The sequence below is a fragment of the Helianthus annuus genome, chromosome 7, assembly GCF_002127325.2.
Source record: "Helianthus annuus cultivar XRQ/B chromosome 7, HanXRQr2.0-SUNRISE, whole genome shotgun sequence".
NCBI lineage: Eukaryota > Viridiplantae > Streptophyta > Magnoliopsida > Asterales > Asteraceae > Helianthus > Helianthus annuus.
In genome coordinates, this window is record NC_035439.2 from 4,195,761 (window position 1) to 4,339,939 (window position 144,179).

At 37.7% G+C, this 144,179-nt stretch overlaps 6 protein-coding genes and 2 long non-coding RNA genes across 13 annotated transcripts; 7 read left to right on the forward strand and 1 right to left on the reverse strand.

Moving 5' to 3' along the window:
• Nucleotides 1-4,493: 4,493 nt before the first annotated feature.
• LOC118480538 lies at nucleotides 4,494-5,263 on the forward strand. The gene is made up of 3 exons (XR_004863172.1): nucleotides 4,494-4,615; nucleotides 4,718-4,917; nucleotides 5,061-5,263. It is a non-coding gene; the product is annotated as an uncharacterized LOC118480538 (long non-coding RNA).
• An 8,360-nt stretch (nucleotides 5,264-13,623) lies between these two features.
• On the forward strand, nucleotides 13,624-14,328 carry LOC110866382. Its single transcript, XM_022115535.1, has one exon. The coding sequence runs from the start codon at nucleotides 13,624-13,626 to the stop codon at nucleotides 14,326-14,328; it is 705 nt and encodes a 234-aa protein (XP_021971227.1).
• Nucleotides 14,329-35,508: 21,180 nt separating this feature from the next.
• LOC110867740 (F-box/FBD/LRR-repeat protein At1g13570-like) lies at nucleotides 35,509-86,521 on the forward strand. 2 transcript variants are annotated; one of them, XM_035975513.1, is made up of 4 exons: nucleotides 35,509-35,901; nucleotides 85,683-85,790; nucleotides 85,877-86,041; nucleotides 86,126-86,521. In XM_035975513.1, the coding sequence occupies exons 1-4, from the start codon at nucleotides 35,524-35,526 to the stop codon at nucleotides 86,447-86,449; spliced, it is 975 nt and encodes a 324-aa protein (XP_035831406.1). In that variant the 5' UTR covers nucleotides 35,509-35,523; the 3' UTR covers nucleotides 86,450-86,521. The 2 variants fall into 2 exon arrangements, with proteins under 2 accessions (XP_035831406.1, XP_021972438.1); XM_022116746.2 differs by lacking the exon at nucleotides 35,509-35,901 and adding an exon at nucleotides 84,583-85,604.
• On the forward strand, nucleotides 38,172-39,888 carry LOC110867643 (F-box/FBD/LRR-repeat protein At1g13570). 3 transcript variants are annotated; one of them, XM_022116649.2, is made up of 5 exons: nucleotides 38,172-38,311; nucleotides 38,387-39,005; nucleotides 39,080-39,187; nucleotides 39,274-39,423; nucleotides 39,502-39,888. In XM_022116649.2, the coding sequence occupies exons 2-5, from the start codon at nucleotides 38,424-38,426 to the stop codon at nucleotides 39,793-39,795; spliced, it is 1,134 nt and encodes a 377-aa protein (XP_021972341.1). In that variant the 5' UTR covers nucleotides 38,172-38,311; nucleotides 38,387-38,423; the 3' UTR covers nucleotides 39,796-39,888. The 3 variants fall into 3 exon arrangements, with proteins under 3 accessions (XP_021972341.1, XP_021972343.1, XP_021972342.1); XM_022116651.2 differs by having other exon boundaries at nucleotides 38,390-39,005; XM_022116650.2 differs by having other exon boundaries at nucleotides 38,402-39,005.
• LOC110866416 (F-box/kelch-repeat protein At3g23880) lies at nucleotides 63,515-81,775 on the forward strand. The gene is made up of 2 exons (XM_035975514.1): nucleotides 63,515-64,369; nucleotides 81,413-81,775. The coding sequence occupies exons 1-2, from the start codon at nucleotides 63,554-63,556 to the stop codon at nucleotides 81,743-81,745; spliced, it is 1,149 nt and encodes a 382-aa protein (XP_035831407.1). The 5' UTR covers nucleotides 63,515-63,553; the 3' UTR covers nucleotides 81,746-81,775.
• Nucleotides 68,969-70,453, forward strand: LOC118480539 (F-box/FBD/LRR-repeat protein At1g13570-like). The gene is made up of 3 exons (XM_035975515.1): nucleotides 68,969-69,683; nucleotides 69,777-69,884; nucleotides 70,233-70,453. The coding sequence occupies exons 1-2, from the start codon at nucleotides 69,078-69,080 to the stop codon at nucleotides 69,852-69,854; spliced, it is 684 nt and encodes a 227-aa protein (XP_035831408.1). The 5' UTR covers nucleotides 68,969-69,077; the 3' UTR covers nucleotides 69,855-69,884; nucleotides 70,233-70,453.
• Nucleotides 86,522-88,300: 1,779 nt separating the features above from the next.
• On the reverse strand, nucleotides 88,301-89,548 carry LOC110866177 (F-box protein At2g14710). The gene has a single exon (XM_022115463.2). It carries the CDS (start codon nucleotides 89,466-89,468, stop codon nucleotides 88,344-88,346), a length of 1,125 nt encoding a protein of 374 aa, XP_021971155.1. The 5' UTR covers nucleotides 89,469-89,548; the 3' UTR covers nucleotides 88,301-88,343.
• Nucleotides 89,549-123,970: 34,422 nt separating this feature from the next.
• Nucleotides 123,971-127,595, forward strand: LOC110867739. 3 transcript variants are annotated; one of them, XR_002551826.2, is made up of 6 exons: nucleotides 123,978-124,354; nucleotides 124,482-124,613; nucleotides 124,833-125,004; nucleotides 125,426-125,559; nucleotides 125,639-125,779; nucleotides 126,288-127,595. It is a non-coding gene; the product is annotated as an uncharacterized LOC110867739 (long non-coding RNA). The 3 variants fall into 3 exon arrangements; XR_002551827.2 differs by having other exon boundaries at nucleotides 123,971-124,354; nucleotides 124,833-125,559; nucleotides 125,630-125,779; XR_002551825.2 differs by having other exon boundaries at nucleotides 123,972-124,354; nucleotides 124,833-125,559.
• The last annotated feature ends 16,584 nt before the right edge of the window (nucleotides 127,596-144,179 follow it).

Consider the following 144,179-nt stretch of genomic DNA (forward strand, 5'->3'; position numbering starts at 1 on the left):
AGCCGGGCGTTACAGTCTCCCCTCCTTTAGGAAATTTCGTCCCGAAATTTAGGAAGACGTAGGGAAAAAGTGAGGATAGGAGCGTTGCAAAGCAAGTCTTTGAGAGTTTGAAAAGATTCCTCTTGCTCAGGACCCCAAGCAAAAGGTTTCTCTTTTTGAGTCAACGAAGTGAGAGGAACGACGATTTTTGAAAAGTTCGAGATGAATCGACGGTAATAACCCGCCAATCCTAAGAAAGAACGGATTTCAGAAGGAGATTTAGGCGCGGTCCAGTTCTTTACGGCTTCGATTTTTGAAGGGTCGACATGGATTCCTTTTTCACTAACAACGTGCCCAAGGAATTGAACTTCTTTGATCCAAAACTCGCATTTAGAAAACTTAGCATATAAACGTTCAACACGCAAAAGTTCAAGTATAAGGCGGAGATGACGCTCATGATCGGCTCGAGATTTAGAGTAAATGAGGATATCATCAATGAAGATGATCACGAAGCGATCCAAGTAAGGCTTACAAATACGATTCATGAGATCCATGAACACAGCGGGTGCGTTGGTCAAGCCAAAAGGCATAACCACGAACTCGTAATGTCCATAGCGTATGCGAAAAGCGGTTTTGGGGACGTCCTCTTCGAGGACTCGAAGTTGGTGATAACCAGAACGAAGATCGATTTTGGAGAAACAGGTAGCGCCTTGAAGTTGATCAAAGAGGTCGTCGATACGCGGGAGAGGATAGCGATTCTTAACGGTGAGTTTGTTGAGCTCACGATAGTCGATACACATGCGGAAAGAACCATCTTTCTTTTTAACGAAGAGCACAGGAGCACCCCAAGGAGAGGTACTTGGACGAATGAAGCCCTTATCGAGGAGTTCTTGAAGCTGAGAAGACAATTCTTGCATCTCGGAAGGTGCAAGACGATAAGGAGCCTTGGCAACCGGAGTCGCACCAGGTACGAGGTCAATACGAAAATCAACAGATCGAGGAGGAGGAGGACCGGGTAGATCTTCAGGAAAGACATCAGGGAAGTCGCGTACCACTGGAACATCACTTAAACTTTTTCCCTTGCCCTTTTCTTCCACAACGTGGGCTAAAAAGGCAAAGTACTGTTTGTGTAAGTACTTGTTCGCTTGTGTGCAGGACATCAACTTTAGTCCCTTTGAAGGTCGGTCTCCATAAACGTGCAAAACGTCACCGGATGGAAGAGGCAAACGAACGAATTTCTCGTGGCAAGCGATTTCAGCATGATTCTTTTGGAGCCAATCCATGCCTATGATGACGTCGAAACTACCCAATTGCATGGGTATAAGATCAATAGAGAAAGCATGCTCGTTAAGAGTAAGACGACAATTGAGGAGAATGGAATCGACTAGGATAGACTTGCCATTGGCGACTTCAACGGAAAACGACTTAGGTAGCTTAGAGCGTGTGCAATTTAACAATGATTCGAATTCTAAGGACACAAAGCTTTTGTCCGCACCAGTATCAAATAGTATCGAAGCATAAAGATGGTTAACAAGAAACGTACCGTTAACGACATCATTGTCGTTGCGCGCTTGATTCGCGTTTAGGTTGAAGGCACGTCCACGAGGAGGTTGTTGCTGCTCTTGATTCCATTGTGGGCATTGAGGACGAAGATGATTAACATCCCCTCATTTGAAACAAGAGCGGGTCTTGCGTTTTGAGGAGCAGGTAGGGCTTGTTGCGCTTGCTGGGCTTGCTGAGCTGATGGTGCTTGTTGTGGTTGTTGGCGACAAAAATTGGTAGTATGACCATAACGGTTGCAATTGCCACAACGACGGCACCTAGCATTGACGGGATGATGGAAATTACAAGTGGCACACTTGGGGTGAATCCCAGTGTACGGCCTTTGGGTGTTATCAGGAGCAACAGGGTCAGGGTTAACAGGCGGCACAATCGCGTTACAAACGGGGTTGGATTGCTTTCGCTTCCTTCCCCTATTGTTATTCGATTGTTGGGTGATTTGATTGGCTGGCTTCGAAGGAACGAGGTTTGCGGCTTGCTTATCGCGAATACGGTTGTTGTTCAAGGACGCGGCCAAACGGTAAATGTCTTCGATGCTATCGAGTTTGGCTGCCTCGATTGTGTCACGCATATTAGGGGGTAAACCATTGATATACTTGCTTTTCTTGCGATCAGGGGTCGAGACAAGGTGAGGGACAATGAAACAGAGTTGTTTGAAACAGGTGGTGTAGGCTAGGTTGTCATCCCCAATCTGCTTTAACACCCAAAATTCTTCCTCCAACTTTCGTTGCTCATGCGGAGGACAAAACTCATCCATCATTAGGGCCTTAGTCTCTTCCCATGTCAAAGCATATGCCAGCTCGTTCGAACGTATGTTTCTTTCATTTGTCCACCACTCGAGAGCTCGGGCTTGGAATACCCCAGTCGCGCTGCGCGTCTTGAGCTCATCGGGGCACTCGCTATTGATGAATGTGACCTCTATGCTGTCAAACCACTCGAGCATGGCGGTCACCCCATCATTGCCAGTGAATGGCTTTGGATTGCACGATGAAAAGTGCTTGAAGTTGAACGAGACGGGCTTGCGTGTTTCAACCTGAGAGTCGACGGAAGAGTGAGGAGTTTCAGAGGCTCGAATCTCGGAAATGACCTTTGGGACGACGCGAGCAAATTGATCGGCCATGAAAGCCATCATCTTCTTTGTAGAGCGAGACTTTGACTTCTTAGACGCGTTGGAGTGACGAGAAGACATCTAAGATTCAAAAGAACGAATAGGTGAGACTTGGTCATAATGTTTGTTTAAGAAAACGAAATTGATCACTTAGCATAAAGGTTCACATAGCATAAAAGGTTCAACTTGATTTACATAGCATAAAAGGTTCAATTTGATTCACATAGCACAAAAGTTTAAACGTTTCATATAGCATAGTCATGAATTCCACATAGCATATCATGAATAAACGAAAGCATTGTAAATTTAGTTTGTTCACGAGGAATTATTATTGTTTGTGATTGCGATAACGTGCGAAATGATTAAAACGACATTTGGAAATGAATGAACGTTCAAGTATAAAAATCACATATAAATTGAGGTACATAAAAGAGAGGCTCAATAAAACATTGGATTGTTTCGGGTAGAGAAACGTCGACTATTCCAAAGTGGGTCGAAAGTTCTTTCGAATTAGAGATATTGTGCTTTGGCCTATAAGTAAGATACTCTCGTCGAGAAGCTATTAACGGTATCTTACCCTTCCGGTTACTACACATCTCTAAATGATTGAAACATTCGGGACTTTGGCGAGAATAAAAAATCGAGGAGTGGGACTTAATCGACGAGATGCGGGTTTCACCCCTAACTCACTACTACAAAATTAATTTTTCTAAGCGAGTAGAAAACTCATTTTGGGCGGTGGGGGGCCCAAAACCGCTCAAAAGAAACATGGCCACGTTAATCCAAACTTAAACAACCTAAAAAATTGTTTTTTCTGGGCTATGTTTAAAAACTGCCTAAAACTATACCTTTTTTGAGCTACATTTTGAAACGCCCAGAACATTTAAGCTTTAAGCGCCAAATATTTTTTAGTACCCCGCCCAGTTTTTTCATGAAACCCTAATACCCAAACACAATTGGATACATATGCCTTTTTCGTGGATCCTTTTATCCTCCTAGATACTTTATGAAACCCTAATCGACATCACATCTTTCATCCTTCTCAATTTGACAGGTTCATCCATTTTTTCACCGAAGCTAATCAACAGGTTCATTACCCTAATCGACAATACATGTTTGTCTAATTTGCTTATAATTTTATATGCTTCTACATGTGGGAACCTAATCGGTATCATCTCTCTTAGGTTCAATTTGGAACTATGGAATGGCTCTTTTTTATGGTTTGGTTGTTCTTAATCTGATAATACTCATTATATACTGTACACATTTTTGTATATAATATTAGTTTTGTTTATGTATATTTGATCTCTAGACAAGAGTGATGAATTGCGGTTGTTTAGTTTGATTCAACTCAAATTATCCATTTCTGTAACTCACCTTACAAAATTTGTACTAAGTGGATCTTAATTTGAAGAGGATTACTGCGTTTTTAACAGGGAATTATCGGCATAAGGTAGCTCCTTCTCTCTTTTTTATCGTTAATTACTCTAGTTAGTGTAGATTTTGTTGTTAATTTGATTTAGGTTTTTCTTTGCAATGGTAATCTTAATTCGTTCACAAGTGAAAATAACCTGTTAAATCTTTCTGATTCTGCTCATGTTAGATCGATAGTTGAATTTCGGTTAATGAGATACTGTTATTAATTTCAAATGTGTGAAAGTTGTTTTGTGGATGAAGTGTGAAACCTTAAAAGGTACTTTATCATCATCGTCATCATCATCTATAATTGGTATATTATGCACATTTACGATTGTAGGTGGTCTGGTTATTTTTTCCTTTGATTGGATCTGGTACTAACATCTTGGTGCTCAGATAAATTCTCCAATTCAGCTTCAACAAAGGAGCCAGAATTATTGAGATGAGAGGCGTGGAGCCTGTGTAACTTCCTCCAACAATCCGAAGCCAAACTTAACTACCACAGGACTAGTCTCAGTTGCCTTTGCAAACGAACCTGTTAGCATCGCCAAGGTGAACACCATATTGTAACTTCATCGATATAAGATGTTTGTCATGCTCAACTTTGTGACCTTGAGCTTTGTGATCATTATAATTTGTAATGTTTGAATGCAGCCACCGAGTATAGGTAGTTCCTTAGTAGCTATGTCTGCCTCTCAAGCTCTTGGTATTGAACGACGATTTGTGGTTCTTTCGTTGTATAAAACTGGGGCTGGATGGGTATTGAAAGGAAAAGGACCGACAGTGTGTCTATTCGATGATCATGATCAACAAAGCGAACGGCGAGAGATTCAGTATATTGCCACCATTGTATGGTATGATAGTATAATAAATTTGTGGTTGCCTTTTCTTCATTGAAAATAGATGAAAATGTACATTGTTTATTTTTTTATAAGTGACTTATAGCTTGTTTAGTGATGTTTTTTTCTTACGGCTGCTGTGTGTTGGTAATAGCCAGAGGAGGTGACTGGAATTGATGAAGCTCAGCCTTTTGAAGATCTCCAATATTTCTGTATAAAAGCAGCTGACCATGATGGTCAAATTGTAATTGTTGTTTGTTTGGATGGTCACTATCTTAGGTAACACCAAAAAAAATTTAAATTATCTTTTCTAGTTTGTTGCAGTATAACATATTGTGATTTGATGATCAAACATTTTGCATGCTCTCTGTTTTTTATATAAACACGCATGGGATTAAACATGCTTCTGTTTTGACCCGTTTGAGATTAAACACGTTTTGTATTGAATGACCCTCTACACAGTTAAATATAAAAAATCTCTAAATTTATATCTTTTAGCTTCCAAATCTTCAAGATTTTTTGTCAAAGAAAGTGCTAGCAAGTCTTACTTTTTGTATGGTAAAAAACAAATGAAGGCAACATGTTTGAGTTATAGATTTTTTTCACTGAAAACTTGTTTTTCTTATTTCCAGTTTGGTCCAAGGGACTCTTTAATACGGTGCTTTATAAAGCGTAACCGAAGATCATTGTGGATCCTATTTTATATGTGGCAGATCATTGTGGTTTTGGTGCTATTTTGGGCGGGGAGTCGTGTTACTTTGGGCGGTTCTTTACCCGCTTAGAATACACATACACTTTTTCCAGCGACGTTTGTTTGGGCGGTCCTAAAACCGCCCATAAACTTCAATTACACCGCCCAAACAAATACTTTTTCTAGTAGTGACTTGACGATTTCGTACCCTAAATGTGGTTGGTACTCGTCGATCAAAATAAAATTTTGACACCATGACGAGGGTCCACTAGAGTTGAAATGGAAATTACCATTAAGTTGTGGATGTCACTCCTAGCTTAATGGTGAAATTTCGTGCAAAATAGATTAAAGGTAGAATGAGAGTCGTTTACCAAATTGTGGGTTTCACGCCTATTTTGGTAAATTCTTCTCGTTGGTGTTACAAGAGCATAAAAATATCATAAGTGTATTCGTGTTAGCCTTAGGAAAGGCACATAAATTTAATCAACAAGAAGTATAGCTAGGAAGCATGCATGGTAGAATACAAAAGTTTTAAACAACAAATAAGAGGCAAAATTCCTAGAACTATAGATTAGGGCAAAAGCATGGCAATTTTCCTAATTCCCTATAGTTATGGCTCTGATACCAATCTGTCACACCCCAACCGATGGCGGAAACATCGGGATGAGACGAAGTGTGTAAAGATTGCTAGAGACGTCATAACACTATGTGACAATATTTAATTAAATTCAAATTTCATTTCAAAACTAAATGTCATACAAATTCAAAAGGAAATAACAACATTGTTCCAACAAATAACATAACAAAAAAAAAGATAGATAAATTTAGGTGTGTATCTAGTCCACCCTAACTTGTTTCATCAATCATCCATACTTCAATAATCAACCTGCAACATGTATTAAAATAGAGTTTCAATGCAAAAGCAAAGAGCGAGTATACAAGTTTGTTTACATAGCATATAGAATAAAAAACTCGTATCCAACATGAACATATTAAAATAGTTTCAACCATGCTAGTTTACGTAGTCCAAGTGATAGCCCAAGTTTCCAATGCGTTAAAGTACCTAACCCAAAGTTTCACGGGAGGTTAATATGTCTCCTCCTAACAATACCCCAAAGACTAACGGGGAGGTGCATTACCCCTATAGCGCTACCATTGTTAAGGCGGAACTACACACAAAGATTAAACGTTCACATAACACAAAATAGTCTCAAGTTTCACAAGTTTCATGTTTCATGTTTAAAAGGATAGAGCATGTTTCAAATAAGTTTCAAGTGTCACGTGCGTTTAATATAGAATACATGTTGCACCCAAAGTGTTTAAAAGTAAAATGGGTTCGAGTATACTCACGGTGGTTGCAAGCTTTTCCACTTGAAATCCCGCGAGCGAGTTTGATGAATGGATTAAGTTGGAGCACCTAGTCCTTCTACACAAGGAAACGTAGGTGTGTGAGTTTGGCGTATAACGGAAGATTATAAATTGGAGTTTAACATAGCATAAAGTAGGATATCAAAATAATCATCTTTGACTTATACTCTTATATGACACTACATAACCACTAGGGTTATATTGTATTTCATGGGTAGTAAGCCCATTAGAATCATACTTGGAGTGTTAAGTCTTAGATGTCATTCTACTACTTTAACATATAAACACAAGTTTAATATTAAAGGTTCGAATGTGTGTATATATATATTTAAGTATTACATATTATTAAGTTCAATATGTCAAGTAGGAGGTAGAAGATTAAGATCTTCGTTTAGGCACCTCGAGTCATTCATGAATGTCATGTATGGGGTAGGAAGAACATGCTTCCGTTTAGGGACCCCTTGAATGTTCACCACTTCACTTGATGTAAAGACAACCAAGGAGGGTCACGAACTAGGGTTAATACAAGTATGTAAATAATCTAAACTAAAGGAAATCATCAAATCATGTGAGGATTGTATGTTTGGACAACCCAAGTTGTTCCATAATCACTCATGTATCAAAGTCTAAGTTTGACATGACTTGTGGGTTAAAACCCTAATCAAAACACCAAGTTTATGAGGTTTAATCCTCTGATTTTAAGTGTCTCAACCATGTTTTTAAGCTTACCCAACCATAAGAGAGGTTGTAAGCATTAGGACATTGGTGTGAGATGTGTTAGACACAAGTTGGATAAGAAATAACAAGTTGTTGAATAATAATAAACAAAACAGAAAGTTTTAGTCCATTTTAGGGCAAATCCAAGCATGATTCTTCCAAGGAAAAACCAAGGATTCAAACCCAAGGACATAACAAAGCAATAGGAAGAAGAACCAAGTGATTTGGTTGAGAAATGAGCAAGTTACACTCACTTTTGTAAGTCTTCACGAATCTGTCCAAAACTCAGATTCTCAGCTGATTAGAGAGTTGTTTAGTGAAGATTTAGGAGTTGTGAAAGTGTCAAATGGGTTGGAGAAGGTGGGTATTTATAATGGAAGAGTTAGAAGGTGATTGGAGGTGATTAGAGGTGGATTAAAGGTGATTGGGTGAGTTTGGAGAATTGGATTTCGTGCAACCAGCTCAAGAAACACACATTCTGCCGAAACAGGGGCGTAGCGTGACGCGAGGGGGGCTAGGCGTCACGCGGCGCCCTAGTTCCAACAAGTTTGGTTTTGTTGCATTTTGGCCCCTGAAGTTTATGTTTGATTCTTTTAGGTGCATTTTTGATAGTTTAGGGACTTTTTTGATATAAAAGCATAGTATAAGGTGTAGTTAAGCATGATGATCATAACCAAAGTATGTTTAAGCGTATAAATGTCATAACCAAGTATCGTTCTCGTTCAAAACACGTTCAATGCATAAGTTTAGATTAATTACAAGTTTCGCACATAGTTTCCAAGAATAACGATTAAACATCGATTGATTCACCAAATCGAACATACGAGCATACATAGAATGCGTATAAAATAAACGTAACAAAATACAAGCTTCATTAATGATCCAAGTCTCGGTTTGATAATGATTACAACGAAAGGAACGATTACAAGAATACAAGGTTTCCAAAAATAGAAATACGAACAAAACTTTCTATAAATGGAAAGTACAAAAGAGCCGGGCGTTACATTAAGAGAGGCAAACGTTAGACTGAATCATTGTTTTCTATCAACCACACCTTGTAAATGCTAGCATTCACTCTTTTGCTCACAAGAGGCGAACCGCTGTGCTCGTGTATGTTGATACGATCATGATAAGCATTTATTATGTCATTGTGTAGGGTTACCTTTGAGAATTTTTTGTTGGTAAGGTCAAATTTCAGAAGAAGGTTGTGATTATCACCATCAAGCACATAACCAAGGAAATATATGACACCATTTATACAAAGTTGGTTGTAAGACATGTCCATTTTTTCGTAACCAGGATCATAACTCTCTGCCTCTGTCCAGGTTTTTTGGCTTGCACTGTACACTTCAACCTTCCAAGGAGAAGAGTATGTAACCAAGACTAGCAGTGGGTCATTGGTTCTTGGACGGAACACTTCCGGAATATCAACCACATGTGTTTTTTGAATGGTCGGGTTCCATATGACGACCTTGGTTGCAGGGATAGTGCCACAGTTTATCTGCTTAGCCTCAAAGTCTACTAGGAGCATCAACCCATTGCAAATGGCAATAGCTTCGTGGCCTGGAGAAGCAGGATTTGGCAAGATGGTCCTACTTTCAGAAAAGCTATCATCTTTGTACACAACAAAATCCTCTAATGGATAGCATTCTTCTATTATATAGCTCTTCCCCTTGAAACCTCTAATGAACTCTGGCGTTTGGATGAGCTCTTTCCACTTCTTTGACACTTTTCTGAACCGAAGAACAGATTTTGCTGGGACCATACTTAGTATCATCTGTTGCATATCCAAATTCACATCTTTGGACTCTTTCACACCTTTGGACTCTTTCACATCTTTGGACTCTTTCACATCTTTGGACTCTTTCAAAGGCAGATCTGCACAAATGTGATTGTGAGTAGGGGTGTTCAAAACCGGATATCCGAAAATTCGGATCCGAATTTCGGATATCCGAAATTTTCGGATAGTAGATTTCACTATCCGAATCCGTATCCGAAATTTCGGATATCCGAAATTCGGATATCCGAAATTTCGGATACGGATTCGGATAATGAATCGGATATCCGAAAATCCAACTTTTTATTTAATTTTTATTTTTTTATTATTTTTTTCATATTCGGAAACGGATATTCTGGATAGTTTCGGATATCCGAATATAAATTTTCGGATATTTTTCGGATATTTTTCGGATACTTCGGATATTTTTCGGATATTTCGGATATTTTCGGATATTTTTCGGATATTTCGGATATTTTCGGATACTTCGGATATTCGGATATCCGAAAAAAATGAAAATTAAATTTTTCGGATATTTCGGATATCCGAAATATCCGAAAATTTTGAAAATCACTATCCGAATCCGAATCCGAAAAATTCGGATATCCGAATTTCGGATATCCGAAATTTCGGATATCCGATATTTCGGATATTTCGGATTCGGATATCGGATAATTCGGATCGGATTTTCGGATACGGATACTTTTGAACACCCCTAATTGTGAGTATATTTTATTATTTAATATTTATAAACAAATCCCGATCAATCACACTTTTAGACTCTTTCACATCTTTGGATTCTTTCAAATGCAGATCTGCACAAATGTGATTGTGAGTATATTTTATTATTTAATATTAATAAACAAATTCCAATCAATCACACCTTTGGACTCTTTCACATCTTTGGACTCTTTCAAAGGCAGATCTGCACAAATATGATTATGAGTATATTTTATTATTTAATATTAATAAACAAATCCCGATCAATCACACCTTTGGAGTCTTTCACACCTTTGGACTCTTTCACATCTTTGCATCCATTAGTGTGAACACTTACTCGTTGTTAAGCAACAACAGTGTCTCTTTGAAGGGATATCTGCTGCAAGGCAGGTTGATGTAAGTGTTGTGTATATTGTGTGGGATTTCACCAATGCCAACTTCAAAACCAGTGTCTTGAAACACAACCCCACATGGCTCTCTGAAAGATGTTAGCTGCCATATAGACCGATTAGGTACCCTTATCTCATACACCTTTGTGACTGAACCCTTCTTTATCAACCATACCTGGAATAATGGAGTATCTACACTTTCACTCACATCTTTTACAATCACAATGGGCAAACCGGTGTAATCGGATAAGCTGAAACTCCTCACACTTGCTTGTAGTAAATCTCTGTGTATGGACACTTGGGAAAATTTTTCAGTGGTGAGATCAAATTTGAAGAGAAAGTTCTCACCACCACTAGAGTTATAACCATGAAAATAGATGACCCCATCTAGACCAAGTTGTTTGGAAGTCATATCCATCTTTTTGTGACTAGGATTATAAGAGTCTACCACTTTTCAAGTTCTATTGTTTGAAGAGTACACTTCTACTGTCAAAGGAGAACTAAGTATGACCTTGACGAGCATAGGGTCATTGGTTCTTGGACACACTCCAAGACCAATGAAAAAGTTATGATGGGCTTATTTGGGAACAACCACGTGGGTCTTCTGTATAGCAAGGTTCCATATTATCACTTTGCGTGCAGGCATAGTGGTAGTGCTTACCTAAACCATCTTCTGTAATAATAGCATTAACCCGTTAGATATGGCAACATGTGTGCGTGTGTTGCAGAACCAGGATTTGCTAAGATAGTGTTATTTTCAGGAAAGTTGTCATCGTCCTTGTACATGACAAAATCTTTTGATTCTTTTTGTTTTGTGATAATATAGCTATTTCCCTTGTAATTATTAATAAATTCTAGCGTGTGCATGTGCTTCTTCCATGTCTTTGAAACTTGTCTGAACCAAAGCGGAGATTTTACAGGGAGCTTCCTTAATATGACCCTTTGCATATCGATATTCACATTATTGGGCTTCTCCACATCTTTGGGCTTTTCCGTATCTTTGGACTCTGCATAAATGTGATGATTTAACAAGCATACAAAATCTTTATTCATGTATTACCAGGTCCAGCTAGTTAGGCTGTCGTATTATATTTAACAATGCAAATCACAGAATTCAAGGATGTTAGGGTTTGAAAATATTAGTTAAAATACAAATCAAGAATGCTAGGGTTTCATTTTCAACAATACTTGATATCAAACAGATCTAGGATTTCATAATTATTATTATTAATTAACATTAACATTATTTAATATCAAACATACAAACTTCATTGATGTAATTCAGATTACAAACTTATTAATACCAAACTTCATTGATGACGTTAATCAGATCTAGTGTTTCATAACAATTAACATTAATAATTAATATCAAACAGATTACAAACTTCATTAATATCAATCATATTACAAATGTCATTGATATCATACGAAGGGTTAGTAGGAAGTTTATTTGGGTAGGAATGATAAGAAGTAATCTTGCCCATCAATTGAGTAATTAAATGCTTGGATTAAATGGATAAAATTGAACAATAGTTAGGAGGCGCTTGAGATTCTAAAGGGTATTCTAGTCCATCCAAGTTAATAATTTATCTCTCCTCCAATTCCCACTCATTTTTAAAACGTTAATAACTTTTTCATACGACATTATTTTTTTTTATAAAAAATGCACAATAAAAACGAGCGTTTTATTATCTTTAAAACGAGCACACCATTGCTATACTTTTGAAAAAAAAGTTTACGATAACCCAAATGCGTAAAACGCAATGGACAAGAAACACAAAAATGATTTTTTTTCTAAAACACAATGGACTAAAAACACAAAAGAAAATGTTATTTCTAAAACGCAATGGGCAAAAAACACAAAAGAACGTGTTTTTTTTCTAAAACGCAATGGATCAATAACACAAAACAAAGTGTTCTTTCTAAAATGCAATGGACTAAAAACACAAAAGAAAATGTTCTTTTTAAAATGTAATGGACAAAAAACAAAAATAAATGCCTTTTCTAAAACGCAATGGTTCAAAAACACAAAACAAAGTGTTTTTTTCTAAAACACAATAAACTGAAAATACAAAAGAAAGTGTGTTTTCTCCCCATCAAGACTGTTAAGAGTATCCCCCTTAGTTTTCGTATGGCTTTTGCCCAAGTCTTAACTGCAGCTTTGGACAAGGTGGTTGCTATGCCTGATTCTGTTGAGGCATGGGTTCGACTTTTGATATTACCACGTTGCACCTTGCGGGTGTTCAAGCCTGTTGGTCGTCAGGACAAGAGGTCGGGCAATAGGAAGAAGGGCCAATGCCTTAGCATCCAGCGGTCTTTGGCTCAGTGGGGTGATCGTGAGGGTTTTGCCACTCTTGTCCAGTTATTGTTTGATCAACCCGCGAGGGGGGTTACGGATGGAATCAAAAAGGGTACTGAGATTGATAATGAGTGTGGGGGACCAATGTGAAACAATGTTTACGTAAGGTTGCTGATGGTCATTTCACTGCAGAGGTTAAGGTTTTATGCTCCTCGGGGGTCACCCCTCTCAATAAGAATACTCTGGAGGCTTTAGTGGCTAAGCACCCATGTGTGCCCCCTCCTTCCATGCCTGCCTCCTTGCCTTTTGAGTCTCCCCTTGTGGTGGAGCCCGATTGTGTGCTCGGATGTATTAAATCTTTCCCCAAAGGTACGTCGTGCGGGAGAGACGGCCTAAGGGCCCAACATCTTTTAGATGCTTTTTGTGGGGAGGGGTCTGTGATTGCTGATAGCCTGCTTAGGGCTACTTCAGCTATGGTTAATTTGTGCTTGGGGGGAGGTGCCCGAGGAGTCTGGCGGAGTTTGTTGCTTCTGCTTCTCTTACACCTCTTCTCAAACCGGATAATGGGATTAGGCCTATCGCTGTTGGGTCGATTTGGAGGAGGGTGATCTCCAAGGTGGCCATGAAAGGTGTTGGGAAGGAGATAGCAAAATACCTTGGCGATTTCCAGTTTGGGGTAGGGATTCCATGAGGGGCAGAGGCCGTTCTTCATAGTGCGAACAGGTTCCTTAATCAGTACCACCAAGATGGGTCTCTTGCTATGCTTACTGTTGATTTTTCGAACGCTTTTAATTTGGTTGATAGGACAGCCCTACTGTACGAGGTAAGGAAAAGGTGTCCTTCTATTTCTACGTGGGTCGATTTTTTATATGGTCAACCAGCTAGATTATATGTGGGGGATGAGTTTATTTGGTCTACTACTGGCGTTCAGCAAGGGGACCCCTTGGGGCCCCTCCTTTTTGCCCTTGTTCTACACCCCATTGTTCACCGAATAAGGGATCGCTGCAAACTTCTATTTCACGCCTGGTACCTAGATGACGGAACACTTATTGGAGATGCCACCCAAGTGGCTAATGCTTTAGATATCATCAGAGCTGAGGGTCCTTCCTTAGGGCTTCAACTTAATATAAAAAAAACTGAAGTTTTTTGGCCAACCTGCAATGGTGTAAAGGTTCAGGAGGGCTTATTCCCTCGGGGGATTGGGAGGCCGGTGCTGGGTGTGAAACTCCTGGGGGGTGCCGTTAGTCGTGATGCAGAGTTTATTAGTAATATGGCTCTTAAAAGAGCGAACTGTGCAGTCGAGCTGATGAGGTGCCTTAAACGCCTACGGGACCCTCAGAGCGAGCTCCTCTTGCTTCGTTCTTGTATGGGTGTTGCTAAATTACTGTTTGGTCTTCGAACGTGTCAACCTTCTTTGGTAGGGGGAGCTGTCTCTGTTTTTGATGTAGGCCTCCGGGAGCATTAGAGGATATTGTTGTTTGTGGGGGTGCTTTTTTTGGAGATCTCTGGTGGAGGTTGGCTTTCTCCCGACCCGGTTCGGAGGCTTAGGGATTTGTACGGCCGAGGATGCCTCTTCATATGCTTTCGTGGCTTCAAGGGCCCAATCTTGGGTTTTAGAAGACCACATACTCCGAGAATGTGGTGGGGATGTTTTAGACTCCGATTACAGGAGTGCGTTGGACCTTTTGCATAGTTCTCTTCCCGACGTTGATATTGGCGGTTTCTACATTAAAGACACCGCCCCTCCTAAATCCCAGAAAATTCTGGCGAATGCCTTATATGGCGAAATTGTCAAGAGGTTTGAAGAGAAGTTTGTCTTATCCCCTCGGCAAAGAGCTGTGTTTGAATGTCTACGTGCCCCACATGCTTAGGATTTTCTGTCTGTCGCACCTATTGAAGGCTTGGGGCAACACATGTCGGCTGTGGAATACCGTGCTATCCTTAGATACCGACTGATGATTCCTTTGTTCCCAGTTGACGAGCCATGTCCGGTATGCCGCAAAGCGTGTTTGGATTCTTTCGGCGAGCACGCGATCCACTGTAAAGAGCTACCAGGGTTTAAATATCGGCATGATTTGGTGAGAGATGTGTTATGTGATGTTCTTAAGCGGGCCGAGATCTCTGCCAAAAAGGAGGCTCCAGTAAATTTCCTGACTGACCCCATAGAGGGGAGGTCCACTTTACGCCCGGCGGACATCCTTGTGTTTGGATGGAAAGGGGGGAAACACGCTTGTGTAGATTTAACTGGAGTCTCCCCCCTTGTCGGGCTCAAGGACAAGGGCTTTGTCGTAGGGCAAGCGGTGCTCAAGGCAGAGGCGAGCAAAGTGGCAAAACATGAGAAAGCCTGCCTGGAGAATCAACATGTGTTTGTCCCGTTTGCGTTTGATACCTTTGGTGGTCTCGCTCCTGACGCTGTGCGACTTTTGAATCGGGTTCAAAAAGTCGTTAATAGTAATTCTTCGTCGCTAAAGGTTTCAAACTTTGTATTTAGTAGAACTGGTTTTTCTATTCAAAAGGGGGTGGCGGCGCAACTTGTTGCTCGACTACCTGCCATTGCTTTGTAATTGCCCTTTTTCGTGTGGAATGATATTGTCGGTTCAAAAATTTTTTTTTACCATTTTATAAAACTGATGTAGTAATGCATCATACATTTTGCAGTCTAAAAAAAAAAAACTAAAAACATAAAAGAAAATTTTCTTTCTGAAACGCAATTGAATAAAAACACAAAAGAAAGTGTTTATTCTAAAACGTAATTGACTCAAAACACAAAAGAAAATGTTTTTTTTTTCTAAAACGCAATGGACAAAAAGCTCCCAAAAAATGTATTTTTTTTCATTTTTTTGTAAAACACGATGGACAAAAAACTGTGTTTTTTGATTATTTTGTAAAACACAATAGACAAAAAACACAAAAAAAAAATGTTTTTTCATTCTTTTGAAAAACGCAATGGAAAAAAAACTTTGCTTTTTCATTTCTTTTGCAAAACACAATGAACAAAAAACACAAAAAATATGTTTTTTCTTTATTTTGTAAAACACAATTCTAAATGAATGTTTAAACCGAAAACAGTTTTGTAATTTTCTTTGAGATATTTTGTCGAACACATAGTGTGCAACTTTTTACCACTGAGTTCTTAATAAAATTGGAACAAATAATGTTGCCCAAACGCAAGAATACATCAAGAGAAGGTTAGAATCATAGAATTTTGAGAAGAGAAGTACCTGTTTAAATCGATTTCTCAAGCTCCATTGCATTGTGTTAAATTGAAAAAAATGAGAAATTGCATAAAAATAAACTGGGTTTCTTCAAAGAAATTGAATAACACGTTGATTGAGTGTTTAAACCATTCATTGATGAAGAAAATCGTACTATGATGTAGTAATTTTAGAGAGAGAAAGTGAAGGAAAGGTTGAAGATGGTGGGTTTTGAAGATGGAGAGAAAGATAAATAGAATAGAAAAAATGAGATTGAGTAAAATGCCCATCCTTATGTTTTTTTGTTATTTGCCATGTGTCCTCTTATTATTGCCTCCTACACATCCTACCCAAAAGTAAACTTCCTATTTTATCTTTTCCTATGATACAAACTGCAAACTTAATTGATGCCAATCAGATTACAAACTAAACTTTAGGGATATGTATTGAAATACAAATCTCAAAACTGATCAATCAACAATTAACATTGATATAAAGTAGATTACGAACCTTCTTTTAAAGTTTGAAGAGCCTGATCCATGTATGACTGAATTGATTGAAAATGCTCAAATTTCTCAAGTTCTAACCTTAGTTTTGTAGATTGTGAAAATGTCTTTGTCTTGTGATTTAAACCGACGAATGCCTAATAGACTAAATCCTCATTTACTATTAAAAATATAATATAATATAATATTATGATTTTAATAAAATTTTAGACCTTATAATAACATATTAACGAAATTTGTTGATGTAATTTAGAAACATGTATGCTGTTGTTGACTATGAAAGAGTGCTGACTATATTTTGCTAAATTTATTTTTGTAAGATGATAAATTAAACAAAAATAAATAAATAAATAAATAAAACAGCAGATCTGCACCCCATTTAGCCCGAAACCGAGTATCCAATTCGAACAAAAGTGGATCAGAAGGTTTTCAGGATCTTTTAATATCACAAAAAGCCCTAATAAACATAGATATGTAGGGTTTTGAAACAGTAATCGTGCGTAGATCTAGTGAAAAACACAGATCTAGAAATTTGGGTAGAGAAGAATAACAAGGAGTGGTTCGTGCCGGCCCCATGGTGGGCGCCAATGAAGAAACACGAAATCACCGCTGGAGTGATTTGAACCGCTTTGTATAAGAGACCTTGAATCACACATTGTTCTTCCTCTTAAATCTAGATCTGCAATGGAGAAGAGAGAAAAAATGGGGATGTAGAGACGGCCGGTATGGGAAGAATCCCCTTTCTCCAGCTAAAAAAGGTGTGTTTATCCCATATCTCTTGCACTAATAATGAGGTGAAGACCTCCTTATATAGGAGATAGGAGCAACCCTAACCTCAATGGGCCAGACCCAGTTAGGGTTGTCTCTACAAGCCCACGACCTAGTTTAATGTAAACTACAATGCTCTAGGTTTCACGGGTTAGTACGCAATAATAATAAATATTATAATAAAAGGCGATAAGTAACGGATATGCCCGATCGTGTGGGTCCGGTCCAATACCATACCCCATCAGATTACAAACTTCATTGATATCATACAGATTACAAACTTCATTGATGTCAATCAGATTACAAACTAAACTTTAGGGATTTATATTGAAATACAAATCTCAAAACTGATCAATCAGCAATTAACATTGATATCAAGTAGATTACGAACCTTCTTCTGAAGTTTAAAGAGCCTGATCCATGTATGATTGAATTGATTGAAAATGCTCAAATTTTTCAAGTTCTAACCTTTGAGTTTTGAATGATTGTGGAAATGTCTTTTTTGTCTAGTGATTTAAACGGATGTATGCCTAATAGATTGAATCCTCATTTACTATTCAAAATACAATATAATATTTTGATTTTCATAAAATTTTAGACCTTATAATAACATATTAACAAAATTTTTGATGTAATTTGGAAACATGTATGCTGTTGTTGACTATGAAAGAGTGTTGACTATATTTTGCTAAATTTATTTTTGTAAGATGGTAAATTAAACAAAAATAAATAAATTAATAAATGATAAAATTGAAAAAATCAACCTTTATGTATATCTAAACTGCACTTTATAAATTTCACTATGAAATCGGCCAAACCCAACCTTTATGTTTATGTTTTGTTACATTATATAACCTTTACAACTAACGTTGTCCAAAAACTAAGTTAAGTTACTTCACATGCTTTGCATGTGAGGGTATTATAGTCTTTTCCTATTTTATTAATACAATTTATATATTTGATGTATTGCAAAATACATCGGTGTTCGCTTCAGTTTTAGTCGCTAGTTAGTTAGTTTTAGTGTCGGTTTTAGGTAGGATGTATATACTTTTGATTGTTTCGTGTTTTCCAGGTTTTTGCAGAAAAAGGAACAGATACGAGTTAAAATCTGGACAGGAGAAAGTTTGGCACGGAAACCGAGAAGTTGGGAGCTGAAACGAAGCGAAAAATGCATTTCTGGAGCTTCCAGGCGGCCCGTTTGGGCTTTGAAACATATCCAGGCGCCCCGCGTGAACTTAACCTGGAAAACTGAAGTTATTTAAGTTCAGGCGGCCGCCCTGAACTTAAGGACATCTCTAAAGCGGGCCGCGAGCCTCTTGAGAATTGTTGTCAGCATTAAACCCTATGGCGGCCCGCATCAACTCTTCAATATATTTCAAGCGGGCCGCGTGAAGATGTTATGTCGGCAGAAGGTCGCGAATTGCATGGATTTTTAGGGTTTTTGGTTATAAATTGAACCATATGCGTGCACAGCCGAATATCTACGAAATTGGACATCCTTAGGCGAGTTTTGGCTGCTGTTTGGAGAAGATTGAAGCGTTCGGTTGCTGGGAATCATTGGGATAGCACTTTGGAGCATTCGGGAGTGAAGATTCGGGTTTTATACACCTTATTCTTTCGTTTTCGTTTGTTTAAACTTTGTTACACCATGAATTCAGATTATACAATGATGTTAACTGCGTTTTGATTATGATTTTCGGCTAAAAACCGTTAACTACTTAGGCTAATGACTATGGCATAATAAAGTTTGGATTTTTATTTGATTTTTGTCGTGGTTGTGGATCTTTCTTGTATTGTAAACGCTATGGTAGTTTATCTTGGTGCGTATGCGTGTTTGTGATTATTTGATTATTGTTTATTGCTTCATTCGATTCTTGGTGACGGTCTTTATCACATAATAGAGTCGGATTAGGGTTCTTGATTTAGGTGAGTGTCTATATCACGTAATAGGTCATTAATCCTTTAGGGTGAAAACGCCTAAGTAACCTTAGAAACAATATTCGGTAATTAATTAAAATCAAGTGTGCTGCTAGACTCGTCGCGGAAAGGCTCGAGGATATTAATAGGTCTCGGAGTAGTTATAAGGAATTAACAACCCATTGTCTATTAAGCCAAGATTAAACCCATAGTTGCTTTAGACGTTCGCGCGGCAAAGTAGAGCGTCTTACATAGGCACTTTCAAGAAACTAGAGGACGGAAAAGAAATCTAGAAAACCGGTGAGCATAACATCCTAGGTAGTGCCACAAGAATCGCCTCGAGAGTGTTTGAGGGGCTTAGTGGTGTCTTAATAGGTTTAGCATTTAAAGATCCCGGTTCCACACCACAAAATTATCAAATAGGAATCCATCCTGAGTTTAGCCTACGTCTAGCCTAGGTAGTCTTCATCACCTCTGGTCAAAACCTTCGTTCGAGTTCGTGTCTAGTTTTCTAGCATTCTTTTATTATTTTATTTAGGATTTTTTAGAAACCCCCCCCCCCCAAATTAATAAACAATTTAGTATGTCGTGTCAGTCTTAGTCTAGATAGAGTCGTAGCGTAATCAGTAGAGTCTCATGGGTTCGACACTCGGACTTACTTTATCTTTACTACATCGATCGGTTCACTTGCCGATTGTGTGGGTTAGGGTTTAGGTTGAGTCTTAGTTTTATAAATTTAAAGCTTAGAGAGTCTAGAATTAGGGTAATTTAGTTAGTTTTATTTGACCCATTTTCAGCACATCAATATTTATTTGTGTATTATTATAATTTAAAGAAACTAAGGATGTGTTGTCTATTTATTATTGGTTCCTTTTCTTGAGAGGTCATCTATCATCTTCTTCCCTACACACCACCTACATCATCTTCTTCCTTACTCCATCTCCATTCCCGGAACACTAGCCCACCACCGCTGGAACTGAAACCCCAACCATCTCCATCTCTGGCAATTACATCAAGCAACCACTCTCACTCCACTGCACCACCCGCCACCACCATGAGCAGATTCGGTGTCCATGACACCACCCCGTCACCACCATGATCGAGTACTACTGAAAACTTCTCCTACGACTTTAGACTACAGGAAGGTAAGCTTAAATAATAAAGTCAAAAGAACTAATTAGTCAAAATATATACATTTGACCTCAAAATTTCAGTTCTGATAACTGAAATAATCAAATTTTTGATAACTGAAATAATCAAACCAAACTGATTAGAACCTTATATTATATATGTTATTCTAACATAGTTTTGAATGTAAGGACTTAACTTGAGATATGTGACACTTTCGTGACCATAGCTGAATTACCAAATTCCTAAGTATTGATGCATTACTTTACTGTCATTAGGTGCATTCTTTCTCCCCATGTATTTAAATAATTTAAAGGAGTGTAGGGCCATGTAACTCACCTTTGAGTGCTCAGTAATAGTTTAGTAACTCTAGAAAGTTGTAGGTCAGCCACCTTAGAGTGCTCGGTAATAGGCTAGGGTTGCGAGAGAGAAAGAGACTGTCGAGAGAGAGAGAGAGAGAGAGAGAGAGAGAAGAGAGCTAAGAGAGTGAGAGAGATCGAATGGGAGATGGGGGCCGGTTAGAGTTTTGGATTTTATAAAGTTGTTTCTGTATTTTTGAAACCTTCCGGGTTAATAACTTCTTCCGGGTTTTTGAGATTACAGGTTTAGAGGTTTAGAGCATTCACATCCACTCCACTATATTTTCACCCTAAATTACACTAAAAAAACACTACATTTTCTCTCTTATTTTCAATTAAATAATATTTTTTATACCTTTATCATTACCTTTTCTCACTCCTCAACTCACAACAACTTTTAAAATATATTAAAAAATTATAGGGGGTGAACTAGTGTCCCCCCAAATATACAGATGAACAGTAACATTTTCTCTCTCCACTCACAACCACTTTTTATACTCTTTATATTATAAAAACTCCACTCACAGATTTTAGTGGGTTGGATGTGAATGCTCTTAGAGGTTTCGGGCTTGGGTTTAGAGGTTCCTGGTTTGGGTTTAAAGATTCCGGGCTTTGAGATTCTTGTTTTTATTATTTTCACATTTAGCCCCTCATGTTTCAAAACCTTGTAAATTGTGTAGAAAGTTAACAATTTAACTTTGTGTGTATGTACAAGACTAGTCCCACTAGTTTAGGTTGGTTTCGTATGTTATTACCTACACGTGTAATACAAAATGCATGTATGAGTGTTCTAGAAATCACAAAGATCTAACTGAGAAAGCTAATGGTGTTAACCTGAAAGTGTGAGATATCACAAATAAAACGTAGATGACGTCAAAATCGAACATTACAAATGTCTCGCCGCATTACTATCCGCCATAACACGCGGGTAAAAAATCCACTATTTATACTTGAATCACTAGAAAAAGATCAATATTGTTTAATACTACTTTCATTATCTTTGGATTTGATGACCATTCTCATGTTATGAAGAGATTCGTTTTATCTTAGAACGAGTATTAAATGATAAATCCTATCCTACTTCTAATAAAATATTTTAATTAATGTCACATTGCAACATCACATTCTTCCTTGTATATATAATTTTCTTAATTTCCATACTATAATTTACCAACATGTTGATGCTATATGTTGTTGTATGTTATGCATAGGGAGTTTTTTTTTTAAAAAAAGTTGATTTTCCATTTCTAACCCAAAGGTTTTTATTTTTGTATTTTAACCCATTGATTTTTTAATTTTAACACAAAGGTTTTCATCTTATTAATTTTAACCCCAACACTTTTTATTTTCAACTTTGGTCCCTCACACTTTTCATCTCTAGCAAGTTTTTTGTTTTACGTTTCGTTTTAAATTTTGCGAGTTAACACGCCACAACGTGCGTATGAGGTTCAACGTTTTTTTCGTCTGGTTTACTTTTCTTTTTATTATTTTATTTTTACAAGCTTTTGCGCTGTTGGTGGTCCTGGCAGTGTGTGGCATTGGTGCAACTTGGCATGGTTTTACAAACGTTTTTAACGTATTAAGTTTTTTACTAATAGTTTGTTTTGAGTTTACCCTTGTACTTCCTTTACTTAAAAAAACTAATTTTTTTACGTGCGTATATTTATGTATGTGTCGGTATAAATTCGATATGTTCTACGTTTCGACGTAAATTTTTTCCAGAAACGAGTCAGGTCAAATACAATATATTTTCGTTTAAAAAACATTGTTACGTGCTTAGTTTATGTACGTTTTGGTATAAATTCAAGTTGGTCTACGATTGGACGTTAATTTTTTTTGGTAATGAGTTAGGTATATATAATATGTTGTTGTTCTTATTTTATGGATGTTTCGTAAATTTTGTTTCCAACCGAGTGGAGTCCAATTGTGGTTTCTTATTTTTTTCAAAAGCTTTAATTAATCCTTTTTGATTAAACGTGTCAATTTTTCTTTTATACCCGTTATGTTTTCTATGTATGAGTTGGATCACATATAATACGTTATAATTGTACGAAATAAATTCGATTTACTTTACGTTTTGATCCAATCGCAATGCTTATTTAGGTTTACATTGAGTTCAATCGGATATGTCGAAACACACATTTTCATATGGTTAATGCATCCCATAATGTTTGAATTAATTCATTCGATGTTTACGATGTACCCGCGCCACAATGTGCGCGGATGTTATTGCTAGTTTAACTAAATTTTAATTTTGAAATCAAATTAATTTAAGTTAAATCTTATTTTATTTATATGATTTATACAATACCAAACTTCTTGAATTTAATTAAATTAGATATCTCATAAGTCGTATGATTTCATATAGGGTGGTGGGTGGAGTGACGTCCCCATCCACCTCCGCCAATTAAAGCCCTTAACGCCGGGTTCTTCCGCATACCCACTAACGATCACCATCCATTCATGTGTGAGCCTTATTTTCCTTTCCACCAATCGGTAACATCTTAATCCCCCACGCTACCTGCCCGCCCCTACCTGTTGGACCGCTGACGGTCTTTGGGTGCGGGTGGAGGTACCCGCTGGTGCCCCCACTCTTTGAGAAATCTAACATCCGTTAGTGATAAAGATTATACGAGTTTAAAAATTATGATCACCTCTATAATTATGTATAATTATTGAAGTCTTGAACCAACTCTATAAAAATTACAAACCACATAAACCAACTCCCAAAATAGAGTGGAAAATGATTTGACTACGATAACCTACAGGGTTAGGCTACTTGTATATGATCAGTTGATTTGAACCCTAACCCCCTTTCGGTTGATGCTTCTGCTCGTCGATCGGTTTGCTTACCAAATAACATATTGTAGGTCCCTCTCGGAGGATCGAGGACAAACCTATACCTTGTTATACTAACCCACTAGCGAGTGCGGAATCCAAGCTAGTAGGCAAACCGGGATGAGACAAGTAGAAACACAATCACACAAAGATTCACCGATTAACACTAGTCGTATTAATGCAAATGAAGGTTTCGGTTACAAGCACAATGTTTACAAATCTAACATGTAAACTCTCAAGTGTGTGTGTGTGTGAGTTCCGACAGAATGCTCTCAACACTCTCTATCTCTCGGTGCAAATGGCAGAACTTCAGAACTAACTCACACTCAACACATGCATGGGTATATATACCCAGCTCAGCAGGTCTGCTCGAAGGATTCGACAGATGGTCCGAAGGATCATCTGTCGACCACATGTTACACGAAAGATCAGCATACACCTCGAAGGATCATCCTTCGAGGTCTAATGGTCGAACCATGGTCGAACCATATCTTTCGATTACCTCGAAGGATCAGGTGTATCCTTCGAGGCTATCCTTCGATCAGAACATCTTTCAACTGTTGTCCAAGTCAAACCGGAGGATGGTTGACTTGGTCAACTTACAACACAAATCAGGACATCGTTTATATCAGACCGAATACAGACAAAGTACAGACACAAGTGCACCAACAAACTCCCCCTTGGCTGTAGCTTTGTCTTTGATCTCTAAGCTTTGTCTTGTTCTTCCAAAAGTGTAGACTCATCTTGAACTTCGACGGTCTTTGGTCTTCAGGTCTTCAAGACTCTGATGTCCTATCATGTCTTCAATGTCGGAGGATCTTCAAAGTCTTCACGTCTTCAAAGTAGAAAGTGTATCAACAAACTACCCGTATCATGTAGGAAGTGTGTTGACAAACTCCCCCTAAACATAAGCTCCCCCTTGAGTTATGCTCGTGAAATACTTTAACTTTATGAAGTAAGATCCTTGTGGTGTTGATGATGGGCAGCGGCAACTCGATCATTTTCATCACTTGAGCGCCTTCTCGTCGTGTCTTCATTCCAGAGCTTGTCATCGACTATGTTCTCCCAGCCTTTAGAATCTGCACATGCAAGAAATCTAAACGCGTAATGAGAACAACCGCTTGGAATATAGTATAAACAAATGACACACGAATGACCATGTCATAATCAAACACCGTCCGACAGTTTGAAAGTTTAATAAATTTGTCAATTTAAGTCTTTAACTTTCAAAACATGCAAATTTCGACCGTTTATGAAGATTTAGTCAGTTCGGTTTTCAGTCAGGTTTCAGGTAACGAAGACTTGAGCTCCAACATCGTACGATCGAAAATAAAGCAGAAATAAAATCTTTTTGGCTTTTATAAAGTTTATATTAAAACACACCTAAAATCTTTTTGGTATTTTTGAAATTAAAAGACAACAATTTAAAATCCTTTGAGTGTTATCAAACGACATCACCGCTAATGTCGTGCTGATATGCACCAAACGACGAAACTGTTTAAAAGAAATAATAAAAGTTAAGCAGTAAATAAATATATACAGACAATCTTTTTGCGAGTTTCGAGGGTAAGAGAATCATATCAGTGTACGGTCATGCCAAAACACTCTTGTTGTTCAATTAGTTAACATTAAGATAAGCATCCTATAACAATTATCGGTATTGTTGTCCACTTAAGCTCAACTTATCAGATGTAATCATGGTTAGAGGATACGTTAATGTATGATTTATACTTACCGACCGGTGTTCATCCACATCACGACACATTCCCGTATCAAGGTATGCACGAGAGTTCATCTTACCGGTGAGTATACCGATTATCATCTGTTTGACCGTATAAATTGTGAGATACTCACTTATTTTGATTTGAAAACAAGCCCTATGTGATATAATCACTTATTGATGAGGAACTTGATTTTCGTATGCATGAAGGCACAGGTGCAAGTCCGTGAACAGGTCAGTACTTCCGTACAGCAGAGAGACGAACTTGACACCCGGATAAATGTGATATTTTATCACTTATTTGAAATGGACATGTGATTGTTTATCACTTATTGAGGTCGAATGCAGTATGCAGTATATAATATGTACACGTATGTATAGTATCATGGAAGATCTAGACTTGCGTCCCCGTTATTTTTCGGTAAAAGATACAACCATGATACCCAGATGATAAGCAGCATAAAGACCGAATATCTCAGAACCTCGGCAATCTATCAAACGAAATTTCGGTACTAAGACCATATGCCAATGAATGGTTCCCACCTGGTCTTCAGTTGATTTAGATTTATATCACCCTGCACACTTTAAAATGATTGTGAGCCTACCGATACATCTTATATAGAGCTGCTTATCGTTTTGCATTTAAGATTTAAAGAGGTTTGGATAGACCACTGATGTACTATCATTTTCTCTTTTTCTCGCCAGGAAACTCATTTTTGTTTTTCTATTGTTTTTGTGTTTTTGAAATTTTTCGATGTTTTTGTATTTTCCGATTTTTGGATTTACTCCCCCTAAAATCAACAAACTAAGATAAATTTAAAAACACAAAGGTATTTACAAAAATGATTTTCCGATGTTGGTTTTACTCTTGCTTGACCTTAATGCTGTTTACCAATAATAAAAAGTCAAATCTTGATTTGTCAAATGCTTTGGTAAATAAGTCGGCACGTTGGTCATCGGTGTGGACCTTAACAACATCGATTAGCCTTTTCTCAAAGCAATCACGTATGAAGTGATATTTGATTTCGATGTGTTTGGTCTTTGAATGCTGCACAGGATTTCTAGTGATATCTAAAGCAGCAGAATTATCAACGTAAATAGGAGTAGTTAGGAATTCAAAACCGTAGTCCCGCATTTGTTGTTGGATCCAAAGAACTTGGGAGCAACAACTTGAGGCAGCAATGTATTCAGCTTCGCATGTTGATGTAGCTACACACGTCTGCTTCTTGCACTGCCATGTAACTAGGCGATTTCCTAAGAACTGACATCCAGCCGTTGTGGATTTACCGTCGATTTTGCATCCGCCAAAATCAGAATCACTGAAAGCTACCAATTCAAAGTTATTATCCCTAGGGTACCACAGACCGGTGTCAGGGTACGCCTTCAAATAACGAAAAATCCTTTTAACAGCAGCAAGATGTGAGGCCTTCGGGTTAACTTGATATCTAGCAAGCAGGCACGTTGGGTACATTATATCTGGCCTTGATGCTGTGAGGTACATGAGAGATCCGATCATAGCGCGATAGTTTGAGGGACTAACAGCTTCTCCCTTCAAATCTGGAGTAATTCCGTGATTAGTTGGCAATGGGGTACCAATGGGCGTTGCATCAGACATCTGGAATCGGCTCAAGATGTCACCAACATATTTAGTCTGATGGATGAAAATCCCAGACTCCGTTTGTTGTACTTGCAGGCCCAAGAAGAAAGTCATTTCCCCCATAGCACTCATCTCGAATTTATCCTGCATAATGCGCTCGAATTCCCTACACAAGACATCATTAGTAGAACCAAAAATAATGTCATCAACGTATACCTGAACCAGAAGAAGATCTCCATCTTGTTCCTTGATGAAAAGAGTACAGTCGATAAGACCTCTACGAAAACCGTTCTCCAGCAGATAGTGTGATAAGGTTGCATACCAAGCTCGTGGTGCTTGATGAAGACCATAAAGAGCTTTGTTGAGCAACCAAACCCGATCGGGATGGATAGGATCTTCAAAACCTGGAGGCTGTTCGACGTACACCTCTTCTTCAACCACACCGTGTAAAAATGCACTTTTCACGTCCATCTGATAGACCTTGAATCCTTTGAAGGACGCATAGGCTAGAAAGATTCGAATTGCTTCGAGACGTGCAACAGGTGCATAGACTTCGTTGTAGTCGATCCCTTCAATCTGACGAAAACCTTGAACGACTAAACGAGCTTTGTTTCGGATAACAACTCCGCGGTCATCCTTTTTGCATTTGAAAACCCAACGGGTACCAATCTTCTTGTATCCAGCAGGTTTCTCTACCAGTTTCCAGACACCCAGCTTCTGGAATTGTTGCAGTTCTTCCTGCATTGCTTCAACCCAGGCATTATCCTTCAAGGCTTCTTTCCACGTTCTTGGTTCTTCTTGTGAGACATAACACGCGAAGGACCAGTCGTTTTGTTGCCCGGATTCTCTAATAGCTGCATACAGGCCTGCATTGTTGTTGTTTCGCAACATGTTTCTTGTTTGTACGCCACTTTGCACATTTCCAATGATGTTTTGTTGAGGATGGGTATTATGAATCCTTGTTTCTGGATTATCTGGAACTGGAACATTTATACCCAGGTTGTTAAGATTAAGATCAACAACCAATTTAAGACCCGGAATTGACGAAGAGGATGATGCAGTAGCCTCAGCTGTTCTATGAGCATCTACTGGAGGAGTACCCTCTGAAGTACCATGAACTGCTGTTGTAGGAGCTTCTTGATCTGCATCTAGAAATTCATCATCCTCTGAAGATTCGTTCAATTCGTTTGCATCATGAAAATCCTCATTGTTGAGAGTATTGTTGTTCACCGAAGAAGATGGTTCTTGATTCACAAGAATTGGACGAACCACCGGTGAATCTGTTGCATTGTCACTCTCGAAAAACATCCTAGCCGCAGCATTTTCTTTAACGGCTTCAACATTGATCGAATTGAAGAAGTCATCGTACTCAAACATCCAAGGTTGACCCGGATTTTTGACTGGCAAGGTGTGCCTTTGTACTCTGACCTCAGACCACTCCTCGATCCTTTTAGTCTCTAGATTCCAGACTCGTAAGTTAGGGGTGGCATACCCAAGAAAGTATCCATCAATTGCTCTTGCCCCAAACTTTCCATTAGGATCGATGATTGTGCATGGAGCTCCAAACGGTTCTAGATAAGACAAATCTGGTTTCCGTTTTTGAAGAAGCTCAAAGCAGGTCTTGTTGTGCCTTTTGACTGTAAGGACTCTGTTCAATGTGTAACATGCAGAGGCCACAGCTTCAGTCCAGAATGGAATGGGTAGCTGCGACTCTACCAACATTGTCCTAGCAGTCTCGATCAATGTGCGGTTCTTACGTTCAGCGACACCATTCTGTTGAGGAGTATAAGCTGCACTAAACTCATGAAGAATACCCTTTGAAGTGCAGAACTCCGTCATGGAATGATTTTTAAATTCAGTACCATTGTCGCTACGTATCCGCCTAACCTTCAACTTATACAAATTCTCAATCTGAATGATCAAGTTTTTGATAATACCAAAGGTTTCACTCTTGTGTGCCATGAACGCAACCCAAGAAAATCTTGAATAATCATCAGTAACCACGAGGCAGTATTGATCACCCCGAATACTCTTGTGCTTGACAGGACCGAACAAATCCATGTGCAAACGTTCAAGAGGAACTGCCACTGTGTTGATCTTCTTTGTAGGGTGCTTCTTCTTTGTCTGCTTTCCTTTCTGGCACGAAACACAGATGTCTTGAAGATGGAAATTTTTGAGGGGAACACCATTCACCAATTCATTTGAAACCAAATGATTCATTTTGCGTAAGTGAATGTGACCCATTCGTCTGTGCCAAGAGATAGTGTCTTTTTCTGTGGCTTTAGAAACGAAACAAGTTGCTTGTGCAGACGTAGTAATAGCCTGGCTCATGTCAAGGACGTACAAATCATTTATCCTTGGAGCCGACAAGAGAATCCATTCTTTTGGAATTTTGAAGCCGGGTTTCAGCACATAACAGCCATTAGCATCAAAGTGTACTGAGAACTGCTTGTCACAGATTTGAGAAACACTAAGAAGATTGTGATCAAGTTGTTGCACAAAATTGATCTTGTCAAAGCTGACAATCCCGTTAGATATCATTCCTTCACCCGTTATATATCCACCTTTATCTCCAGCAAAAGCAACATAACCTCCTCTAATAGATTTAACGTCGTAGAGAAGCTTCATGTCGCCCGTCATGTGCCTGGATGCCCCACTATCAACAATCCAATGACTACTGATAGTTCCTCCTGAAGCACCCTGCACATGAACTCAATCAATTAGTTGGAGATGGGGACCCAAGCCATTGTGGTCTTGGGTCTTCCATTTTCATCAATGACAATAACTTCTTGTCTTTGATGGTTGGTGAATTGTGATGGTCCCCCTGATTCAGTAACCGTTTTTGGTTTCCAAGTCTGTTTGGTTTCACCAGTGTTTTTCTTTAAAAGTTTAACTTCTTGATGATTTGAAGTTTTAGAATTGTCTGGTTTTACAACAACAGATTGTTTTTGAACCGCATCGGTTTTAATCGCTTTTTCTATCTTTTTGACCTGTTGGCGTTTCTGTTTCTTTTCCCTTTCTTTTACAAGGCGGGGATCTCGTTTTGTTGAAACAGTTGGCTTACGGTCAGCTTTGCCACGGGGATCATCAACCTTTCCTTTTTGTTTATGAAGATATGGGCAGTTTCTAATAATGTGCCCAATGGTTCCACACTCAAAACATGATCTTCGTTCTACAAACCCCGAAGAATCATGTGATCGTTTAGCCGATGATGTTGAACTTTGTGAACCCGAGGTACTAGGTTTTGAACTACTTGGTTCATTTCTTTTCTCGCCAATAGCTTTCTTGACAAAATCTAAGTTAGATTGATTTTCAAACTTTTCAATTTTGTCTGTTCCCGTCGATTTCACAAAGTTAACATTCTTCTTCTTCTTTTGATTCGGCTTCTTGTTAGCTTGAGCCGGTGTTTTACCTTTGGGTTTGGTGTGATTTTGCTGTGTTGGCACTGTTGGCAGTTTCTTGTTGCCAAATTGCTTTCGGATTTCAGCTTTTGGAATAGGAGGACACTGTGTAACTGTAACTTTAGGTCCTGCCTTTCCCAAGAACTTACTCGTCGAATTCTCAAAGACTTTACAGATTAAAGATTGATTAACATTCTTAATGGGAAAATCTTTGTCTGAGTAAATTTTATCATCACCAACTAGAGTGTACAGCAAATTCACACTCTCCGACTCTCCTGCAGATGAGGACTCAGTTGCAACAGTCTTAGCGGGTTGAACAGGGGGATCACATAGAATGTGATTCTCAAGAGGTATGTCCTCATTTTTGACTACCGCATCAGACTTTGCTGGGACAGTATCATCAGATTCATCATCAGACGAATCAGCATCCTCAATCACAACTGGAGGATCTTGATTCTGTTCAGCACTCACAAATGTATCTGCTGACACATCTGAATCTGAGGATACTTCCTTTTGGTATCCGAGTCCTGCAGCAAACTCCTTAACATCCAGAGGCACAGAAGGTTCAAAGAAAACTCTGTCCTCTTCATCAGGCATGGCATCATAATTATGTCTCACTGGTGGTGGACACTTCTTGTAGCCTATGCATGTGACATCTCTCTTTTCCTTCTGAACGTCAATGATGTGATCTAACACATAGCTAGAACTCAAATAACTGTCTAGCTTGAGTTTGATCGCATCACTTTCGGTTTTCACACAAGCCATCTCTTTTTGCATACTCTCAAGGCGAGATATATACAAATTAATATCAGTTTGTTTTCTTGAAACCATTTTAGTCAGTTCTGTTTTATCCTTCTTTAATGTTTCAATTACTGACTTAAATTCTTTTTCATGGTTTTCATAAAACATGTTGGCTTCTGTGCATTTTGAGAGATCCACAGTCAATTTCTGATTGTGGATGAATGTCACATCATATTTCTCTTGCAAAGCCTCATGCTTGCTTTGCAAGTCACTCCAATTCTCATTCACAGTAGTATGTTTGTCTTGCAAGTCAAACAAACTAGCTTGTAAAGCATCATGTTTGCCTTGCAACTCAGACATACTTTTCTCAAGATCAGCACATCTAGCATGCAATCTATTACATTCATCACAGTTAATAGCAGTGGGTTCATCGACACATACCTGACTTGATGAACCGTCGACATTAGCCATAAAGGCTGAATGGAGAGAAGACGAAGAGTAAGCAGCTTGATCCACCAGAATAGATCTTCTTTGAGTTTCTGCTACAACTTCCCCCAAGAGTTCATCAATGTCAATATCATCCGAAACATTAGATGTCTCACCCACATGATCATCACCAGAGTTGGATGATTCTTCATCAACACTCCTGCTGTATCCAGATGAGTCTTCATCTTCAGACGATTCATCACCACTGGCAGAAGATTCTCCACCACTGGTGTGAACTAGCTCCTTCACAATCTGAGCAAAACATGCTGTTCCATCAGGAGCATCACCACCCAACTGGATTGACCAGTCACAACCTTCATCCACCTGAACTGCAAGTGCTCGGTTGGTTTGGTTGTTGACAGGCACCAATGTACGATCATTGTTTCTGTTCTGCTGGTTGCCTTGGTTCCTGAAGGGGTTTTGATTCCCGTGCTGGGCTGGCTTAGTACATTCCCGTTTAAAGTGGCCCCGTTCACCACAGTTGAAGCACTTAACAGCTTGCTTATCGAACCCATACTTGGTGTCTCGCTTACTTTCCAAGCTGGTTCTACCAGTACTTTCCATCCAATCCTTTGCTCTTCTCACAGCACTCGCAAAGGCCCACTTGATATCCATCAAGTCCATCTCTTCCTTATCAATCTGCCTGTAATCTTCTTGTGTCAGATTAATGTTTCCAATCTGACCTTCTATCAGCCCACAGTATGCGCTCACTACAGTGTTAAGCAGCTCCATGTGTTCCTTAGCTACTTCTACACTGATTTTAGAAAAGCTTGACGTGTCGAGCTGCACTGTACTTGACTTTGATTGTTGACCTGCAGCAGATGATGTTCCTCCATAACACGCATATTGTGGTTGTTGAGCAGGAGGAGGAGGAGGTGGTTGTATTGGATTTCCATACAGATCTGTGGTTGGAGACGGCTTTACAGGAACTTGCACTGGATTGCCATACATATCCGTGCTTGTGACAAACGCCGTTTGAAGTGGAGCATGTGAACCGGCTTTTGCAGATGAAGAAGTGGAGGTGCCATAATACATCTCTGGATTCTGTGGCACTGCGACTCTCTTTGCCTTCAACGTTTCTTCCTGATCCTTGTTCTCCAGAAGCTGCACGAAATCGTTGATATTTGTGGTTCTCAACGTTCCATTGTACTTCAAGATTTCCAGGAAGTTGTTCCATTGAGGAGGCAATGCATCGGCAAACTTCTTTACCACCTCTGTTGGAGTCGTTGTGACTTCAAAGTTGGTCAGCTCAGTAAGCAGATGATAGAAACGGCTTGTCATATCTCCCAAGGACTCCTTATCCATACATGTGAAGCCATCGAATTCTTTCTTCAGTAGATCTCGTCTTAGTTGACGTGTGGCTTCATTACCTACTCCTCTTGTCTTCAATGCATCCCACAGCTTCTTCGTTGTCTTGAAACTGACGAACTGATGATAAATATCCTTGCTCAGTGCTTGAGTGAGAATAGCGTATGCTTTCTTTTCTAAGTCATACGTCTTCTTTTGATCATCAGGAAGATCGGCAAATGTAGCTGTCGAAGAAGCAGCAACCTCGATAGTTTGATCGAATTCCGTAATGAACCGTAACCACAACTCTGTATTTTGACCAAGAATGTATGTATGGAAACGATCAACCCATCCTGGATATTCATGAAGATGCATCAACTTTGGAGGCCTGTTTAAACTTCCGGTTTCACTTTCGCTTAGTAAAAGACTTTGAATACTCGGAGTTTGATTTGAAACAAACGCCCATTGACCAGCTGGAGTGGCATTTGTTTGTGAGGATGTAGATACCGGAGATTCGGCCCATGATGGAGATTGACTAGTATTCATGTATTTTCCACTGTCTGGAGCCGGACTTCCCCACCAACTCGGATTCATGATAGATAAGCAAAATAAATGCTAAGTAAGAATGATCCGAAAGATAACACAACCGAAAGATCCTGGTCGAAAGATCTGAAATCACAGAAACTTGTTAGCAATAAACTGACCACAGTCGAAAGATCGATTTATTGTTCGAATGATCAACAGTATTCGAAAGATTACTGTTGACTCTCGAACAATGACTTCGAAGGATTCAAGAGCTCGAAGGATTTCCTTTTGAAAGATCCTTATCTTTCGAGTTAACTCTTTATCTTTCGAATAACAGATCTCGAAAGATTCACCAATACGAAGGATCCTAATCTTTCGGACACTAATCTTTCGAAAAGATTCCTCTGTCGAAGGATATGTTTCAGACTTCGAAGGATGGGTCGAAGGATATAAATCTTTCGAGCCCTCCTTGATCGAAAGATATCGAAGGATGATCTTTCGATGTCGAAAGATATCTTTCGAGAGCTCTGACACAATCTGATCTGATGTGAAAGGTTGGTGAAAAGGTGACAGGGGTTGGTGAAGTTGCTTTCGGCAGAAAGGATGTTTCTGCACAACTTTCCACCAAACTTTTTGACTTTCAAAAATTATACCCAAAAAGGCAAAACCTTATCCTCAAGTTCAGTCACCGGAAACACACCGGAATACCACCGGAAAACACAAAGTTTTCTAAAAACCAATTTTTATGTTACCCAACCCAAACTTGAACACTCCCGAAGGTTTAGAAACCGTTTTTCAGTTTAAACAAGCAAGAAAAACCACCAAAAACGGGTGCTAAACCAAGTGTTCAAACACACCAAACACTTGAACAAAACCCGGTTTTAAACAAGGTAAAGAGCGAGGCTCTGATACCACTTGTAGGTCCCTCTCGGAGGATCGAGGACAAACCTATACCTTGTTATACTAACCCACTAGCGAGTGCGGAATCCAAGCTAGTAGGCAAACCGGGATGAGACAAGTAGAAACACAATCACACAAAGATTCACCGATTAACACTAGTCGTATTAATGCAAATGAAGGTTTCGGTTACAAGCACAATGTTTACAAATCTAACATGTAAACTCTCAAGTGTGTGTGTGTGTGAGTTCCGACAGAATGCTCTCAACACTCTCTATCTCTCGGTGCAAATGGCAGAACTTCAGAACTAACTCACACTCAACACATGCATGGGTATATATACCCAGCTCAGCAGGTCTGCTCGAAGGATTCGACAGATGGTCCGAAGGATCATCTGTCGACCACATGTTACACGAAAGATCAGCATACACCTCGAAGGATCATCCTTCGAGGTCTAATGGTCGAACCATGGTCGAACCATATCTTTCGATTACCTCGAAGGATCAGGTGTATCCTTCGAGGCTATCCTTCGATCAGAACATCTTTCAACTGTTGTCCAAGTCAAACCAGAGGATGGTTGACTTGGTCAACTTACAACACAAATCAGGACATCGTTTATATCAGACCGAATACAGACAAAGTACAGACACAAGTGCACCAACACATATTTTATTTTGATCAGTATTCCAATAGGTATTTTCTTTTCATATCGATATACGTTGTGGATCATTGGATTTGGGTAATTTTGCATGAGTTCATCAATTAAACTTAATAATAATAATAATTATCATTTTTATTACATTTTCTTGGGTTCAGATTCTGTTTGTTTCTTTGCATTTGGAACCTTCATATCTGTTTATTTCTTGTGTTTCTTAAGTTAACATGAATTATTTTATCTATATTTTTGTTTTTGCTTGATATACAGCTGCTATGATCAATCTTAAAATTGTTAATGATGTTTTTGCCATTTTACATATTATGCGTGATTTGTATGTTTACTAAAAAGAAAGTTATATCTTAAATAGATTTTAAGAGTAGCTAATTTTGCAACCAACCAGAAAAATCTTGTAATGGACCGAATTATCAAGCTTCCTTCAGGCATAGTAGAAACCATTTTTTGTCTACTACCGATTCAAGAGGTTAGCAAGGACAAGTATCCTCTCTAAGGAATGGAGGTACCATTGGATCAATATCCCTAAACTTGCGTTTATTGAGGATACGTTTCAAGTATCGACTCATGGGGCCGAGCTATCCGTTTTGGAGCAAACGTATGTCGAACCAAGTGAAAGGATAGAAATGACCAAGAGGTGTAAATTCTTCTATGCTATATGCCAAGTCTTGCTTAAGCACCAGGGTCCAATACATGAGTTCACTCTTTCTATGAGAGCGAATGGCTCATGCGTTGAGATTGACCATATATTACTTAATTTGGCAAGGAGAAATACTGTCAAGAAATTAAAACTTGACTTGAATGGGGAGTATAAGTTACCTGTATCTCTCTTCTCATTACATCGTTTAACGGATCTGCAACTCAAGGATTGTTATCTTGCTTGTGATCCTTCATTTAATGGATTTGGTAGCCTTACAGTCTTATATCCGGAAGGACTAATTATCGATGAAAACAGGCTGCTGCGTCTTTTATCCAGTTGCCCATTACTTAAGAGATTGACTCTTGTAAGTTCATAATAAAATGGATTTTCAATCCTATTGGGTTTTCATTACATAGCTGAATATTGTTTTTTTTTTTTTTTTTTTTTGCAGAATTATGATGATAATTTCTATACCAGTGTAACTAATCTCTTCAAGTGCTTACCTGTCCTTGAATATTTGTCTGTTTGGTCTTTCATTGCTTCGGTAATTTTATCCACCTGGTATATACTTGATTAAAGTTGTGTGCTTATTAGTTATTACTAATCTTTGTTTTGTCTATGGTTCAAGTATTAGTTTCCACTTCCGAATGAGCTTCCAACAATGTTGGTTCACTTGAAATACTTGCGTATGGAGTATGCTTGTTCTGGTCATGAAGAATGGTTAGATTTCTTTGTTTTTTTTTATCAGAAGCTTCCCAAACTTGGAGAAACTTACCTTGGTAAATAACATGAATCTATGTTGTATGCTACTTGTTTTTATGGTATGTCACATTCGCATGCGACTTCATGTAGATGTTAAACACTGGTGTGTGTTCAGAGCATGCGACGTGCTCTTCTTCACTTAAAGATTATCCAGATATTAAGTTGGAGCATTTAAACGAATTAGAGATTCATGATCTTAGGAACACGAAGGATGAGTTGGATTTTGTGAAGCTTATATTGGCTAAGGGGCTGTTTGTTTACCTCTTAATGAAGCTCTGGTTCAGACCTCTTACTGGTTCTTAATGGTTCAAACTGTTTGTTTCGTGAGCAGATGTCTGAATGGTTCAGACATTTGCCTCTGAATGGTTAAGTATTATACAGAGTCTGAATGGTTAAGACCTCTAATCTGAATTGGTTAGACATTTGCCTCTGAAGTGTTAAGTAATATACTGTCACTGATTCAGCACTTAACCATTCAGAAGTTGCCAAACAGCCCCTAAGTCATCTGTACTTAAGAAGGTGACAATATTCCTATATGAAGAGTCAGTTAAGGATGAAGAATTGGATATTTCAAAAATCCTTTTACGCTCTCCATGCGCATCGCCGGTAGTAAAAGTTATTGTTAGATGCGTTGGTGGTTGAAATCCAATTGGTAGTAGAACTTGGTGGTTTTGTTCTTTTTTGTTGGCTGCTTAGTGAAACAAACAGATTTGTTTTTGTTTGATATTGGATTTGAGACAGATGATCTTTTGCAGTTTGATTTTGTTAAAAGTTATGCTTTTTGGGTGTTAATGCTAAGGTTTAATATTGGGTAAATAATACTATTTTAACTACAACCACCATTCGTGTAATCAACTAAAAAATTAAAATAACAAAAACAAAAATAAGAATAAATTGTTAAAATCGTCCATGATGTTTAGGCATATTTGACAGTTTCATCCAAAACAACTTTTTTTGTACCATATTGCTTTTCACTTTTGACATTTTTTGTTTTTTTCATCCAAACCTCTAACCTGTTTAACCAGGGACAATTTTGACAATTTATGTTTTTTTTCACATAAATATATTTAAAAACAATTACTTTAATTAATACAAATAAAACAATTCTTTTTTAACATATATATAGGGAAAAGATAAATCGAAAACCAACCTTAGTTAAAGAAACCCAGAAAACTCCATCTCCACCATAAATCTCACGTGATTTGATCAATTGTTGATATTAAAAAGGTACAAAAAAGTTACTTTTTCAAAAAATGTTATAGTCTGACAAAAAAATGTAACAACTTTACACTTTTCTCTCTGCTCTCTCCTTTCTCATCTGGTACAAAAAAAGTGTGACAACTATATTGTTACATAAAATCCCATTGTAAAAAAATGTAACATGTTTTTTTACGCATATTACAAAAAAAAAAAAAAAAAAAAAAAAAAAAAACTTTGTACATTATAAATTCTAAAATCCATATACTTCATATAATCTAAAAAACTGTTGTAAAAAAACAATAAAAAAGTGTTACGAGTAAGTTACAAAAACTTTTCAAACTTACACTCTTAGTCCCTGTGGTTTGACAAGTTGTTACTCGGATAGTCCCTAAAGCGGATGAAGGTTACTCGGATAGTCCCTGTGGTTTGACAAGTTGTTACTCGGATAGTCCCTGTGGTTTGACAGGTTGTTACTCGGACAGTCCTTATCATTTCACACCCACTTAACCAGAAAAACTAACCTCCATCCGCTTTGAGGACTATCCGAGTAACAACTTGTCAAACCACAGAGACTAAGAGTGTAATTTTGAAAAGTTAAGGACTAAAGGTGAAATTTCACAAAACCACAGGGACTATCCGTGCATTTTACTCAAACCAAAAAGAGAAGAATCGACAACTTTATGTGAACCCTAACCCCGTTTCTGGTCGTCGACGATGGTTGCTGGTTCGCCGGTTGCTGCCGGTTTGTTCATCAAATAAACCATATACAACGTTCTTGATTACTGGATTTGGGAAATTTGATGACATTTCTTGTAAGTTTACATAGCTTTGTTGATTGATACCCTGAAAACTGTAACTTTCATGTAATCTTAAATCGGTTTTCACAGTAGTAAATTCTGCAGCTAACAATAAGGGTATCCTAAGATGGATAGGATCAGCAAGCTTCCTGTAGGCATAATAGAAACTATCTTATGTCTGCTACCGATTCAAGAGGCAGCAAGAACAAGCATCCTCTCTAAGGAATGGAGGTACCATTGGACCAAAATCCCCAAACTTGTGTTTATCGAGGATCAGTTTCAAGTGTCAACCGAGCTGTCTGTTTCTAACAAACCAAGTAAACGGAGAAAAATGGCCAAGAGAAGTAAATTTTTCCATGCTATATGCCAGGTTTTGTTAATACACGAGGGTCCGATCCATGACTTCACCCTTGAGATGCAAGTAGACAACTCGTGTGTTGATATTGACCACATACTACTTCATTTGTCGAAGAAAAATACTCTCAAGATGTTAAAACTTGACCTTCATGGGAAATATACGTTGCCCTTGTCTCTTTTCTCGTTACATCAATTAACGGATCTGTATCTCTGTGATTGTGATCTTGAGCATCAACCACCATCCACTGTATTTGGTAGCCTTACAACCTTAAACTTGTATGAAATTGGAAGCAGTCAAAAAGCGCTTCTGCGTCTTTTATCAAGTTGTCCATTGCTAAAGAGATTGACTATTGTAAGTTCATAATAAAATAAAATGTCAACCCTCATGGTCTTTCATTACATAGCTAAGTATTGTAATTTTTGCAGATGTGTGACGGTGGAACTATCGATGACAGTGGAGATTCCACCATTGCTGATCTCATTAAGTGTATGCCAGGCATTGAGTGTCTGTCTGTTTTGTTTTTCATCTTTTTGGTAATTCTATCCACATGATATATACTTGATTATAGTTTGGTATGCTAATTAGTTATAACTAATCTTTGTTTTGTCTATGGTTCAAGTTTTTTCCACTTCCGAAAGAGCTTCCAACAACATTGGTCCACTTGAAATACTTGCATTTGGAATGGGTATGGTTTAGGCATGAATATGCGGTACCTTTTCTTGTTCTTTTACTTAGAAGCGCCCCAAACCTGGAGAAACTTAAATTAGAGGTAAGTAACAAGAATCTATGTATTCTACTTGTTTTGGTTTTTATGTCAAAATACACTCACACAAGACAATTGATGTAGATTTCGGCCGAGGATGACATGTCTTATGAATCTTATGTCAAAATACACTCCTTTCAACACAAATATTATTCAGATTTTATGTTGGAGCATCTTAATGAATTGGAGATTCTACATTTTGGTGACGCCCTTAATGAGTTGGATTTTGTGAAGCTTATACTGGCTAAGTCGCCTGTACTAAAGAAGGCGAGGATACTCATGTGGGATGAGATTGATAAGGATGAGAAATTGCGGATTTCAAATATCCTTTTAAGCTCCCCATGCGCATCACCTGTGGTAAAAATCAGTGTTCGTTGAAAACCCCCTTAGTCATAGCACTTGGTTGTTTATGTTGAATGTTTCGTGAAATGAATTGTTTTGTTTCTATCTAATATGGGGTTTTGAGAATTATGATCTTTTGCTACTTGAATTTGTTAAACATATAACGCTTACTAGAACAACTGAAAACCGTCTCGACCATCTTTTGTGGTCCTTTCGTTTGTTGCTCTCCATCCTCTCGAGAGGTTTTCAATTGAGACGGTTTTCAATAGAGATTTGTTCAAAAGGTGGGTTGAGACGGTTTTCACCCATCTGCTGCCCAGTCACCTAGTGGCTTATAATGTTTGTCGTGTGGCCTTGCGCTCATGAAACATGGTTGGTTTCACCGCAAGTGTTCTCAACATATACCATTGAGCAATCAACCGAACCTCAAAAGGTGGTTCATTTGACCAGATCATCAACATAATTAACTGTGTTGGTTGCTGGGTTTACAAAATGTTACAACAAAGTTGAATTTAATTGGATATATTTTATAAAAAATTTCTGATTATATTTTGATAGTTTTGGTCATGAGATCCGGTAACGGTCCTCATGGTTAAAAAAAAGTCTTAGTCATGTGACACTTTTTTCTACAACGAGTTCATTTTGACCCGAACTTACTTTTTTTAAAACCTGTTCTGACCTGAACTTATTGGCGAACCAAAAGGACGTGGTTGTAAAGCGATCCGTCCTGACCTCATACCTCACCCGTCTGACAAATATGTTTCCTCATCCGCTTATAAATCTTTACGGTATTATATTTTTACCACCACCGGTAACATACATAAATCGATGTTACAGTAACATGTATAAAAAATAATTTATAATTGACTTTGAGAAAATGAAAGATCCTTAAAAAAACAAAGAAAAAGAATTGACAACTTCTGATAAATACAGGGATTTTGAGTAATGGTCTTCGTTCAGATTTTTTTTGTTACTATACATTTGGAGATTTTATTATCGTGGAACTTTCTCATATATGAATTATTTTAACATGAATTATTTTATCTATTTTTTCGTATTGTTTGCTGCATTGTATTGTTTTAAGATTTACCTATATCATGTATTATGCTTCTTTTGTGTATTATGTACTAACTAGGATTTTGACCCACCGCGTGTTGTGGCGGCGTCAAAAGTTAAAGTCACTCGTGTTTATACTTTATATTTAACCCGATTCTTTACTGAAAAAAATTACGTCACCGTCAGAATGAAAACGTATTATATTTGGTCGAACTCGCTTTCGAATACAGTTTACGAACGTACATAAAATAAGTATAAAACGTATTATTTTTTACCTGACTCTCTTGAGAAAAAAGTTTATGTCAAAACGTGAATTTAAAATGACAGGTACGTTAAAACTGCGATACACAACACATTACGCCGGCGACACCTTAGTTGTTTATAGCGGCCTAGCGGGCGACACATTATGTGATGCGTTGACCATATAAAACACGTGTTTGATGTGTCCAATCAAACTCAGTGTAACCTATATAAGCATTTGTGATTACAATGTACAATGATGACAATAACGTTTGATGCCTGCACGTGACATTACACGTTTTTGACTTTGTTACACACGGTACGTTTGTGACATTAACGCCATTATATATATATATATATATATATATATATATATATATATATATAGTATGGCTCGATCATTGCGGTGTAAAGTTGTAACAATATTTTAGACAATCGTGTAAAGTCGTAAAAGTAATTTAGAAATTAACATGGTTATACGTAGATAAAAAATAGTATAATAATGTGTGACGCTATAGTCTGATGTCCTAAAAGCAATTCAAATAAAATGAGACGTCAAGTTATTAAGTAGAAAAAGTTGGCGGATCAAAGTTGTCAATTACCAAAAGTTAGTGAATGTGTAACTTACTTAGTTTGAAAGTGTGAAGTGAAAAAATTAAAAGTATAAGGGGTTAGAAATTAAAAGTATTGAAGCTCGAATTATAATATATGAAAATTAAAAAAAGATAAATGTTCAAGGGCTAAATGTGTATTTTTTTTAAATGTTAAGGACTTGAAAAACAAAAGGGCTAAATGTGTATTTTGTAAATGTTGAGGACTTAAAACACAAAAGTCTACCGACTTCGTGTTTTAAGATGTTATGGAATTTGTATTTTTTATTAGTACATGTAATGTATGATGTAATTATTAATTATAAATATTTTTTGTTACGTCTTTTTTTATACCAACTCCATGTAAGATGTATAAAAAATCTCTAATCAATAAATAAGATGTATAAAAAAATCACCTTTTAAAAAAATAGACTTAAATGTCATTTTAGTCTCTGTGGTTTGGCCATTTTACCAGTTTAGTCTAAAGGTTTTATTTTTCGTCTATGGGTCCAAAAATGTTTCATCGTTGCCATTTTAGTCCACTGGGTTAATTTCATCCATTTTTTCTGTTAATGAGAATGACAATTTAGTTATTTTATATGTAATTCTGTTAAATAAAATGACCGAATTGCCCTTCTCGTTAACAGAAAAAATGGATGAAGTTAACCCAGTGGACTAAAATGGCAACGGTGAAACCTTTTTGAACTCAAAGACAAAAAATGAAACTTTTTTACTAAACTGACAAAATGACTCAAACCACAGGAACTAAAATCATTTAACTCTAAAAAAAATAAGATTGAAAGAAAAAAGTTCCCTCAAAAAACCAAAAGAAGAAGAATCGACAACTTAATGTGAAACCTAACCTCGCTTCTGGTCGTCGACGATGGTGGCTGGCTCGCCGGTTGCTGCCGGTTTGTTCATCAAATAAACCATATCAGTTCAACAGCACAACAGGTATTTTCTTAGTTGTCATAAACAATATACGACGTTGTTGAATGTTGATTACTGGATTCGGGTAATTTTCTGACATTTCTTGTAATCTTAAATGGTTTTGTTGATTGATACCCTGAATACTTTGACTTTCACGTTATCCACTCAAAAACCCTTAGAATGAGTTATGTGAATTTACATGATTACAAAATATATTGGACAGAGTGTAGTTTAAATAGATTTTAAGAGTAGCTAATTTTGCAGCCAACAAGAAGAGTATAAGATGGATAGAATAAGTGTTAAAATATTATATGTGTTATCATCCATTTGGGCTTCTGGTTATTTATTATGGTCATATTGGGCTTATGAGAAAGTTGGGCTTTGGGCCTGAGGTTGTTGATCTGTTATTACTGATCTGTTATGTTTGTTATTGGATGTTTTCAAGTTGTTGTAACAGGAAAATATCTAGGGGGCTTATTGTAACATTGGGGGCTGATGTTGCCATAAAGCAGAAGTTTTGGATCTGGTTGTAATGTTCTATGACCGAGAATATAAAAGGGCTTGTTATCAGTTGGAGAGATCTAGATCTCTCATTTGTTCACTTTCACTTCTCTGTAATAGTTAGGGTTTGTTGCAGAAGTTTATCGTTGGATCTCTCATCTGTTAGAGAGTTTCCTGAGTTGTATTGGTATAGATGATCATTGATGCGTGTCAGTGTGTATATGTTTTTAATATATAATTAAGCCCTTTTTACACTTTTAGCCAAGTTTTAAATTTATAAAACACGATATTCACTAACACTAAACACACATATGGGCAAGTGCACCCATCGTGGACGTAGTATAGTGTTGGTAAGATACCGAGGTCGTCCAAGGACACAAGAGCTTTTAATACCGGTTTATCCTCAACGTCTAACCAAATCAAAAAGTTAGAAAAATGTTTTAAGCTAAGAGAAATAAAAACTAACTAAATGCTGAAAATAAAATAAAAATAAAAACAGATAGACAAGATGAATCACTTGGATCCGACACGTGTATTAGTATAACCTTTGATTATTTTCGCACTTTTGCACTTGTTTAAGAGATTATCTTAGTTATTGTAGTAGGCCCCTCTTTTGAAGGCGACGTTACCCTCAACCCAGTAGTTTGAGTCAGCAAGGATACAATCCTAAAGGGTCGGATTATTGAAAGATAATGAATTAAGTTATTAATGCAAATTATGGTAGGCCCCGCTTTTGGCGGTGACGTTACCCTCGGCTAAGTAGTCTGAGTCAGCAGGGATACAGTCCTAAATAGCCGGGTTATAGTATTAATAGTAGTTAACTTATGAGGGGGTCAAAGAGTTTGGATCCCCGCCATCCAATACCTATGGGCATTGAAGGAGATCCTACTAAATTTGACTCAGGTCCCAAGCAGGACCTCTAAACGCTGAACAAGGGCAAGACCCTTACCAAACCGTTCCCTTAACCCCCGACCAGGTAGCCAACATACCTCCATATAGACCGTGGAGATATGAATGGTGAAAATCTTTTATTTTATATAGACAGTAAAATAATGCCAAGACACCACGGACAAACGATAAGGAAAGATCACCTTCAACATAAGTAACTAGTTATTAAAGTCATTAATACAAAACCAAATAAAAAGTGCAAAAGATTAAAAATAAAAAAGTATTATACTAAACACTTGTCTTCACCAAGTGATGTAAGAGACTTAGGCAAACATGGCCTTGATTGTCAAGAACTCTTACGATCAATCTTGGATCCCGAGACGACTCACACACTCTACGATGGACAATGGATGATGGTGGTGGATGATGGTGTTATGGTGGTGGTGGGTGGTGGATGAAGTGTGAGAGAGGTGGTGTGCCAAGGGATGAGTTGAAATGAAGCCAAGCACTCCTATTTATAGGCTGAACAGAAGCCTGGGCACGGCCCCGTGTCCGCTGGACACGCCCCCGTGCCCGTCTGACACTCTCTCTCTTCATTAATTGTAATTCGCAATTACAATAAATGCACCTGCAGCACTCTGACCACGCCCCCGTGTCCGCTGGGCACGGCCCCGTGGTGGGCAATAGAAGCTTCTACCACTTTGTCTTTTGTGCCAGGGCTGACCATCCTGGACACTGCCCCGTGCTCGCCGAGCACGGCCCCGTGTTGAGCTGGACACGCCCCGTGTCCGCTGGACACAGCCCCGTGTTCAGCTGGGCACAGCCCCATGCTCAGCTGGGCACAGCCCCATGCTCAGCTTTCTTCTTGTTTTTTTGCTTTGGGAGATGCTGTCGAGGAGTCGGGCATGCCACGTTTCTTCCTTTTCTTTGTATTTATGTTGGATTTGGCTGCATTTTTGCTTCTTTTGTTCATTTAAGCTCTTTTAACCCTGAAAATACAAAAGGAAGACAAAAGCACACCTTTTCCAACATTAGTACTTAAAAAGGGTTAGTTTTATGCCTCATTTGATGTAATTTATATGTTGCATTTTACACACATCAAATACCCCCACACTTGAATCTTTGCTTGTCCTCAAGCAAAACTCTTTAATATGTGGCTTACACTCCCAAATGGAATGGGTAGAAGAGAAGGTTTTGGGCTTGTCTTGAGTGTCGGGAATCCAAGATCTTTATTGGGTTTTATTTTTATACTATTTACAATCCTATTCGTTGTGATTTATTTAGAACGTTTCATAAGAGAAATTACTTATTTGGGCATAACATGCCTTTTTTTTAAAATTTCATTTATATACAAGTTCACATACCTCACAGGGGATCACTCAACACTCGGCCGAAGGTGTATTTTTAGTGAATCACTCGAGAGCGGCATGGAACTTATTCCTACCATAAGCTTGCCAAGCAATCAATCCTCCTCCTTTTTAACTTTATACCTTTGTAAATATCAAGAGGACTTTTTGGGTGAAGGGTTAGGCTTGGGCTAAAGGTGGGTGGTTAGTAAAAGGGCGAAAGGCGTAAAAAGCGTCGGTTTTCGTAAAACACTTTGTTTTTTTTTTTTTTCTTCTTCTTTTTTTTTCACTTTTTTTTTTATTCTAATGAAGCATTTTTCAAACAAGGTTTCTTTTGATGAGCTTGTTTGTTTATTGCTAACTTCATCTCTCTTTTTTTTTTTTTTTTTGTGTGTGTCACAAGAAAACCGAGCTTTGTTACTAAAATAAAGGGTTTAAAATGAAAAAGGTTTTGGTGGGTAAAGGGTGTTTGTTTTGGGGAAAGAAACGAAAAGGTTTAGGCTCAAAGGGGTTAACTAGGGGGATTTTTGGGTAGGTGGTAAAAAAAGGAAAATTAATGGTGTAGAAATAAAAAGGGGTCAGTCCTAATGCCTCCATCATTTACTTACTCGGGTTTAAGTTGGTAAGGACCGGGAATGTATCGTCGTGGCAAGTTCTAGAGTCGTAAGAACCAAGCGGCTATTCACACAAGAAACGAAAAATGAGCATTTAGTTTAAAGATGTATATTTGTATGCTTAATAAAGGCTCAAAACTCACTTTTGTGGGAATGGGTTTTTATGTGATCAAGTATATATAATCAAATTTTAACTAAGATTGTCATGCCGTTTCATAATCTTCTTATTTGGTTCTTTTTATCACGACGCTATCGGTTGTAAATTTATAAAAATATAACCTTTTTTAGAACTTGTTATTCCCAAATTAAACCAAGACAAGTAAAAAAAAAATGAAAAGTTTTTGAAAAAATTTGGGGTGATTAGCGGTTCCAATAGAGTTTTGTGTAAGGCTTGTTATTAGGACTTGCAAAATTCAAGGTTTTAGCATCCCCCCATACTTAAATTACACATTGTCCTCAATGTGTCCCAAAAATAAGTTTTTCGGTTGATTAAAATGTGTAAAAGTGGGTTAAAAACAAGATTTTATGGTACTGGGTAGCTGAACACGGGGTGGTGTTGGCTGAACACGGCCCCATGTCCAGACTGCCAGTACCAAAAGTAAACAGAAGGCTGGGCACGGGGGCGTGTTCAGTGAGCACGGCCCCGTGTCCAGGTACCTGAACTGGGCATTTCTGCAGATTTTTGGGCACGGGGGCGTGTTGGGTGAGCACGGCCCCGTGCTGAACTTGCAGTAATGAAGAAAAATTGTCGAGAGGCTCTGTTTTTGCGCATGGGGTGTTGGTTCAAGCTTCCCTTAGTATCCTTCACCATCCCGAGTGTGTTTTATTCCTGCAAATTAAAACTAAATTAGAAAGCATAAAAGTTAAACTTAATCTAAAACTAAGGATAGTTCCGCGGAATGCCTCCGTGGTGCGCCACGTTTATAAGGGTCCTTGGCTAGACCCTCCTTATCGGGTGGTTCAGGCTCATCTTCAATTAGGGGGTCATTATTGCCAAAAGGATATTTCATTGAGCGCTCAAGATCTATGCTCCTTTTGAATGCCCCTAATTGAAGAGGTAGATTATTGAATTTCCGGTTTTTCAAAGCTTCATGAGTTTTTACAAAAGGTCGTCCCAACACTAGAGGAGCGTCATCGAGGATGACAAAGTCGGTTGGGATTACCATTTGATTTGTTTGAACCAAGACATCCTCCACTTCACCGATTGATTTTATTACTTTCCGATAGGATAGAAAAATGGGTATTTGAAGTGGAGAAAAATCACTAATACTTAATTTTTCAAAAATATAGTTAGGCATTATGTTAACACAAAGATCTTTATCAATGGTGATATTACTAATAAAGGAATTTTGAAAGAAACATGGAACCGGTGTAATGTTAATTTCAAAAGGATCTTCTTTTATTAGCGAGGTTTGATCATTAGTTAACTTAACACTTACTAAGTCTTTGATTTTAGCACTAGTGTTTAACTCTTTTAAAAACTTAGCATGAGGGGTTATTAAACAATGATTTTCGAAAGTAGGTGACAAGAGGTTAATTTCTTCAAAATTAGACTCTTCTTGAATTTTATCATTATCGGACTCACCATTTTCGTTGTTTAACTCATGTGTCGGTTTTTCACTTTCTTGTTCTTCCATTTTTACACTTTCAACTATCTCTACGTTATTATCATTTTTTAGCTCTTCTCTTGCGCGGGATTCCTCTTCCCTTGCGCGAGATTCTTTTATGCAACGTTCGATAGTTTTAATGTGTTCTAATATCCTATTAGTTATTTCGGTGAGATTGAAAGAATTTGGATCCTCAAAGCTTGAATCCGGTTGTTCGATCCTTGGCTCCTCATAATTCTCATATGAAGTAGATGGTTCACACCATTGTTCTTCATTATAAGTATATGATGGATAAGGGTCGAAACTTTGTTCTTCATAGTACTCATATGAGGTGGGTTGTTCACGCCATGGTTCCTCATAATAAGAATATGAAGGTGGTGGCTCATATGTTGAATCTTCAAAGTATGAGTATGAAGGCTCATACCTTGGTTCATCAAAATATGAGTATGAGGGAGGAGGTTCATACCTTTGGTCTTCATAGGATGTGTATGAAGTTGATGGCTCGTACCTGGGCTCCTCATAATGGTTGTATGAATTGGATGGTTGATATGAAGTATCATATTGAACCGAGCGTGCATTACGACAATTAGTGCAATAATTACCTCTATAATCATCCTCATCATAGGTGTAGTTGTAACCTCTTGAGTATTGATCCATAAGAATCACTCAACAGACCACAACTGAGTCTCGGGACCAGAAAACAAAAATAAGACGGAAACAGAAGCTGGACACGGCCCCGTGTTGAGTGAACACGGCCCTGTGTTCAGGGACTGTATCTGGGCGTTTTAATTAAATTTACTGGTCACGTTGAGCACGGGGGCGTGTTCAGTGAACACGGCCCCGTGTTCAGACTCTGTATCTGGGTATCTAACTAAAAATATGCAGCACGGGGGCGTGTTCAGCGAGCACGGCCCCGTGTTCAGGCTACTGTAAATGCAAAACTAAACTAAAATGCAGAAAAAATGCGCGCGTTTTAAAAAAAATTTTGAAAAACTGATTAGGCCGTTGATTTTAAGCTTTCTTAAAATCCTTGTGTCCCCGGCAGCGGCGCCAAAAACTTGATGTGCGTGAAGTGTGTATATGTTTTTAATATATAATTAAGCACTTTTTACACTTTTAGCCAAGTTTTAAATTTATAAAACACGATATTCACTAACACTAAACACACATATGGGCAAGTGCACCCATCGTGGACGTAGTATAGTGTTGGTAAGATACCGAGGTCGTCCAAGGACACAAGAGCTTTTAATACCGGTTTATCCTCAACGTCTAACCAAATCAAAAAGTTAGAAAAATGTTTTAAGCTAAGAGAAATAAAAACTAACTAAATGCTGAAAATAAAATAAAAATAAAAACAGATAGACAAGATGAATCACTTGGATCCGACACGTGTATTAGTATAACCTTTGATTATTTTCGCACTTTTGCACTTGTTTAAGAGATTATCTTAGTTATTGTAGTAGGCCCCTCTTTTGAAGGCGACGTTACCCTCAACCCAGTAGTTTGAGTCAGCAAGGATACAATCCTAAAGGGTCGGATTATTGAAAGATAATGAATTAAGTTATTAATGCAAATTATGGTAGGCCCCGCTTTTGGCGGTGACGTTACCCTCGGCTAAGTAGTCTGAGTCAGCAGGGATACAGTCCTAAATAGCCGGGTTATAGTATTAATAGTAGTTAACTTATGAGGGGGTCAAAGAGTTTGGATCCCCGCCATCCAATACCTATGGGCATTGAAGGAGATCCTACTAAATTTGACCCAGGTCCCAAGCAGGACCTCTAAACGCTGAACAAGGGCAAGACCCTTACCAAACCGTTCCCTTAACCCCCGACCAGGTAGCCAACATACCTCCATGTAGACCGTGGAGATATGAATGGTGAAAATCTTTTATTTTATATAGACAGTAAAATAATGCCAAGACACCACGGACAAACGATAAGGAAAGATCACCTTCAACATAAGTAACTAGTTATTAAAGTCATTAATACAAAACCAAATAAAAAGTGCAAAAGATTAAAAATAAAAAGTATTATACTAAACACTTGTCTTCACCAAGTGATGTAAGAGACTTAGGCAAACATGGCCTTGATTGTCAAGAACTCTTACGATCAATCTTGGATCCCGAGACGACTCACACACTCTACGATGGACAATGGATGATGGTGGTGGATGATGGTGTTATGGTGGTGGTGGGTGGTGGATGAAGTGTGAGAGAGGTGGTGTGCCAAGGGATGAGTTGAAATGAAGCCAAGCACTCCTATTTATAGGCTGAACAGAAGCCTGGGCACGGCCCCGTGTCCGCTGGACACGCCCCCGTGCCCGTCTGACACTCTCTCTCTTCATTAATTGTAATTCGCAATTACAATAAATGCACCTGCAGCACTCTGACCACGCCCCCGTGTCCGCTGGGCACGGCCCCGTGGTGGGCAATAGAAGCTTCTACCACTTTGTCTTTTGTGCCAGGGCTGACCATCCTGGACACTGCCCCGTGCTCGCCGAGCACGGCCCCGTGTTGAGCTGGACACGCCCCGTGTCCGCTGGACACAGCCCCGTGTTCAGCTGGGCACAGCCCCATGCTCAGCTGGGCACAGCCCCATGCTCAGCTTTCTTCTTGTTTTTTTGCTTTGGGAGATGCTGTCGAGGAGTCGGGCATGCCACGTTTCTTCCTTTTCTTTGTATTTATGTTGGATTTGGCTGCATTTTTGCTTCTTTTGTTCATTTAAGCTCTTTTAACCCTGAAAATACAAAAGGAAGACAAAAGCACACTTTTTCCAACATTAGTACTTAAAAAGGGTTAGTTTTATGCCTCATTTGATGTAATTTATATGTTGCATTTTACACACATCAATCATCAGTGGATGATCATCAACTCTGGTTGTATCGTTTCTTTTGTACAGATCTTACGTTTGTAAGATCTTAGGGTTTTGGGGGGCACTTTTTCTGGTTTGGGTTAATAAGAGTTTTTGTCACGTTTTGTCGCTATTTTGTTGTTTGTTGTTGTTGATTTACTGTTGATTCATCATAATACCATAGTTTTAACATGGTATCAGAGCTATTTAGCTCCTGGTGTTGTTGAGTCTTGGTTTTTCCGCTGCTTTCTTGTCTAATATTTGATATTTTCTGTTTTAGGGTTTCTGTCTTGGAAACTGGTGTTTGAAGACAGATCTTCTCAGATCTGTGGTTCTGTGCTTTATCTGCTCTTGGTGGTTGTAACCCTAAGTTAGAGTTTGGTGTTCTTCTTGTGAAGCTCCTGCGTTAGTCTCTGAAACTTTGCTGTTTCAGGGCAAACTAACCAGAAGAGTTCTTTGTTCTGTTGATATTTTCTTAATCAGATCTTGTAGTTCTTGAAAACTACAGATCTGGTGTTGTTGAAGACTTTTTGCACCCTTTGTAAGATCGTTCTTATCTCTTGTTCTTTTGTGTTGATTGGATTAGTTGAAGTCGGGGTAGTGAGGACCGGCATATATTTGTTTTGTGTTGTCTGTTTCTGTTATGTTCTAGGGTTAGTGTGGCTCCTGAGTAAAGGCTTGTCCAGGCACCTTTTGAGTGATGAACCTGGAATCTGGTCCCTGACTCAGTTTCGCCCTTAGTTGTTTGATTGATTATCTGTATTGTTTGTTGTCTAATAGTTTGTGTTATCTGTATTGCCTGTTGTTGTATTTGGTATTTGTTTGTTTGCATCATGACTGGTGGTGAGGGAACTTCTGTTACCCTGATCAGTAAGCTTGACATAGGAGACCCTCTTTTTTTGCATCCTAGTGACTCAAGTGCTTTAACCATTGTTAATATGAAATTAAAAGGCACTGAAAATTATTCTGTGTGGTCCAGTGCAATGAAACTTGCACTGGAAGCAAAGAATAAGTTTGGTTTTATAAATGGTAAATGTGAAAAACCTAAGGATAATGAGGTTCTTGCTGCACAATGGGATAGGTGCAATTCTGTGGTATTAACATGGTTGTTAAATTCTGTGTCTGAAGAGTTGTTTTTAGGTCAGGTGTTCTCCAAACTTGCCTCTGAAGTTTGGACTGATCTAAAAGAGACTTATGACAAAGTAGATGGTTCTGTTGTCTATGACTTGTACAAAAAGATTAATTGTATTTCTCAAAATGGTAGCACTGTGGCTGAGTATTATAATAGGCTAACAACTATGTGGAAGCAGTTTGATGCCATGGTACAACTGCCTTCATGTTCTTGTCAAGCAGCCAAAGACTACAATGATTTTACTACTTTAATCAAACTAATGCAGTTTCTCATGGGTCTTGATGACATATATCAACCTGTGAGAACTAACTTGTTGACAAGAGAACCATTTCCTTCTGTTAAGGCTGCATATGCCTTAATATCTAGAGAGGAGTCACATAGACTCACTAGTAGTGGGTCTAAGAGTCAATCTGTATCTTATGTGGCTAGGTCTAATCCTTCAAGTCAAAATACATCTAAAAGGAACTTTAAAGGGTCCAATTCAAACCTAAAATGTACTAATTGCAATATGCTTGGTCATACTGTTGATCGTTGTTTTGAGATTATAGGATATCCCCCTGGTATGAGAAAAAGAAATACAGGACAGATTGCTAAAAATAATAATAGTAATAGTAATGCAAATAATGTTGGTAGTAGTAAATCTGGTATGTCTGCTAATTCTTCTAGTTCTGTTGGGTCTGCTATGCCATTTACCTCTGAGCAGATAGCAAAACTATTAGATCTTGTGAGTGAAAAGTCTGGGGGAGAGCAATTAAAGGCAAATATGGGAGGTGAGTTGGTCAATATGTCTGTTTTTTCTAGTAGTTATATGTGTTGTTCAAGTAGTTCAAATGTTGAAACTCTATATAACTGGATTGTTGATTCTGGGGCTAACCAACACATGATTAAAACTGATAATGACATGTTTAATTGTGTGGATGTTTCAGAATGTGGTTTAACTGTTGGTCATCCTAATGGTACTAGTGTGAGAGTTATAAAGATTGGTGATTTAAAGTTGATTAATGGTGTTGTTTTAAAAGATGTTTTCTATGTGCCTGATTATAGTGTAAACTTGTTATCTGTGCATAAGCTTGCTAAAGATAATGGAATAGCTGTGTTGTTTAATGAAGATAACTGTATGTTACAGGATTTGAAATCAAAGAAAATCCTGGTGATTGGTAAACAAGAAAATGGTCTTTACATGATTGGTAGAAATGGTAATTCTGTGAATACTTGTTTTAATAGTGTGTTAGTGTCTAATATATGGCACAGTAGGCTAGGTCACCCTTCAGATCAAGTTCTGGCTGTTTTAAAAGGCAGTTTAGGTATCAATTCTGTTCAACATGGTCCATGTGAAATATGTCACAAGTCTAAACAAGTTAGGGTTCCTTTTCCTCTTAGCAGGGCCGGTCCTAAGAATTCGTGTACCCTGTTCGAGTTCCAAAAAACGTGCTCTTGGGCCTTAACGAAGTTGGGTATCGGGCTCAATAAAGGTTTAAACCTAATACCAATGGGCTAATAACTATTCTAAAGCATAAGAATAGTTTTGTAAGTGGGCCTATATTGGCGTTTGTATAGGTGTACCCTATTAAAAAAGAAACTTTACGTATACATATCGGGTTTTTTCTAAAAAACATGCCCTCTGAAATATCGGGCCCTGGCCGGTGGTCCTCCCCGCCCACCCCCAGGGCCGGCCCTGCCTCTTAGTGAACACAGGTCTAAAACTGTTGGTGATTTAGTGCATTTAGACTTGTGGGGTCCATATAAAATTAGTAGTTATGAGGGTTATAAGTATTTTTTGACTGTGGTGGATGATTATTCAAGGGCTGTTTGGTGTTATCTTTTGAAAAACAAAACAGAGGTTTTTGAAAATCTTAAAGATTTTTATGAACTTGTACTTACTCAGTTTAAAAGTAAAGTTAAAGTTTTCCGTAGTGACAATGGTACTGAATTTGTAAATAATCAGATGACCGGTTTTTGTAATAGTAAAGGTATTATACACCAAACATCTTGCTCATATACACCGCAGCAAAATGGTATTGTAGAACGTAAACATCGACACCTTTTAAACATAGCCAGAACTCTGATGTTTCAGGGTGGCTTACCTTTGAGGTTTTGGAGTGATTGTGTTTTAATTGCTGTTTATTTGATTAACAGGCTTCCTACGTTGGTATTAGATGGTAAGAGTCCGTATGAGTGTATGTTTGGTTTTAAACCCTCCTTAGTGCATTTGAGAAACTTTGGTTGTTTATGTTTTAGTACCATTCTGAATGAGTCGGATAAGTTTGCTTATCATGCTGATAAGTGTGTGTTAATTGGGTATTCTAATACAAAAAAGGGTTATAAGCTTTGGAGTTTGGATGAGAAAAAGGTTTTTTTCTCAAGAGATGTAAAGTTTTATGAACATGTTTATCCTTTTAAATCCAAACTTATAATGGATCAACCAGTTTTTGATAAAGATTTAAATCATATAAATTTCTTCGACTCATATGAAATGTTAACACCTGAAGTTTCTCATACTCCCGATGATGAAGAGGGTATTGCTGAGTCTCATGGTACCAACAGTGATGATCAGCAACCAGTTCCTTCTACGTCTGCCACTCCTAGTCCTGTTGAGTCGAGTCGTGGCTTAGGATCTAGTGTAGAAAGTAGTGTTAGAATGGAGCCTGGGAGGGCAGAGGACACTGTGGTACCAACAGATGAGATCCACCCATCTGAGGGGACCGTTTCTGGTCTTAGGAGATCTTCTAGAAACACTGTTTTGCCAAAAAGATTTGATGATTTTGTTCTTAATAGTAATGCTAAGTATGATATAGGAAAAGTTGTGAGTTATACTTGTTTGTCTGCTGAAAATTATTGTTTTGCTAGTAAATTGAATAAGTTGAGTGAGCCATGTTCTTTTAATGAAGCATCCAAAGATTCAAGGTGGGTTGATGCCATGAATCTTGAGATGGAAGCTTTACTTAGAAATAATACATGGGAAATTGTTGATTTACCTAAGGGTAGAAAACCGATAGGGTGTAAATGGATATATAAAATAAAGTACAAAGCAAACGGTGAGGTTGAGAGATACAAGGCCCGTTTAGTGGCAAAAGGTTATAGTCAACGTGAGGGTGTTGATTTTGGTGAGACGTTTTCACCGGTTGTTAAAATGGTAACTGTTAGGTGTGTTTTGAGTATAGCTGTCCAGAATGGATGGACTTTGTTTCAACTTGATGTTAATAACGCGTTTTTATATGGTGCTATTTCTGAGGATGTCTATATGTCCCTTCCTGAGGGATATTATTCAGAAGGTAAAAATAAAGTGTGTAAGTTAGTTAAATCGCTTTATGGCTTAAAGCAAGCACCTAGGAAATGGAATGAAAAACTTACAAATGTTTTGTTAGATGTTGGCTTCGTGCAAAGTGTGTGTGATCATTCTTTATATACGTTGTCTAAAAATTCTGTGTTTATTATTCTTTTAGTGTATGTAGATGACATTGTGATAACTGGAAATAGTAATGTTGAGATTGAAAAGGTGAAACTTATGCTTAGTGATACGTTTCATATTAAAGATTTGGGAATTCTTAAATATTTCCTGGGCATTGAGGTTTTGTATGATGAACATGGGTTGTGTTTAAGTCAACGGAAGTATTGTTTGGAATTACTTAGTGAGTTTGGCTATTTAGGATGTAAGCCTGTGTCTACACCTATAGAGTTGAGTAGTTTAGTCAATTCCAAAACTGAAAATAATACTGGTTGTGTTATTGATGTAACTAACTATCAAAAGTTGATTGGAAAACTGATCTATTTGTCGTTGACTCGTCCTGATATTAGCTATGCAGTTCAGTTCCTTAGTCAGTTTATGCATAGTCCTACAGAAGGACATCTTAGGATTGCATTGCGCTTGTTAAGGTATTTAAAGTCCAGTCCGGGGAAAGGCATCATGTTTAAGAAAAGTGCAGATTTTTCTTTAACATGTTACGCTGATTCCGACTGGGCAAAGTGTCTGGTCAGCAGGAAATCTGTGACTGGTTTTTGTATTTTCTTAGGGTCAAATTTGGTATCCTGGAAAAGCAAAAAACAGAGTACAGTTTCTAGATCTTCAGGTGAGGCTGAATACAGGTCTATGTGTTCAGCGACGTGTGAGCTTGTTTGGCTTGTTAATGTTTTAAGTGAATTGCAAATAAATTGCAAGTTACCTGTTCAGTTATTTTGTGACAGTAGTGCAGCTATTTCTATAGCTGCAAACCCTGTTTTTCATGAAAGGACAAAGCATTTTGAGATTGATTTATATTTTCTAAGGGAGAAAATCTCTTCTGGGTTTGTAAAAACTGAAAAGATTGATGCAGAAGGTCAATTGGCTGATGTTTTCACTAAAGGTTTGAGTGTTAATCTTCATAGTTATTTTTGTGAAAAACTTGGGCTGGTTGATTGGTTTAAACCAAATGGATGAAGGGGGGATGTTAAAATGTTATATGTGTTATCATCCATTTGGGCTTCTGGTTATTTATTATGGTCATATTGGGCTTATGAGAAAGTTGGGCTTTGGGCCTGAGGTTGTTGATCTGTTATTACTGATCTGTTATGTTTGTTATTGGATGTTTTCAAGTTGTTGTAACAGGAAAATATCTAGGGGGCTTATTGTAACATTGGGGGCTGATGTTGCCATAAAGCAGAAGTTTTGGATCTGGTTGTAATGTTCTATGACCGAGAATATAAAAGGGCTTGTTATCAGTTGGAGAGATCTAGATCTCTCATTTGTTCACTTTCACTTCTCTGTAATAGTTAGGGTTTGTTGCAGAAGTTTATCGTTGGATCTCTCATCTGTTAGAGAGTTTCCTGAGTTGTATTGGTATAGATGATCACCAGTGGATGATCATCAACTCTGGTTGTATCGTTTCTTTTGTACAGATCTTACGTTTGTAAGATCTTAGGGTTTTGGGGGGCACTTTTTCTGGTTTGGGTTAATAAGAGTTTTTGTCACATTTTGTCGCTATTTTGTTGTTTGTTGTTGTTGATTTACTGTTGATTCATCATAATACCATAGTTTTAACAATAAGCAAGCTTCCTTTAGGCGTAATAGAAACCATACTGTGTTTAATACCGACTCAAGAGGCGGCAAGGACAAGCATTCTCTCAAGGAATGGAGGTATCATTGGACCAAAATCTCTAACTTGAGTTTAATGAGGAGGCGTTTGAAGTATCGACTTATGGGGCTGAGCCGTCTGCTTTGGAGCAAACGTTTGACTTTCCAAGTCACAGGAAAGCAATGACTAGGAGGTGTAAACTTTTCTATGCTATATACCAAGTTGTGATAATGCACCAGGGTCCAATACATGAGTTCACCCTGTCTATGAGAGCAGATGGCTCCTGTGTTGAGATTGACCATATATTAATTCATTTATCGAGGAAAAATACGGTCAAGATCTTGAAACTTGACTTTATTGGGAAATATAAGTTGCCCGTATCTTTCTTCTCGTTACATCAATTAACGGATCTGTATCTCAATGACTGTGCTATTGACCATCAACCATCATTTAATGGATTTGGTAGCCTTACAACCTTACATTTGCAAGAGATACACATTTGCGTAAAAGAGCTTATGCGCCTTTTATTGAGTTGTCCATTACTAAAGAGACTGGCAATCGTAAGTTTGTAATAAAATAGAATCTTAACCTTCACGGTCTTTCAGTTAGCTTAATATCATAATTCTTGCAGTTGAGTGACGCTGGAACTATCAATGGCATTGGAGACATCACCATTGCTGATTTCATCAAGTGTTTACCGGGCATTGAGTATCTGTCTCTTTCGTGTTTAATCTTTTTAGTAATTCTATGCACATGGTATATACTTAATCATACTTTTAGTTGCTTATTAGTTATTACTTATTACTAATCTTTGTTCTGTCTATGGTTCAAGTGTTTCCCTCCACTTCCGAAAGAGCTTCCAACGACAATGGTCCACTTGAAATACTTGCGTATGGAATGGGTATGGTTTAGGCACAAATATGTGGTGCCTTTTCTTGTTCTTTTAATTAGAAGCTCCCCAAACCTGGAGAAACTTAAGCTAGAGGTAAACAACAAGAATCTATGTATTCTACATTTCTATTTGCTTTAATTCTTATGTCAAATTGCACTCACACGAAGCATTTGATGTAGATTTTCCCCGATGATGACTTGTTTGAGGAATCTGAGACGGGCTCCTTTCCACGCAAAGATTATCCAGATATTATGTTGAAGCATCTTACCGAATTGGAGATTCTACAGTTTGGCAACGCAGATAATGAGATGGATTTTGTGAAGTTTATATTGGCTAAGTCACCTGTACTAAAGAAGGTGAGAATACTCCTATGGGATGAGATTGATGAGGATGAAAAATTGCAGATTTCAAAAATCGTTAGAAGCTCCCCACGCGCATCGCGTGTGGTAAAACTCAATGTTAGTTGAGACCGACTAATTTGAGTTACTTGGTGGTTCTTTTTTACTGTTTAGTGAAATGAAAAATTTTGTTGCTACCTTATATGGGATTTTGAGAATTATGATCTTTTGCAACTTGAATTTGCTAAAATGTTATTTTTCGCGCGCTTTAGTTCAAAGGGCACCATCATTGGGGATAAAATGCATATATGATTGCTTAGCCAATGATACTTATGAGATTGTCACGCTAATTAGTTTTGGTACTTTAACTCACGTATCTCCTCTTGTGGGACATGTTATCTATACTATATAATAAAAGAAACATGTTTTGGGACACTTGTCATTCTCTCATTTAATTGATTAAAATTATTAATAATATATATATATAATTAACAACTGATTAAAATCAAATAATTACTTAATATATTGCGAAAAAGTTTAAAATCACTTTACGAATTACATATTATAGTTTAATCTCAAATTTTGTGATTCACAGTGGGGTTGAAAGAAAACATTCGACTTGGGATTAAAATTATAAATTATAAATTAAACATAGTCTATAGTTCTCCTATCATTTAATGATTATCACCAAAAAAATCTTATCTATACTATATAATAAAAGAAACCTATTTTAGGACACCTGTCATTCTCTCATTTAATTGATTAAAATTATTAATAATATACTAATAATAATAATATTTAATCTAATCTAATACAAATAATAATAATAATAATAATATTTAATCTAATCTAATACAAATTCTTATTATTAATTCAATAACCTATTGTTAAACTAAAACTTCAATAGAATCTTAAATCCTAGCTAAACAAGTTTCGAAATTCATAATAATATTAATATGTTAGACTAAATATATTATTGATATATATATATATATATATAATATATTATTGATATATATAACTAAAATTATTATCAATAACATTAATAATAGATTTAGAATCAAATACAAAGATTCAAAAAAATAAGAAGTCGTACAAAGGGTATCAAATAGACTCTGATTGACCTCATTCAACCAACATTAGAGTCGTCTTATCGAACTCCACGACATTAATTAATATGTACGAGTTGATGAGTTACATTTATATTAACTCATTTATGTCAATATAGTATGTAAATGTCTCTGTCTTTGTTTTGCATTTACAGGAAATATCTATACTATATAGTTTAAATTGTTCAACCCGTGTAACACACGGGGAACTAACCTAGTATGATAATATATGCCAGTATAGTATTATGATGGAATTTCCTTCGGGTCAAAAATCCTTTCGATATGTTTGTGGGATATTAGCGAGGAGCTTGCTCTGCCACCCTCGAGCATCTTTTCTTCAATCAAAATCACCATTTGTTGCCCAATCACATAGCTGCTTACTATGTTGTGCGGCCTTGCGCTCATGAAACATGGTTTCGCCACAAGTTTTCTCAACATACACCATTGAGCCATCAACCGCGCCGCTTACATATACTCAAAAGTTGGTTCACTTGACCACATCATCAGTTGTCGGGCGTTTTTGGTTCAATCAACCAAAATGGTGAAATGAATTAGAAGTTTTCATGTGTGGAGATAAGCATATAACACATAGATATGTACAATATGTGCAGTTGAATGAAGAGCGTTGAATAGATTTTGTAAAAGTTTCTGATTATATTTTGATAGTGTTAGTCATCTGATCCGGTAATCATTCTCAAGGTTACAAAAGTCGCCTGATACTTTTTCTGCAACAGTTTGTTTCGACTCAAACCTCTTTTGATTATAATCTGTTATTACCTGAACATATTGGTTTAAAGGTCATTCTGAATCGTACCAAAATGACCAGCTTTTAAAGCCACCCGTTCTAAACCGAACCTTTTATGAACTGTTACCTCGCCTGACCTACTGTCCATTTTCCAAGGATAGCAAATTTGTTTCTAGATAACATACATAAAATTATTATTACTGATACATACATTTACAAGTTTGTGTCTACAGTAGTCGTCACGTGGCGGCCTCCCATTTAGCCACGTGGAAACCATTACCTTCTTTTTTCCAATATATGTTTGTAGATATACAGAATTTTGATTCAAGAGATTAACCAAGCAGGCAATGTATGCCCCCACCCACATCTGATTTTTGAGGATTTACCCATCCTGCTCCCCTCTTCCTTTTTTTCCTTTTTGCATTGTCTTTTTTTACTCTTTTTTGTTTTTTCATATTTTAGTTTACTAATGCATGCATTTACAAGTTTGTGTCTACAGAAGTCGCTAGGGATGAGATGGTACACTAACTGTACACCTATCGGTACCAAAAATGCGGATATCAAATTTGAATAAAACTGAGTATCGAATATCGTACAGAATATTATGGTACGGTACGAGTATTGGTATCAGTACCGGTCTTTCGTTACGCTACTTGTTTTGGTACCACTTTGTTTTTTATCTTTTGAGCATTCGTACGTGTAACATCCCAAAAACGGGTTTGGTAATCAAACCACGTTAATAGTAAAAACGGGTAAAATACCGTTAGTGGTAAAAATTAACCCGGTAAATATTAGGACTCAAATGAATAAACCTAATATTAATTAAAAAAAAGGGGGAATAAATACTTTGAGAAAACAAAGTATATAAAAAGGCCAAATTAACGGGACTTAGAATGAAACGGGTTATAACCCCGGAACCTACTAAGTTAACTAGGAATAACTAACCTAGTTATTTATGTGTGATCAAGTGAATGAATAGAAATCAAGATTTTAACCCTCTTTATAAAACTTCTAAATATGAGGGACTACAAGTGGACAAACTAGGAAATGTTTTAATTAAAACAATAATAAAAATCAAAACACACACATGTGTGTGTGAGTTCGATCGACCAGAGGCAAGAGCAGAGGTTCCAAAACCCTAGTTTAACAAAATCAACAAATTGAAGGTCAAAATGAAGCTCAAATTCACAACCAAACATGAATAAGCGATTACCAAGTCAAGGGGATCGTAAGGTATGTCGAATTTCTAACATTCATGAAGTTGCGAAAATTAGTTAATCTTGCATGATATGATCTATGTATGAATCATAGAAGTTATGGCTGAATTTGGGATGTAAGATTGCTTAGGAACAAACCCTAAGTGAAGATTTAGAATAAATTGCTATGATTTAGGTGTTTGGTTGAATCACCACACCTAGCTAAGTGGGTTTTATTGTTATGATGAAATTGATGATAAGACTATGTTTAGAATCATCATGCATGATAATGAATGGAAGGTGTTTAATTAAACCATGAAATTGAGTACATGATCATACTTTCATGAAAGGGGTTTAATAAATTATGATGAAACTAGTGATTTTGGTTCATATAAGTAGGTGTTTCGAATCATGATGTCTACTAATTAATATGTAGAACTTGATTATAATTGATGATTGGATGAATGTCTAATGCTATAATGAAACGGGTTTCACTTATAGATGGAATCCGTAGAATTTGCCTAATGAAAGAATGAGTTTTATATAATTAGATGATTTTATGATGTACATAAACTATGTTGATGAATGTAGTTAAATTAGTTGCCTAAAAATAGCTATGACCGAATAGTCGAAGAAATACTCAAGTGGGTTCGTTGAACTTAATTGTGCATTTCATACATTAAAAAGGGACAGTTGACTTTTGAAAAGTCAAACTGACCAATTACAAGGTCGAATGATAATTTTGATAGAAAATACGTGAGGTGGAATAGTCGTGATTAGCAATGACTAAACTAACCATCTTGCAAATTATTATGCTAGTTTGAAGCTTAACAAGCTAGGTGAAGCTTGGTGAGGAAACGGGTCAAACAAATCAAGCATGAAGAGGAACGAGTGGCTTGAATGTGAGGTAAGTGAAACTTACACCTTTTTGTAGAATACATATCTATTCTATAAGTTATAAATACAAATGGAGATAATATTCGAAATATGGTTTCCGACACGAAATGATTTGGGTCGGAATCAGAAACAAATGTTAGAAACCACAGAAATGGTAAAACGGGGTGGAACGGTAAATTAGTCAAGAAAAGAATAAGATAAAATGAGTTTTTGAACGACTACTTTATAAGTAAGCCAAAACTAGTAAAAAGAGTAAAAGGGGATCAAATGGTAATATTGATGCCATTTGACAAATAACAACTAATAAGTGTATGCCGAGTCTCATGCTCGCAGGATGAACGGCTCGTGTATTAGCGAAGCTATGAAATAACAAGTAAGTCAAGACAAGGTATTAAAACGGATCAATATGTTGATCCGAGCCAGGTACGCATAATTACGTTGTAGTTAAAAATGCTAGTTTGGTCGAAAAATGGGTGAGAGTCCTTCGTCGTAAAACAAGGACCAAAATTGACTAAAACGCCCTTGTAGGTTAAATTGAACAAACGACCATCAAAGGTTGTTTGGAAACGAGTTTTATGATTAGGTAAATACTTATAATACGTATAGAAGTTGAAAGAGGTATTATATTAGTCAAATGGTACTATTTGAGTTTTTGCCGTAAAATAATGATTCGAGGGGTAAAATTTGATTTATACAGACCACCACATTAAACCCACCATAAACACAGTTGTGATGGGAGATTATAGGATAAGAAATGTGGTGATGAAATGCTAGAAGTAATCGAAAGCGATTTTAGGCTCGAACGCGCTTAAATACCCTTAACGGGTCAAAAATAGAAGTATTAGCGAAATAGGTCAAGAATGTGTAATAATCCGTGATTTGAACCTTATACAATAGGAAATAATCATAATAATACGTTTACAAAAGAAACAAGGGCTACAAACAAGTTTGTTAGATGAAATCACGAACGGGTCAAAAGATGGTAAAAAGGGTAATAAGCCGAAGAGTTAAACTCTGAAATTTTATTATGTAAGATATAGAATTTTAACTCCATTAGATGGAGAATTAAATTACAGACGCGTAGGAAAAAGAATCGGGTAAAACGGAGTAAAAACGAGAGAGTTATGCTCGTTTCCGTAAAATCGAGTCATGCTGGGAATATGCAGCAACTGATAAGCAAAAGGCTGTGAAAAAGGGGGCCTAGCGTCACGCGACGCCCCCTAACTCGGAAAAATGTTATTTTTTTGTCATTTTTAACCCCTGTACTTGTTTGAACTTCATATTTGAATATAAAAACTAACTTTTAAGTTGGTTTTGATCATAGGTGATTGCCAAGAGTGCCCGGATGAAGATCAAGCGACGAGCAAGAACCGAACACGATCACGAAATAAGCTTCCGCACTATGTATCGTTATTATGTTAAACGACGAACGTACACATGATATGTTGTATACTTTTAAATTGTAAAAAGTTTTAATAAACCCGTAATTTCCAATGCATATGTAATCTTAATTACATGATTGTTTTTCGTAAATGATACGTTAAACCTTAATTTATAAGAACGGGTGTTACATTATGAGTACTAAATATGTAAAATCGGGTACCAATACAGTACGGGTACCAAATACGGTAAAATCGGTATGAGTAGTGATAGAATACGAGTACTCTATAGCTGGACAAGACAAGACAAATCTCATATTTGGACTCACCCATCATCCACGGCCCATAGCGTATGCAGCCCAACAGCCCAAAACTCATACACCCTAGACCCTTCAATTCTTCCTTCCAAACCCTAAAATCAAAATTCGTGTCCAAAAATGTCGGACAACATTCCGTTCGAACTCCAAGCGGAAATCATCAAAAGGGTTCTTCCTGTCAAATCTTTGATTCGGTTCAGATCCGTTTCAAAGCAATGGAAGTCTCTGATCGATAGCTCTGAATTTATCACTCATCACACCCTCAACAACAAGACTCAGCCGCAACATCTACTGGTAAGGTACATAACAGGAGGTACTGGGCGCAGATTTGTTTCTGCGGATACATGTTTGCCCGAGGACAAATATGTTTCAATTGTTGATGATGATAACTTCCCCCACCACAAGTTTTCCCCTGTTGTTCCTCCAACTGTTAAACTTCTTGGGCGTCCGTATTTGCTCGATTGGTCTCACGGATTGGTGTGTTTGCTTGGATGCACCCGAGATCGAGTGAACCGAAAGAAACTGGTTGTTGTTTGGAATCCACTAATTGGGAAATCTGTTGGTATAGAGATACCGGATCGAGCCGATATTGTTATTGGTTTTGGGGTCTGTCCTAAAACTAGCGACCCTAAGATCCTCAAGATTTCATGTTTTGTCAACAGCGAGGCCGAGGCTACGGCTGAGGTTTTCACATTAAGCTCTGGGGCTTGGAGAAATGTATCGATGAATATGCCGTTTAAGTCTAAATTGTTGCAGTTCTTCAATACACAGGTGGTTGTAGATGGGGTTATTTATTGGCTCAGTTATGATAATATTACAGATAAATTTACCATTTATTCATTTGATTTGGCAAGTGAAGAATTTGGAGAAGCGGTAGACTTTCCTTATAGCTTTGGAAGGCTGTACAATATATCTAAGATCAACGATTCTCTTGTGGTGCTTAGTCATCACTGTCTTGTTACTATTTTAACACCGAAACCATTCTGTGACGTATTGATGATGTTGAAAAATGGTGTTTCAAAACCTTCCTTTACAAAACTATTCACTGTTAACGACGTTCAGGTTAATAGTATGATTGGATTTAGGAAGAATGGCCAACCGATAATGGATCGGACGAAGACGCATGGATATGATGGTGAACTAGAAGTTTATGACCTCTGCTCGGAACGCATCAACGTTCTTGGGATTTATGGGTCGCTCTTCAGGGTGAGCTCCTTTACAGAATCACTACTGCTGCTTAATCATTCTGATTCTATCATTCACTAATAGATGATGAATCTACTTTTAAATCCTAGTTTTCTTTTTTTGGTTTTTATAGCTTTTAGTTTAGCTCCCATCAGACTTAATGGTAACTTTTCTTATTATCATCTAACTGAAAACATGCTCCTAGTTTATGTTTAAATCCTGCTTGATTTATAATCTCATAAGCAAAAACAGATGGTGGCTCCTTCAGGTTATCTGTGTTCTCAAACTGCAGTCACAATGCAACAATTGCAGGGCTGATCGTTGTTTTGTGTGGTTCTATTAGCTAATATTCTTGTAATTGTTCTCATGGCTCGTGTCATCAATTCTGAAGTCAACTTCGAACTCAATATAACACATACTTGTCGATAAGCGTTTCATTTTAGTTGTCTAATTTTTGACCCGTTTAACATTTATTTACTATAATCTGACATGTTTTACCCGTTTTAATTTAGATTGATAGATTTTGACCCATTTAATATATATTTACCGTATTTTGGTGTGGGTGTGTTTCGGCTGGATTCTATACCGCTATTCAGCTGCTGTGTGTGAGTTTTGGCGTGAGCTTTAGTATGGGGGGCCTTTGTGGACGTGTTTGTCATTTTCTAGCAGTATAAGTCTGTTTCTTTTTCGGGTGTTCTCCTTCGCGTGGTGTGTGTTTTGTTTTGTGGGATTCATTCATATCTGCTTCTATTTTTGGATGGTTTAGGGTGGGGGTTGGGCTGCTGTGTTTATATGTTTGGTTGGTTAGTTGGCTCTATTTTCTCGGTGCAGAAGAATAGCATCATCTCTATAAATGGATTCTCATTTGCTGGGCTTAAAGAATGGGTCGCAAGATGAGTCTTGAATAAAAATAAAAGTAAAAAAAAAATGGGTGTGTATCAAAGCTCAGTAGGTCTTGAAGGGAGGTTCACACCTCACACATTTGCAGACCATTTAAATGCTCCTTATTAAGTGGGTTTTTTATACATCAACACCAAGTTGATGGTATAGGTTGCTTATGTTGGCTGGTTTATTATAGGGGTGCAAACCAGCTGAGGTACTCGAGCTCAACTCGAAACGAGCCGAGCTTAAACGAGCTCGAGCCCGAACTTAAAACAAGCTCGTTTAGTAAACGGGCCCAAGCCCCAGCTTCGCTTATTGACAATGCAAAATTAGTCTTGAAATGCAATTTGTAATGACTTTTTTGTGGTTTTAGTAGTTGATATGCTCACATTGTTGGCAAAAATACTGGATTCTTTGTTAATCATTTAAGCTGTTCCAAAAATATAAGTACACACAGACTAGATACATAGTCTTTTTACCATTTATCCTTTCGATATGTTTGTGGTATATTAGCGAGGAGCTTGCTCTGCCACCCTGGAGCATCTTTTCTTCAATCAAAATCACCATCTGTTGCCCAATCAAATAGCTGCTTACTATGTTTGTTGTGCGGCCTTGCGCTCATGAAATATAGTTGGTTTCGCCACAAGTGTTCTCAACATACACCATTGAGCATTTGAGCCATCAACCGCGCCTTGCCGGGTGTTTTTGGTTCAACCAACCAAAATGGTGAAATGAATTAGAAGTGTTCATGTGTGGGGCTAAGCATATAACACATAGATATGTACATTGTGTGCCGTTGAATAAAGAGCGTTGAATAGATTTTGTAAAAATTTCTGATTATATTTTGATGGTGTTAAGTCATATGATCTGGTAATCGTTCTCAAGGTTACAGAAGTCCTCGTCTGATACTTTTTCTACAAGAGTTTGTTTTGACTCAAACCTCTTTTGTTTATAATCCGTTATTACTTGAACATATTGGTTCAAAGGTCTGACTCGTACCAAAATGAATAGGTTTTAAAGCCACCCATTCTAAACCGTACCTTTCATGAACTGTTACCTTGCCTGACCTATTGTCCATTTTCCCAAGGATAGCAAATTTTTTTTCTAGACAACATACATAAAATTACTGATACATACATTTACAAGTTTGTGTCTACAGTAGTCGTCATGTGGCGGCCTCCCATTTAGCCACGTGGAAACCATTAACTTGTTTTTTCCAATTTATGTTTGTAGATATACTGTATTTGATTCAAGAGATTAACCAAGCAGGGAATGTACTCACATCCGATTTTTGAGGATTTTACCCCTCCCGCTCCCGTCTTCCTTTTTTTCCTCGTTGCATTGTCTTTTTTAACTCTTTTTCGTTTTTTTTTTTGTTTTTTCATAGTTTAGTTTACTAATACATACATTTACAAGTTTGTGTCTACAGAAGTCGCTAGGGATGAGATGAGATGGTACACTACCCGTACACGTATCAGTACCGAAAATGCGGGTACCAAATTTTGAATAAAATTGGGTATTGAATATTGTACCGATTATTATGGTACGGTACGAGTACGGGTATCGATACCGGTCTTTTGTTACGGTAACCATTTTGGTACCACTTTGTTTTTTATCTTTTGAGCACTCGTACGAGTACTAAATAGGTAAAATTAGTACAGGTACCAATACAATAAGGGTATCAAATACGGTAAAATCAGTGCGAGAAGTGATACAATACGAGTACCTAATAGGTAAAATCAATATGAGTACGATAACACGAAAAATAAATCTTAATATTCATTCATAACCAAATTCGGTACTAGTACCATTTTTACCCGTACCCGTACCATACCGAAAGCAGCGAATACCGAAATCAATAAAACAGGGTACCATACATGTACCGTATAGTTAAAATCAGCATAGGTACGAGTACAAGTACAAATATTTAGGAAAAAAATCTCATCCCTATTAGTCGCCATGTGGCGGTTTCCCACATGGCCACTTGGAAACCGCTAACTTTCCTTTTTTCTTCTTCCAAATTCACCTTGTCGTTTGGGTGCAAGGGAGTAAAGCCCGAGCTCAAATTGGCTCAAGCTTGTTTAACTTATGAGAACTCAAACTTGTCTCGGTTTGAAATTTGGTTTCAAAGCTCGAGCTTAGCTCGTGGGTAGTTTTTCGAGCTCGGGCTTGGGCCGCTTAGCTCGTTTATTATCTATTAATTAATTTTTATTAGTTATAATTTATATTTTTTTCTAAATTTATATATAACATCATACACATATTTAGTTTGATCATAATTTTATAAATAATCATTGTTATTATATAAATAAATACATAATACATGTTTAGGCTCGCGAGCTGTCTCGAGCTCGCTTGCAAAACTAACTTATTAATAAACTCTAGCTTGGGCTCCAGCTTGTTAAAATTTGACTTGTTTCGAGTTTTTTTAGCTGACCTCAAATAGCTCGACTCATTTACACCCTTAGTTTGTAGGTATATATTTATAAAATTATGATCAATGTTAGTTGATGCTGCCCTTTAGTAACATACATGAAATGCCGCTCCAAGAAAAAAAATAACAAAATGTAAGAACTCAAACAAGTGAACTCATTTTAAAAGACTAGTCTGGTGGTTAAAGGAACTTTTTTGGTCTGTAAACCCCATATCTATTGACCATACAAGGTTGATGATAAGCCACATATCTTGTAATGGTTTCATTCGTAACGAGTATATTTTTTTTTTTGGAAGGAGACTTTCTCTGTACAAGACCGAATTGGTCTCCGGGGTCATGTCAATTTTAATTAAACAATAGAATAGAATGATCCTTAAAAAACTAGAAAAACATTCTGACAACTTATCATAAAATACAAGGACCAAATGTGAATAATTGTATATTTGAATTTTGAACCCTAACTCCATTCCGGTTTATGCTTCTGCTCGTCGACGCTGGTGGCTGGTTCGTTGGGTGCTGCTTCTGGGTCGGTATACTTATTAAATAACATTTGCAATTTTTCTGAAAGATTAATTAGCTTTCTTCTTTTGTTTTTAATCTAATCTGTTTAACCTTTGAATGAATCATGAGGATTCACATTATTACGATATATATCAATCCTGTTTTACATATTATTTGTTACATTTGGTTGGTTCAAGGGGCAATGTGATTAGAATTAATTAGAAACAAAGCACTAGAAATTTAATACGTTTGCATTGTCCTCAGTGGCGAAGCTTTACCCGAAAATATATATACCCAAAAATTTCTATAGAACCAGGGGTCGGAAACGTATATACCCAAAAATTTCTATACGAAAACTACATGTATAACACACTACTGAGCGAAAAGTTCGGGGGTCGGACGCCCCCGGCCCCTTGTATACTTCGCCCCTGGTCATACAACTCAAAGTTTAAAATGTAGTCTTCTTGGTTCTGATTTTGGTTATACATTGGGAGATTTTAGGGTTATTATAACTTTTAAATCATTGGGAAATTTTGATTATACATTGGGAGATTTTGGTTATACACTGGGAGATTTTAGGGCTTCTTTTGTGTGTGTATTAAAGAGAGTAGCTATTTTTGCAGGCAACAAGAATATCTGAAGATGGATAAACTCAGCAAGCTTCCTTCGGGCATAATAGAGAGCACCTTATGTCTGCTACCGATTCAAGAGGCAGCAAGGACAAGCATCCTCTCTAAGGAATGGAGGTACCATTGGACCAAAATCCCTAAACTTGTGTTTATTGAGGAGGATGCATTTGAAGTATCGACTGATGGGGCTGAGTTGTCCGTTTTAGAGCAGACGTTTGACAGACCAAGTGAGAGGAAAATGATGACCAACAGGTGTAAACTTTTCTATGCTATATACCAAGTTCTATTAGTGCACGAGGGCCCAATCAATGAGTTCACCCTTTGCATGCCTGTAGATGGCTCATGTGTTGAGATTGACCATATAATACGCCATTTGTCAAAGAAAAAAACTGTCAAGATATTAAAACTCGACTTTAATGGGAGCTATAGGCTACCCTTATCACTCTTCTCGTTCCATCAGTTAACAGAATTGTATCTCAATGGTTGTGTTCTTGACCATCAACCATCGTCTATTGGATTTGGTAGCCTTACAACCTTAAACATGCAAGAAATATGGACATGTGATAAAACGCTTTTGCGTCTTTTATCGAGCTGTCCATTACTTAAGAGGTTGACTATCGTAAGTTCATAATAAATTTGAATGCCAGTTCTCATGTTCTTTCACAAATTAGCTGAATATCGTATTTGTATTTGTATTTTTTTATTGTTGTAGAATAGTGATGGTGGAACTATTGATGAAAGTGGAGATTTGACCATGGCCGATCTCTTCGAGTGTTTACGGGGCATTTAATATCTGACTGTTTGGTGTTTCATCTTTTTGGTAATTCTATTGCTTAATTATACCTTTGTCTTTTAATTTTGAGTAAATTACGATTTTGGCCCCTTTGATTATATCACTTTTACCCTTTTAGCCCAAAAAAGAATTTTTTTAACATCTGAGCCTCCAACGTCTTTTTTTTCTCCAACCCTTTTGGCCCCTAACATTTAATGGATAGGTTTAGTGTTAGGGGCCAAAAGGGTTAGAAAAAAAGACGTTGGGGGCTCAGATGTTAAAAACTTCTTTTTTGGACTAAAAGGGTAAAAGTGATATAACCACAGGGGCCAAAATCGTAATTTACTCTTTAATTTTTTTAACTATTACTAATCTTTATTTTGTCTATGCTTTAAGTCTTTTCTTCCATTTCCGAGAAAGCTTCCAACAACATTGGTCCACTTGAAATACTTGTGTATGGAATGCGTATGCTTTTGTCACATATATGCGTTACCTATTTTTGTTTTTTTGATTAGAAGCTCCCCAAACCTCGAAAAACTTAAGCTAGTGGTAAATAGCAAAAATCTATGTTGTATTCATTCTACTTGTTTTTATTTTTATGTCAAAAACAACTCACACAATACACTTCATGTAGGTTACTGTTGGTGCACTTGTGTCTGTACTTTGTCTGTATTCGGTCACGATGTAAACGATGTCCTTGTTGGTTCTGTAAGTTGACCAAGTCAACCGTCCTCCTGGTTTGACTTGGCAACAGTTAGTAAATTTTATGTAAGGTGTCTGACTCGAAGGATGAGTGATCGAAGGATAATGTAGATCCTTCGATCACCTCGAAAGATATGCTTCGATTGATAGACCTCGAAAGATCATCCTTCGAGGTCCTTGCTGATCCTTCGGGCCAGACATGTTGGGCTGGGTATAAATACCCATGCAGTGTGTTGAGAACAGATAGATGCACACAGACAGAAAGATAGAATTCTTGAAAGCATTCTGTCCGAAACACACACACACACTTTGAGAGTTTGCAATACAGATTTGTAAACTTTGAGCTTGTAACCGAACCCTTCATTCGTATTAATACAAGTAGTGTTAATCGGTGAACCTTGTGTGTTTGTGTTTGTGCTTGTTTCATCCCGGTTTGCTTGCTAGCTTGGATTCCGCACTCGCTAGTGGGTTAGTATAACAAGGTTTAGGTTCGTCTTCCTCCGACAAGGGACCTACAAGTGGTATCAGAGCTTGGCTCTTTACCTTGTTTAAAACCGGGTTTGTTCAAGTTTTGGTGTGTTTGGACATTTGGTTTAGCACCCGTTTTTGGTGGTTTTCTTGTACTTTTAAACGGAAAAACGGTTTCTAAACCTTCGGGAGTGTTCAAGGTTGGGTTGGGTAACTTGAAAACTTGTTTTTAAGTGACTTTGTGTTTTCCGGGGAAAATTCCGGTTAAACTTCCGGTGACTGGTTTTAGGATAAGGTTATCCTTTTTGGGCAACCTTTTCAAAGTTGGTGGGAAAGTTAGGCCTGCACATCCCTTTCTGCCGAAAGTTGACTTACCAACCCATCACCTTTTCACCAACCTTTCACATCGTGTCAGAAGGTCTCGAAAGATATCCTTCGACATCGAAAGACCATCTTTCGATCAAGGAAGGCTCGAAAGATTATCATCCTTCGACCCATCCTTCGAAGTCTGAAACATATCTTTCGATAAAGGAATCTATTCGAAAGACAGGTGTCCGAAAGATAAGGATATAACTCGAAAGATAAGGATCTTTCAAAGGGGAATCCTTCGAGTTCTTGAATCTTTCGAAATCATTGTTTGAGATTCAACAGTAATCTTTCGAGTACTGTTGATCCTTCGAACAAGAGTTGATCTTTCGAAGTGTGGTCTGTTTATTGTTAACAAGTTTCTGTGATTTCAGATCTTTCGAACAGGATCCTTCGGCTGTGTGATCTTTCGGAATATTCACTTAGCTTTTATTTTGCTTATCAATCATGAATCCGAATTGGTGGAATCCGGCTCCAGATAGTGGTAAATATACAAGTTCTGGTGTCACTCCCTCATGGTGGGGTACACCGGCGCCAGACAGTGGAAAATACACGTCTACAAGTCTATCGCCTTCATGGGCCGAGTCTCCGGTATCGACATCTTCTCAGGGAAATCAATGGGCATTGGTATCGAATCAAACTCCGAGTATCCAAAGTATCTTACTGAGCGAAAGCGAAACAGGAAGTTTGAATCGACCTCCAAAGCTGATGCATTTAAACGAGTATCCGGGTTGGGCTGATAGATTCCGTACATATGTTCTGGGTCAAAATACAGAGCTGTGGATACGTTTCACCACAGACTTTGATCAAGCTATCGAGGTCGTTGCTTCAACAACTGCTAGTTTTGCCGATCTTCCAGAGGATCAGAAGAAAATATATGATCTGGAGAAGAAAGCCTACGCCATTCTCACTCAGGCGTTAAGCAAAGACATCTATCATCAGTTTGTCAGCTTCAAGACTACGAAGAAATTGTGGGACGGTTTGAAAACCAGAGGAGTAGGGAATGAAGCAACACGTCAATTGCGTCATGATCTGCTCAAGAAAGAATTCGACTGTTTCACATGTTTAGATAAGGAGTCTTTGGGAGACATGACAAGTCGGTTTTATCATTTGCTTACTGAGCTGAATAATTTCGGTGTGACGACAACTCAAGCAGAAGTGGTGAAAAAGTTTGCTGATGCTTTGCCTCCCCAATGGAGTAGTTTCTTGGAAATCCTGAAGTATAACGGAGTGTTGAAAACTACAAATATCAACGACTTCGTGCAGCTTCTGGAAAACAAGGATCAGGAGGAAACATTAAAGGCGAAGAGAGTTCCATTGCCACAAAATCCAGAAATGTATTGTGGAACTTCCAATACTTCGTCTACAAGAACAGGTCCACATGCTCCTCTGCAAACGGCTTTTGTCACAAGTACAGATATGTACGGCAATCCGGTGCAAGTTCCTGTTAAGCCACCTCCCACCACAGACATGTATGGAAATCCAATACAGCCACCTCCTCCTCCTCCTCCTGCTCAAACACAACGTGCATGTTATGGAGGAACATCATCTGCTGGTCAACAATCAAAGCCAAGTACAGTACAGCTCGACACTTCAAGCTTTTCCAAAGTTAGTGTAGAAGTAGCTAAGGAACACATGGAGCTGCTTAACACTGTAGTGAGCGCGTACTGTGGGTTGATAGAAGGTCAGATTGGCAATATTAATCTGACACAAGAAGACTACCGGCAGATTGATAAAGAAGAGATGGACTTGATGGATATCAAGTGGGCCTTTGCTAGTGCTGTGAGAAGAGCAAAGGATTGGATGGAAAGTACTGGCAGAACCAGCTTGGAAAGTAAGCGAGACACCAAGTATGGGTTTGATAAGCAGGCTGTAAAGTGCTTCAACTGTGGTGAACGGGGTCATTTTAAACGGGAATGTACAAAGCCAGCCCAGCACGGGAATCAAAACCCCCTCAGAAACCAAGGCAACTAGCAGAACAGAAACAATGAGCGTACATTGGTACCCGTCAACAACCAAACCAACCGGGCACTTGCGGTTCAGGTGGATGAAGGTTGTGACTGGTCAATCCAGTTGGGTGGTGATGCTCCCGATGGAACAGCTTGTTTTGCTCAAGTTGTGAAGAAGCTAGTTCACACCAGTGGTGGAGAATCTTCTGCCAGTGGTGGTGAATCATCTGAAGATGAAGACTCTTCTGGGTACAGCAGGAGTGTTGATGAAGAATCATCCAATTCTGGTGATGATCATGTGGGTGAGACATCAAATGCAACAATCGATGCAGATATTGATGAACTTTTGGAGGAAGCTGCAGCAGAAGCTCAAAGAAGATCTATTCTGGTGGATCAAGCTGCTTATACTTCGTATTCTCTCCATTCAGCCTTTATGGCTAATGTCGACGGTTCATCAAGTCAGGTATGTGTCGATGAACCCACTGCTATTAACTGTGATGAATGTGATAGATTGCATGCTAGGTGTGCTGACTTAGAAGGAAACATGTCTGAGTTGCAAGCCAAACATGATGCTTTACAAGCTAGTTTGTTTGACTTGCAAGACAAACATAGTTCCTTGAGTGCTGAGTGGTGTGACTTGCAAAGCAAGCATGAGGCTTTGCAAGAGAAATATGATGTGACATTCATCCACAATCAGAAGTTGACTGTGGATCTCTCAAAATGCACAGAAGCCAACATGTTTTATGAAAATCATGAAAAAGAATTTAAGTCAGTAATTGAGACCTTAAAGAAAGATAAAACTGAACTGACAAAAATGGTTTCAAGAAAACAAACTGATATTAATTTGTATATATCTCGCCTGGAGATTATGCAAAAAGAGATGGCTTGTGTGAAAACAGAAAGCGATGCGATCCAGCTTAAGCTAGACAGTTATTTGAGCTCGAGCTATGTGTTGGATCACATCATTGATGTTCAGAAGGAAAAGAAGGATGTCACATGCATTGGCTACAAGAAATGTCCACCACCAGTTAGACACAATTATGATGCCATGCCTGATGAAGAGGACAGGGTGTTCTTTGAACCATCTGTGCCTCTAGATGTGAAAGAGTTTGCTGCAGGACTCGGATACCAAAAGGAAGTATCCTCAGATTCAGATGTGTTAGCAGATACATTTGTAAGTGCTGAACAAAATCAAGATCCTCCAGTTGTGATTGAGGATGCTGATTCTTCTGATGATGAATCTGATGATACTGTCCCAGCAAAGTCTGATGCGGTAGCCAAAAATGAGGACATACCTCTCGAGAATCACATTCTATGTGATCCCCCTGCAGAACCCGCTAAGACTGTTGCAATCGAGTCCTCGTCTGAGAATGAGTCGGAGAGTGTGAACTTGCTGTACACTCTTGTTGGTGATGATAAAATTTACTCAGACAAAGATTTTCCCATTAAGAATGTTAATCAATCCTTAATCTGTAAAGTCTTTGAAAATTCGACAAGTAAGTTTTTGGGAAAGTCAGGACCACGTGTTACAGTCACACAGTGTCCTCCTATTCCAAAGGCTGAAATTCGAAAACAATTTGGAAACAAGAAATTACCAACGGTGCCAAAACAGCAAAATCACACCAAGCCCAAAGGAAAATCACCGGCTCAAACTCAAAAGAAGCCGAATCAGAAGAAAAACAAGAATGTAAACTTTGTGAAATCAACGGGAACGGACAAAATTGAAACGTTTGAAAATAAATCTAACTTAGATTTTGTCAAGAAAGCTACTGTTTTGAAAAGAAATGAACAAAACAGTTCACAGCCTAGTACCTCAGGTTCACAAAGTTCAACATCATCGGCTAATCGATCACATGATTCTTCGGGGTTTGTTGAACGAAGATCATGTTTTGAGTGTGGAACCATTGGACATATTATTCGTAATTGTCCATATCTTCATAAGCAAAAAGAAAAGGTTGATGATCCCCGTGGCAAGACTGACCGTAAGCCATCTGTTTTCACAAAACAAGATCCTCGACTTGTAAAAGAAAGGGAAAAGAAACAGAAACGCCAACAGGTCAAGAAGATTGAGAAAGCAATTAAAATCGATGTGGTTCAAAAACAATCTGTTGCTGTAAAACCAGACAATTCTAAAACTTCAAACAATCAAGAAGTTAAATTTTTAAAGAAAGACACTGGTAAAACAAAACAGACCTGGAAACCTAAATCGGTTACTGAATCAGGGGGACCATCACAATTCACCAACCATCAAAGACAAGAAGTTATTGTCATTGATGAAAATGGAAGACCCAAGACCACAATGGCTTGGGTCCCCATCTCCAACTAATTCATTTGAGTTCATGTGCAGGGTGCTTCAGGAGGAACTATCAGTAGTCATTAGATTGTTGATAGTGGGGCATCCAGGCACATGACAGGCGACATGAAGCTTCTCTACGACGTTAAGTCTATTAGAGGGGGTTATGTTGCTTTTGCTGGAGATAAAGGTGGATATATAACGGGTGAAGGAATGATATCCAACGGTTTTCGTAGAGGTCTTATCGACTGTACTCTTTTCATCAAAGAACAAGATGGAGATCTTCTTCTGGTACAGGTATACGTTGATGATATTATTTTTGGTTCTACTAATGATGTCTTGTGTAGGGAATTCGAGCGCATTATGCAGGATAAATTCGAGATGAGTGCTATGGGAGAAATGACCTTCTTCTTGGGCCTACAAGTACAACAAACAGAGTCTGGGATATTCATCCATCAGACTAAATATGTTGGTGACATCTTGAGGCGGTTCCAGATGTCTGATGCAACGCCCATTGGTACCCCATTGCCAACAAATCACGGAATTACTCCAGACTTGAAGGGAGAAGCTGTTAGCCCTTCAAACTATCGCGCAATGATCGGATCTCTTATGTACCTCACAGCATCAAGGCCAGACATAATGTATCCAACGTGCCTGCTTGCCAGATATCAAGTTAATCCGAAGGCCTCACATCTTGCAGCTGTCAAAAGGATTTTTCGTTATTTGAAGGCGTACCCTGACACCGGTTTGTGGTACCCTAGGGATAATAACTTTGAATTGTTAGCATTCAGTGATTCTGATTTTGGCGGATGCAAAATCGACGGTAAATCCACAACGGCTGGATGTCAGTTTTTAGGAAATCGCCTAGTCACATGGCAGTGCAAGAAGCAGACGTGCGTTGCTACATCAACATGCGAAGCTGAATACATTGCTGCCTCAAGTTGTTGCTCCCAAGTTCTTTGGATCCAACAACAAATGCGGGACTACGGTTTTGAATTCCTAACTACTCCTATTTACGTTGATAATTCTGCTGCTTTAGATATCACTAGAAATCCTGTGCAGCACTCAAAGACCAAACACATCGAAATCAAATATCACTTCATACGTGATTGCTTTGAGAAAAGGCTAATCGATGTTGTTAAGGTCCACACCGATGACCAACGTGCCGACTTATTTACCAAAGCATTTGACAAATCAAGATTTGACTTTTTATTATTGGTAAACGGCATTAAGGTCAAGCAAGAGTAAAACCAACATCGGAAAATCATTTTTGTAAATATCTTTGTGTTTTAAATTTGTCTTCGTTTATTGATTTTAGGGGGAGTAAATCCAAAAATCTGAAAATCCAAAAACATCGAAAAATTTCAAAAACACAAAAACAATAGAAAAACAAAAATGAGTTTCCTGGCGAGCAAAAGAGAAAATGATAGTACATCAGTGGTCTATCCAAACCTCTTTAAACCTTAAATGAAAAACGATAAGCAGCTCTATATAAGATGTGTCGGTAGGCTCACAATCATTTTAAAGTGTGCAGGGTGATATAAATCTTAATCGACTGAAGACCAGGTGGGAACCATTCATTGGCATATGGTCTTAGTACCGAAATTTCGTTTGATAGATTGCCGAGGTTCTGAGATATTCGGTCTTTATGCTGCTTATCATCTGGGTATCATGGTTGTATCTTTTACCGAAAAATAACGGGGACGCAAGTCTAGATCTTCCATGATACTATACATACGTGTACATATTATATACTGCATTCGACCTCAATAAGTGATAAACAATCACATGTCCAAATCAAATAAGTGATAAAATATCACAATTATCCGGGTGTCAAGTTCGTCTCTCTGCTGTACGGAAGTACTGACCTGTTCACGGACTTGCACCTGTGCCCTCATGCATATGAAAATCAAGTTCCTCATAAATAAGTGATTATATCACATAGGGCTTGTTTTCAAATAAAAAATAAGTGAGAATCTCACATCACATACGGTCAAACAGATGATAATCGGTATACTCACCGGTAAGATGAACTCTCGTGCATACCTTGATACGGGAATGTGTCGTGATGTGGATGAACACCGGTCGGTAAGTATAAATCATACCTTAACGTATCCCCTCGCCATGATTACATCTGATAAGTTGAGCTTAAGTGGACAACAATACCGATAATTGTTATAGGATGCTTATCTTAATGTTAACTAACTGAACAACAAGAGTGTTTTGGCATGACCGTACACTGATATGATTCTCTTACCCTCGAAACTCACAAAAAGAATGTCTGTAAATATTTATTTACTGCTTAACTTTTATTGCTTTCTTTTAAACAGTTTCGTCGTTTGGTGCATATCAGCACGACATTAGCGGTGATGTCGTTTGATAACACTCAAAGGATTTTAAATTGTTGTCTTTTAATTTCAAAAATACCAAAAAGATTTTACGTGTGTTTTAATATAAACTTTATAAAAGCCAAAAAGATTTTATTTCTATTTTATTTTCGATCGTACGATGTTGGAGCTCGAGTCTTCGTTACCTGAAACCTGAACGAAAACCGAATTGACTAAATCTTCATAAACGGTCGAAATTTGCATGTTTTGAAAGTTAAAGACTGAAATTGACAAATTTATTAAACTTTCAAACTGTCGGACGTTGTTTGATTGTGACATGGTCATCCGTGTGTCATTTGTTTATGCTAACAATTCCAAGCAGTTGTTCTCATTACGCGTTTAGATTTCTTGCATGTGCAGATTCTAAAGGCTAGGAGAACATGGTCGATGACAAGCTTTGGAATGAAGACACGACGAGAAGGCGCTCAAAAGATAAAGATGATCGAGTTGCCGCTGGCCATCATCAACACCACAAGGATCTCATTTCATAAAGATTAAGTCATTCACGAGCATAACTCAAGGGGGAGCCTATGTTAAGGGGGAGTTTGTCAACACACTTCCTACATGATACGGGTAGTTTGTTGATACACTTTCTGCTTTCAAGACGTGAAGACTTTGAAGATCCTCCGACATTGAAGACTTGAAAGGACATCAGAGTCTTGAAGACATGAAGATCAAAGATGATCAAGATCAAGACAAATCTGCAAACATCGAAGATCGAGACAAAGCTACAGCCAAGGGGGAGTTTGTTGGTGCACTTGTGTCTGTACTTTGTCTGTATTCGGTCACGATGTAAACGATGTCCTTGTTGGTTCTGTAAGTTGACCAAGTCAACCGTCCTCCTGGTTTGACTTGGCAACAGTTAGTAAATTTTATGTAAGGTGTCTGACTCGAAGGATGAGTGATCGAAGGATAATGTAGATCCTTCGATCACCTCGAAAGATATGCTTCGATTGATAGACCTCGAAAGATCATCCTTCGAGGTCCTTGCTGATCCTTCGAAAGCCTTGTATTCGAAAGATGATCCTTCGGACCATCTATCGGATCCTTCGGACCAGACATGTTGGGCTGGGTATAAATACCCATGCAGTGTGTTGAGAACAGATAGATGCACACAGACAGAAAGATAGAATTCTTGAAAGCATTCTGTCCGAAACACACACACACACTTTGAGAGTTTGCAATACAGATTTGTAAACTTTGAGCTTGTAACCGAACCCTTCATTCGTATTAATACAAGTAGTGTTAATCGGTGAACCTTGTGTGTTTGTGTTTGTGCTTGTTTCATCCCGGTTTGCTTGCTAGCTTGGATTCCGCACTCGCTAGTGGGTTAGTATAACAAGGTTTAGGTTCGTCTTCCTCCGACAAGGGACCTACAGTTACTGAAGATGAGGTGCTTGATGAATCATATATGGGCTCCTCTACTCTCGAAGATTATTCAGATATTTCGTTGGAGTACCTTAACGAATTAGAGATTCTACATTTAAAAAACTTTGAAAATGGGTTGGTTTTCGTGAAGCTTATCTTGGCCAAGTCACCCGTGCTAAAGAAGGTGTGGATATTCCTATGGGATGAGTTGCCTAAGGATGACAAATTGCAGATTTCAGAAATCCTTTTAAGTTGCCCATGCGCATCACCTATGGTAAAAATCAATGTTAGTTGAAATCCAATTAGTCATAGCACTTGGTGGTTTTGTTGACTGTTTTGTGGAATGAACAACTTTGTTTCGATCCGATATGGGATTTTGAGAATTAGGAGTTTTTGTAATTTGAATTTTCAAATTGTTCGAAGGGATTTGTGTTTGTATCAAATCCACAATGTTTGTGGTGTATTAGCAAGGAATGTGCCAAGAATTGCTCTTAGTTCTAATATTCGCTCTTTAGTTGGGCCTTGCAATAAATATAGTTTTTGTTTAGTTCATTTCGGCCTAATACACATATTCTACATAAAAAGTTCTAAAAAAAATTGGAGGCCCCTATTTTTGATGGCCCTAGGCACTTGTCTAACCTTGAAAGCTTATAGGTCCGACCCTAATTAAATTTGATTTTGATTTGAATGTGTGTGAATACATATTTTTCTATTTTTGTTTTTTTTATAGGTGCAAGAAACGGCAATGATCCGTGTTTCCTCAAAAACAGCTATACCTCTTGTGACTAAAGCAAATTATCTTTTTAACATTATTTTTTATACCTAAATACATTTTAGATTGTTAGTGAACCTAGAACCTCAACTATCTTTTGTAGAACATTAATCCCATTTCAGTATACCATAACACTGAAATGGGAATCAAACCAAGCCATATCAAGCAAGCTTTCTCCAAGCTAAATCTTGACGAACTTCAAACCACAAGCTTTTTGGACTAACCCTGATAAAAACTATTTATGTTTTACACCGCACCTTAAACAAATTTAAAACAACAGTACTCTATAATTGGACCGGACAAATTTCTCATATTTGGACTGACCCATGATCCACAGCCCATCGTATACGAAGCCCAAAACCCAAACACACATATCCCTCCCTACACCTTTCAATTCTTCCCTTCATCGTCTCCAAAATTTTGAAACCCTAAAATCAAAATCCAAGTCCAAAATGTCGGACAACATTCCGTTCGAACTCCAAGCGGAAATCATCAAACGGGTTCTTCCTGTCAAATCTTTGCTTCGGTTCAGATCAGTTTCAAAGCAATGGAAGTCTCTGATCGATAGCTCTGAATTTATCACTCGTCACGCCCTCAACCAGTCTAAACCGCAACATCTACTGGTAAGCTATATAACAGGAGGTACTGGGAACAAATTTGTTTCTGTAGATGCATGTTTGCCCGAGTACAAATATGTTTCCATTGTTGATGATGATTGCTTCCCCCACCACAAGTTTTCCCCTGTTGTTCCTCCAACTGTTAAACTTCTTTCGCGTCCGTTTATGCTCGATTGCTCTCACGGATTGGTGTGTTTGCACGGATGGACTCGAGATCGAGTGAACAGAAAGAAGAGACTGGTTGTTGTTTGGAATCCACTAATTGGGAAAGCTGTTGGTATAGAGATACCGGATCGAGCCGATATTGTTATTGGTTTTGGGGTGTGTCCTAAAACTAGCGACGCTAAGATTGTCAAGATTTCACGTTTTGTCGAGGCCACGGCTGAGGTGTTCACATTAAGCTCTGGGGCTTGGAGAAGTGTGCCGATGAACAAGCCGCTTAAGTCTGAATCGTTGCATTTCCGGAATACACAGGTGGTTATAGATGGGGTTATTTATTGGCTCACTTATGATAATAATATTACAGATAAACTTACGTTTTATTCGTTTGATTTGGCAAGTGAAGAATTTGGAGAAGCAATAGACTTTCCTTATAACTTAGCAGGACGCTCTGGAAGGCTGTACAATATGTCTAAGATCAATGATTCTCTTGTGGTGCTTAGTCATCACTGTATTGTTACTAATTCAACACCGAAACTATTTTGTGACGTATTGATGATGTTGAAAAATGGTGTTCCAAAACCTTCCTTTACAGAACTATTCACTGTTAACGACGTTGGGCTTAATAGTATGATTGGATTTAGGAAGAATGGCCAACCGATAATAGATCAGACGAAGACGCATGGATATGATGGTGAACTAGAAGTTTATAACCTCTGCTCGGAACGCATCAACGGTCTTGGGATTTATGGGTCGCTCTTCAGGATGACCTCCTACAAAGAGTCGCTACTTTTGCTTAATCATTCTGATTCTATCATTCACTCATAGATGATGAATCTACTTTTAATTCCTAGTTTTTTTTTTTTTTTTTTTTTTTTTTTTTTTTTTTTTTGTTACTGTTCTATTTTGGTTTTTATAGTTTTTAGTTTAGCTTTCATCAGACTTAATGGTAACTTTTTTTATTATCATCTAATTGAAACATGCTTCTAGTATATGTTTAAATCCTGCTTGATTTATAATCTCATAAGCAAAAATAGATGGTGGCTCCTTCAGGTTATTTTTGTTCTCAAACTGCAGTCACCATACAACAATTGCAGCGCTGATCATTGTTTTGTGTGGTTCTGTTAACTAGTATTCTTGTAACTGTTCTCAACTTCTCATGACTCGTATCATCAATTCTGAAACTTCGAACTCAATATAATACATACTTGTCGATAAGCGCTTCAGTTTAGTTGTCTATTTTTTGACCCGTTTAACATTTATTTACTATAATCTGACATGTTTTACCCATTTTAATTTAGATTGATATATTTTGACCCATTTAATATATATTTACCATATTTTGGCACATTTGACCACCATAAGAATAACTATTAATGACAAAATACCCATGCTTGATCTTAAAACTGTGTCTCATACCTAGCTTAATACCCGTTGTGTATATCGTGTATACCCGCAGGTATCAGGTACACTCATTACTAGAAGTGGCAAATATAACCCAAAGACAAACTTTTGGGTAATAATTTGATAGGATTATTTGTCTGAAACGATTCGATTTCAAATCACCTCATCTCATCTGGTTGTTGTAATGAATTGATTTTGTATCGTGTCTTGGTTTTGTGCTAATTGCTTGAAGGTTAGTTCTATATAAACCTACGATCTGATGAGCTGTTAGTTCAAACACCGTTGCAACAAGTAGGCAAACACACACGCTAATGTTTGCTTTGTATTGAGTCATATTCTAGCGAACGGATCTAGTATAAAAAAATATAGCATAAAAAATTCAGCGCAAAAGTAGTACAAAAAATGTAGCACAAAAATCTTATACAACATAGAAATAAACACAATTTTTCGAGTTTTTACATTTTTTTATATTTTTTATAGCAATATAATACTTAAACTAAAGATAAAAAATGTTCGATTTTATGGTGCAATTTTTTTTAAATGTCGTATAAAAAAGTTATGGACGTTTATAAAACGAGAGGAATATGAATGTGTCTTGCATGTGAAGAGACATAGTCAATAAATAGGTTTTTTTTCCAAGAATGCTCTTGCACTCTTTTTTTTTCCCCTACATTTTCATATTAGACATTGATTTGAAAATGAAAGGTTAAGATCCTTTCTTATATTAATTAGGCAAAATTAACTTTTTATTTTACCGAACAAAATAATATGAAGAAGAAAATAGAGTCCCCTAAACAAAACTAGAAAAAAAAAAAAAAATCGAGAGCACCAATATGATATTAGCTCACTTGTTAGATCTTAAGTTCAAAACCTTAGTTTAATTTAGATTTATCCGTGCAATGCCTATTACTCCAAGTAAGGCCAAATAATGTGGTCATGACCCTCTACTAGGACTACAAACGAACCAAACGTTTGGTGAACAGTTCGTGAACCGCTCAGTGGGAAGTTCGTTTGTGTTCGTTCGTTTATTAAACAAACGAACACGAACAAGAAATTTAAACATGAACAAAGGTCGTGTTCGTTCGTTTATGTTCATGAACGTTCGGTAACGTGTTCGTTTGCATTCGATAGTTCAGCAGTGGTTTTGGTTTTTATATTTATTAAATACTTCAAAGTTCTGAAAAATTAAATATCTAATATGTATGAGTGTATTATATATTTTGTTCATGAACGATTGTTTGTGTTCGTTTGTTTTTATTTGGGCTCATGAACATTATTTTGCGCATATTTGTGTTCGTCAACGTTCGTTTTTATTCATTGCCTAAAATTAACAAACAAACACAAACGAACACGAACAAGTTCATTTTCTTAACAAACGAACATGAACACAAAACCTCGTTAACACGAACACAAAATCTCGTTCGATAAGTGTTCTTGAACGATTTGCGAACACATATATTTCTTAACAAATGAACACGAACAAGGTCTTGTTCGTGTTCGTTCGGTTCGTTCGCAGCCCTACCCTCTACATAGACGTCATGTCACCCACCTCAAATCCAACATCCAAAACCACTATACTAAGGATTTTGTAATGATCCAAACCACTTTCTCTTTTATTATTTTAAGAGTAAATTACGATTTTGGCCCCTATGGTTATATCACTTTTACCCTTTTAGCCCAAAAAAGAATATTTGAACATCTGAGCCTCCAACGTCTTTTTTCTAACCTTTTTGGCCCCTAACACTAACCCCATCCATTAAATGTTAGGGGCCAAAATGGTTAGAAAAAAAGACGTTAGGGGCCAAAAGGGTTAAAAAAAAGGGTAAACGTGATATAAGCACAGATGTTAAAAAAAAGGTAAAAAAAAAGGCCAAAAAGGCTCAGATGTTAAATTTTTTTTTTTTTGACTGAAAGGGTAAAGGTGATACAAGCCAAAAACGTAATTTACTACTGTAACCTTCCTTTCATCATGTTCAACAAATCATATTCCAACAACCATGACCACAAAACCTTTAGTGCAACTCTTAATACAAATCGATATAAGGTACAAGAACCACTTGTGTCGTGTATGAAGTGGGTGTTTGGCATTCCTTCTCAAAACTGACTTATTAACTTATATAAGTCATAAGTGAGAAGTCAGAAAAAATGACTTCTTAACACACAAAAGCTACCAAAATAAACTAAACATACAACTTATTAACTTTTATTAACTTTTATAAGTCAATAAGTGTTGCTTCAAAATAAGCTAACCCAAACACACTTAGTAAACCATAACCTTACTCTGGTATATGGCTTCTGCTCGTCGACATCGCTGGTGGCTGCTGGTTCGTTGGTTGCCTGTTTGCTTATTAGGTAACTTAAGCCATATCAGTTGTACAACAGGTATTTTCTTTTCATATTCGATTACTTCTCATAAACTTCATAAGCCGTTGTTCATTACTGGATTTGGGTAAATTGGCATCAATACTTCAAACAAATGTGTGCAATGAATTTTCGTTGTTAAACTCACTAACCTAATTGCTTCTGTTCCAACCCTAACCCCTTTCATTTTCATCCGTTTTTTGTTTCTGTTACATGGTTTTGTTGTTATTGTTTAGTGTGTAGACTAAACATATTCCCATAGTAGCTAGCTAGCTAATTTTGCAGCTAATAAGGGTATCCTAGTAAGATGGATAGAATTAGCAAGCTTCCAATAGGCATAATAGAAACTATCTTATGTTTCCTACCCATTCAAGAGGCAGCAAGGACAAGTATCCTCTCTAGGGAATGGAGATACCATTGGACCAAAATCCCTAAACTTGTGTTTAACGAGTATACGTTTGAAGTGTCGACCGATAGGGCTGAGCCGTCTGTTTTGGAACAAACGTTTGACAAACCAAGTAAAAGGAGAGAAATGCACAAGAGGTGTAAGTTTTTCTACGCGATATACCAAGTTCTCCTTATGCACGAGGGTCCAATAAACGAGTTCACTCTTTCTATGTGGGTAGATACCTCGTGTGTTGAGATTGACCAAATACTACGTCATTTATCGAAGAAAAATACTCTCAAGATATTAAAACTTGAATTTTGTACGGGAGGTGATGTGGGGTATAAGTTACCCATTTCTCTCTTCTCTTTACACCAATTAACAAGTTTGTCTCTCAGTGGTTGTGCTCTTTACCAACAACGTTCATTCAATGAATTTGGTTATCTTACAACCTTACATTTGGAAAGTGTATGGATGTATGAGAAAATGCTTCTGCGTCTTTTATCCAGCTGCCCATTTCTTAAGAGATTGGCTCTTGTAAGTTTACAACAATCAAAATTTAATTCCCATGGTCTTCCTCTTCCATAACTTGTCTAAATATTGTAATTTATGCAGGGTCATGGGATGACAATTCTCTATGATGTTGAAGGTTCCACCATTGTTGATCTATTCGGGTGTGTACCAGTGATTGAATATCTTTATGTTGTGGTATTCGGATTGGAGGTAATTTTATCTACATGATATATACTTGATTAGACTTTGGTTTGCTTATTAGTTATCACTAATCTTTGTTTTGGCTATGGCTCAAGGATTTTCTTCCAAAGAGACTTCCGAAAAAGCTCCCGACATCATTAGTCCACTTGAAATATTTGTGTGTGACTGTGGATACTCTTTGTTTTACTAACATATATGGGTTACCTTTTCTTGCTCTTCTGTTTAGAAGCTCCCCTAATCTGGAGACAGTTAAGCTAGTGGTAAATAACAAGAATCTATGTCGTATTCTACTTGTTTTGATTCTTATCTCAACATACACTCACACAAGACACTTCTTCATGTAGATGTGGGGGGAAGAACCTTACGTTGATGAAGATGATTTGGGCTCTTTTACACTTGATGATTATTCAGACATTACGTTGGAGCATTTGAAAGAATTTGAGATTCTAGATTTTACTGACTCGGAGAATGAGTTGGATTTTGTGAGGCTTATATTAGCCAAGTCACCTGTACTAAAGAAAATGACGGTTACCCCACATTATTTTTTTGATAAAGATGAAGAATCAGTCTCAGAGGTTTCAGAAATCCTTTTTTGCTCCCCATGCGCATCACCTGTCGTAGAAATCATCGTGGGACGGTACAAATCCAATTATTGGTGCCCTTGGTGATCTTATTCTCTGTTGTTAACTCTAGTGAAATGAATAAATTTGTTTCGTTCTGATATGAGGTTTTGAGTCTGATGATCTTTTGTATCTTAAATTTTTTTAAAATTTTATATGCTTTTCGGGTCTTGAAGTTGTGATTGGGAATGGGAAGGCATATGCTTATTTACCATAACCACTGGAATAATAAGCCCCCTCAACTTACTTAGACCACGCGATGTGGGCGTTGTTTAGTGGCGTTTAGGCCTTTTCACGCCGGACACACTACCCCGGCAACGTCGTGGAAGGCGGCGTTGAGGTTGGGGAGAGAGGGTTTCCACCGGTGTGGAGGTAAAGAGTGAGTTGGCGTGGCGTTGACTCATTGGCGTGGCATTTAGCTGTTGGACCCCAACTGTAGAACTAAAAAAATATTTTAACCCACCTATATAAAAAAAACTCAACCTTTCACCATTATTCACCTCACTTTCTTCTACCTAACTCCGTTTCAACGTTAATTTAGGAGTTTTTTTTTTTTTGGCATTTTAATACACTTTGGAAACCGGTTGACCCATTTGATCCTTAAGATAAATCATAAACGCTTTTTTGGCTAAACCGAGTCAGTTGAAACTGGGTTTGAAGTGAAAGGATCAGGTTCGATAGGGTTCAAACCTTGTGGGTCTGTTAGGGTCTAAGCCAGGTTAATCAAAAATTGGTTTCAAAAGCAAGTCGGGTTCGGGTTCAAACCCGGAGTTGGTACCCAATCCATGACGAACACTACCTAAGGATTTACAACACATAGGATCGGATACTGCACCAATTATCCCAAACATATAGCATGATGAAATACAGTCATCATCACAAAATGACAGAATCAGAGTGGTTAAGCAGAAGTAGTGATTCTGTGTAATAGGTCTTCATGATATACGAATCAAAGGAAACAGACACTGGAAGATAATTGTGGTGTTCCGAGTAGGAATCGTAAACTTCAAGTGTCGTTCCTATTAAATTATCATGCCTCATGCTTAAGTGCTCCGTTATCATTTGACCATTCTTCTTGAATCCAATTATTCTATCATTTGTTCGCTTTAAGCTAACGGAGAATACTTTTTTAAACCAAGATATTGGATCACCAGTTTTTATCAAGGTCCATACATCAGAAACCAGGGCAGCCTCAGCCTCATTGTAAATAAGCACAGCAAGCGAACCTTTAAAGTTCAAGATGGACAGATGTGTAGAGTGTTGTAAACTATCTGGAAGCTGTAGAAGTGCACTTAGATATCTGTGACAGGTTAGGAAGTTGATTTGGATGCTAATAAACTTATATTGTATTTCGTTGAGATTTGAAACTTATTTTTTATAAGGTTGATCTTAAATTTGGCTTGTAATATGGTAGGTTGAACTTATTTTCAATATGTCTTTTTGAACTATTGACTCGTATCTTAAACTATTGAATTTTGAAGCAATGTATTAATATTTAATTTTAAGTTCGAGCCTAATCGAGCCGAGCCGGCTCGATTAAAAACCAACCCGAGCTTGAGCTAAAATTTTTAGCTCGATTTCAAATCCGAGCCAAACCGAGCCGGTTTGGTTTATAATCAAGCCGAGCCTGAGCTTGGCCTGGCTCGGCTAGGTTTATATTGCGGTAGTTTTAATGTTTTATTATTGCTATTCGTACATGTTGGTTGGATCAATAGCTGAATTCGAAAAACCATAACCTTAAGGAGCAACCATCTGATTTTGCTTATGAGATTATAAATCAAGCAGGATTTAAACATATACTAGAAGCATGTTTTCAATTAGATGATGATAAAAAAGCTACCATTAAGTCTGATGGAAGCTAAACTAAAAGCTATAAAAAAAACAAACAAAATAGAACAGTACAAAAATAAGAAAAATAGGATTTAAAAAGTAGATTAATCATCTATGAGTGAATGATAGAATCAGAATGATTAAGCAAAAGTAGTGACTCTTTGTAGGAGGTCATCATAAAGGCCGACCCATAAATCCCAAGACCGTTGATGCGTTCCGAGTAGAGTTCATAAACTTCTAGTTCAACATCATATCCACCTGTCTTCGTCCGATCCACTATCGGTTGGCCATTCTTCCTAAATCCAATCATGCTATCAACCTCAACGTCGTTAACAGTGAATAGTTTTGTAAAGGAGGGTTTTGAAACACCATTTTTCAACATCATCCATACGTCACAGAATGGTTTCGGTGTTAAATTAGTAACAACCCAGTGATGACTAAGCACAACAAGAGAATCGTTGATCTTAGATATACCGTACTTCCTTCCAGAGCCTCCTGCTAAGTTATGAGGAAAGTCTACAGCTTCACCAAATTTTTCACTTGCCAAATCAAATGAATACAACCTAAGTTTATATGTAATTTTATCATAAGTAAGCCAATGAATAACCCCATCGATAACCACCTGTGAATTCTGGAAGTGCAATGATTTAAACGGAATATTCATCGGTACACTTCTCCAAGCCCCAGAGCTTAATCTGAAAACCTCAGCCTTAGCCTCGGCCTTGCTATCGAAAAAACGTGAAAGCTTGATGATCTTAGGGTCGCTAGTTTTAGGACACACCCCAAAACCAATAACAATATAGGCTCGATCCGGATCCGGTATCTCTATACCGACAGATTTCCCAATTAGTGGATTCCAAACAACAACCAGTTTCTTTCTGTTCACTCGATCCCGAGTCCATCCGTGCAAACACACCAATCCGTGAGAGCAATCGAGCATAAACGGAAGCGGATGAAGTTTAACAGTTGGAGGAACAACAGGAGAAAACTTGTGGTGGGGGAAGTTATCATCATCAACAATGGAAACATATTTGTCCTCAGTACCTCCTGTTATGTACCTTACCAGTAGATGTTGCGGCTGAGTCTTGTTGTTGAGTGCGTGATGAGTGATGAATTCAGAGCTATCGATCAGTGACTTCCATTGCTTTGAAACTGATCTGAACCGAAGCAAAGATTTGACAGGAAGAATCCGTTTGATGATTTCCGCTTGGAGTTCGAACGGAATGTTGTCCGACATTTTTGGACTTGGATTTCGATTTTAGGGTTTACAGGATCGTGTAATGGGGGATGTTAAGTTTGCATGAAAGAGGTCAACAATGATATGAATTATGGGCCCTGGGCTTCCTATCCATCGTCCATTTAACTTGACTTGTTTATTTATGAGAAAGTTTTCTTTTTTTTTTTTTCTTTTTTTTTTCACGACGACTTTCTTGTGTTAAGATACCATACTCACCAAATTAAAGATCCTCATTGCCCTACTTCAGCCGAACTGTGTTGTCTTGACCGAGACCACGCTGGCTTCAGAGTTTGGCTTGAGCGTTCCCCCGGAAAACCATACCGCTGACTGCCATTTGGCAGACGTTGTGCAACCACAAGAGCTGAACACTCTCAGGTGTAACACACGATGGGACATTTCTAAAAGCGTTTTATGGTATGTAGATACGATTTTGGATAGGGATGCTAAAAACCTATAGGATATATATAAAAAATATATAATCACTTTGCGTCTCGTGTCCGAAAAGCCCGCCACTTTTGTGCTTCACACCTCGGTTTTAGACCTTGTTACTTTTGTGCCCCTCTCGGTTTTTTTAAATCCAAGACTTGAATTGACCAGAGTAAGTTTCTAACATTACTATGTTGATTTGGGTGAATTTTTTTTCTAAAAGGTAAAACGGAAAAAGTCACCCAAACTGGGTAAAAGCCAGGTTGGATAACATGTTAAAACAGATCGGGTCAAGATAGGTAACTTTTGAGTTTTAGTGCAAGTCAGAACAAGCAAGTTGGGCCAACCTCCAAATACTTGTTTATCCATTTCTTTTGGACTTCTGAAGTCATTAATGTAGAACATATGACCATAAAATTTTTTTTGGACTTCTAATATAACAATTCAAGAGGTTTTTTTTAAACGGCGACTTTATGCTACCGCACTCTTCAAATTGGATATTCCAATTGCCCTACTCTGGTCAGACTATGTTGTCTTGACCGGGCCCTGCTGGCTTCAGAGTTTTGCTTGGGTGTTTTTCCGGGAAACCATATCGCCGACTCCCACTTGACATATGTTGTGCGACCACAAGAGCTGAACACTCTCTAGTGTAACACACGGTGGGACGAAAACCCAGGTGGGCTAAGGATAGAACCTTTGTATTATCCATCATTGCCTAATCCACTAAAACGATACAAATAAGGATTGAGCTTAGGTCTTCATTGGAGAATCCAAGCATCTCTATCATTAGGCCATAAGTTGTGATTAATGACCGGTTAAGAACAATCACAGGTACATTTTACATTAATGACCGTCCTTTCACTTAATTTAATAAGTAAACTAATCAACTTTTCTTTCTTTCTTTTATAACTTTTTAAACCCGTTCACTTCTTTTTATGTAGTTTTAGTTGAAACTTTTTTTCAAAGTTTTTATACTTAGGCTAGTCAACATTAATTTCATGAAATAATTTTAGTTCATATGAAACTTTTTCTTCTAATTTTTTCATATCATCATTAAATTGATTGGGTTATAAAAAGCGTACCTCAGACGCGAGGCGGACTTTTAACAAGCGTCAAAAAAGCGCAATATTGGGGACTTTCTAACTTGAGGCGTGCACCTCTTGTACCTAGGGTGTTTTTATGCATCAAACTGTTGTATAATAGGTTTTGGCTTGTACATGTAGGTAAAAACATGTATAAACCTTATTTATAACTATATTTTAGATAAGGGGATACTAAAAACTTATGGGATATGTAAAAAAATATACATCATTTTGTGCCTCAGGTACGAGAAGCCCGCCATTTTTGCGCTACGCGCCTCGTTTTTAGACTTCGTCGCTTTTGTGCGCCTCTCACTTTTTTAAACCAAGACTTGAATTGACCGGAGTAAGTTTCTAAAATTACTATGTTGATTTGGCTGTATTTTAATTTTATTTTTTTTAAAGAAGAAACGGAAAAAGTCACCCATTGGAAAACATGTTAAAACGGACCGGGTCAAGATGGTTGACTTTTGCCTTTTAGTGCAAGTCAAAACAAGCAAGTTGGGCCAACCTCCAAACTTAAGGTTTTTCTTTTCTTTTCCTTTCTAAAATAACAATTCAGGAGTTTCTTTTTGGGATTTTAATACACTTCGGATAACTTTGAAATCGGCTGACCCATTTGCCCCTTTAGATAAATCATAACCAGGTTTTGACTAAATCGAGTCAGTTGAAACCGGGTTTGATGTGAAAGAAATGTATTCGACAGGGTTTAAACCTTGAGGGTCTGTTAGGGTCAAAGCCAGGTTTATCCAAAATTGGTTTCAAAAGCAAGTCAGTTCGGGTTCAAACCCGGAGATCGTACGAGGTTTTTTTTTTTTTTTTTTTTTTTTTTTGTAGAAATAGCGTTATTTTGATTCATGTTTTGTAGAATTGTGTAGCATTTAAAAGTTTTTGAATAATGGGTAATACGCTTGTCAGATTTTCTTGCTAATGCGCTTGTACTACAAGCGCATCCCAATTAAATCAAATTCAAAGTCGCCGGAGTAATGTATTGTCACCGGAGAAGCCAAAGTACAGCAGCGGGAGAAGTTTTTGACATCGGACTTGGTTTGTTCAACAAGTGTATGCCAGAAACTTTACTCCGATCATCTTCTTCGGGGAGCTCCGGCATAAACTTCAAGTCTGGTGTCAAAATACTTCTCCGGCGACCGTACTTTGTCTTCTCCGGTGAAAATACATTACTCCGGCGACTTTGAATTTGATTTAATTGGGATGCGCTTCTAATACAAGCGCATTAGCAAGAAAATCTGACATTACACTTGTCCTACAAGCGTATTACCCATTATTCAAAAACTTTTCAATGCTACACCATTCTACAAAACAAGAATCAAAATGACACTACCCAACCCATTATTTCTTATGCACCTCTTAACACCAACACCCGCCTAAGAGAGCGTCTCCCCAATATGTTAGGCTTCCTATTAGCTCTACTCTACTCTCTTCCTTATCAATTCACATACACACACAATATTTAGCTTATCCAATCCAATACCAAAAATGATAAAAAAGTACACTCAGTCAACAAGCAAAAAAACGAATACCCAATTTTGTTTCGAAATGATATAACACGGTGATATAAGCTGATTCGAGATGGCTAACGCTAATCTCCCAAGAACATTAGAGGAGAACATGAACAGCTTTTGCCAATTTTCTGATCATTTCTTTCCTTCAAACTTTGAGTTTAAATAACAAACATGGAAACAGCTACCACTAATAATATGGAGAAACTAGATGCCTACTAAAATGAAAATAAAACCTCCTAATTAACTCTACCACTACAACCCACATAGATGATGGCAACAAGGTATGTTGGCACGTATCACACGACCGTCATCAATGAATGATGGCACCAGGATGATTAAGCAGAAGTAGCGACTCTATGTGGAAGGTTGTCATGAAGAGCGAATCATTATTTATCATGAAGCACGAATCCGTCCCAGTATCATTGCTATGTTCCATGCAAGGTTCATAAACTCCAAGTGTTGTTACTAGAAAACCACCACCTCTACATCGGTATTCAATTATCGGTTGACCATTCTTCCTAAATCCAACAATTCTATGGCATACTAAACCATCTAACGCCTTAAAACTCACCGTGAATAATTTTGTAAGCAATGATTTTGGATCACCATTAATGCTCATCATCCATACGTCGCAAACCAAAGCCGGTTTATTGTAATTAAGCACCACAAGAGACTCCTTAAGCTTAAAGATGCATAGATGTCTAGGGTCTTTTAAACTATCTTGAACCTCTGTCATTCCAAATTCTTCACTTGTCAAATCAAATGAAATTATCTTATCACAAGACCCACTTGTATTACAAGTAACCCAATAAATAATCCCATCTATAACTTCATGATAAGATCTAAAGCTAAACCCGGTCCCTGGCACACACAGTTTGATTGATACATGTCTCCAAGCCTCAGAGCTTAATGTATAAACTTGCGCGTTAGCTTTACGCGTAATGTTGACAATCTTAGGGTCCATAGTTTTAGGACAAACCCCAAAGCCAAGAGCATTCGATATATAAGGAAATATGATATGTTAGTAATATCCACTATTAGTAGTACCCACTGTTATGATATCCACTGTTATGTAGTAACATCAGTGGATAACTATTAAGCAGTGGATAGTTAATAAAGGGAGATTATCAGTGGATAGTTAGTACATCAGTAGATAGGTTAAGGGGGTTAATTGTAAAATACGATAGTGTAAGGGTTGTATTGTAAATAGTGTTGAAAGAGTAGTTAAAAGTAGTTACCGGCTAACCGTTTTGGTAGCTTGGTTTTGGGGTTTCTCTCTCTCTAGTTTCTCTCTCTAAAATTTAGCTCTTATCATTGGTATCAGAGCCACCGACCCTCGTCGGAGCTCCGATCACCATCATCACCGCTAAATTCGCGCAATTCTGATCGATTCCAATTCATTTCTATTCCTTGTTCTGTTCTTTGAAGCTTGGATTGTTTAATCGTGATCAATTCATTCCGGGTTTGATCAATTTGTGATTAAATCATTCTCAAATTCGTTTGAACTTCTTGATTTTCTTTAATTCATTTCCGATAAGCATGACTATTGGTACAAGGCAGCAAGAAATGGAGAAGCAAATTAAGGATAATCAGTTAACATTGGGAAAATTGGAGATTATTGTGCAAGATCTTCAAGCCAATTCCCAATTGATCGGTGACAACATGCAGACAGTTACTCAAAATGCTGAAGAAAGTAAGGCTGCTGTAGCACAAATTCAGTTATAGATACAATCCTTGTTGGATAAGATGACAATGATGGAAAACAATAGGGGTATGGTTGTTAATGGGGGCAATCCAGAGGCCAGATTAGCAAGGCTGGGGAGGTTAGACTTTCCTAAATTCAATGGGGATGATGTGGAAGGGTGGATATACAAGAGTAATCATTTCTTTGAGGTGGATAAAACTCCTGAAAACTTAAAAATGAGATATGCAGTGGTTAATCTGGAAGGAAAAGCATTACAGTGGCATCAGGGTTATCTTAGAAGTAACAATCTAACCATTGATACTGTGAATTGGGAAGACTATAGCCGATCTGCTACTGCAAGGTTTTCAATGGATCTTTTGGAAGATGCCATGGAGGAGTTAAAGAACCTGCATCAAACAGGAAGTCTACAAGACTACTGTGACGCCTTTGATGCATTGTTGAAAAGGTAAATATACCACAAGATTATGTTGTGAGTATGTTTGTAGGAGGGTTAAGAATGGAATTAAGATGTCTTGTAAAAGCTTTTAAACCAAGAAACTTAAGAGAAGCTTATGCAATCACCAAACAACAGGAGAACTTACATAATACCCTATTTGGAAACCTGCACAATAAGAAATACACTGCTATTAGTTCAAACTATAATCAAAGAACCTATAACAACCAATTGAAACCACCACCCACTATGAATGCCAGTAGTTTACCCTTGTTACCTACTCCAAAACCTGTCACTTCTGTCCCTGCAAAAACTACAAGAAGGCTTACCACCAAGGAAATGGATGAGAAAAGGGAGAAGGGGGAGTGTTTCTGGTGCAATGAAAGATTTACACCAAGTCATAATTGCAGAAATAAGCAGTTATTCAATTTGGAGTTGTCTGATGATACAGAAGAAGAAGAAGTGGAAGAGAATGATAGAAGAAGAAGTTGTGGAAGAGAATCCTCACATTTCATGGCATGCAATCACAGGTATTCCTTCATTTTCAACAATGAAGATCACATGATCAATGGGTACCAGGAAACTGTTGATTCTAACAGATTCTGGGTCAACCCATAACTTCATCGATATCAAGTTGATTAAGAAGTTGCAATGTGACTTACAGAAGGTTAAACCCATGAAAGTGACAGTAGCAAATGGAAATCAATTGGAATGCGGTCTTAAGTGTAAAAAACTTTAAATGGATGATGCAAGGGGTGTGGTTCATGGCTGATGTTTTGGTCTTACCTTTGGAAAACTATGATATGGTATTAGGGGTTCAATGGTTGGCAACTTTGGGAGACATAATCTGGAATTTCACTGATTTGACCGTGAAATTTAAGGTCAATGAGAAGGAGTATGTGTTGAAAGGTATTGAGAATAACAAAATGGAAGTATGTTTAAATGATAAGATGGCCAACTTGTTGAACAGCATGACAGGGGTGGTTCAGTCACAGATTTTTGGTCTGCAATTACTACAAGTGGAAGGTCAGGGAGCATTTGGTTCAACTGTGTCTGAATCAGTGATTGATGAAAAGTTGCAAGCAATAATAGAAGAATATGATGATGTTTTTCAAATTCCAAATGCTCTACCACCTAAAAGGTCATGTGATCATCAAATTACTTTGGCCAATGAGAACAAGCCAATCAACTTGAGGTCTTACAGATATCAGGCATTACAGAAAGATGTTATTGAAAAAATGACTCAAGAATTGCTGGATTCTGGGGTGATAAGGGAAAGTAAAAGTGCTTTTGCTGCACCTGTTGTGTTAGTCAAAAAGAAAGATGGCACTTGGAGAATGTGCATTGACTACAGACAGTTAAATGAAGCCACTATTAAGAACAGATTTCTAATTCCTTTGATAGATGAACTGTTGGAAGAATTAAGAGGGGCAACTGTTTTTTCAAAATTGGATTTAAGGTCTGGATATCATCAAGTAAGGATGTTTGAGTCAGATATTCATAAAACAACTTTTAGAACTCACCAAGGCTTGTTTGAGTTTTAGTCATGCCATTTGGGCTGACTAATGCCCCTGCTACATTCCAAGCACTGATGAATCAAACCTTCAAGTCATTTTTTAAGGATGTTTGTACTAGTGTTTTTCGATGATATACTGATATACAGTCCAAACATGCAGCAACATGTGGTTCACTTACAACAGGTGTTAGACACTTGACATCAGTTGTTTGCAAAGAAAACCAAGTGTAGTTTTGGAGGTCAAAAGGTGGAGTACTTAGGCTATGTAATCACTGCTGCAGGAGTATCCACTGATCCAACCAAAATAGAAGCTGTTCTACAATGGCCTGTTCCGGTAAATGTCAAAAAGCTGAGGGGTTTTTTTGGGGCTTTCTGGGTACTATAGAAGGTTTATCAGATCATATGGAGTCATGGCCAAACCACTGACCGATTTGTTAAAGAAAGATGGATTCAAGTGGTCTGATACAGCACAAAGTTCATTCCAACAGCTTAAGTCTGCTCTAAGCTCAACTCCTGTACTGGCCCTACCAGACTTGAATCAAGTATTTGTAGTTGAAACTGATGCATCTTCTAAACGAATTGGGGCAGTTTTAATGCAAGACAAACATCCACTGGCCTACATTAGTAAATCATTGTCACCCAAATAGCAGACCATGTCTGTCTATGATAAAGAACTGTTGGCCATACTATTTGCAGTCAAACAGTGGCATTATTATTTGATCTCTAATCGTTTCATCATCAAGACTGATCAGAAAAGTTTGAAATTCTTATTGGATCAAAAGATTACTACTCCCCTGCAACATTCTTGGATGGTGAAGTTAATGCACTATGACTTTGAGATTCAATACAAGAAGGGAATTGACAATGTGGCTGCTGATGCTCTTTCTAGGGTGCAAGGTTCTTCTTTGTATGCCTTATCCATTTCATCTTTTGAACCACTGTTACTAGAAAGGATTAAATCTGCTTGGAATAATGATCATGATCTTTCTGATATTATCCAAAAGTTGCAGAGAAGTGAACCTATGGGTCACTTTGAGTGGATTAATGGATTATTAAGAAGGAAAGGTAAATTGGTTGTTGCTAATGACCCATCATTAAGGAAACAAATTTTACAGTATTGTCACGACTCTCCAGTTGGTGGTCACTCTGGGTACCATGCTACATTACAGAGAGTTAAAGGGTTCTTTTATTGGAAGGGTCAGTCTAAGATGGTGAGGGAATGGGTCAGAAAATGCACAATTTGTCAACAGATCAAGTATGAAACGGTAGCTTCACCAGGTTTGGTTCAACTTTACCAGTTCCTACTTGTGTGTTTGCTGATATCAGTATGGATTTTATAGTGGGGCTACCTAAGTCTGAGGGTAAAAATGTGATATTTGTGGTAGTGGATAGATTGACAAAATATGCACATTTTATGGGCATGACCCATCCCATTTCTGCAAATTCTATTGCCAAAGCTTTTGTAGACAATGTGTATAAATTGCATGGTTGGTCAACCACCATTGTTTCAGATAGGGATTCTATATTCCTTAGCAACTTTTGGCAAGAATTTACAAGGCTGCAGGGTATTTCTGTCACTATGTCAACTGCCTACCATCCTCAAACAGATGGTCAAACTGAAGTGGTAAATAGGTGTTTGGAAACTTATATTAGATGCATGGTTCTTCATTATGCTGAGTCTTGGGCTTCTTGGTTATCATTGGCTGAATGGTGGTATAACACCAACTACCACACTTCTATCAAGACTACTCCTTTCCAGGCCCTTTATGGGTTCCCTCCACCAATTCATGTGCCATATGTTCATAGAGACACAAAAATGGCTGCTTTAGATGAGGAGATGTGTGCACGAGAGGAGGCTGTCAATATTTTAAGAAACACTTTGATAGTGGCTCAAAACAGACTAAGGCAACAAGCTAATCAACACAGAACTGACAGGGTGTTTGCAGAAGGCAGTTGGGTTTACTTGAAACTCAGACCCTGCATTCAATCTTCTTTAAGAATGTCTGGGTATAATAAGTTTTCTCCAAAGTATTATGGGCCTTTTCTGATTGTCAAGAAAGTAGGGGATGTCACACCCCCAAAATCCACCTGCGGAGTACTACCGCTTGGAGGAGTGACTGACCAGGATCCAGCCACCAATCATATTGAACAAGCATATAAATAGTTATAAAGATTTAACCAATACAATTGGTGTTCAAACAAAACATAGTTTAAGTTGCAAGCGGAAGCATAAGTCTTAAAATTAAAACATAAGTTCAATTATTTTCAAGTATAACATGGCACGCAGCTATCCATGTCCCACAACGACTCTCCTCCGTGCAAGCTCCAGCTAAGTACCTATGGCCCTGCAAAGCATGTAGTAACGAGTCAACAACTAGTTGAGTGAGTTCACGGTTGGGTGTTCGTTTTAAGTTGTTCCGAAAACAGTTTCCTTTATCTGGCATCCTGCCGTGGGGGTTACCCCATAGTTAAAAACGTGTCTTGTTTATCCCAGTTACTCTGGCATTCCAGCCGTGGGGGCTACCCCGTGTTAGTTATCTGGCATTTCGGCCGTGGGGGCTTCCCCATGTATACACTAGACTCGTTACCATATCGACTGCTGACTGTAGTCATGTTTATGTGCCCTGAAACTGTCAATGTCTATCATCATTGACGTGCCCCAGATCCATTAGTTCACGCCCGTCCTCTGCGGCACGGTGTGAGGTTTTCCAGACCTAAATAGCGCTATCTAACTAATGACCCGCTCGCCATTGGCCCGGCGATTAAGTCGATATAAAAGGAGGGACTTCGTGATAGAGTTTTGGTCTAGTACGAGTTATCTGTCCGTGAGGACGAGGAATTACATTCCTGAACCACTGCTGTCCTACCCAAGGAGGACGAGGAATCTACGTTCCTTAACCCCATTCCCAACCCAGGGAATCCCATGCTTTGTAGAGGGTGTGAACTCACCTTGGTTTGCTCGGCAGATACACAGAAAAGTCAATCAAGTTGTAAGTGGTCAACTACGCCCTAACATAGATACCATTTAAGTCAGGTTCGTATCCAAGTAGTGCACGTATGTTCTACACGTATACTAGAAAGTCGCATATAGGTATCATTCATGGCATACACGTATAAGCATAGCGGTTTACACTAATACCTACGAGTTGAACAGTAGTATGTATACAAGTAGCAAAGCCCAAAGACCCAGCCCATTCCTAAGCCCGTAGCAATGCAAGTCCAAACAGTGCATGACATACACAATTAGCAATACACAGAAAAGCCCATACAATCGGCCCATTAACATAGGCCCGTAACTATGCAAGTCCAGTCCAGCGAGTGTGCGTGCATGGTCTCGAGTCGAGACTGTGCGATCTCGAATCGAGACTGTGCGATCTCAGTTAAAGCCTACGAGTTCTCGAGTCATGCATGACTAGTCGAGACTAGGTGATCTCGAGTCGCAACCGGACCCGCAACCGAGGTCTCGAGTCATGTTGTTTGTGTGCTGATGAAGCATGGTCTCGAGTCGAGACTAGAGGTTCTCGACTCGCAACATTGTGTCGGAACCGTGATCTCGAGTTGACATATGGTGGTCTCGAGTCGAGACCAAAGGTCCCGGCTGGACATCCACTGATTTCCTGACATATGTACTAAACCAATAGAATTTCATGTTCATGAGATAATGTACTATCCAATAACATTGCACTAACATGTCTCCTTGTCTAACCTTAACCGAAATGGATCAAACATACTAATTTTCAAATATTCAAGACATCTTCATATCACATTCATGTGGTTCTTCATATATTCAAGTAGTTCATCATGATTATTCAAACTTTTTCATCATATTTTAGGGTTTTTAGCATTAATCTAGTCATAACATGAATAACCATCAAAACACTTGAACATACTTATTTAATGGTTTTAAATCATCACATAACACCTCAACTCGACTCTACACTAATCCGATTAACATGATACTATCTAATACACATATGCAAGCCGGTTTCATGAACATCAACAATCAATAGTTCAAATCTCATTTAGACACAAGACATCATTAGATTATGTGATATATCCTAAATCAAGGCATGTTAGCCGATAACATCATCAAGCACATCCGTTTCACAGAAACATCATCAAGCATACAACTATCCTAGTTAAATCATATCATTCGTACTATCATTTAACAACAAACATCATAAAGACACTAACCGGTTGATGGGTTTCAAAGGTGTGTATGAAGCTTCCAAATGGGTGTGTGTGTGAGCCGATCCAAGAGCTCCTTATGGTTGTCGGTTGAATCCGAGAATGAAGGAGAAGAATGTTGTGGCTTAGGGTTTTAGTGAGGGAGAGTGGAGAGTGTGTGTGTAGAGGAGTATGTGTGTTGTTTGTCCAAAAATGACAAGTGTGGCTATCACTAAGGATTATATACCTGCTCCACAATGGTGCACCCTAATGGGTTTCGGGTGTGATTAAACGGCCCAACCGGCCCAACTGTTACTGTTCACTCGAGACCACATGGTCTCGAGTCGGGTTCTTGTGTCTCGGGTCGCATACATACCAACATACATATAAGCATAACATATAATCACATAGGATGTTCACATAAATCGTTAATCACACAACATGTCAACTAGTTACATAACGTTCAACATGTTACAACGAAAGGTTCTAAATTTCGAGTTGTCACATCATCCCCAAGTTGAAAGAAATTTCGTCCCGAAATTTGGTAAGCACTCACTGAGGAAGCTAGTTAAGTTATATGGTTTTCCCGGCTTTCCTGGGGTGTCACATCCTCCCCCCGTTGATCTGGAATTTCGTCCCGAAATTCCGTAGCTTCAGCCTCAGTAGTGGTCGTACTGTTTGCGAACAGTTGGGGATACTTTTGTTTCATCTGATCTTCGCGCTCCCAGGTGAACTCTGGGCCGCGACGTGAGTTCCAACGAACTCGAACGAGAGGTATTCTAGTGCTCTTGAGGACCTTAACATCCTGGTCCGTGATTTCAACTGGTTCCTCGACGAATCGTAACTGCTCGTCGATAGTGAGTTCCTTCAGAGGAACTATGTGGGTCTCATCTGACAGACACTTCTTCAGATTCGACACGTGAAAAACGTTGTGAACTGCACCGAGTTCTGCTGGTAAGTTTAGTCTGTAGGCCACCCTGCCTATCTTCTCAATGATTTCGAAAGGTCCAACGTATCGTGGGTTAAGTTTGCCTCGTTTACCAAAACGAACCACACCCTTCCAGGGTGAAACTTTGAGTAGTACCCGCTCCCCAACCTGGAGCTCAAGTGGTTTCCTGCCCTTATCGGCGTAGGCTTTCTGACGGTCACGAGCGGCCGCCATGCGTTGTCATATTTGAGTAATCCGCTCAGTAGTGTCCACCACATGTTCCGGACCAGTGATTTGACTATCCCCCACCTCTGCCCAACAAAGAGGTGACCGGCGTTTACGCCTGTACAATGCCTCAAACGGAGCAGCTTTAATGCTGGTGTGGTAGCTGTTATTGTACGAGAATTCCACAAGTGGCAGATGCTTTTCCCAGCTGTTGCCAAAGTCGATTACACATGCACGAAGCATGTCTTCTAAGGTCTGAATAGTGCGCTCGGACTGCCCGTCCGTCTGAGGGTGATACGCTGTGCTCATATCTAAATGTGAGCCAAAGGACTTGTGCATTGCTTGCCACAGCTCTGAAGTAAAACGTGCATCTTGATCCGAGATAATAGACGTGGGCACCCCGTGCCTCGAAACAACTTCCTTGAGGTATATTTCCGCTAGAGTGGAGAATTTATCCGTTTCCTTAATCGCCAAGAAGTGTGCGGATTTTGTGAGTCGATCCACGATCACCCAAATAGTATCGTTTCCGCGCTGAGATCTAGGTAGGCCAGTAACAAAATCCATGGAAATTTGCTCCCATTTCCATTATGGTATCTCTGGTTGTTGAAGTAGGCCTGAGGGTTTCTGGTATTCTGTCTTGACTCGCGCACAAGTTAAACACTTGCTGACGTAAGTTGCTATGTGGGCCTTCATGCTAGGCCACCAATACGTAGTTTTAATATCGTGGTACATCTTGTCTGAACCAGGGTGTACCGAGTAGCGAGATTTGTGTGCTTCATCCATCACAAGCTCTCGTAGGTTGCCATAGAGTGGAACCCAAATGCGCCCTGTTACGTAGTAAGCACCGTCTTCCTTCTGTTCTAAGCGTTGTCTTGACCCGTGTAGGGCTTCAGTCCTGACGTTTTCTGGTTTCAGTGCTTCTATCTGAGTAGCTCGTATTTGAGAAGGGAGACTAGAATGTATAGTGAGTTGTAAAGCTCTCACGCGCTTAGGCGCAGTGTCCTTTCGACTGAGGGCGTCAGCCACAACATTGGCCTTGCCCGGGTGATACCTGATGGAGCACTCATAGTCATTCAGTAGCTCGACCCATCGTCGTTGCCGCATATTTAGTTCCTTCTGCTTGAATATGTGCTCTAGGCTCCTGTGGTCGGTGTAGATGGCGCACTTGGTACCGTACAGGTAATGTCGCCATAACTTAAGTGCGAAAATTACAGCTCCCAACTCTAAATCGTGTGTAGTGTAGTTCTTCTCGTGAACTTTGAGTTGGCGCGAGGCGTAGGCTATGACTTTATCTCGTTGCATCAATACACAGCCAAGACCTTGAATTGATGCATCACAGTAAACCACAAAATCGTCTGTGCCCTCTGGCAGTGAAAGGATAGGTGCACTACAAAGTCTATCCTTTAGGTGCTGAAAGGCTAACTCCTGTGCATTTCCCCAGCGATATACAACGCCTTTCTGCGTTAGCGAGGTGAGAGGCTGCGCGATCTTAGAAAAATCCTTAATGAACCTCCTGTAGTAACCTGCCAATCCCAAGAATTGGCGAATTTCCTTTGGTGTACGAGGTGCAGGCCAGTTCTTAATAGAGTCTACCTTGGATGGATCAACGTGAATCCCATCCTTGTTTACCACGTGGCCTAGGAAATGGACCTCACGAAGCCAGAAGTCGCATTTCGAGAACTTTGCGTAAAGCTGTTCTGTTCGAAGGAGTTCCAGAATAAGTCGTAGATGCTGCTCGTGTTCCTCTTGACTCTTAGAATAGATCAGGATGTCGTCGATGAAGACTATAACGAATTTGTCCAGATATGGCTTGCACACTCGGTTCATCAAGTACATGAAAACCGCAGGTGCGTTTGTCAGCCCAAACGGCATGACCAAAAACTCATAGTGCTCATAACGAGTTCTAAAGGCTGTCTTAGAGACATCCTCTTCTCGAACTCTCAGCTGGTGATATCCCGATCTCAGATCGATCTTTGAATAGTAGCTCGACCCCTGCAACTGGTCGAACAAGTTGTCAATACGTGGTAGAGGATAACGATTCTTCACAGTCACCTTGTTGAGTTCACGATAGTCGATACACATTCTGAAGGTACCGTCCTTCTTCTTCACAAATAGTACTGGAGCTCCCCAGGGCGATGAGCTAGGACGAATAAAACCCTTATCCAAGAGTTCTTGTAGTTGCGTAGAGAGTTCTTCCAACTCTGATGGAGCTAAACGATAAGGTGCACGAGCTATAGGCGCAGCTCCAGGAGCTAGTTCAATCTGAAACTCGACTTGGCGATGGAGTGGAAGACTAGGTAATTCCTCAGGGAATACCTCAGGATAGTCACGTACAACTGGAAAATCTTCTAGCTTCTTCTCTTTTTCCGAAGTGTCAGTAACAAGAGCCAAAACCGCAGTGTGGCCCTTTCGTAGGCACTTTTGGGCCTTAAGGAGAGAGATGACGTTTTCAACAGCACTCCTCTTGTCGCCACGAATCATGAGGGGTTCACTACCAGAACTAGGAATACGAACGATCTTCTCGTTGCAAAGAATCTCTGCTCGGTGTTGGGATAACCAATCCATCCCAATGACAACGTCGAAACTACCCAAGACGATAGGAATAAGGTCGATAGAGAAGGTCTGGTTAGCGAGAATAAGTTTGCAACCTTTGACTACGTGTGAGGCCTCCAAACTCTTACCATTAGCTAGCTCTACAGTGTGCTTGTTGCTCAAGGGTGTTGGGACATGCTTAAGCATCTGACCAACTTCTAGTGACACATAGCTAGTATCGGCACCCGAATCAAATAAAACTGTAACATAAAAGTCGTCGAGAAGGAACTTACCCGTCACCACGTTGGGGTCATTCCTTGCTTCACCTTGGCCAATCACGAACACCCGCCCCCTGGCACCATTGTTGTTGTTGTGATTCCCATTGTTACCATTCCCCTGATTGTTGTTGTTGTTGTTGTTCTGGTTCTGGTTCAGTTGGGGACAATCTTTCTTGAAGTGGCCTTCAGCTCCACACTGAAAGCACCCTTTGTTGTTACCCTGTTGCTGCCGCTGATTCTGTTGAGCTTGCTGACGATTCTGATTGGCGGGGTATAAGCTCCTGCAATCCTTTGCAGCATGACCAGGCTTGTTGCACCGATGACAGTTGCCCCTAGTGCATGGCCCACTGTGGTGTAGGTTGCAGCGATTGCATTTGGGGTGATTCCCCTTGTACCCACCATGACTTTGACCACCAGACGATTGCTGACTGGGGCTCTTGTAGTCATCAGTCTTTCTCTGCTGAGACTGAGATTGCACAGAAGTTGAACCCTTGCTTGAAGTTCCATCCCATTTCCGTTTGTTGTCACTAGAGGTACCAGAAGTAGTTGCAGCACCTATGCGCTTTGGTAACTTGTTCTGCTCCACCGCCTGATCAGTAAGACGGTGAGCCAACTGAACGACCTGCTGGATAGTGGCCAGGTTTGCCAAAGTCATATGACTTTGGATTTCTGGCACCAAGCCCTTGAGATAGAGTTCAATTCGCTTATATGGAGGGTCCACCATAGTAGGACACAATAAGGCAAGCTCATGCGATCTCTTAGTATACGCCTCAATTTCTGACCCCGTCATCTTGAGGTTGTAGAACTTGTCTTCCAGCTTATGAATGTCATCACGACTACAGTATTCCTCCCTGATCATTTCCTTGAAAGTTTCCCATGGGGTGGCGTTGGCAGCAACCAACCCCAGCATTTGAACTTGAGCGTTCCACCATGTGAGGGCTAAACCCTCGAGAGTACCGGTAGCATACTTCACCCTGCGCGCTTCAGGGCATTCACACATTTCGAACACAGATTCTAGTTTCTCAAACCAGTGGAGGAGACCTACTGCTCCTTCAGTTCCGCTAAAAGTAGTGGGTCGGCAGTCCATAAAGGTCTTAAAGGTGTACACCGGTGGCTGAGCATGTTGACCTAAGGTAGGTGAAATAAAGACAGAGTTTAACACAAAGATTGGTTCACGAGAGTAGGATCCTAAGGATCCTAGAATGAGTTCGGACTGCAGGATATACCTCCTGCGTATGCAGCTGCAAGTGCTGCGGCGACTCGTTCGTTGATCAGAGCCGTCAACTGGGCTTGTGTCATGTTAACGCGTCCAGACATGATTCTTCATATCAAGAGTAACACGAGTGAGAGAGGTTCGCGAAAGTACGATGGTAGGATAGAATAAGCACGCACGTGTTCAAGCAACTGTAGTTATACTAATCAAGCATACCATGGGCAATGTACTATGTAACTAACAAGTAGGCAATATACACAGATCATATCACCTAGAACGTCGAGCCTTGCATGTGGAGTGAAGCGTCGTTGTGGACCGTTGAGCACTATACCGGTTATAGTCTGGTTTTAACAAAAACGTTTCTCCTTTATTAAAACCTAGTTCACTATAACCAATGGCTCTGATACCAATCTGTCACACCCCCAAAATCCACCTGCGGAGTACTACCGCTTAGAGGAGTGACTGACCAGGATCCAGCCACCAATCATATTGAACAAGCATATAAATAGTTATAAAGATTTAACCAATACAATTGGTGTTCAAACAAAACATAGTTTAAGTTGCAAGCGGAAGCATAAGTCTTAAAATTAAAACATAAGTTCAATTATTTTCAAGTATAACATGGCACGCAGCTATCCATGTCCCACAACGACTCTCCTCCGTGCAAGCTCCAGCTAAGTACCTATGGCCCTGCAAAGCATGTAGTAACGAGTCAACAACTAGTTGAGTGAGTTCACGGTTGGGTGTTCGTTTTAAGTTGTTCCGAAAACAGTTTCCTTTAACTGGCATCCTGCCGTGGGGGTTACCCCATAGTTAAAAACGTGTCTTGTTTATCCCGGTTACTCTGGCATTCCAGCCGTGGGGGCTACCCCGTGTTAGTTATCTGGCATTTCGGCCGTGGGGGCTTCCCCATGTATACACTAGACTCGTTACCATATCGACTGCTGACTGTAGTCATGTTTATGTGCCCTGAAACTGTCAATGTCTATCATCATTGACGTGCCCCAGATCCATTAGTTCACGCCCGTCCTCTGCGGCACGGTGTGAGGTTTGTCAGACCTAAATAACGCTATCTAACTAATGACCCGCTCGCCATTGGCCCGGCGATTAAGTCGATATAAAAGGAGGGACTTCGTGATAGAGTTTTGGTCTAGTACGAGTTATCTGTCCGTGAGGACGAGGAATTACATTCCTGAACCACTGCTGTCCTACCCAAGGAGGACGAGGAATCTACGTTCCTTAACCCCATTCCCAACCCAGGGAATCCCATGCTTTGTAGAGGGTGTGAACTCACCTTGGTTTGCTCGGCAGATACACATAAAAGTCAATCAAGTTGTAAGTGGTCAACTACGCCCTAACATAGATACCATTCAAGTCAGGTTCGTATCCAAGTAGTGCACGTATGTTCTACACGTATACTAGAAAGTCGCATATAGGTATCATTCATGGCATACACGTATAAGCATAGCGGTTTACACTAATACCTACGAGTTGAACAGTAGTATGTATACAAGTAGCAAAGCCAAAAGACCCGGCCCATTCCTAAGCCCGTAGCAATGCAAGTCCAAACAGTGCATGACATACACAATTAGCAATACACAGAAAAGCCCATACAATCGGCCCATTAACATAGGCCCGTAACTATGCAAGTCCAGTCCAGCGAGTGTGCGTGCATGGTCTCGAGTCGAGACTGTGCGATCTCGAATCGAGACTGTGCGATCTCGAATCGAGACTGTGCGATCTCAGTTAAAGCCTACGAGTTCTCGAGTCATGCATGACTAGTCGAGACTAGGTGATCTCGAGTCGCAACCGGACCCGCAACCGAGGTCTCGAGTCATGTTGTTTGTGTGCTGATGAAGCATGGTCTCGAGTCGAGACTAGAGGTTCTCGACTCGCAACATTGTGTCGGAACCGTGATCTCGAGTTGACATATGGTGGTCTCGAGTCGAGACCGAAGGTCCCGGCTGGACATCCGCTGATTTCCTGACATATGTACTAAACCAATAGAATTTCATGTTCATGAGATAATGTACTATCCAATAACATTGCACTAACATGTCTCCTTGTCTAACCTTAACCGAAATGGATCAAACATACTAATTTTCAAATATTCAAGACATCTTCATATCACATTCATGTGGTTCTTCATATATTCAAGTAGTTCATCATGATTATTCAAACTTTTTCATCATATTTTAGGGTTTTTAGCATTAATCTAGTCATAACATGAATAACCATCAAAACACTTGAACATACTCATTTAATGGTTTCAAATCATCACATAACACCTCAACTCGACTCTACACTAATCCGATTAACATGATACTATCTAATACACATATGCAAGCCGGTTTCATGAACATCAACAATCAATAGTTCAAATCTCATTTAGACACAAGACATCATTAGATTATGTGATATATCCTAAATCAAGGCATGTTAGCCGATAACATCATCAAGCACATCCGTTTCACAGAAACATCATCAAGCATACAACTATCCTAGTTAAATCATATCATTCATACTATCATTTAACAACAATCATAAAGACACTAACCGGTTGATGGGTTTCAAAGGTGTGTATGAAGCTTCCAAATGGGTGTGTGTGTGAGCCGATCCAAGAGCTCCTTATGGTTGTCGGTTGAATCCGAGAATGAAGGAGAAGAATGTTGTGGCTTAGGGTTTTAGTGAGGGAGAGTGGAGAGTGTGTGTGTAGAGGAGTATGTGTGTTGTTTGTCCAAAAATGACAAGTGTGGCTATCACTAAGGATTATATACCTGCTCCACAATGGTGCACCCTAATGGGTTTCGGGTGTGATTAAACGGCCCAACCGGCCCAACTGTTACTGTTCACTCGAGACCACATGGTCTCGAGTCGGGTTCTTGTGTCTCGGGTCGCATACATACCAACATACATATAAGCATAACATATAATCACATAGGATGTTCACATAAATCGTTAATCACACAACATGTCAACTAGTTACATAACGTTCAACATGTTACAACGAAAGGTTCTAAATTTCGAGTTGTCACAGGGGAGGTGGCTTATAAGTTGGATTTACTCCCTGACACCCAATTACATCCAGTCTTTCATGTGTCCTTGTTAAAAGCAGCTCATGGACCTCCAGCAAAAGTTACTCCTATTCCTAAAATCCCTAGATTTTCATTGCATCCATTCAAAGTGTTGGACCAAAGGGTGGTAAAAATGGGTCAAAAAGCAGTGGCTCAAGTACTGGTTCAATGGGAAGGCCTTCCACTGTCTGAAGCAACTTGGGAAATTAAACATGATTTTCAATTAAGATTTCCGGATTGTGTGTTGTAATAATTGTAGAACTGATTGTTGTTGTTGTACTTCCTTGAGGTCAACGAATGTTAATAGGGGGGGGGGGTATTGATATGTTAGTAATATCCACTGTTAGTAGTACCCACTATTATGATATCCACTGTTATGTAGTAACATCAGTGGATAACTATTAAGCAGTCGATAGTTAATAAAGGGGGATTATCAGTGGATAGTTAGTACATCAGTAGATAGGTTAAGGGGGTTAATTGTAAAATACGATAGTGTAAGGGTTGTATTGTAAATAGTGTTGAAAGTGTAGTTAAAAGTAGTTACCGGCTAATCGTTTTGGTAGCTTGGTTTTAGGGTTTCTCTCTCTCTAGTTTCTCTCTCTAAAATTTAGCTCTTATCAAAATACAATTTCAACATATTTCCTAATTGATGGGTTCCAAAGAATAATAAGATTCTCGTCATAAGCAAAACCACACAAGCACACCAATTCGTGAGAGGAAGCGATCACTCGAATATGGGTAAGTAGCTTAGCAGTCGGAGAAACAGTGGGAGAAAACTTGTGTCGGGGAAAACTATCATCATCAACAATCGAAACATATTTTATCTCGGAACGTCCAATGTATCTTACCAGTAGATGTTGCGGTTGAGTCGGGTTGAGGGTGTGATGAGTGATGAATTCAGAGCTATCGATCAGAGAATTCCATTGCTTTGAAACGGATCTGAATTGAAGCAAAGATCTGACAGGAACCCTTTTGATGATTTCCACTTGGAGTTCGAAAGGAATGTTGTCCGACATTTTTCAGTTTGATTTTGATTTGGGAATAACTTAGGGTTTTACAGAAAAAAAGCTTGGAAATGAGTATTAGAAGCAAAACGACGGCGTAGGGTTATGAATATTGTGCTGTTGGGCTTCATAAAATGTGAGATTGGTCCAGTTATAAAAGCATCCCAGGACTCTAGCCACGTAGTGGCCCATAACATACTTAAAATTAAGGGAAAATGAAAAGAAGTCATAAAAAAACACCACTCTATATAATTTTTCAGCTTTCTATAGGGAAAATAAAGTGAATCTTTATATTTGGAATTTACATGCATTCCCTTTTCATTTTCTTTATATAATTTTTTTGGAAAGGCAGTTTGAAACCGGTTCGGTTCCTTCTCAGGCAGGTCGAGGCACTTAGCGGGTAGGGCTTTACGGGTTTGAAGCCACGCCAGAACACCACTGCCACCTTTGCGAGTATGGCTGGCGGGTTCGGCTAGCTAGCGCCATTACCCGTTCGAGATGTTGTGTGTTTCGAGGAATCCAACAATTGTCAACGACCAATTGCTTGTTTAATAAAAATATCAAATTTAGACACTTTATATATTTAACTTCCACCCACAAATTTAAAACACGCACACTCTCAAAATCCTTCGTTATTTCAAAACCAAAACCCATTTAACTCTCTAAAATGGATTCACAAAAAAATCCCAAGATGTCAGTTCGAGCAAACAAGGCACCGGTTCGAGCCAAGGTGGTACATTTGGTGGTGAAGGGTATATGCCACAACCTCCTACACAACATATTACCAAGCAACCCCTTCCACCGCCCTATATGTTTGAGCAACAATCAAACCTTTTTTTTCACAACCTATGGTTCCATTAGTTCGGCTCGATTTCTCGCCGGAAGCGATGCAAAACTTCGAACCGTTTGGGACGTATAGAAACTCATCTCATTTTGAAGAAGAAATGTGGAACGAGAGCAACCACGACATTATGATGTTGATGAAGATGACGGTGATGAGGAATATGTCTAAGAAACGCAATTTGAACTTAACTTGGAAGAAATGCAAGTTGGAAGTGAAGAGCGTGTAGAGGGTAATGTGGAAAACACTAAAGGCAACAAAAATGGAAGATTCACGAACCGGGCCACCAGGATGGAATGACTTCCAGGAGGAAGAAATGTTGCCTAAACATTCATCCACCTATCGGTAGACTGATTAAAAGGAAACATGCATGGTTTGTGGAAAGCGGTTCATAACTGGGATTTACTATTTATTCTCTATCAATTTTCTTTATATATTGTGAGAAGAAGAAAAAGAATAATTATAATCAAGGAAAAAAATATTATTTTATTAAATAGAGCTAGATACGGGAATAAGATGTGAGAAGTTTTTAAAAGTTAAACAAATTTTTAGAATAAGTATGGTTTTTAGTTAAAATAGAGATGTGGATGAAAAATGGATTGTGAATTCTCTAAGATAATGATATTTAAAATTTGTTTAAGTTGGGGTGTAAGGTTTAGATAGTCAAGAATCCCGTTTAACTTATGATAATTTGTGTTTGATTTTGTTCATTTTAAGTCTTATGTCTAGGTTCCAGCTAATTAGTACTTTTTACAAGTTTAAATGGAAGTTTGGCTCTAACCCGTTTCATGTGAAGTTATCATTCGGCTTAAGTATGAAGTGTTTTAGCCTATAAAACATCTGCAGCTTTGTTTGGTCAAACTTTGACTATAAAATTTATGCTTGGAATTTCTTTTGTTTTCATCTCATTGCATCAGGTGTGACATCTCAGGAGGTTGTCCTCTTAATACATTCAACTTGTTATGTAAATTTATTAGGGTGTAAGGTGTGCTCACCTAAGAGGTGAGTCCCCTCTCTTACACATAACCAACCAAATAGTGCCACGTCAACTCCCCTCTAATACTCCCCTAATACCCCTTTTTGATGGCGGCACTCCCCTCTTAGGTGAGTTCGATATATTTTTTTTTTTTGTAAAATTATGCATGTTTATAAATTAAATAAAAGACATTTCATTAAATTTAAAAAAAATACATTCAAACTAGAAAATAAAAAACACATTCAAAGTAGAAAATAAAAATTACATTAAAACTAGAAAATTAAAATTTTAGAAATCGCATGGCCACCTGTACTTGTTAGCGATTTCGCGCTTTCGGGCGAGGATGAACGACAACATACTTGGCGGAACATCGTCGTGCGGCTTAAGGAATGTTTTCATATCTCGATCGTAATTGTAGTTTTTCATCGTCTCGCGTTGTTCCGATATGAGCTCGCGAGCCTCCGACTCTCTTTTTTTCCTCAATTCGATCGCCTCCAATTCTACCGCTTGCTTCGCTTCTTTCATGGCGGTGTACACTTTGAATTGTGCCGCCAACTCGGCCGAGCTTCCCTCGGACGATGTAGCTTGACGCTTGTCTCGCCGTTGTGGTCTTTGTGGCGAGGGGTCTTCGTTCATATCCGGTATCGAAGGGTCCACGTCAACGGGCTTTCTTTTATGTGCCGAACCTTCACCTTCCTCACCCATCAATGGAACTTGGGCCCATTTCTCGTGTCTTCGAACGACCTCCCACGCCTCGATGTGTTGAAAACCGTTCGAAAATCTATCTTTAAATTCTTTTAACGCGACTTTCATCACGTCGAGATCCTTACATCCGCTTCCTCGTGTGTGATCCTACATGTTATAAAAAAATATGAACTTAGAAAAAAAAATTAAAAATATACAATGTTAAAAAAAATATAATTTTTACCGCTTGTTGGTATAGGCCGTTGAAAAAGTTTATTTTCGTCATCATCGGGTTCCATTTAGACCGTACTTGATGAACTTGATGAACGGTGCGGTTACTTCCACCGACAGTTTTGTTAAAATGCTCTAAAATCTTACGCCAAAAACTTTCCCGGTTTTGTTGATTGCCCTTTTTTTTGTTGGTAGAACAATGTACCCACGCCTTCGCCAACGCCTCTTCTTGGTCCTTTGTCCATTTTTCGCTCACCATTTTCCCCTTTTTATCCCGAGCATCATCTTCTTCGTTGCCCGCGTCTTCATCCACATTATATTCATCGTCCTCGTCCTCGTCGCCCAAATTTTGAGTTTCAGGCACTACCTCATCGTCCTCGTCGTCGTAAACAGGTAGAGGACGTTCGACATTTCCTCGTGTAGATGGAACTTGTGGGAAAAGAAAACCATATGGGTCGAAGGCGGGGGATTGAGGAGGAGCGTCTATTGATAACAAATTTTGAAAATAGCCGAAATTGGGTTGTTGGGTGTTGTAAAACGAGGGGTGTGAAGGTTGTTGGAAAAAAAACGGGGGTTGTGAAGTGTATCCAAAAGGGGGTTGTGGTTGAGCATTTGCACCGCTCGAACCATCACGAGACGGTTTCGAGACCCGTCCCTTAGTTTTTTTCTTGGCCTCGCGGGGTTGGTTCTCCATTGCTCGGTGTGAAGGGGGTGTGGTTTGAGAGTATAAAAAATAAAAAGTGAAGTGGGTGTGGTTGGAGAGTATAAAAAATGTGTGAGAATGATATGGTTTGAGTATAAAAAAATGTAGTGAATGAGATGGTTATTTATATAAGTTTAAAAAAAGTGAATTTTTTATTTTTTTTTTTAAAATCGGACCGTTGCTTTTTGACCGTTCCTCTTTTCTCGTGCAAATTCACTCGGTGACTCCATGCCTAAACCACCCCCCGATTCGGGTCCCCGCATTGATGGCGGCGGTGTTCCCGATCGGGGACAACCCTCACCGCACCCACTCCCCGCGTACACCCCGTCCACCCTTAGAGTTGAATCCGTTTCAGAACAATCATACGTACTCCGCTATTAATGAGAAAGTTATTCTTCTCTTTCTTTTCTACTTTTTTTAAAGAATGTTCATGACTTTTTTTACTATAAAAATAGGGACCAATTGGTAAATATAGTAGCATGAGCAAATTGTGGCAAAAGGTGGATTACGGGACATCCTGACCACCAGTCCTGTAACTGGCGGCCCCACACACCCGAAGAGGCAGGCAACGTCAAGCATCTGAAACTAACTTGCAGAGCTAACTCAACATTTAAGAAAGCAGTGTGGTTCAGATCGAACATGAGCGTATTGTGGCAAACAACTGAAACTAACCAACTTAGTTACTGCTGCAGGGGCAAATGAGAAGGGACAAATGTTGAGTGATTTATATAATTTTACTGTTTTAACCTTTTGTACTCTTGCTGGCTATTCATCATGTAGTATCTAATGAAAGAAGACCTCTACTTCCTACTTGAATTAACCAGAGTAATCTCATTTCTAAAAATACTTGGTTGAGTTGGCTATGTTTTTTAGTAACATGTAAAAAGTCGCCCAAAGTGGCTAAATGGGCAAGTTGGATAACATGTTACAACGGGTCGAGTCAAGATAGGTAGCTTTTGCCTATTAGAGCAAGTCAAAACAAGCAGGTTGAACGATAGAGTCAGAGTGATTAAGCATATTTCACTTTTTAAAAAATATTATACCATATAATCTAAAATTTATTTATATATAGAAGCAATGATTTATCACAACCACCTAGTAACTCCACTACACTGGAGGATGTAAAGTAAACTGGTACAAAGGCGCGTCTACCTTCGCTACCCTAGTACTCACATATATACACACACTAACACATGAAACCAATGTAACCCGACCATAAGGATCCATACCATAAAATGATTGAATAGAAAGCAAGAATAGTATAAAGAGGATGTTTGTGATCTTAACATGCATGCTTGCAATAAAATGTTATGAAATGTATACTTAGGGCTGTAAACGAACCGAATGAACACGAACAAGGCCTTGTTCGTGTTCACGAACGGACGTGAACACTTACCGAACGGTTCATGAACACTTACCGAACGAGATTTTATGTTTGTGTTCGTTCGTTAAGGAATTGAGAGTGTTCACGAACAGAAATAAATTTGGCCAACGAGACGAAGGATAAAGGTGGATGGCCCATAGTGGAACGGTGGTCGATCGTATTCGTCGATGTAAATAATGAGAAAGGAAAAGAAAATGATACAAAAAACAAAGTGAAATAAGGGTTCCTAGTTTAATTGTTATGGTAATAAAATAAATAAAAGTTTAATAATATAAAAAGTATAGATAAAATATATGAAAGTACAAAAATCTTTAATTCAAACACAAACATACGAACATAATCGAACGCATATAAAATGAAAGAAAGTTTACGAACACCTTACAGAACGTTTACGAACACAATTGAATGAACGAGACCTTTGTTCATGTTCGTGCATTTAACTAATCGAACGGAATTTCTTGTTTATGTTCGTTCGTTTATTAAATAAACGAACATAAACTTGATGGTGGTAATTGTAAGTATTGATTATATCAAGGGGCAATTATGATTTTCCTTTAGGTACATTTAATGGAGAATGTAAAGAGTTTTCATAACCGATGATTATTCCTGATCATGATTCATTGATCTTTAATGTTGAATATATAAAGATGAAAACTCCTATGTAGAAAAACAATAGTAAAAAATCTCTCTAAGTGTGAACCATCAACACAAGGTACCATAACGGGAATTATGGCTTCATCTTTATCATTAAAGATAATAATCCATACAAGTAAGTATCTCTAACTTAGTATCTGTATTTACGCTATGATTAAATAAACATGATTAGGGTTCTTTATTTTTTACCCATGTTTAGAGATATAATCAACATGTGGTATCAGAGCTTTATGTTGATTATATTAATTCAATCATATAAGAGTATTTGAATTTTCTGGAAACTAATAAGTTTTAACATAGGCAAGTTGATTTTAAGCACCACTGAAATAAATCTTCAGAGATCTTACCCATGAGTCGAAATCTACGTATATATTAAAATCAATGAATTACTTTTATAAATTGAATTAGAATTTTTTAGAATATTGTAAGGCACATATTTCCATTCATCGAACAATATTCCAGAAAGTCAGAAAGTCCATGTGGATTCATCATTCATGAATTTGTGGATTGGATGAAAGTTATCTATGGAAAAATGTGATGTTATTGTTTTATTTATTTTATTGTTGTTAAGTTAATGTACTAGTTATTATGTTAAATTATTTCATCACAATGGGTTAATTCTAAATTGGAATGCACGAAAAAAACCAATGAGTTTTATGGATTACCAAAATTCATTAGAAATCAGTGCACATAATATACGGAATTAATTCATGTTTTCGTATGACTCATATGAGTTATATATTGAGCTTTTGCATGTGATATTTTGTATAAATTATTTCTGCATAAATTTTCGCATAACGTTTATATTATAACAACCCTCTTAAAAATATTTTTGGACACCCTAAATGTTCCTAAATATATCCCGTACGTGAAAACCGGACCCGTTATGACCCTACACTTAGAAAAATCAAGAAAAACAATATTCAGCAGTCTCTCGCGGGCCGCGATGGAGACCACTTGGTCTGTCGCGGGGCGCGACAACCTGATCCTTATCCGGAAACGTGGCGTGCCACGTGGCACGTGACTCAGCAAACCCACCCGCTGACACAGCGAAGCTACAGCCGCCTTAGGGGCTCTCGCGGGCCGCAAAAGCCTAGCTTTGGCCGTCGCAGGGCGCGACAGACCCCACGGCCAACCTATAAAAGGGGGGGGGGGTCAGGGCTTCATTTGATTTCGTTCATTTCCCGATTCTCTCTCAACTTCTCTAGTAGTAAAAACTTTGTCCAAGTATAATACCCACTATATACCGAAGCTTTGTCTCGTTGTAAATACTATAACCCTGCTATTTTCCTACACGATCGATTTAGAATTCCGTAATGCATGTCGGCTCTGCCCGACTCAGTCATTGGAATTTTGTCTCGTATGTACACCCGATTGATTTAGAACGTCTGTAATGCATGTCGGCTCTGCCCGACTCAGTCATTGGAATTCTGTCTCGGGTTGTATGGTTAATTTAAATTGGGTTATTTTACTAATACGTGTGCATTATTTGATTTAATAGATAATAACCAGGAGATTTTCAGGAAGCCTTATTATTATTATTATCTAAACTTGCAATGTGAGTGTTTCCTCTTTTCCCAAATTGTTTTTACAAAACCTCAATTTTTAAATTATGATTAACAGTGATCGAGTATTTGTATTCTACAATTATCGTCGGTATGTTGGGGTTTTGTATACAAAATTTGTTACTACACTGTGCGTAGTAACATGACCACCAGTCATGGATTGACAGTACCGTGGGTGGTAATTAAAGTAGAAATATAAACAAATGTAATTGCGACATCGCCCTCAATGCTGTAAAATGATAAAACCTGTTTTGATTAAATTTGGGATTCACTCACCAGTATTTCTTGCTGACAAAATGTTTTAAAACGCGTTTCAGGTAACGTAATATGAAAGCCCAATAGAAGTCAGCTGGAGAGCACTGAAGGCTTGGAATAGTGGCTATAAAAGTTACCTTAAATAAACAAGACATTTTGTTTTCAATAAATAGGGTTTATTCCTAAAATGAGGTGTTTTACTCTGATACAATATTTCCTAACTAAGTTCCTGATGTATTCCGCTGCCAAATTATCAAATACCGATATCACCCGCTCTGAGTAGCTCGCGGCCGCCCGCTTCCGGGCAGGGGTCGGGGGTTGCGACATATACGAATTCGCATGCCTTATGTTAACTTTTGGAAGCCTTATTTTATTTGGTTTTGTATGACCATAACTTGCGAATGGCCCAAATTTAATTTATGCCATTTTATGTTATTATGTGTATTGTTGGATAATGAACCCAACAACTAATTGTTTGATGATACACATAATAAATTATTAGCCTAGTTTACATAAATATTTCATTTCTGGCCCAAACGTGTTATGTTATACTTATGTGCTTTACCTTATTCTTTATGTACGTTCATCATGATACATGAATTTTGGTCAAAGCCAAAGCGAAGCCAAAGTTCATATAGAACATTGAGATAGTCTATATTCATGTGTGTTAATAATATATGAATTTTGATCAAAGCCAAAGCGAAGCCAAAGCTCATTTAGAACACTAAAGATGGTCTATTATTTATATTGTTCATAATGCTTGAATTTGGTCAAAGCCAACGCGAAGCCAAAATTCAGGTAGAACATTAAGCCGAGTTTTATTATTTTATACCGTTCATAATGTCTGAATCTTGGTCAAGGCAGAACATTAAGTTAGTTTTTTTTATTTACGTATGTTCATAATACATGAGTTTTGGTCAAAGCTAAAGCGAAGCCAAAGTTCATATAGAACAATAAGTCAATCTATTATGTATGTTCATAATACATAAATTTTGGTCAAAGCCAAAGCAAAGCCAAATTTATGTAAAACATCAAGACAATCAGTTATTTATGTATGTTCATAATGTGTCTGAATTTTGGTCAAAGCCAAAGCGAAGCCAAAATTCAGATAGAACCTTGAGTTAGTCTGTTATTTTGGTGTTATAGTAGACTATATCTTCAATATAATAATTTGTGCCTGCCTTACTTGATTACCCCATAATGTAAATTACTCCAAGCTTCTTCTTAAGTTTGTATCTCGTCTATTTCATCCACTCTAATTTCAAAAACTTAAGTTGTTTTGCTTGCTAAAAAGTTTCTATAAAATTTGCTCTTATTTGGATTGTTGATTATCATTTAAGACATGACAATTCCCCTGCTCTTTTATGATAAAAGTATCACGGAAGAAAATTAGAGCATGACTAGTGGGATACGTTAACCATTATATCTCTTATGATAATCAAGAACTCGTTTAATTATTGCTATCATGGGGGCTATTCTAGATTCTAAATTTCCTAAGACTAATATGTTTTCTTTGGAAGAATCAACATAACTCCTAAGACGCATGCATTTACTCTAGATTATAACCATAAAGTTTACTGGCACATGTGAATACATCATAATGTACAATACCATGACCCATAATTTAAGGGTTTACACATGGAAATCAATACATTTTTCCGGTGCATTACATTATAACTTTTCCAATGATACTATAAGTTGCCTTAAGAATCAACTATACTGCTCAGAAGTACCAAAGGAAAATGAGTATGTTGATTAGCAACATATGTACAGGAAAATGAATGCATGAAACTGGAAAATAAGATATTTTTAACTTCAACGCCACTAAACCTAAAAGGAGGATCTTTTAAGAATCAGAGATAGTGTACAAGTACTACTTCCAGCTATAAGTTTCTTCAAAGGAAAGTCTCCTTGCGAAATTATGCCATTAAACTAGGCATGAGCATCGAGACTATCCATAATTCAATGGAACAGCTGGCTAAGACAAGTAGTTAGATATTTATGATATTTAAGTCTGCTAATGATAATTCCAATTAACACATGATGGGTTGAGTCTAGTCCTATACGTTTACTTACTAGAAATCAACAAATAATTAATATGAGAGTTAGTGACAAAATTTTATGTTAACACTATAAGAACCATAATAAACTGTTTTATAATTGGGCTTCATAATACCTCATATATTCTGTAGATTATTCAGAATTTAGTATCAATATGAAAGCTACTTTATGACAGTTATGAGGTTTGCATAGTCAAGACAACACTCTTACATTAAACTCTCATATTATTTGTCATCACAATCTGGATAGAAACCTTATAAGATAGAACTAGATGATGCTACACTTTTTCACAACCTTTTGTTATCATGAAAATGAAAATTTAACAAAAGAAAAATGAGACCTACAAACTTTATCCATTGAGATCAAATTTCATGAGAAATCATGACTAGGTTAATGAAGGATGAAATATTATCAAATCTTATTTTTAGTGACTTACGAGCATGTGTTAAAAACCTTAATATTTAAGTGGCTAAGGGAATAAATCAAGTTCCATTAGAAATTATATTTCATTGAAACTTATCCCAAAAAGGAATATTCAGACATAAGTCATTTATCATTTCAAATAATATTTACTTGTGTCTGACATGTCCCTTATGGATCAAGGTATTAAAGAAATTAATTCATATATACTATAATTCCTTCTAAATATGTCCCTCAAATTTTTTATAACATCTGGACATTAAGGAAATCAAGTCTAACATATATGAAAGGTTCCCACAACACGTACATCACTGAAACTTATCTTGTAGTATTCCTAGAGATCTAAAAGGTTAGTGGGAGCATTAAGTGTCTTTATCTTAACTTGCGAGAGTTGCAAGAGGTAGGAGAGTGAAAACTTGTTATTACCTCAATTTGTACCTCTTGTACAAGACATTGCTCCTTCACAAATTTTCTCTTTAATAATCTACTGCTACTCTAACAAAAGTTTCATTGTTGCTTAAACGTGGGCACACTCAGATTTCTTACCAAAAGTATTATCCTCAAACAGAGAAACTACAATGCATTACATCATTAACTTGTTTCTCTATTAGAATCTATTGGCCTTCTAACGTTGACCACAAGCATGCTAAATTTCTAATGATTTCTAAACTTAGTGGGAGTAGTAAAAGTCCTTATCATGACTTGCAAGAAGTACAAGAGGCGGGGGGAAGAGACTTGTTGGTGCACTACATCTGCTGATTACGTCTTGTATCGAGTCATAGTCTTAAGTTGTTAGATCTAGGCACGAAATACGAGAAATTGTAAGATTGTATAGAATTAGGTTTGTTGGATCGCTTATATGGCCCATTATAGTTTAGGACCGCTCGAACGGCAAGTATGCTGGTCCGCTCGAACGGCATCTATGCTGGATCGCTCGAATGTCATATGTGTTGAACCGCTCGAGTGTCAAATGTCTGGACCGCTTATTGGGCATGTCCAATAAGCGATCCCAGAGCCCTATATATATCCTAAGAGCGATTTCATTTGTAACGGTTGCTGAATCTCGTACCGAAGTGCTGCCGGATCGAGAACTGAATGTAATTGCTGTCAAATCAATAAAGAAAGAGTTTAAAGTGAATTGCAAGCTATTCCTACGTTGATTACTTGTTTTCCGCACCTGTAATTGACGAAAACGCCTCTGATCGACTCATTCGGGTCGCGATACGATCCTACAAGACTTATTAAATTTTACTCCGATTACACCTCTTGTGCACCATACTCCACCAACTCTTATACATTTAGAATCTTGAAACTGATAGCAACTTAATCAAGAGTTAATTTATAAATCTAAAACTCATAATATAACCCAATAATCAACTACGGAGGTCATCTAGGTTTAACTTTGATGATTATGTATCCTCCCTGACTGAAGTTGAAATGGATATTGGAAAGTTTACTGATCCTACATTTTCTAATTAAGTCATTTGCATCAATTAATTTTCTAAATGGAATAAAAATTGTTTTTAGCAAAATTGATTTTATGTGTTAGAATAATGTTTGTTATCAAAGAATCATCTTACCTTTCTTACAAAATGTTTCTTCGAGGATCATTGTTGTTCTAGTGGCTTATAATCATTTAAAGCTACATTATATGAACATTAAAACAACTTTCCTTAAACAAAGACTTACATGTTCATAAAACAACCTGAAAGTTCTAAACTGAAGGTCAAGAACACTTACTTTGTATGTCAATAACTTCCATGTATGGGTTGAAGCAAACATCAAAATATGATGAAATATTAATGCAATTCTTTTCATCAAGAGTTAAGTGTATTTATGTACCTACCTCAAGATGAGTGGGAGAAATTAATGTAAATTTGTCCTTATATATGACATTATTTTGATAAGTATATGTTACATAAGTCAAAGAATTGTTCACATACTTTGATATAATGAATCTCGGAGATACCACTTACGTGAGAGATATCAAAATATACCGAGATAGACCCAACGGGACATTAGTTTTGTCCCATAAGCTTTACTCTAAAGCGGGCCCTTACATGTGTAACAAACAATATTGCTCTCCTTTAGAGGACAAAATGATAAATGAGATTACTTCCTTGTGCTTCATTAATTAGAAGCCTTACAAAGATTCAAGTCTATACTCGTTTAGATATTGCTCACATTGATGAATATTAGACCACTCTAGATTATTGTGAAGCATCTTACAATATCTTTAAGAACCGATAAAGACTATAAGAAGAAGTTGATTACTCTTACCTTGATTTTGTAATATTCAAAAGAAACTAAAAGTCAATTTGGGGTAATCCTTATGTCTGCGGACAAATCTTACTCATGGAGGAGTCATAAGAAACTGTTAACAATAACCTAAATCACAATGACATAATGTGTTGTTAATTAACAACGCAATTGTCACTAAATGTTGTTGAAAACTTACCAGTGGACTCATAAACTTATAACTCTATATATATACTATATTGAAGACCTAGTGTGAAAAGTCAGCTACCTTGTTTCCTCAAACAGTAACAGTTCGAGAAGGTGTTGCATTAAACTTTGATACAAAATTATTGTTAGCTTATGAACAAGAAGAGGAAACTAAATATTTGTATCGAATACATTTACATTCATGATATGCTTACAGATCCGATAACTAAGGTCTACACCCAAAGTATTTTTAAGAGCTCATAATAAAGACGGGTTTTATTAAAGGCCTTACATAATAGCATATTGTACATATGAATGATTAGTTATTATTTTTCCTCAATTATACAATTTGTTTGTCTATAAATACGTATGTGCACCTAATGACATATAGACAAGAATTATACAAATTAATTTTAAAGGGCTTACCTCAGTCATTTTGGTCTTAAATTTACGTATGTTTTGATTTGGGGTTGTAATATGATTAATGGGGGTCTTGAGTTGACAATAACTCAATGACTTTATTTTCTGTTACAACTTCAATTTGAAACATTAATTAATGTTTTAACTTGGCCAAACTTATTTATGCTTATCACAAATGATCAATCGGCCAAGTGGGAGAATGTTAGAAATAACCCATTGATGTGGCCTTACGGATCATTTGAATAACGTTACCAATATGACATAACTAGTCTTCTACAATTACTTGATGGTAGTAATTGTAAGTATTGATTAGTTCAAGGGGCAATTATCATTTTCCTTTAGGTACCTTTAATGGAGAATGTAAAGAGTTTTCATAACCGATTATTATTCATGATCATGATTCATTGATCTTTAATGTTGAATATAAAAAGATGAAAACTCAAACGTAGAACACTAATACTAAAAATTCTCTGTAAGTGTGATCCATTAACACAAGGTACTATAACGGGAATCATGGCTTCATCTTTATCCTCAAAGATAATAATCCATACAAGTAAGTATCTCTAATTTGGTATCTGTATTTACGCTATGATTGAATAAACATGATTAGGGTTCTTTATTTTTTACCCATGTTTAGAGATATAATCAACAAAGCGAACTTCCCGCGAACGGTTCACGAACTGTTCACTGAACGTTCTGTTCGTTTACAACCCTATGTATACTTGCAGGAAAAAAAAGCAGATACAAATAGTAGATGCATACGTCCATCATCATTGAACGATAGAGTTGACCCGTTTCAGTTGGGGTGGTTGTCTCTACTCCTAAAGTTCATTTTAATTAGTTTCATGTCTAAATTTGATACCGGCTTGTTAGTAATTTTGCAAGCTTGAACTTGACTTACACTCTCATTTGTTACGATGCTATTTTAATGTAGAAAATAGGGGTGTTCACTGTTTGATTTTGACGACTTTTAGGTCAAACCGTAAACTAAACCGTTACTAACGGTTTTTTAATATTGAAAACCGAAATCGAACCGTTGAAATTTAAAACCTAACCAAACTGAACCGTTACTAACGGTTTTGGTTTCGGTTTGATTCGCGGTTTAGGCCTTATTAGGTCTTCATATTAATTCATAGTACACAAAATATAATTGTTAAAATAGAATAAAGTGCTCTCTGAAATATTGTCCATAATACAAGCTTGAAACAATCTGTCAGAATAAACCAATCTGTCAAAATATGTAAAAAGTTTGAAACAAGTTGTCTAATGTCCAAAACAACCTGATGTGAAAAAATCAAGTTAAATCAAACTAGATAAAAAAATGTTTTAAAAAAAGTGTGGTGCCTAAAACAAAGTTTCCTGTTTAAACATGACAAAAAAAAAAGAAAATATATAAATATAGACAAATAATTAAATATATACGATATGAATTATATATATATATATATATATATATATATATATATATATATATATATATATATATATATATATCTATACTATATTAATAAGCATATCCAAAGGACTTCTTAAGGTCATTTAAATTTCCTTAAAACACCCCTAAAGCATAATGTACAAGTCTTTTAAACACAACAAACACATTTATAACCTCACTTTCCAATAATACCCTTAGTAACTCAAACAAAAACACACAACACAGATCATCCTACCGTCCATCACTTCACATGGATCATGATCCTACCGTCCATTACTCCACACGGATCATGATCCCCACATGCCCCTTTTGAAAGCTGTCATACAGTCCCTACTTTTGTACAGCTTTTTCAAACGAGAGAGAAGAGAGAAACCATCCTTTCCTTCCTTGCAAAGCTGCCAGGTCACAGATTTCAATGAATCTATTTGGCTCCATGCTTTGAATTTTGAAATTCAGATTCCACTCTCAATTCTCTCACAATTTTTACATCTTGCTAGAGTCGTAGAGAAGTTGTGTCTTCCGGCTACTAGCGGCGGCGATGGCGACTAAACCCACTAATAGAGGTACCGGATCTAACGGATTTGGTGGTGATGGCGGCTAGGGTTTCGCCGCAAGCGGTGAAGAAAGCCGCTTCGTGGTTGTTCAAACCCGACCTAAAAAGGACCACCGTTCCAGCTTTCTTCCACATCAATATTTAGGGAACGTGAAGGTAACCTTTAAACCCTAAAATGTCTAGATGTTACCAGAGATCTGGCTCAATTCCATTTCGTTGTTCTTTTTTGAATTCCTACACATATCCCCAAACACCTATTACCTGCTTTTCTTTTCATTTGCAGAGGGAAGAACTGAGAAAAAAAGAGTGTGTGTGAGAGAGAGGGGGGAGGAGGAGAGACGAGAGAGAAGATAGAGGTGGCACATGGAACTAAGGTTCCGGCGACGACAAGATACGACGAGGTTGAACAATGGCGGTAATAACTTAAGGTCTTCAGATCTGGAATTATAGGGTTTTGGCTTTCATGTTTTTCATTGGGGGGTTTTTGTTCTTCAATTGAGGTTTCTGTCTTTTTCTTTGGGAAGAATTTGCAGAGATATTCATTATTTGTAATTTTCAATAAATATTATATACATCTTATTTGGGTTTTTCTTTTGTTCGGTGAAAAAAATAATCTTTTGTTTGGGTTTTGCAGAAAAAGGTAACATTTTTAGGGTACGATAGTGCATTGGGAAGGGTTTCTTGAAGACGGCGTTATGTTTCTTGAAGATATCGTTATTTGGTTTGTTGCATTTCAGGTTGTGTTTTACCTTTAATGCATCCAATATACACATGGCAAGAAAAATCAAGAACAGTTGAAGTTAGTTGTAAGTTGTAACTTCGAATTCCCATGTTCATATACCAGAAATGACAATTTTAACCATCTATTTATGAATGGGTCGGTCAATTTCGGGTTGTGTTTTACCTTTAATGCATCAAATTTAATAATTTTAAACCATGCCTTGATACAACCTCCTAAACCATGTTATCCAAAGTTCTGGATTGTCATTGTGATATTAGTGGTTTTATTCACATGTAAACTACCGGATCTGATTAAGCTTAATGGCATTAATATTATCTTAATCTTTAACAAAAGTTATGATGTTTGCTTCTGGTTTCTATGGTGTGAAGAAAAAAAGAAGAGTAAAACTGAAAAACACTTGAATTGGCAGTTGGTCAATGAGACTAAACCTGTATGAGTAGCTTAAAATACTTTAAATAATAATCGTACTCACTTATTTGTTTCAGAGTTTGTTAATTAGATGATTAAAATACCGACGAGGAATCCAAAGGAAGTTGAAAAAGATCAATACAATGAATTCTACAAGAAGGCATTCAACGAGTTTCATGATCCTCTTGCATACGTTCACCTCACCACTAAGGTATTTACCATTTTAGTTTGTTTTCAACAAACTGCATATTGCATACTAGCTTGTGTTTTATTGCTTATAGTTTGTGCAGGGTAAAGTGGGATTTAGAAGTGTAATCTACATCCCTTGAATGGTACCAATGAACAATGAGGATGTAGTAAATCCTAAGACAGAGAATATACATTTGTACGTGAAACATGTATTCAATTCAGATGATTTTGATGGCGAACTGGTAAATTCTCTCATTTATTTTACGTTCAAAATTTTCTTTAAGTCATAATAATTAAAAAAGTTGCCTCAAAAGTCAAATTAAGAATGTCTATGAAACGCTAATTGATCTGATGATGCCAGTCAATTTGACATTAAATGAAAAGACGTTTTTTAGAAAAATATCTATGGAATTTATTAGAAAAATATCTATGGAATTAGAATTTTGTAATATAAATGAAGTTTGCTATGTTTTAGAAGAATATCTTTGTGATATAAATGAAGTTTGCTATAGTTGATTAGTACAATTTGTCGTGTTTTATAAGTCATTCTAACGTCCAATTTTGACTCAAAAAAATAATACAAAACTCCTTGATAATAATTCTCGTATTTATCTTTTATATAAAACAAATTGTTTCTATCATAAAATCAACAATTTTTTTTTGAACGGTATCATAAAATCAACAATTCATATTGGCTTCTAGATGTGAAAACGATATTCAAAATTATCTGCTCTTTGTTTACTCCTGCAGGCTAGTGTGGGATTGTTGGCTGGGGTATTTTGGGAAATTTGGTAGCCTGGTTCAAAAATGTTATGGGCTGGGTGCGGATGTTCCTAAGATGACACTGAAGGGTGGGGCCCAGTGGCCCACAAAGAATTCCTGAACACTGGTTATTTATTGCAGACGGAAGCCCATCTCTGGTCCACTGTGCTGTTTATGCTGGGGCAGGGTGGTTCCCACTGTTTAATTGGCTCCGGGGTTTGTTTAAGAGTATTGGACCGGGTTTGTGGGATGGCTGTCAACTAGAATGAGTATGGCAGTTGTTTTTTTAGCTTCGTGTTTGTTGGTTTGCCCATGGATTCCCCGTGATTGGATTCCGGTTATGCCATCCCAAATTTGGCCCCCGTTGTCTGGTGTGAATATTACTGTTTTATTGCTGCTGGGACAGGTTTAAAGCTGGTGTTCAGGTGCGGGAACTGGTACAGTTGGGTGTGTGGTGAGTTTCGAAGCTTGGCTTTATGCCTATCTATGAAGTCCCACACTAAACAATTTTGGCCTGCTGTGTTATGGGCCAAAACCGTGGCCCAAATGCCTGTCCAAGGCCCTGGTTTAGCGCTGGGTAGAAAGGCCCAAAGTATGGTTTTACAGCTGCAATGGAAGGCCCAATTCTGGGTTTTAAAGCTGCTAAGTAAGGCCCAATATGGTATTTTTTGGTGTTTCGTGAAGGCCCAGCTTTGGGTGTTGTGGATTATAATTGGGCTCAGAAGCAGACATGTTGTGATGACATTTAAGACCTGTTACATGGACCTTTTGGCTGCCACATTGGACTCAAGCGTCGGGCTTTATAGCTGTTTTTTGGGCCTCGGGTTTATGGGTTTTTTGAAGGCCCAGATTGGGTTGGATATATGTTGGTGTAGCGGTTTGGATAGGCTCGCTGGAGGTTCTCTTTGGGCCGTTGGGAGCCCCTGTTTGGCCCGGGTTATTCACTGTTGGCACTGGTTAGCTACAAACCATGGTGCAATGTGGAAAAACGGTTATCCGCAAGCTGAAAGCCGGGAGATATGGATATATAAAATGGAGTTTGGATCTTTATAGATGCAACTATATCTTATACTATTGTGGTATTCCTCGATGTAGTTCCCCTTGTTTTGATAGGCACTTTTGTAAAGGTTTTTACCAACTTAGGTTAAGTTGCATTGTTAGCGTCATTTTTTGTTACGCTAGGTTTTTTTGTATGCCTATACTGAGGTTGGATGATTTCTTATTTTTGGTCCCCGAAGTATGTTTTAGGGATGATATGGGGTATCCCCTCTGACTCTAATTTTTTCATTGGTTTTATGTTATGTTTGCTGGGCTTTGCCCTTTATCCAAAAAAAAAAAAAAAGTCAAAAAATAAGACACAAACCCAATTCATTTTGCAACAAAAGCCATCTTTACATCAAAGTAGTTTTATGCATCATGTGATTTAGGATTATGTACATTGAACATGAGAAATAGATTATTAAAAGAAATATATGAATGAATTGGTGGGTTATTTTAAGAGAGGTTCACTGTTGTCTCACTTAAATAATAGAAGTGACAGAAATAAAATTTTATTGTCCCACATCAATGAGAAAACCAAAACCAAGTAAAAACGAAATTATGATGAAACCTTGTGCTTTTTGGCCCTAATTAATTAAGAAGGGGTAAATTAAGTATTTTTTTTAGTTTAAAATCGTAGTGAAAAGTGTATATGTTTAAAAATGAGTCTTTAGTTTTTTTTGGTCTAATTTGAAATGAAATTTGTAGATGTTTAACAAGAAGTGGTTAAACGAACCGAACTAGCCTCATTAGCCACTTAGTCAAAACTGATCTAGCATCACTAACTGGTAACGATCTAGCTGCACTAACCAATAAATCAAAACCGATCTAGCCTCACTAACTGCTACCGATCTAGCCTACTCACTAACTGATTAAGAAGAAACCAATAATAGATTAAGAAGAAAACATTACAGGGATGAGTGTGGAACTGGTAGCGAAAATACCAGTACTAAAAATCGCCAAAAGTGGGTACATATACCGAACTGAAAGTACCGGTACCGAAGACTCCAAAATGAGTACTGAATCGATAGCAAAAATAATTCGGTACGGGAAATTTGGTACCATTACCAAATATGAGATGCTCATCCCTAGAAACCAATCTAGCTTTACTAACCAAAACCGATCTAGCCTCACCTAACCGGTACCGATCTAGCCTCACTAACCGATTAAGAAGAAACCAAAGCCTCACTAACAAAAACCGATATAGCCTCACTAACATATTCGTTATGGTTAATTGAAAATTTGGTTATCATTGCCGGTTATATGAAAGTTTGGTTGTCATTGTCGGTTAATTGAATGTTTGGTTATCATTGTCGGTAAATTGAAAGTTTGGTTAAGGTTATCATTGTCCGGTTAATTAAAGTTTGGTTAAGGTTATGAGTTTGGATCCAAACCGATTCAAAGCTACCTATGTACACCCTTGCTAAACTGAAGATATTTCATATGAAACGAACAAAAATCACTACACAAGTCTTATAAACACTATAAAATATCACTTTCCACTTAGCATCGCGAATTTGGTTTTGGTTATGGCTCAAAATTGAACCGCCCCGTACATAGCCCTAAACTCACCAACCAAAGTGATATGTTTCCCGCCGCATCGCGCAGGTAAACGACTAGTGTGTATATATATATATATATATATATATATATATATATATATAGTGAATGGTTCAAATGAGAAAAATTTTTTGTAAGAATAAAAAAGAACAAATTTCAACCAATAAGAATCCTTTATTTTACTTAATTTAATTTTTGTATTTAATACTAGTGTAAGGGTATATTGGTTAATTTAGATAGATCATTAATTGTTAGTATTCCTTTTTAATAGCTAATATTGTAACTTATTTTCAAAAAATATATTTTTTTCAAAAAAGAAAAACAATTAATTTAAAGTGTAGGATAAATTACGAGGTGTGTAGAATGAATTACGAGTTGTGTAGGATAAATTTCAATATATGTAGGATAAATTTTCCAAACGTGTAGGATAAATTTTGATGTGTGTAGGAAAAAAAATTAGTGTGAAGGACAATAGTCTTTATGATTAATTAATTAGTCAAAGATAATAATAAATGAGATGTAAGAAAAACTATTTAATATTTTACAATTGTACCCTTTGTTCCTTTTCTTCTTAATTTAATTTTATTTTCAAATGAACCTCCCCCTATATATATATATATATATGTATATATATAGGGGACCGCTAAAATGAAAACCACCTCTAGTTGTAAGAACCATGGGAACCACTTTCTAGCCCTTTGATCAACTAGATGGATGGATGAGATTAAAAGTAGTTAATATTAATATTAAAAGCTTTTTGTCTTATTATGTTTTTAATATTTTATTGTTAAAGGGTATTTAGATAAAATTGTTTTTTTTTTTATCTTTTTATATATATTATTTTTAAATGTCTTTTTGTCGCATTCATTTATTACTTTTTATTAAAAAACAAATTTTTATATTAAAACAATATTTGAAATTCAGATTTTAATGATAATTTTTTTAATGACTAACAAACAGATTTTTATATTACGTTTTTTACGTCCTGTTTTTTTACGAGCGTTTTTTTACCGAACGTTTTACGCACTGTTTTTTTACGCCCCGTTTTTTTACGAGCGTTTTTTTACGGAATGTAAAAAAGTTTTACGTTAAAGTTTTTTACGTTTTACGCGCCGGTTTTTTACGTTAACGTTTTTTACGTTTTACGCGCCGGTTTTTTACATTTTACGTAAAACATTTTACGTTTTACTAAAAAATTTTTACATTTTACGTAAAGCTTACGTTTAACGTTTTACGTAGACCTTTGTACTTTTTACGTTAAAAAGTTTACAGTTTAATTTTTTTTTTTACAAAAGAGAGGCCTTCCTATACGAGTAGTGAAGAACTAAACGATTTTGTTTTGTTGGTTGTTTTACGTAAAAACGAACGCACCCAGAAATCGCAAACTCGGGAGGTGTCTTAGATATATTGTTATCGTCATCGACGCCTCAAAAAAATATAAAAACCCAACAAACAAAAATAAAAAAACGAGTGGAATCTTAAAAAAAACGATGTTTTGGCTCAGATTTTCCGATAATCAGAGGCTGCAAAAGTAGGGTTGCAGGTTCAAAAACCTACCCTCCACCATCCTTGCCGCGCCCTCATCATCAAAATATACGGTTTTTTTTTTTGTATCATCATCGCCCCAAATCCAAAACGGATCAAAACCCACATATTCAAACATTCAAAAGCACATGATGAACATCATTCAAAACACATTCAACAGATTCAAACAGATTCAACAGATTCAAAAAGCACCATATTCAACAGAATCAAACCCAAAAAGGAACATGAACATGAACAGACCGCCAAAACCACCGCCACACCACCAAAACCACCGCCACACCACCGCACCCACTGCCACACCACCAAAATAATCAAAACCCACCAATTTTTACAAGCCCACCAAAAAAATCAAACCCACCAAAATAATCAAAACCCACCAAATTTCAAACCCACCAAAATAATCAAAAACCCACCAAAATGAACAGACCACTGTTTTTTTACAAAACCACCAAAATAATCAAAACCGCCACCACCTCTACCCACCACCCAATCACCGGAACCACCTCTACCCCCCACTCAAAACAAAGATTCAAACAACAAAAACAGAGACAAAGGTTCATCACAGACATCTCCGTTTTGAACACAACAGGGGGAATCAAAGGCTTAAATTCTTACCAGTTTAGTAAAGAAAACCCATCATTTTTAGCTAAAACACCCAATCATCTCACCGGTATTCGGCCGTCATCGACCGTGGTGACCGCCGCCCCTTTCTTCTTCCCTTCATCATGTCTCATGTCTGGGGGCGGTAGCATGGTGGTGCGGTAGGTTGTGGGTGGCGCAGAAGGGTGGTTGTGGGCGGCGGAGAAGGGTGGTTGTGGGCGGCAGATTGATGGGTGAACAGATCTTCAACAGAGAGCAACAAGATTTCATGGTGGTGAACAAAACTTCAAAGATTTCATGGGTGGTGAACGAGATCTGGGAAGATGGAGTGAAAGAATTCAAGAGAGAGATATGAGAGATTATTCAAGATCTCGGAGTAAAATAAGGAAAGAGAGAGAAGAAATATTAAATGAAGAAAGAGAATGGTCAGGTTTTTAAAAGTGACAAGGAGAGATAAGAAATGACATATGGAGTAAATAACCTAACTACCCTTTATGTTGGCAAAGTCTGATTGGTGGAAAATGGTTCTCGCGGTTCTTACAACTGAGGGTGGTCTTCATTTTAGCGGCTCCCTATATATATATATATATATATATATATATATATATATATATATATAGGGTTAGGATCATGTGAGAAGCACCAGGCTAATTGAGAAACTTGAGAAGCATTCTGGACCACACATTTTTCGTAAGCTTTTCTTAATTTACACATATGTGTAGTTTAAAATTGATTATATACATATGTGTATAATTCAAGATTTGACAATATACATATATGTATATAGTCAGTTTTAAACTATACATATGTGTATATTACGAAAAGCTTAGGAAAATGTGTGGTCCAGAATGCTTCTCAAGTTTCTTAAATAGGGTGGACTTCTCTTAGGATCCCTACTCTCTCTCTCTTTCTATATATATATATATATAGGAACGGGATCAGGAGAGAACGGTGAAAAGTGTAAGAACGGTGAGAGCGGATCCTGGCCCAACACGTGGCTGGGAGCGTTAATTGTTATGTCGGGGTACGATTGTTATCGTCCACTTCCCGCTAAACAATGGCGTTATGATTCCTTTGCCCAAAAATAATTAAATATATATGGCGTTTTCATCTTTATGCTAGTTTACATGGCGTTTTTTTTTTAAAAAAGTGTATTTTTTACGAATGGCGTTTGTGTTTTAATGGCGTTTTCATCTTTATGCTTGTTTTTTCATGGCCTTTTTTTTAAAAAGTATTTTTTTACGAATGGCGTTTATGTTTCAATGGCCTTTTATTGATTTCCTATAGATTTGACGTTTTTGTGTTTTCTACTTGTCTTAATTTATTTTTTTAACCCTTTTTTTAATGTTGTTTATGTTTTAAATGATTACTTTTTGTTAATTTTTCTAATCATGGCGTTTTATTTGAATTGCCCAAATACGGTAGTAGATCACACAACCAAACATGTAGATGTAATAATGTAAAGAGTAAAACATGATAGTCAACATTAAAATACATGGCGTTTAGCTAATCTACATATTCTGACATTCGTTTTGCTATTATCTCTTTTGCTTTGTCAAACAACTTACGTATTCTTTCTCCCCCATAAGCCATGAATGTATTCATACAACTTTTCACTAGGTCTATGTTTTCATTTTCGCTATGAAACAAGATTTTTCCAATGTATTTTACCCTTAGTTCATTCAGCTGTTTTTGTTGGAGTTGATTTGGGGCATCTTCTGTTGCCAAACCACTTTTCCAACTAGCTATATCCCCCATGTATGTTTCCATATGCCTCATTGCGAAAATTCCACAGTCGATGACGTTAGACTTTGTCCTCCAATCCATCTTTTGTCTGACAACCTTCGCCTTGCTCATGATCTCATGCTTTGGGTGATTTTTAATATGCAAGTAGTTTGTAAAAGCTCCGTGCTGCAGTTTTGACATTTTTTTGCATACATTAGTTTAGCGTTTTGTCAACATAGTTCCTATATTCAAAGTTTTTAAGATACTTACCAATTTTTCCACCCATCCTTCGTACTTTTTTTTTGATGCTGACTTTATCCCCTACACGGCTGTTGTCCAATACATCAACTCTTTTCTGTTTCATGTTGAAACAGACAACATAGAAATGTCTTTCCCAGATTATTGGCACGAAGACAAGTTCATAGTCCTTGATGGTTTTCTGTTTCTTGTCTTCTTTGAAACGTGTGTTTTTCAGAACAGTTTCCATGTTTTTGTTGAATTCATTGTTTCGTGCATCTTCTGTTGTCATTTCGTAGTATGCCGGAGTATTCTGTAATATTGAGTACCACATAATTAAACAACAAAACAATGTCATTTTATAATGTTGGGTAGGGTTCGGCTACAAAGTCCATTTTTCCTACAAAGTGTACAAAGTCATAAAACACCACAATTTCGGCCATAAAACACACTCAAAACCCACAAATAACAGATTGAAGATCACTAAAACACAATATCCAAACCCTAACAGTCCATAGAAACTTCAAACACACCATCATAGAACTATGAATATAAAACACAACACGATAAGCAACATAAAACACACTAATGTTAGTCATTCGATAATCAAAGCTTTATCATTCAAAACACAACACAAAACCCAACAGTATGACGTTTTAGTAATCTTCACTTTGTTATTTGTGGGTTTTGAGTGTGTTCTATGGCTAAAATTGTGGTGTTTTATGACTTTGTACACTTTGTAGGAAAAATGGACTTTGTAGCCAACTCCCATCCTTATAATGTTATCAAATATATATAGTAAAAGAGTTACCAGCAGTATTTCTGTGCAGAATAACCTTGAGGGTGATTCTTGAGCCTTGTATCTGTCTTCATAGTTCAGGATATGTGCCCAACTTAGAATAATTGAGAGGTGTGCTTGAAATCCTGGTTTCATGCTCTCACATATCACCCTCATGAGAAACTTTTCTCCCATCTTGAACAGCTCAGTTCTAAAAAAAATCATTTGGCGTTTTAGTTATAAAAACTCATTCTATCATAATATATGGTGTTTTGATTGTTTTTGCATGCATATTCTCAAATAAACGTTATGAATGGATAGTTTGGCGTTTTATTTTGAGCTATTCTCCCATCTTGAACAGCTTTGTTCTAAAAGAACATCATTTGGCGTTTTAGTTATACAAACTTATTCTATTATAATACATGGCGTTTTGATTGTTTTTACATGCATATTCTCAAGTAAATGTTATGAATTGAAAGTTTGGCGTTTTATTTTGAGAGAAGTGTACATACTCATAATCGCCGATTCCAGTGAAGATGTATGTGGAGAGGTTTTTTTCAGGATTTGTCCTTTTTTCATGTATTACCACTTGCCTCATTAGATAAGGTGACAAACATGCCTTGCTCAATTTTTTATCTCTCTTCTTCTCTTCAACCACATTCTTATTTTTTATGTTTTTATCTTCTTCATCATCTTTATCAGCTTTTTCATAACCAGGCAGCTCTTCAGGGTTTAAATTTTTATTTTCTTGCATCAGCTTTGCGATGTCTGGAGTGTTGTCCTCATCACCTTTCTCCTGCACATCTGACATGTTTGGCGTTTTTGGTGGTGATGTGTTGATGGCGTTTTCATCCTGGGGTTTATTGGGTGTCTCTTCCTCTTCAAAACTTTTCAAGAGGTTTTTGCCAGATGTAGTTGATGGCTGTTCATATGGCGTTTTATCAAACACTGCCCCTTCTTGGTCAACACTTTTGTTCATCATCTCCCCTTCAGTTTTTTCTTTTTCAGTGTTGAATGCCTGTCTGTCTTTTGTTTCTCTCGTGGCGATGTTTGGTGTCTTATCAAATAGAGGCATTTTAAGGTCTCTTCAGCAGGTTGTAGATGTTTTTTTATTGCTTTAATTGCTTCATCCACCATCTTTGAATTATCAAGACCTTCTTTAATATCAATCATTTGTTTTAGATCTTGTCCTGGCAGCTCTAAAATCTCCTCAATATTCCTCTTAATTATTTTTCCCCATTGTATCTTGAAATCACAACTCCACCTCTCAATATCCTTTTCGTTTACATCTTCATCTGATGATGTAGTATCCTCTTCATCATCATATATTGGGGCTGTTGTAGCAGTCGAGGGTTTGGCGTTTTTTTCTGTTGCCCCATCCCTTGTATCTCCTTCTCCTTGCCTTTCTCCTTCTCCTTCTCTTTCTCCTTTTCCTTCTCTTTCTCCACCCCCTTCACTATTCCCTTCCCACTTCCCTTCCTCTTCTTCTTCTTCTCCTTCCCCTTTTCCTTTTCCTTCTCCTTCTCCTTCTTCTTTTCCTTTTCCTTCATTTTCATCTTCAATGGCGTTTTCATGAACTATTTCCACTTGCATGGCGTTTTCATCAACTGTTTCCTCTTCAATGGCGTTTTCAATTCCAGCCATCTCCTTCTCCCTTTCTTCTTCATTTTCACATCCTTCCTCTCCTTGTTCTTCATTTTCAAATTCTTTGGCGTTTTCCTGAGCTGTTTGCACTTTAATGGCATTTTCTTTTTCAGCCTTCTCCTTTTCCCCTTCTTGTTCATTTTCATCTCCTAGTACCACCTCATTTTCATCCTCAGTTTCTTGTGTATCTTCTTCTGTTTCAGCTGGCATTTCTTTGGCGTTTTCATCAACAAATTTTGAGATGTTCTCCAACAATGTCATACATTGTGAGTATTTAATGTGTACCAGGAGGCTGTTTGGGTATTCAGTTTTTGACTGTTTTAACAATGTGCTCATTTTATTGTAACAGTCTTCTAATTCTTTGTATGCTCCATCTAATTTGTCAGCCATTTCCTGTTATAATAAATAAAAGGATTTTGTTTATTATGGTGTTTTTTGTTTTTTTTAAATTTATTATTTGAACAACATACCTCTTCAGGTTCTTTGTTTTGTTCTTCTTCTTCAGCAAAAATGTTGTCATACTGTGTTACTTCTCTGATAAGAGCATGGTTTCCTGATGCAGAAACTTCAAACATCGTTTCCCGGCTTTCTATATCCTCATTCACCATCCTTTGAAGTGAAGCCTCTTCATCATCATTGAAGGGCATGGTGTTTTGCAGTTCATAGTTATAATGATCATCATGATCAAAACCATCATCATCATCAAACTCATCATCATGCTTATCGACCTTGTGAACATCATCTTCATCTTCATTCTCAACATCATCACCATCATCTTCATCATGAACAACAATCTGCATTTTTCTTGTTTTTTGGGGCTTGCTTCCTTTACCTTTTTTGACTGTTTTCCTTTTTACTTCATTGCCCACAAGGTGTTTTTCCATTGCACTCTCAAATAAGTCAAGAGTTTCTGTTGTAACCCACTCAATTGGGTATCCTTCTTTTCGGTCCCATTTTTTCAAATTGCAAGCATCGTTCACCAAGGCAAGCTGTAACAAAATAGATTTTCAAATGACATATATTTTTTGGCGTTTTAATGACACACAAATGAATAGTGTAATTTTATTCTTACCGCAAGTATGATCAGTGGCCCTGTGTAATGCTTTTTGTGAGCCCATGCGGTTTTGGCGTGTTGCAAGCATTGGATGATATAACTACACCAGTTCATTTGGTTTATTTGAACGTCTAGTGTAACATTGTGCAAGAATTGTTTGTTGACGACTGCATTGTCAGTTGCATGCCCCATTATAGTGAAGAATGCTACAAGGAAATTTAGGCAGAAGTTTCTCCCAAAGCCATGCATCATAGGCAAAACGTTATCAAAGTATATCCTCACACTTGGTCTGTTAACCCAACCCAACCCTCCTATCTTTGCTTTCCACTCAGCCCCTCGAAACTGTGCTTTCCACTCAGCCACCACGTGGTCTTTAGCTGTTGGTCTTTTTTTCATGTTCACGGGCACCCTTCCATTTGGTATACCCGTTAAAGAGTTTACCAATTCTTCATTTATATGTATGGTATGGTTGCCAACATTTAGGGTGTTTGTCTTTTCATTATAATTTTCAACCAACCAGTACGCAAGCATTGTGGGTATGATGTCTATTTTCAACCTTAGTGTAGCACCAAAACCCATTTGGTGTACTGTCTTTCTTTGGTTTTTGTTTAGATTCATAAACCAACCAGTCAATTTTGTAGGTTTTACTCTTGACAAGATCCTAGCCCCACTGAACTCATGGTATGGTTCTTCCTCAACCTCCACCTTCTGACTTAATGCTTTTCTCTTTTTGGCGTTTTGGGCCTTTCCAGTATGCACATTTATTCTCAATCTTAACCTCTCTTCGCCTATAAAAAATGATTTCATAGCTTTTTAATAGTATAATTTAACATAACTATGATACATTTATGGCGTTTTATAAATCAATAAGAGATTATAGATGTTGAACAACTCAATAACAGTTAAATGGCGTTTATAACAGAATCCATACATTTTTTGGCGTTTAGTAACAAAGCTATTACAAGATTCATGTGTTGTGGCCTTTAGTAACAAACGATACATATTTTGGCGTTTTGGCAACAAAGTATGAAAGTGTGTTTTTACATCACGAAAAAGTAACATTTGTGTACCATGTCCTCTTGTTGTCTTCTTTCGTTGCTCATTCGTTTTTTGGCGTTTTGGAGCAGATGACTCTTCCCCTTCCCCCCTTGTAGAAACTGCAAATTTTTGTTAAAATTAGAACGCCAAAAGCAGCATAAACTAGTCCAATGTAAATCAAAGTTAACTCATTATGTTTTTTTCCTCTGGATCTGGTTTGATCTTTCGACGCCATAGTTTTTGTTGTTTCGCGTTTTCTAGGGTTTTCGCGTTTTACGTTGGTTTTGGGAGCTTTTTCTAGGAAGTATATATGTTTCGGTAAGGCATTGATGTGTTTTGTATATGGACATTTACCTTTTTGCCCTTATGGAAGAGCGCCACACTAATAAAAGTGATGTTATTTATGAAAATGCCATCGCGTCATGTAGTCCATAGATTGTTTTGATCTGACGGTTCCTAATTGTTCTCACCGTTCTTACACTTTTAGTCGTTCTCTCTAAATCCCGACCCTATATTTGGAGAAAACGGTAGAAAGTGTGAGAACAGTGAGAACGCTTATGGATCGTCCGATTAAAACAATCTATGGACTAGATTGGCGCGGTGGCGTTTTTGTAAATAACATCAATTTTATTACGTGGACACGCCTCATTAAGGGTAAAAGCGTCTTTACACCTCTATACCAAAACGCCATACTGATGAATAAAACGCCATTACGGACCAAAACACATCGCTATATAAACAAAAACATCCCAAACATAAAAACACACCCCCCATAACCTGAAACGCCATATTTTCTACTATATACCATTCAACTTACAAAACGCCAAAATCCCCAAAAAAACAAACACAACTACTCAAAAAACGCCATATTTTCTACTATATACCATTCATCTTAGAAAACGCCAAAACACTCAAACATCAAAAGATTCCAAAAAAATCGACGGTTCTTTCAGATACACTCTTTACTCAGTAAAACGCCAAAAATGCCAAATATCGTTTCTTGTATATTCAAATATTGTTCTACGCCAAAGTTTTGGATAATGCATTCTTCCCTGAGGTGCTGTGACTCAAATAACATTTTGCTGCATGAGATGGACAAATCATAAACAAAAAGATGCTGGGGTCAGACTTATGTCATTTTCTGTGTTTTGTTCTTGATGAATATTTTAATGGCATGAAAAGACGAATGACACTAATGAGTTGTTTGAAGATACATATTCAAAAAAAAAAAAAAAAAACTCATGTCATTTTGTCTTTCCAAACGGCCACATAAACACAAGCATGACTAAGCCAAACCACCAGCGAACATGATTCAAAGAAGAAAGAGACTGATGACAGTGAAGATTTGGAAGATGAATTGTTTTTATTTTTATTTTTTTAATTTTCTTTTTCTGTTGTTTGCTATGTATTTTTCAACTTAGAATAAAAAAAATACATTATATTAATAAAACGCCAAACAATCATAATGCATATGAAACGCCATAAATGGAGTAAAAACGCCAAAAACTCCCAAACTATAATGAAAGTAATTTGCAGAAGTATTAATTAATAAAAGCTAAAAATGAAAAAAAACGCCAAAAACTACATAAACCCATTCAAAAACGTCAAACTTGGGAGATGGAAAGTCTATGACCCTAAAAACTCATAAAAAGCTGAACAAAAACAGTAAAAATACACAGTAACTGAAAAGACGGCTACTTTATTAATATCATTTATTATAAATAAAATCCCGCCTAAACTACACGCCAAAAACACCCTATAAAGAGAGACTTCTTTGCACAATCAACTGATCACAAAACCAGAAACAAACGCCATATTTCCTAGAAACCTTTCACTTTAAAAACGCCAAAAATAATAGTTAAAAAAGTCACAGATGCAGAACCTCGATTCTGCTATATTGAGTATTGATCTGAATGAAGTTTCACTGAATGGATTCTTCTCTGAGTTGGGTATCTCTCTAATCTTTTGCTGAATGAGATGGACAAATATTCAAGATAAAGAGACTGATGACACTGATATGACATCATGTCATATATTGATGGCATGAAGGGATCAATACATTAGATCAGGCGTTGGTCTTCAACATGTCATCAAACAAGTATATATCCACCCACCATAAAGATGCCATAAAAAATAAGCTTCTTTTAAAGACGGCCGTTATGTAAGAAAATAAGGATCTACATAAGGTATTCAAAAACAGGTTCAAAACGTCAAAAAGGTTAAAGTAGAAGAGGCTGATGACAGTGAAGATTTGAATGAGAAATTAGATTATAATTTTTATTTTTTTTCTTTTTCTATTGTTTGTTATGTAATTCTCTGTTGTTTATCATCTAATTCTCTACTATTTTTAAAAAAATTGAGTATAAAACGCCACGCCTGATAGTTTGAAAAACTGTGAGAACGAATGCTAGCAAAATACGAGGTAGCTATATAAAACGCCAAAAACGCAAACAAAGTATTACTGGAAAAATCAACACTAATTGACAGATGAAAATTGAAAGAAACAGTAAAATAAAGAGATGGTATCATTATTGCCAAACATTATAGTTATATTAATGCCACTACATGGAAAATTGAAATTTATTTATCTTTTCAAAACGCCATAATTGCCTGTCACATTATAGGCCTATATCCTAAATGGCAAAACACTTGATATAATAAAATCAAGAAAATTACCGATGTTTTTTACATTAAACGCCTGCATCCTGATCTAAAAAACAATAAAAACGCCAAAACAATACTTAAAACGCCAAAATATTTACTATGTTTCTGATAAAAAAAAAACAATAAAAACGCCGCGTATTTATTAAACCTCAAAAAAATGGAAAGTTGAAGTGACACGCGTTAAAAAAAAAGAAATATGAAAGGACAAAAAAGCCCCTCCGCCCTTCTCTAAGCGGCATGACACGTGTTGGGTCAGGAAGCGTTCTCACTGTTCTCACACTTTTAAGCGTTTTCTCCTGATCCCGGTTCTCCTTCTCTCTCTCTCTCTCTCTCTCTATATATATATATATATATATACACCTAAGTGGAGGGTTCAAATGAGAAGAAATTTTTGGTAAGAATAAAAAAGAATAAATTTCAATCAATAAGAACCCTTCATTTTACTTCATTTAATTTTTGCATTTAATATTAGTATAAGGGTAGATTGGTAAACTTAAATAGCTCATTAATTGGTAGTCTTTCTTTTTAATAACTAACTACATTAAATTTGTAAGATATTTTCAAAAAATATATTTTTTTTCAAAGAACAAAAGAAAATTAATCTAAAGTGTATGATGAATTACGAGATGTGTAGGATGAATTACGAGGTGTGTAGGATAAATTCAATATGTGTAGGATAAATTTCAAAACGTGCAGGATAAATTTTGATGCATGTAGATAAAAAATTTAGTGTGGAGGATGATAGTCTTTATGACTAATTAATTACTCAAAAAATAGTAATAAATGAGAAGAGAGAAAAACTATTTAATGTTTTACAATTGAACCCTTTGTTCGTTTTCTTTTCAAATTAATTTTCTTCTCAAATTAACCTTCCCCATATACATAATATATAATATTCTAAAAATATTTATTTATGCGTGAACTGTCCGGTCCGGTTTTATGCCGTCGGTTTTTTGTATAAACCGTAAACCAAACCGTTGGTACGGTTTGAAATTTTGAAACCGACCGACCGAAAGTTAAAGAAAAAAACCGACCACAAAACCAAACTGATGACGGATTTGGACGTTCTGAAACCGAACTATAAACACCCCACTAGAAAGGGTAATTTTATTTCATTTTAACAGAAAAGTTAACCTCATTATCTATTTGTACCACATCGAAAACGAACAAGTTTTGGGACTAAACATGCAAAGAAATAAAAATAAAAATAACTCTAAAAAACATAGATTTATTTAAAACTGCCATTTTGGTCCCTGTGGTTTGGACACTTTTGCCATTTTAGTCAAAATCTCAAACTTTTTAAATCTGGGTCCCTGTGGTTTCACTTTTGTTGCCATTTTAGTCCAAAATTCAAAAACCCCTTTTTTTGGACTGTTGCAACCTGCCTATTTTGTCTTTTTGTTCAGGGGCATTGTTGTCCATCTCAATTTATTATAACATATTAATAATTAAATTAATTATATTTAATTCCCTAATAAATTGGTCAGCAGATTATCTTCCCCGTAACTTCATCTTCCCCAAATAATCTTCCCTCATTGTCGAATCGGTTGGGTAACCTCTGTTGAAAAGTGAAGCTGTGGATGGAGGCAATGGTAAATGATCACATGGTTCTTCAATTCCTGTCTCCAAAGGAACTCTGAAAAAAAAAAATCAAATCCAACATCCTCCCACCCACTGTTGGTGCACTGAATGTCTGTTTACTACGTCTTAATCGAGTCTTAGGTCTAGATTGGTTAGAATAGGGTTTGGAAACAAGTTTAGTGGATATTTCATGTAATTCCGCTTGAAATGACTTGTTTTTCATTTCAAGCGAAATCAGATAAACTTGTGATTCCGCTCGAACTTGTATCTAGGTGATTCCGCTTGAAGTTGAACTTAGGTATTCCGCTTGAACTTGTCATGTTATTTCAAGCGGAATCAAGCTATCTATAAATAGGTGTAGGTTCATTTCAGTTGGATTAGTTGGAGCGAAATCAGGTCTTGTGATTAGAGTCGAGGTGCTGCCAAAATTCAGTCAGAAACACGTGTGAAGACTCAGAAAGCATTAATAGAAAGAAAGTTAAAAGGAACAAGCTGTTTTGACGTTGTTTACTTTGATTCCGCCTTAGTAGATGATGATGAACTGCCTTAACTGACTGTTTAGGGTCACGGAACCGATCCAACAAGTGGTATCAGAGCTCAGGACGAGGAGTTCATACCATTACAGCTTGAAATCATCGGATTCTCACTCTTCTACCATTTCTTTTCTGATTTGAATATGTTTCAGCGGTGAAAATGACCTGAAATTGACATATATCAAGCGTATCACAGTGTTAACTAATCCCTGAGAACATTGGACCTAAAATCGATCAAATTCATACAAAAATTTGAGATTTCGCTTGAAAGCTGGTTCGAAAAACATGACATCATCATATTCCGCTTGAAAAGTTCAAGCGAAACCCCTTTAAAACTCTTATTTTGCTTGAAATATACGGTTGATTTCGCTCGAAAAAATTGATTCCGCTTGAAATTCTTTGTAATTTCAAGCGAAATTAGATAAGTCATATTCCGCTTGAAAGTGTAGTTCTTATTCCGCTAAAAAGTTTAATCCGCTTGAATCCCTTGTGTGTTTTCAAGCGAAATTAAATAAAATCCAGATACCGCTTGAGTTGTCTGATCTCGCTTGAAAAGTGTTCTGATTTCGCTTGAAGCTGCTTCCGCTTCAAGTGATTTCGCTTGAAACCTGCTGTTTTTCAAATCTTAAAAATTTTCTAAGTGTTTGCTGATTTTTCAGGAACGTGCAAGATGGATGATCTATTCATGAATCCGTTTAGTGATATGTATGCCTTTGCTTGAAATTCTGGAGACGATACTTCTTCTAGCAACACCAATGAGAACACGTCAAATACAAAGAAAAGCTTATCGGATGCCTTGAGTGTGGAAAGTGCTTTTGGAACTTATAACAAACCCCCGAAGTTGATGACTATCGAAGAGTACAGTCGGTGGGAAAAGAAGTTTGAAGAATGGTTGAAGGCCTTTGCTTATCCCAACTGGAAGAGTCTAAAGAATGGATACGTTGATGGAGGCAAAACTGGTGAAAGCTTGACATCAAATGATGAAATAGAATTGTTTGTTGCTGAGCAAAAATGCATCGCGTTGCTGTTTCAGTCTGTTCGAGAAGATATAATATCCTTGATCGAGTACGAAAGTTCTAAAGATCTCTGGCAAAAGTTGAAAGTTAAATGTTTGGGAAGTGCAGAAATAGTGAAAAACAAAAAGAAACTTCTAAGAAAAGAGTTTGATTTATTTGGTTGTTTAAAGAATGAATCAGTTTGTAAAATGATTGAGAGGTTTGGGCACCTGAAGCTGGAGCTGGCGAGACATGAAATTTTCTATTCTCAAGAAGAGCTAATCGACAAATTGTTTGACTCGTTGCCAGATGAGATGGATTGGTAATATTATGCGTTGATGTTGAAGAATACTATCAAGCCGCCAGAAGTGTTGACTGTAGATTTGCTGATTGAGAGACTAGAGAGTCACGAGCTGGAGTTAAGGAAAACACACAAAGTCAATCACTCATCATACCAGCAGAACCTGGATTTGTATTATCCAAAAAGCATGATGCCAAAGAAGACATCTCCCAAGACAGCTTTTTCTGCTGAAAATTCCAACACTTCAAGCAAAGAAAGTCAAAGCAGTGGATTTCACAGTGGTTCTTCGTCACATTCAAGCCAGTCTGATGCAAAGAACCTATTTTAATGCAACATCGCTGTAGACTTAAAGAATGCTCAAAATTTCAGCGAGGAGTCGGCAAAGCAACAGATGGTTTTCTTAGCTTCTGTGCTAGAATCTTATGAAAGCCTTGTGGCAGGCAAGATAGGCAACACCAACCTGACGAAGGAAGATTACGATCAGATTGATCCTGAGGAGATGGAATTGATTGACATAAGGTGGTGTATGGCCAGTGCAGTTCGTCGGGCACAGCGTTTCATGGAGATAACCAGGAGAAAGTCGATTG

Excerpts from the sequence above, each read along its gene's own strand:
- LOC110867740 (XM_022116746.2), top strand. The coding sequence starts at position 84,990 with ATGGATAGAATTAGCAAGCTTCCAATAGGCATAATAGAAACTATCTTA. Across the intron at positions 85,791-85,876 it reads TTGTGGTATTCGGATTGGAG|GATTTTCTTCCAAAGAGACT; the intron begins GTAATTTTATCT and ends CTATGGCTCAAG. Across the intron at positions 86,042-86,125 it reads TGGAGACAGTTAAGCTAGTG|ATGTGGGGGGAAGAACCTTA; the intron begins GTAAATAACAAG and ends TTCTTCATGTAG.
- LOC110867643 (XM_022116649.2), top strand. The coding sequence starts at position 38,424 with ATGGATAGGATCAGCAAGCTTCCTGTAGGCATAATAGAAACTATCTTA. Across the intron at positions 39,006-39,079 it reads TGCTAAAGAGATTGACTATT|ATGTGTGACGGTGGAACTAT; the intron begins GTAAGTTCATAA and ends TAATTTTTGCAG. Across the intron at positions 39,188-39,273 it reads TTTTGTTTTTCATCTTTTTG|TTTTTTCCACTTCCGAAAGA; the intron begins GTAATTCTATCC and ends CTATGGTTCAAG.
- LOC110866177 (XM_022115463.2), bottom strand. The coding sequence starts at position 89,468 with ATGTCGGACAACATTCCGTTCGAACTCCAAGCGGAAATCATCAAACGG.
- LOC110866382 (XM_022115535.1), top strand. The coding sequence starts at position 13,624 with ATGCTTACTGTTGATTTTTCGAACGCTTTTAATTTGGTTGATAGGACA.
- LOC118480539 (XM_035975515.1), top strand. The coding sequence starts at position 69,078 with ATGGATAAACTCAGCAAGCTTCCTTCGGGCATAATAGAGAGCACCTTA. Across the intron at positions 69,684-69,776 it reads TACTTAAGAGGTTGACTATC|AATAGTGATGGTGGAACTAT; the intron begins GTAAGTTCATAA and ends TTATTGTTGTAG.
- LOC110866416 (XM_035975514.1), top strand. The coding sequence starts at position 63,554 with ATGTCGGACAACATTCCGTTCGAACTCCAAGCGGAAATCATCAAAAGG. Across the intron at positions 64,370-81,412 it reads AGATCAACGATTCTCTTGTG|GTGCTTAGTCATCACTGTAT; the intron begins GTGCTTAGTCAT and ends GATTCTCTTGTG.